We start from the raw sequence: 124751 nt of genomic DNA on the forward strand, positions 1-124751 counted from the left end.
GCATTAATATGAACCAGTTAACTATTCAATGCATAGTTACTATTAAAAGCACATAATCACTTGGTGCAAAGAGCAGATTTAATTTCACACCTTTTTTCCTCCCATTGAGAAACTGAATAAATTAATTATCTAGAATACTGCAGGGATATTAAAGCCCTCGACATTCTTCTCCATGGCACCTTAAATGCATATTCAATTTCAAGCCATGTAGTGGTCTCAGTTAATAATAGGGAATAGTCATAAGCCCTGTTCATTCAACCACCCAGCTGCCAGTTCCCTTCCTTTGTGGTGGAGGGGTTGAGATTCACCTCTCTTTCTTCTCCCTAGCAACTTAAGGAACAAGGAATGTGAGGGCTTCACTCTTACACCCCTGAAGGCCTGGTCTGCATATTCTCTTTCTCTTTTCAAAGAAGGAACCTGAATCAGGATGTCTGCATGTAGTTCTCATGTCATGCATGGTACTACATGCTGGAAGAGAGACCATGTGACTGTGTCTCCACCACTGGAAGTGAGTCAGTAGCCAAGTGATTGGTATTATTGGTTGGTTGGTTGGTTGGTTGGTTGGTTGGTTGGTTGGTTGGTTCTTAGGCTGTATGGCCCACTTCTCCCTCAAGGAGCTCCAGGTTCTCTTCCACCTGTTGTTTTATTCTTATAACCCTGTGAGATTGGTAAGGTGAAGGGATAGTGACTGGTCTAAGGTCACCCAGTGAGTGTTGCTAGCTCGCTGGGGATTTGAACCTGGATCTCAGTGCTGACTCCAGGTTTTGGGAGGGAGACTTTGGAAAGATGCTCTCAGTGACTCTCCTCCTTGCATGCGTTTACTTCCTCTTCCTTTATTTCCTTCCTTCCTTCCTTCCTTCCTTCCTTCCTTCCTTCCTTCCTTCCCATTCATTGGACCTGTGGATCCAACCTGTGCAACCACAGGAAAGTGAGAGGCAAACAAAGAAAGCTACTTCGCTTCCTCACTCTTGCCATTGCTTGCATGCCCAGGTGACATGAAATCTCCATCTGTGATGTTAGGTATGTGTATGGTGGCTCAGTTACACAGTCACGGCTCTCAGTTCTAGGGATCTTAGGAATCAAAGCCTTCAACTGCTATTGTTCTGTTTTGATTAAAGGTGGGAGCATTCAAACATTCAACCTAGGAAAGCTTTCCTACTTGATGCTGCTGATAACATAGGCCTGTTCTTCCTTATTCTCATCTTAATGGGACTTACTTCTGAGTAGATATGTACAGCATTGTGCTGTACAAGTCTGCAGTATCTATCTTGCATTTTTTCAACCAATTCCATTGGTTACTTACCTTTCCCATTGTATTCTCCATGCAAGATGTTATTTTATTTCCCTTGTGTGCATCCATTCTCTGGTTAAGATTGTATTTCTTTTGCTTCACGTGTTCATGCTGTTCCTCTTATTTCTCCTTAGTTATGGAATTCGTTGCCAGCTGATTCAGTTACCGTAACTGATTCTCTTTCCTTGGTTAAAAATGTTTCAAACAATTACCCAGCAGTGGGTCAGGATGTTTTGCCACTTTATCTCAATGAATAGTTTGCTTCAAAATCTTGCCCATTAAGCTGCAGTCCTTTGCACATTTACTTGGGAGTAAACCCATTGAACTCAGTAGGAATTCCATTATAGTAAATAAAAATGCATTGGGCTGAGCTGTGATGACACTGATGCACACATTCTGTTGCTTATGGCTACTGACAAGTGCATTTCAATTACTCAAAATTTCTGGGAGCAAATGTGTTTCTCTTACAGATGCTTGAGGCTGTTTTAATGCTTCTGCAGCCTTAGCCCAAGAAAGTCGCAAGCAGAAGTTAAATAGCTGCCCCTTCTGAGGCTGCTTTGTCTTTGCCTCATTTGTCAGCTAACCGAGGAGGATTCCCCTAGCATGGAGGAAATCCTGGGTGTTTCAGAAATGGCATACTCAGTTTACATTGCATTCTGTCAACATAGCTGATGTGGCTGCAGGACAGAGGAACATGGCTGGGGTAATATTGCATTCTGGCAATCTGTGTCTGTGAGAAATGCAATCTCTGTGTCACCCAATAAGCCTTCTCTGTTTTATGCAAAGATCCAAATGGCTCCTGTTTATTTATTTAAAGACTTCGTAGGTCAAAACTGACACCTTTAATTGTGCCCAAGAAAGCAAAAGGAAGCCAGTGCAGTATTGGTGCAATGTGCTCTTGAAACCCCCACCCATTCGGAGTCAGATCAACACATTGTGCACTTCTTGAAGCTTCTAGTTGGTCATCAAGGGCTGGCCCACATACACCGCATTACAGTAGTCTAGCCTTAAGGTTGCCCAAAGTGTGAGTGGTGCACCAGCTTCTGCTCACAGAAAAGTCCACAGTTTTCTCACAATGAGGTACTTGTGAGAGAGGAAGTCTTTTTCTTCAAATCCCCACGTGCACACATGTGAGTGGTATATTTGCTGGAAATGTACATTCATTTATGGGCTATAAACAACTTATCTATAAGTAGCTTAACATTCTGGAAGAAGAAAAATGCATGCCTATTTTTCATGTGATTATTAAGCAGTACGAAGTGCAGGATAAAAAATTAATATATAATAACAATAAGAAGCATAAATACAAGTCGTGGCTTAAATGCTGGGGTTGCAGCGCTCATCTCGCGTTATTGGCTGAGGCAGCTGGCGTACAGCTTCCAGGTCATGTGGCCAGCATGACTAAGCTGCTTCTGGCGAACCAGAGCAGCACACGGAAACATCGTTTACCTTCCCGCTGTAGCGGTACCTATTTATCTACTTGCACTTTGATGTGCTTTCGAATTGCTAGGTTGGCAGGAGCTGGGACCGAGCAACGGGAGCTCACCCCGTCGTGGGGATTCGAACTGCCGACCTTCTGATCGGCAAGCCCTAGGCTCTGTGGTTTAACCCGCAGCACCACCCGCATCCCTGACCCAAGGTACCACTGTATAACTAATTTATTTTGAGAAGTCACTTTGAGACTTTTACTTTTGTATAAAGCAACTAACAAATCTATTTATTTATTTTCACAAAATTTCAATATAAACATTTTCTCTAGATTGCCAGAATAAGGGATTTAGTTGTGTGAGAATGAAATACCACATGCATTTGAAAGCCCATTAATTCACACTTAGGAATCTTTCCCTGCTTTACTAATGCCCACAAGTCATGTTAAGCCATTTTGAATGTCATCATCACACTGCCCCTTGTGTTTGGGAGAAGCAGTCCACTGGGGTCGGCTGCAGTCAGGGTGGGATTTAGATGAAGAGAGGCCCTAGGCTACTCCACTTGTGAGGCCCCTCCCCATCCCCCACCCTCACAACTAGAAGAAAATGAAAGTGTGTTATAAACAACACTGAGTGAAGCCAAAGATGATGATGGGTATTTAAAATTGTACAATTCACAACTTCTCCTCAAAAGGATATAAGATATTATTGTTAAATACCATGGTGATTTTTAAAAATGCATAAAATTAACACTGGAAATTTTTTGCAATGACTGAACTTTGTAAACCTTTTGTGGCATTTAACCATGGTTCAGCATCCTCTGAGGTTAAACTTTGGAGCTCTTGGAAGCCTGAAGGTTCCCAAATCTTCTGTTGAGTTACTAAAACTGCTGTATCTGTTATGACTGTTTTAGCTAACTCTTCAGCATAACTTTTGGGTGGTTAACCCTTTGTGGCCCTTTCAGATCTGCATACTATACGCAAGTATTCCATGCTAGGCTTCTACTCTTTAGGAGCATCCTCTTATATACCTGCTGGGATTGACAAGGCATCTGACCCTCACCTGAATCTCATAGCTCTCCTGTAGCTGCCTCTGATTAGTTATCATTTAACTCTTGGGGGAAAATAATTAGCATCACACGTCATGGGCATGGAAGTTGCCGAACCAATGAACGAACTAGAAGGATTACTGTTAATAGCACCAGTTTTCCTATAACTTGATATTGCTGGATAGTTTTGATGAACTGCAAAAACATTTTTAGTTTGCTTTCTGTTGCCACCCTGGAACTTTTCTTTATTAGTGCCACTTTGTTTTGTACGATTCCTTGCAAATGAAGGAAAACAACTTTTCTGCTTGTATATGTTGATAATATAATTTTGGTTACTGAGGACAAACATGATTGTACAAAAACAAGATTGGGTGCAGGCCTGGCCAGGATATAGGCACCCTGACTGTGACAAAGGTGACCCATGTGCTTGCTTGCTTGCTTAACAGCTGTTGGGAACTTCAAGGTCCCTGCTCTTCCTTCTTATGGTCTTTGTACTGGACCTGTAGACTCCAATAGAGAGCATTCCATGTCAAGAAGGAGGGCAAGTGGGCAGTCTATCAAATGACAGGGCAGGAGTTACATGGAGCAGGGCCTTTTCACTGGTGGTGCCCATTGTATGCCTCGCTCTTCCCAGACCTGCTCTCTTTTAGCCTGTATTTTGGAGCTTTATAATTTAGGAAGACTTTGGAAGAACTGGTTGACAAGTCTTATCAGTTGCTGACGTATGAGCAGATTTTATTTGCTGCTATTCTGTGTTTCTGGTGCACCAGGGTTTACACCAGCATAATAGAGTTGGCCAGGATGCCAGAAGGGATACAATTTATGAGCTTTCTCCATTATCTGCACAGCAGGGGGTGTTTAGTCAACAGTGCAAAGGCTGTGCTGAAGCATTCCCTGCTGGTTACCTGCTTTCAGCAATAGGGGTCACTATTTGGTAGTACCCAATTGGTTAGCTGTCAGATTCTAGAGCTCCCTATTGGTGGCTCTTAGGTAATTCACAAAAACACAGTCCATTCATAAAACACAGTATTCATTCATAAAGCAGTAACATACCGTATTTTCCTGTCTATAAGATGCCCCCATGTATAAGACGCCCCCTATTTTTGTGGCAACAACTGGTCGCAAGTTCACCCTTGGCACTATCTGTGTATAAGATGCCCCTAATTTTTTACATTTTTAAAAGGGAAAAACCTAGTCTTATACTCGGGAAAAGATGGTAAATCTCCATTGCTACATATTGGGTGTATATTTCAGTAGCTGGGCTCATTGTCTCGGGGTTTGGGGGGGAAGAGGTGACAAAACTGATTTCCAATAAGTGCCCCCCTTTATTTCCATAGCAAGTCCTTGAGTCTGCACCCTGCGATCTAGATGGATTTTATTTATAAGATTTTGCAGACTTTGGCTGTGAACTGGGGCCCTACAAAAAAAATCAAATTGCGCCCCACTTCTTCAAATTGGGCCCCACTGGAGTCTCATAGTTGCTGGGCCTGAGTTGCCCTGCCCTTGCATGAAGTCTCGAGTTTGCAATTTTGGGAGAGGGGAGACTGCCCGCTGGGGAGTGGGAGGACTGGCGAGGCCCCCTAGATTTAGAGGCCCTAGGCTTCAGCCTACTTAGCCTATATAAATCCGGCACTGGCTGCAGTGTCCGTCAGGGGTATCCTTGGCAAAATGCAGTCCAGTGGGTTCGTAGGTGAATAGCTGTTCCTTTTCCTCCCCCTCCTCCTAGTTAGATGGCAGGTGGCGGCAGCTGCTGCCATCACCAGTCATGGCCATGCAAGTGAGTGGCAATGCCTGTTAAGAGTACCAGCTGCTGCTGCCAACACAGCTGCCTACAGAGACAGGGCAATCAGTGGTCATGGCTGCTATTCTTTGCCAGCCACTACAAGGGTCACTGGTTGCAAGGAGTCGGGTTGGAAGAATTTGGTTCTTTCCATTTCTCATTTTTCCAGTTCCGTTCACCACATTTTGCAGAAATCTGTGGATTTGTTTCTTTTAATCCTCATGAAAATTCATCAGCATTTTAGTGTGAACTTCTCTTATTGAACACATGGTCATATGCCGTTTTGACCAATGTACACATTTTTGCAAGGAATTTCCACTGATCCAATGCAACTTTGTACGTTATTTCCCCTAATATATATGTTTTAAGCACACTTACAACAAACATAAAAATTTGTGTAAACATAAAAAATTTTGACTGGAGAACTGCATTGCAAAATTTGGATAAGTGCAAATTGTGCAGGATAGCTGTGCTTTAGTGGTGGTGGGGAGGTTAGATTGTAAGTCTGTGGATAGGGACTCTCTTGTTTCCATAGCATGTAAGCCACTTTGGGAGCCTTTGTTACTAAACAGCAGGGTGCAAATGCTCTAAATCAGTGGTTCCCAACAGGTGGTCCGGGGACCCCCAGGGGTCCGCGAGCTATGCCAGAGGGGTCCGTAATATGCTATTAGAATTAAAAATATATTAAATATATTTGGTATGATAACAGATTTTTTGTTTTGGCCGCTTCCTGCATGAGCAGAGTCTAGCGCAAAACTAGAATTAGATAGAGGCAGTACTTCTGCTGTATGCCGTTAGGTGGCGCTTTACAAACACTACTGTTTTGCAAAGAGGCAGCGCGCGCATTCTACTAACGCTCACCTCCCCAAGATGCTTTGCGCGTGTCAGCTTCATTTGTGCGCTACTGTGCAGGTACCCTGTCTTCTCCATTCCCCTCCCTCCTCCCTGGACTCTTATAAAAAGACTCTTAATTTGGCTCTCACTTTTTAATTTTAGGATTAGGAATTAATGGGGGTCCTTGTCACAATAGCGGCTCGATGAGGGGGTCCTCGAGAAAATTTTGTTGGGAACCCCTGCTCTAAATAAAGAAATACTGTTTCAGAATGTGTGAATCTGATAGATTTGGCTTTAAATGCATACCATATTGAATTTCTCCTCCATCCCTAACAAGGAGCATCCATCCCCGATGCTACCTGTACACCTCTCTCTTACACAGTGTCTGCTGCTACTCCTGGCAGCAAGTTGCTGCTCGCTCACCCACCAGATGGCAAGCAGAAGTAGCAGCTATTCACTGCCCTCTACATAATGAATGAGTCTCTGCCACAGCAGAGATGTGGTGTGAAAAGGGTGCAATCCTGCCGCTAATCAGAATCCTCCAGGATTTTCAGCTTGTGTTCGTTGCTTTCTCTCAAATACTCTGCTCTAGTACATGCAGATTAAAGTATCATAGAATTGCAAGAGTTCTATTAATCGATTCCCACGTCCTGGCTGCATTCCCTCCTCATACTCTGCTTTTATATATGCGTTGATTTTTTTATTACTTTTTTTAGATTGCAAGTTAGGGACTTCCTGCTTTGACTGTGCGTGATGCGCTCTGTGGACCTTTGGGTCTGAAGAGCACGGAAGAACCAACAACATTTGGACTAGTTTTTCCTTCGCGGCATCAATCGCCCTTCTTCCAGCCTATATTACCTGCTTGCCTGCAGCCTCCCTTGGGTTCCCCCCACCGCACACACAATGCAAAGCACGTGGACGGAGGGGTGGGCTCTACCGTCGCTCTGGCGATGGGCTCCGAACGCACCAGGTTGGGCGGGGCGGGGACAGGAAAAGGCGCGACGGAGGCCTGTCACAGAGCCGGGCAGAGGGGCGCGCGTGCGCTCTGGGCGCTTTCCCATTGGCCCGCAGCGCCCCCGCCCCCGCCTGACGCCAAGCGTGCGGTTTAAATGCTTCCCGGCTGGCGCCCGCCGCGCCTGTTCCTCGTGGGCGCGTGAACTGGCGCTGCGCTGGCTGACAGCGGCGGGGCAGGGCCAGGCTCCCTTCCTCCGGCGCGCGCGCGCTTCCTTCCCCGCCCCTTCCTTGCTCGAGGGGCGGGCGGCCCGCGGCGCCCTCCCTCGATCGGAAAACACCCTATGCAGCCGCCCGGCCAGAATTGACGCTCCATTGCCGGAGTCGCGGCTGCCTTTCGCCATGAGCTGCCTGGATGTGATGTACCAAGTCTATGGTCCTCCCCAGCCGTACTTCGCAGCCGCCTATAGCCCTTACCACCAGGTTAGTCGCCGGGGGCGGAGGGTGGGTGGAGGAGGCGGGGAAGCCCCGGGCACCGTCGAGGAGGGTGGGGTGGGTGGCTGGCTGCAGCGCCTCTTTCCTGCTGCCACTGGCCTGGCAAATACCCTGGCATGGCTCAGTTGGTAGAGCATGAGACTCTTAATCTCAGGCTTGTGGGTTTGAGCCCCACCTTGGCTGAAAGATTCCTGCATTGCAGGGGGTGGATTAGATGATCCTCGGGATCCCCTCCAGTTCTAAGAGTCTAGGATTCTATCTCGAGCTTGGCACAATAATGCGTCGCGGGTGACTTATGAGCACAGCCGGAGGAATCTTTTTTTGGGGGGGTGAAGGGAATCCTGGGACTCAACTTCTTGTATCGCTCCATTTCCCGCCCCACTAGGCTTTCCCTGAATGAATAATAGAATTGTAGAGTTGAGAGTCTCAAGGGAGCTCCAGGGTCATCTAGTCCAACCCCTTGCAGTGTAGGAATCTCAATTTAGGTCATACATGGCAGGTGACCATCCAACCTCTGCTTTAAACCTTTCCAATGAAGGAGAATCTACCACCTCTTGTGGCAGCCCGTTCCACTGACGAACAGCTCTTACCGTCAGAAAGTTCTTTCTGGTGGCTCACTTGGGCTGAAATGCAAATGGATTGCGGTCCGCTGGACTTCTGGGAGAATTGAATTAGCAAATGGTCCCGTTTAGTCAGACTTGGGCTGATTTTATTTTGGTTTTCTATGCAAACGTGTTCTGGTTCGGAGTAGGAAGTGCTCTCTGGATGGCGGGTGGGGATGTTTCGCAGCGAGCTCAGCCTGCGCGCCAGTTGGACTTAAAAATATTTATATTACCCATGGACACCAATGAGATTTAAACTTGTTGTCAGGAATGGGAGAACGACTGTAATGGTTAGACGTGTTAATGAGATTGTAACAGGAGTTGGAACAATAGTTCAGCCACTAATTCCAGGGGTGGCTTTCGGAATGCCATTTTTATCTCGTTCTTCGCAGCCGTATGTGCAGTAACGCTGGCCTTCCTTGCGAGGATGTCGTAAGCTAACAGCGTGGATTGCTTTGGACTCGGAATACGCTGTATAAATGCAAACTTACTATCCCAAATGATTATTATTATTTTTAGAAACCTGTCAGAATCGCTTCCTGCAATTTCGTTCTCTCTGGCCATTGCAATTTTCGGTGAGCTTTAATCTTTTTTCCGGTTAATTTCCTAAGCTAAGCAGGCGGGAAGTCTTCCGTAGCTTTTTGTAAGAAAGTTCAGAACGCTGGACTCGGAAGTGACAACATGTTTCAGCCTTGTTCGTTTGCATGCAAAAGGCGCGGCGATAAATCCGAGACCGGCGCCTTCACTTGCCTCTCGGTTCGTTGTTCCAAATAAGAGGAGAAATTCGTTTTATTTTCCGTCCCTAGAGCAACCTTATTTGAATCAAGGCGATCTGAATTGTATTGTGTCGGTACCTAACGTGCCTCTTTAACGAATGTGAGTGGTTTTTTGTTTTTGTTTTTGCTAGAAATAAATTCTGGTTCTTGAAGAGTTCAGATAAAAATAATAGTATAATATCATTAAGTGGAAAAAATCTCTGACAAAATGCGGAAATATTGCCTTCCATATAAAGCCCATCTTGCACACCAAAAGAAATTCAAAATTGTTTCATTGTGTCGGGCGGAATAGAAATTCGGTTTGCAAGGAAAACTGAAACGCAGCATTAAAGGAAGAGATACCGGTAGCAGGCGACATTCAGTCCGACACTCTTCCTGTATGACCATCTTAAACGGAACAAGCCCAACAATCTTAGGCGTTTGCTTCCAAATAAATATAGTTGATAACGCGAAGTTAGCTGCCGGCTGCGTTATGCAGAGCCTAAGTTAATTTAGTTCATTTTGAAATCCTTAGGAACGTCGATTCAGGTTCCTCCATAAAACAAATGAATGTCAGATAATAGTCCCACGGGTTGCTTCCTTCCTTCCGCGATAACGTCTCCTCTTCCCACCGATGTATGGAGAATAATGCTTGTAATTCGTAATTTGTCAGGCTCTTTCTCAGATAGTTCTGCAAGGCCGGTCAGAATAGGGTCCCTTGAGAAAGGACCCAGTTCCCTATGCCGACTCCGTGCTGTGGTGGCGCCTGGCTTCTGAACCATCTTGATGATTATTAGTAGGATTTGGAGATCGCAGTACCTAATTTTCCTTCCCCAGGACTATTAAAAATGAGACATTTATGATGACCCGTCTGGGGACACGGACAGGAGTGGCTTGTCCAAGCCGATGCGCCTGATGCTTTGCCACAGTAACGAAGCAAAGAGAAGGAAAGCTTCCTGCCCTGAGGACCTTACAATTGTGCATTCCACGCAAGGAGGTGCAGCTCGAGGAAATGGGAAGGAAGCAGGGGAAGAATAAGAGTCCCGTTTGGTTTGTCAGTCTTTCGGGTTATTGACGAGCCGGGAGATGCCGCTCTCAGGGCCCTCCGTGGTGGTGAAAATGGAGCGAATGAAAAATAATTTGCTGGCCTTTCTGGGTTCTTGTCCCTCCCTCCAATATCTGCTGCTTGGAGTGGGAGGCCAGTCAGCGCAGGGACTGAGGCAGGCGTGAGTCAGAATACGCTCCCAAATCGCTCCAGCACATGGAGAGTCCTGCTGGATCAGGCCCACCGCCCTATGTCGCACCGTGCCCAACCAGATCCTCTGGGAAGGCCCCAAGCAGGCCACGAGGGCAGGAGTCCTTCCCTTCTCCTGCTGTCCCCGTCCCCCCAAGACTCGTATTATTCGCAGGCACAACAGACCTCTGGCCGTGCAAGTAGCCCTTGTGGCCAGTAGCCACTGACTGACGGCTCCGCGAATGCGTCTAACCCCCTTTTAAAGCCGTTCTGCTCCTGAGATGACCACGTAGCATAATTAAATCGCAGAAATCTAGAGAGCGACGAGCCTGGCTGTTTCGCCTCCCGCCCCCTCCAACGTCTTCTTACTCTCCCTCCAGGACTTCTGCGCTGTGTCCGAATCCAATTGTTCATTTTGCATTTTGATGGCCCTTGAGCCTTGACGGAGGCGGCGGCGGCGGCGGCAGCAGCTGCAGACACGCTAACCGTGGCAAAGCGAACGTGGAAAACATTTAGCAGGCCTTCGAGATCTCTCTCTCTCTCTCTCTCTCTCTCTCTCTCTCTCTCTCTCTCTCTCTCTCTCTCTCTCTCTCTCTCTCTCTCTCTCTCTCTCTCTCTCTCTCTCTCTCTCTCTCTCTCTCTCTCTCTCTCTCTCTCTCTCTCTCAAAGAACCCAGTGGAAAATAATCTGGTCCCGTCGGAAATGCGTCTTTCTCTCTCTCTCTCTCCCTCTCTCTCTCCCTCTCCCTCTCCCTTCTGCCAAGCGGGTGCTGTTCTTCCCAAACAGAGTTCGAGTCCTGCCAGTTGCGTGGCTTTCTCGTCGCCTCTTGCTCCTACTGGAACTAAGCTCAGTAAATAGTCTTCCCAGTTTTGACCACATGTTTAAAACAACATCTTCCCCGCGCCCACTTTCTGGGACTCTCCGTTTCTCAGGTTTTTAGTTTTCCTTCATTTGTTTTTGGAAATGTTGGCGCTCCAGGGACCCTTTACTAAGAATAATTTCACGCGAATAACCAGGTTAAGGGCAATCTCTGGCCTGCCATTCCGGTCTCTTACGGTAGAATCAACAGGGCTTTTTGCTGTTGGCATAATTTTGTTTAAGAAATCAAAGTACACGAACATCTTCCGGATCTTCTGGATTTCGATGCGCATTGTGTCCCATTCGGACATTGTTAAAGCGCAGCGATTTCATGCGCGAGGTGGTTTGTGGTGGTGCTTTTTTTTTAATTTTACGATTTCTCCTGGTGTTTTCCCTTGAATTTGGACACTTGATGTCACCTCTTATCTTTAAGAAAAAAATGGGATCCTCCGCCTGCTCCAGCTGTCTCGGGCTAGCTTGGAAGCGGGATGCCGCGGGCGTCTTCTCTCCTGCCTGCGGACGTCGGTCGTTGCCTGGTCCATTTCCACCCCGGTCTTGCTTTTGTTTCCCCGCTCCTCTTGCAAAATACGGATCGGAGCGAGCAGGAGCGATGCCTTCGCTTCTGTCAGGCCTGCGCGGCTGCTTTCCGAAGGCCCTTCTCAGCCGCGCATCGGCCTCGACTAGCCAGGCACTTAGCCAAATTTTCCGCGGGCTTTCCTACCGAAGCGCGCTAGCCAAACAGAGAAACCCGGAGCGCGTTGCTTCTTGTTGCTCTCCGCTGGCAGCAGCCCTGCAAACCCAGGGACCTGGGTCAGTTTGCTTGGATTCAAAGTGTACGCTTTGAGTAGGAAGAGAGAGCTTTTTACCTCCAGAGAAAGGGACGGGGCAGCTTGCTGCGATCCAGCAGCTCCTTCAGCCAGAACCGTTGGAGCAAAGCCCCTCCAAGTTCTCTTGCCTGAAAGGTTTGTGGATCGGGAGATTGTAAAACCTGACTGAGGCGCAAACCAGTGACCCAAATCTGCCCACTGATGAATGGCAAAGCTTGCCTTCGCAGGAATCCGTGCATTTTGAGTGTTGTGTTCACATGCCCCTTCTTACCTTCTAACCACCCCTTCCTTCTTCACCAAGCCTCCATCTGAGCGTATAAAAGAGCCAACGTAGGTTAGGTTAGTCGCCTGCTGACAGTTCAGACGTGTAGAGTGTTGGCCTCCCGTCCCATCCCCAGCTTTTTTATTTTTTTAAATAGCCCAGCAGTCCTTTGGCAAAGCTATTGCAATGCGAGGTTTTGTAGCCAAAGAAACTTTCAGTCTGGGACAACAATAAATCATACCACAAGTCATTGATCAGAGTGCTTAATTGTATTTGTTTGTTTGTTACTGTGCCCATGGTTCTCTCTTTCTCAATATTCTTCTCACAACAACCCTGTGAGGTAGCTCACAGCTAAGAGACTGTGACTGGCTCAGGGAGCTTCATGGCTGAAAGGAGATTTGAGCCCTCATCTCTCAAATCCTAGTCCAATTCACACTGGCTCTGAATTTCATTACACACACTTTTTAAAGTTATGTGTGTCTATCAGTCCACCAGTCCAATGTATGCATGGTTTCCTCCTCCAGACCTCATTCCCTTCTGATGCACAGAGAGGGGCTCCTACATGGGTGGGTTTGTAGAAAAGACTGGTGATTGTTGCATTTCATTTATTTATACACAAAAACTGGGGTTGAGAGGCAGAACTTTCCTGCTGCCTCATTGCCCTCGAAATGCAAATGTTTGACAGGGGAGCCATTGGCACATACTCTTTTGCTCTCTTCCACAGAAACTAGCCTTTTACTCGAAGATGCAGGAAGCCGCGGAGAGCGCCAGCACAAGCGGCAGCAGTGCCAGCAGCTCCTTCTCCAGCCACACTGCCCCTGCCAGCATCAAAGAGGAAGAGTGCAGCCCGGAGAAAGAGCGCCCCCCGGAGGCCGAAGTCATCAATTCCAGATGCGTCTTGTTCACCTATTTCCAAGGGGACATCAGTGCTGTGGTGGACGAGCACTTCAGCCGAGCCCTCAGCCAACCCAGCAGCTACTCGCCCAGCAGCTCCAGCACGAAGGCTGCCATGAGGAGCTCCAGCTCTTGGAGGGGTGAGCTGATAAGCCTCTTGGCCCTGCAGGACCCTCGCTGCCTGGTCTGTCTTCGCCCGCACTAGGAAACTCTTTGAACCTGGCTTAACTACTGGTGCCTTCCCAGCAGGGAACTGTAGTTCCGCGCAAGGGGCTGGGGGAATTAGCACGCGACTATAGCCGTAAGGTGTGGTAGCTGTTGTTGAAAGGCAGGCAGCTCAGGGAGCAGCAGTGACCTGCATACAGACTTTAAATGGGATCTAATGCTTTGAAGCAAGGGGCATTTGGTACAACCTAGGTGTGCTGCTCACCTGTGAATAGATGTGTTTGGCATAACCCACAGAGTTCTATGTCTGCAGTGGGGAAAGTGTGGAGTGGCTGGGGCAGAATTATATCGCATGTGTGCAAACATAATGGCTGACACATTTTCTCCCGAGATATCTGTTTATAATCACCTATAAAAGATCTTGTCCCCTTTGGAATTAGGAAGTGAGCTAAGACAATAAAGATTGTGTACTGTACACAGTAACAGCTTAAAGCATGGCTAGGTCCTTCTTTTCCCCAATCTGGATCAAAGCTGGGGCTTTTTGAGGGGAGAAGAGATGAATCAAAACAATGTATTTCATAAGCAATGGCAGGATATATATGGCTAACATCATGGGTATACCACTTTCCAAACTAGCAGTGGGAACACACTGGATGCATAGTAAACAGAAGTGTGTACACAGCCTAAGACTATATTACAGTATTGATTTGGCCTTATGTGACTTAGTCCCATGATAAGGGTACATAGGATCACAGCTTTAATGGTCTGTAGTAGCTACTCCGATAAATGAATCCAAGAATAATCACATTCACCAAGGTTGTAATCCTGTAGGCTCACTTGGGAGTTAGTGACACATAAGTCACATTCAATTCAATGGGCCTTATTTATGAATAAATGGCAGACTGCAATAATCCACAAAGAAACAAACTTTAATTGGAAGCAATGAGGGACATACTGTATATTTCATCTTTTGTGCCTTGCTTCCAAAACAGTGAAGGAAGGAAGCAATGAGCCACAAAAACATATTATAATCAGATTCCTAACACTAGATGCATTGAATGCTCTGAGTAAAGGATGTGGGCCAGCTTCTAAATCCTATTGATCTTAATAGAACAGTTAAGTGTGTGAAAGCTATATGAAGCCTCCATATTCAGACACAGTACATCACTGAAACTATTTGCGGTGTGTGGGGGGCAGGGTGTAGCGAGGCGTCGCAACACCCGGGGCGGCAAATTGCCATGCCCCCGGGGTGCGGCCCCGAGTGCCACCCCCCCCCCCATCCTGCAGGCACCCATGTGGCGCCCAATCGCTCGGCCGGCGCACCTGCAGCTTTGTTTGTTTGTTTGTTTGTTTGTTTTTTCCGAGGCTGCCATGCAGAGGCAAGGGGCGGGGGCACGGCCCCAAGTGACACCCCCTCCAGGGCGGTGCTTGGGCTGGGCCGCCCCCCCTGCTTGCTCCGCCCCTGTGGGGGGGGGAACTCTTTGCCTTCTTGCTCTGCTCTGATAGCAAGCATTTGGTCAGCCACTGTGTGAAGAGAGATGCTGAACTAGAAGGCTGTGTCTGATCTTGCAGGCCACTTCTGTATTTGGTAAAAATACAAAGTGGCAAAACCAGCTGCTTCCCTGGCCATGGGGGTCAATGGGAGTTGGTGGACCAGATACCAATAGCTATATCTGCTGAAGTACCCTCATCTATACATCTCTTAAAGGCACAGGAGCCCCATGTTCTGTGCTGTTTGGCAGTGCAACCCTACTCAAAAGGAAGCCCCACTGAGTTCAGTGAGGTTTACTTCCGGGATTACAGCCTAAATCTTTTCCACTGCAAAAGGTGGGTTGTGTATGGTGTGTTTTGAATTGTCCTGTAGGTCCAGGAACTTCTATGCATATGAATAGAAGGGAATTCTATTATAGAATTCTATTCTATATAGAAGAGGATATAGGAGAGGTAGAACTTTAAAGAAAAACAGGCTAGGGGTGCATCCACACTGGAATTTGTTTTGGGATGGGTTCTCTCCCTGCATGCAATTTTTTCTGAAGTTGCCGTGTCACCTTTGACATGCCAGTCCCTGCTTTATTCAATTTAATTTAGATCTAATTCTAACCTTTCCATTTACCTTTAAGTATTTCTTTTTTCTTTTAAGAAAGTGCCAGTTGCCAGCATCCCATTTATCTCAATAACCTGCTTGCAAACTAAACCTGTCTGGCAGTGCAATGGTAGCTAGTAGAGCACTTGTTTTGCCTGCAGAAGGTCAAATCTCCGGGTAAGGCTGTGAATGCCCCTTGTCTGAATTGAGAGTCTCTGCCAATCATTGTGGACGATTCTGATCTAGCTGGACCAAAAATTTGGCTCAATCCAAGGCAGCTGCCTGTGAACGGTGATGTTTCTCTTACTAAATTCTCCAAGCTGATACATTTCTGCTCCCACATATTGGATCAAAAGTGTGTAGTTTCGAAAACACAAGTAATCCAGTTTAAACTTTTAACCTTACCTTTTTGTACATTTCCAAAGTTTGCATTATTATTCATTATTTCCAAAGTTTGCATTATTATTATTATTATTATTATTATTATTATTATTATTATTATTATTATTATTAAAGTTCCACTTTCTGGAATTGACAGGGCTAACCTTTTCACAGGGAGGGGAGAAATGAATTTACCCCCTTTCCTGCCAAACTCCAAAAATCCCCGACATGAGCAACTCAGCTGCCGGAATTTCAGAAAGACAAAACAAATGGCCCAGCAAGGTCTCCCTGGAGCAGCTGCCCCGCCGAGAAGGGCAGAGGGCTGCCCTGCCCTTTGTGGCCCGCAAGAGGCCGTTGTCAAGAAAATCTCGGCAGCCCCTCGGGGAGCGCAACTGGGAGAAGGGAGAAACATGCTGGGGCGTCTGCTCCCGGGCGAGCGAGACCAGCATACCGGAGGCTTGGGCCGCGCCAGCGCCGTGAGCCGCCGTTTGAGCTGCAGCAATTAGCAGCGGATTCCGTTTCGGCTGCGAAAAGCGGCGCTTGTTAATTCCTGCATATCAAGCAGCCTGTTAAAGGAACAGGGGCGGGAGGAGGATGGTGATTTGGGGGTTATTGGTTTTCTTTAATAAAAAAACCCCAACCTGTCTGAACACGAGAAAACAAGACTTACTGCAGGAGAACACGCGGCTGGGTTGCTCTCTAACAATTTACATATACAGATGGGTAACATTATTATAACAAAATAAAAAAATTCCTTCAGTAGCACCTTAAAGACCAACTAAGTTTATATTTTGGTATGAGCTTTCGTGTGCATGCACACTTCTTCAGATACCTGAAGAAGTGTGCATGCACACGAAAGCTCATACCAAAATATAAACTTAGTTGGTCTTTAAGGTGCTACTGAAGGAATTTTTTTATTTTGCTTCGACTCAGACCAACACGGCTACCTACCTGTAACTATTATTATAACAATACAGTATATTTATCTATACCCCGTATTTTCTCCTGACCAGGAACTCAAGGCGGTTTACAAATAAAAATAAGAGCAGTTCAAAAGATGGGGAGGGGACACCAAGCATTTAAGAAAGAAACCCAATTAAACATTGATATAAATGAGAGAGAGAGAGAGAGAGAGAGAGAGAGAGAGAGAGAGAGAGAGAGAGAGAGAGAGATTGCAAAACTATCCAATTTCACCCTGGAAGCAGCTCGTCTGAACCTCCAGGCAGAGAGACCACAGGATCGTAGTACAGTATCAACTTTGCCTTTTTTAAAAGGGTTCTTCCATGGGACTGGTTAATTTCGGGATTAATATTCTTCACTCTAAAGGGCGATCGGGAGGCGGTAGGTCGCAGCCCTTTGACCAACAGACACCCCGCCGCTGACATGGGGCAGGGGACATAGGGCGCGGGGAAACGCATGGAGGCAGTTAGGGAGGAGCGTCTTAATTAAATGGGGAAAGGAAACGAATCCGGCAACGCAGAAGGCGAGGAAGAGGCCGGATGGAGAGGCTGGCGTTTTCCAGGTGCGCAAATCGCACGTTTAAGAATGGGGTTTTCTTTCCAAGGCTCTTAGAAACGAAAAATCCAATCTGTCCGATAAAGGCAAAGGAAAAGCCCCCAGACAACACTTTTGAGAGGAAACTCAATGGGATGCAATACCATTTACATCTGAATAAAAAGACGTGGGATGCAAAATGTAGCCGCCTCATCGCCTAACCTGTTAGGCTACTTGGAGAGAGCAAATAATTTTTCTGTCCCCACAAATATTACTTAATGCATTTTAAGTCCTGGTTCCTGGCGCTGTAGAAATAAGGAGACCCTGAAGCAAAAATATAGAAAGTAAGTGATTTTAAATAGTAGTAGGAATGCTTTTGCAGCAGCGGGTGTTCCTGTCTGGAATCCTCTAGAATTATGGCACATAGGTTGCCGGAGGAAAAATCCCATCGAATTCGCCGGCTCTGGAGTAAATGCAAGTGTAGAATTGCACGGGCTAACGGCACAATTATGTGTACTGTACATTCACTCTGAAGGAATTGTTCAGCAATTAAAGGCACCCCCCAAATAATATGTTCTGAAATACTGCACCGCAGTATATGGCATTTTCTAGTGAAGAAAGAAATGGCTGGGATATTTCTGGATACACTGGGTGCATAGCTGCCAAGTTCTCCCTTTTTTTAAGGGAAATTCCCTGATGCTGAATAGGCTTCCTCGCGAGAAAAGGGAAAACTTGACAGCTATGACTGGGTGATGCTCTCTAAAAATCAATACGGGGTATGACTCCATGGGCGTAGCCAGGGGGGCTGCTACCCCCCCAATCAATACAAACCTGAAGTTCTGTCCCCAGTAACAAAAATCCTAGCTACTACGTCCATGTATGACACACTTGGATATCAAAGCACAGTCACAGCAGCCAGGAAACAAGCTACTGAAAAGGAGAGATCTCGAAATTCAGCAATATTTGTCTAAACTCGGACACCGCCATTCTAGAGACGTTTACGCACAAATCCCGAAGTCAGACCGCACCCCCATACTTCCGAGTAGCCATTACTTGCGGGCATCACTCTCTCGAAGTAAACATGCTTCCACTGGGGTCCAACTTCGGTTTCCCTGGCTAGTTAGAATCATAAAGGAGCTGTAGAGTTGGAAGAGACCACGAAGGTCAACTAGTCCCCCCCCTGCAATGTATGAATCCTTTGCCCAACGTGGGGCTCGAACCCACGATCCCGAGAGTCTCTCATGCTCCCACCCCACTTTGTTCGAGCGAGGCCCGGGGTTTTCCCAGATCGGAAGTGCAAAATTGCTTCTTTAGTGCGCTTCTGCATCGCCCTTCAGCAATGCGCAAAAACTGGGGCAGAAATCACCCTTGGAAAACTTGCAATATCTCGAATCTTAGCCTTATGGGGAGCAGCGGTGCGGTCAAGGGCAAGACTTCGGGGCAGAGATCCAGCAAGTGGTCCCGGTCAGCAGGATGAGCAGGCGGGTCTGCGGATGCAGCAGGTCTGCTTTCCCTACCTTGGGAAACAAAATTAAAAAAAATCCTTCCAGCAGCACCTTAGAGACCAACTAAGTTTGTCATAGGTATGAGCTTTCGTGTGCATGCACACTTCTTCAGATACACTGAAGCAGAAGTCCCCAGACGCTCATACCTATGACAAACTTAGTTGGTCTCTAAGGTGCTGCTGGGAGGAATTTTTATATTTTGTTTCGACTACGTCAGACCAACACGGTTACCCGGTACCTACCTGTAACTGCCTTGGGAAGTAAGCTTAGCGAAGTCATAGACAGCTTACCCTTTGGAAGAGCTCCACCCCCATTAAGTCCAGCTTGGGTTCCCTGCTGTTTTTGGACTACAACTCCCATCATCCTAGTTAGAAGGACCGGTGGCCAAGGGATGATGGGAGTTGTAGTCCAGCACCACCTGGGAACCCAATCCCAGGGACAGCTTAATCCTTTCCGCTCGGCCCCGATCTCCACTCAAATGCCTCCTGGCGACTTGAAGGGCTGACAGAGAGAAAGGAGTCCATGGCAGACCCTGTGCCTCTAAAGGGCGCTTCCGTGGGACCGCAGCAGCCCTCCAAAATTAGGGATTTACAGGACGCAGCGTGTCACCTCGGCCCCAAACACTCATAATTCTGCTTGAAGCCAGCAGCTAAGGGACCCGATCCGATATACGTTTGTTCTTAAACAAGTTCCGCGACTTTCTCGCGTACTGTACTCGAATATTTTGCAGGGCAGCCCTGGTAGGAAAGCGCTTGCTCTGATCAGCTATTGATTTGGTCGCGATTTGAACGCCCGAGGAACCACTAAGGGGTTTTTTTTGTATACACACAGGATGCGGTTGTCTCGAGCTGCAGCCTGATCTTAGCCATGCTGCCTCAGAAACATTTCCACGGGGCTTGCTTCCGAGGAAGCGCGCGCAGGATCGCAGCCGCAAAGCGTCTTCCCGCCCTGTTTTTTTTGGGTTTTTTTGGTTGTTTAAATAAAAATAGGTGAGAACCATGCCTATAACGAAGCATAGTTAAGTTGCAAGTGTATTATTTGAGAGAATCTGCAAGCTCCCTCATGACCTTACTGTGAATGCAGATTTTCCATGTTGAGAGAGACTTGGTCATGAGAAATCTAAACCCCCGCTTAGTCATGAAGCTCTCAAGGTGTCCTGGGTTAAAGCAAGTGATTATCCTGCAACCTGATGGGATCTTTGTGGTGGTTGCATGAGATGCCGCCCCCCAAAATGGTATCCTAAGCACAATTTTTTTTAAAAAAAAAATGTGTATAGAGTGTAATTTAGATATTATCTCTACGGGATTCTGTGAGAATAATCCAAGGATAATCGCTTGAGATCAGATGTTGTTAGGGTTCCATTATCTGCCTCAAGGTTCATTGACAGTTGAGGTGATCTGTTGCTCAGTGGGAATCAAATTGCTTATGAGCTCTTGAGAATCATGGGTTGCTCACTGTGTGGATCCCTTCTGGAATCAAGGGTTCAGTTTTCATCTGTCTCATTCATTCAGTGCACTCTCTCTTTAAAAAAAATCACCAAGGTGGAGTTAGGTTTCTGGAGGACTAGAGACATTTTTATTTTATTTTTAAAGATGCCAATAATACTTTTTAGTTAGGAAAGTGCAGAATATATTTCCTTTTGACACAAGACACCAAACAATTCATCTGTGCTCATGTCATATTATTCAACCAATCTTCTTAATGCCGGACAGAATACAAAAGTAAACTCATGTTACAATTCAGCCAATTTCAATAAAGATATATAGCCTACAAAGATGTAATGGGTGGAGTTAAGTGACAATGGAACATAAAAAGCAAGCTATGATCATTCCATTTCAGTTCTGAATGAATTGCCACAGAAAATGGGATGTATCCATCTTCAGTCTTAATCACTGTAGACCCATTGAGATCAATGGACATGATGACTAACTTAAATCAATAGATTGTCAGCTTGCGTCTTGCATTTCACTGCAATTTAATGCCAAACTTTACTCTCCCCGTCCCTTTACTCCTATGTGTATCTGCCAAATAGAACTGCACTCCCTGTACGGGATGACATGGACTATGATCCACAAAAACTTTTGCCATAATAAATTGGTTAGTTTTTAACGTGCTTCTAGGGTCTTGGTTGGACATTCTAGACAATGTGGATTTTAATGTTTATTTTGTATTTTGACAGAGGCTTTACATGATGCAAGGGCAAAAATAGACATTAGGGTTCCATCTAAACTTAAAACTTTCAATCGCATACCAGCAAATTCAGTTTGTGCAATTAAAGCTGATTCTGAGCTTTGGTGAAACAAATCCGCTTCCCCACAATATCCGAGTTTTTACAATAAGGAAATGGGAAGAGAAATGCACTCTGTGGGATATCAGTGGCTTGATGCAACATCATCCAATCTCACCACAGAGAAGTCAAGGCGAAAGCTGCAGCTGATGTGGCTAATCTCTTCATGAACAAATCAGGTTGAATGCTGATTAATCAGGTCATCTGGAAGCTCATCCAGACTTCCTTTCTGTGTCCTTTCTAGACACAGGTCCATGCTTTAAAGCTCCTTGCTTGTCCTAGTGCTTCCCCCCCCCAGCACTTTCCCCACAAAAACATGTTCTTTACCGCTGAATTGGACCAAACAGCAATCCACAGAAAACCTGAATTGCTGTTTGTCCCAATTCAGCATTAAAGAGCAGGTTTCCCCTAGGTAAGTAGTGAGAGGAGGGAGTGCTTGAATGCAGAGCTTTAAAATGAGAACCTGTTCCTAGAAAGTGTGGATCAAAAGGAGGAGTGTGGCTGAGCCCTTAGTCATGGTTACAGCTGACCAATTGAAATTGCCTATAAAAAGCACCCTTCTATTCTTGATGTGAATTAGAAAAAGAGGTTGATGGCCATGGTAAAAGTCCAGGAGAGGGGCTAATCTGAGGACCCTTTTGGTGAAACAATTTGCCTTGGAAACCGGTTACAGGAAGGATGCTTATCTAGAAAGCACATGCATTATCAGTAGGAGTCCTTGTAGTTAATGGAATGGATGTCACACCTTTCTGATGCGGCTCTGATGTCCTTCTCCACCTTCCTTTGTTTAGATGGATCATTCCCCATGAGCCAACGCAGCTTCCCGCCTTCCTTCTGGAACAGCACGTACCAGCCCTCTTCAGTGCCTGCGTCCCTGGGCAGCCCACTGTCAGCCACTGCCCACAGCGAACTGCCCTTTGCCACAGCGGACCCTTACTCTCCAGGCTCGCTACATGGCCACCTCCACCAGGGGCCCCCGGAGCCCTGGCACCCTGCCCATCACCACCACCACCATCACCACCACCCTTACATTGGAACACAGAGCTCAGCCTACCCTCGACCCACCGCTGTGCACGAGGTCTACGGCCCTCACTTTGACCCTCGCTACGGCTCCCTGCTGGTGCCCGCCGCTTCCGTGCGCCCCCACCGCCTCACGCCTGCCTCAGTGCCCACACCCGTCAGCCCTCCGTGCGAGCTGGGCAAAAGTGAGCCCGCCACTTCAGCGTGGACAACGCCAGCACCTTTCGCCAGTCCTGCAGGGGAAATGGCACAGAGTTTAGGCCTCAATGTGGACACAGGTAAGGCCTGGCAGGTGTAGCTTTCTGTTTCTGTCCATCCACCCTTTTCTCACATCCTGAATAGTGTGTGTGTGTGTGTGTGTGTGTGTGTGTGTGTGTGTGTGTGTGTGTGTTCATCATCAGTAAACTCCCCTTGCTCTACCCCAAATAAATGTAAATAACAGAATGAACAGTAATATAATACAATTCCTGCCCCCAGCCCTTCTCAGAGGTCCAGAGAGGCAGGGGCCACTTCCAGCTTTTGAGACCCTTAGCCATAAAAAAGAAAGAAAGAAATGACGACACATGAAAACAAAGTAAGGCACCAAACAGAAACAGAGTGAGACATAAAATTGAGTTCTTTATTTTAAAACTTAACAGGTGCTTTTCTTGCTTCTTTCTGCAAAAAAATAAATAAATACTGTAATTATCAAGAGGAAAAATCTAGCTTTCATGCAATGTTATTAAGTGTGGTGTATCCATGCAAACACTCTTGCCCCATAGCTGAATGGTGATAGTTGTGTAGCTGCTTCAACACATCACAGGTGGGCTCACCTGAAGCCACTGATGCAGGCAAACTGAGAAAAATAGGTAATATGCTTGTGATATTAGGAAACACACCAGAGAGCCCAAGTTCAAGTATTCCTTGATGCAACTTTTTATTCAGCCCTCGTTGTCCAAAAGCTGTCCACGACTATCTTAGGGAGTATGTTCAGAAAATGAACAAAACCTTTCCTCAAGAAACTTTCAGTTTTTATCAAATTCTTGATAGAGAATGTGTTTTCTTGTTAGAGAAAGATGTCTACTATATGTTTTCCACATAATACAGATATTACTATTTTTATTTTTCGTTTAGTGGGTGTGCAAACTTAGGTAACATCTCTCTCTCTCTCTTTCTCTGTGTTTCTCTCTCTCTCTCTTTCCCTAAGGAAAGAATTCTGGATTCTACAATTCAAAAGACTAAGAGTGAAACCAATTAACCATGTAGGGGCCTAGTTGTAAATAAAACTGGTCACATCTCTTGTCTCTGTTGCATTTATTCCGCAGGCAGGGATGACTCCAAGGGATAGCAATAATGGGTCCAGGTGCACCCCCTCCAATTTTTTTCCACTTCCCCCTTTGCTCCTGTAATATGTATTTTTATGGAGTTGCTCCTGTCCTTGAGCTCTATAGTATAATTTTCTAAATTGTCACCATCCTCTTAATAAGCTTGTAGGGTGAGCTCTTTGTGTTTGTGAGGGCTCATCACGGCAACCCATTGTTAATGCCTAGTTTATAGTCAAGTCACCTCTCTATTTAGAAAAAGTTTGACTCAATTCTAAGTGCCCATTTTTACAGATGTGGAACTAAAGCTGTGGGACAGTGCCAAAAACCGGATTTCCACCAGGATCCCCTAAATTCTCTTGTGAAGCTATCTATTTGAACTTGGGTTTTCCTCTTATTTTGAGAGCACGTTGCTATGCTTCTAGATAGGTTACCTACCCTTTCAAGAAAATGGTGGTGGTTGTCTTTCCCCACCCCTGCCCCATCCTTATATATTTATACTCCTCCCCCTTTTCTGTTACATTTTATTTCCATTTTCTCTTTCTCTTTCTCTCTCTTTTCTCTGTTCTCAGGTTTACAGCCTCAGGATAAAAGCAAGGACCTCTATTGGTTTTAGACCTGCCCTTCCACCTTTTCTTCTTCCCCTCTAGTCAGATCTCTGCCTATGTAGGACTGCTGGTGACAGAGCTGAATCGAGTCGATTTGTAACAGCTTCTGATCTTGGTTTACAGCTCGCCGTTATTCCTTCTGTGGTGGATCCCTCCTGAGCTGAACTGCTGATTCTAAAGTGTTCCCAACCACCCCACAACCCCATCTTCTTTGTCCCCCTCCATCTTTCAGTATCTCGTGTCACATTTCAAGGACAAGGACACGGGCAATTCAGTGGGAGCTAAAAGCTGCTTAGACTTCAACTTTCAACCAACAGGACCTAAGATGATGATGGGGTGATGATGGGGTTGGGCACCCTCATCCATGAACAGTGGCCAGGCCATTCTAAAGAATCAAGATGAACAAAGAAGGACTTTGAAATTGCTGACTTTAGGAAGCGAAAAGTGTTTGCTGATGGCGCGATGGCATGGATTTTTGACTGACATTTTTTAAAACAAAAAACAAAAGCACCTCCACAGTCCTTTTTCAAAGCAGCATGAGAAGATATTCAGATGTTGTAAACGCGATACTTGTCCTTCCCGCTGTAGAAACAAAGAAAGGAATTCTAAACTCCTAGGCACGTTTGGGATTTTTTTTTTTTTTTTAATGGAGAGACCTTTCAGTCTTCAGCATGGTGATGAGTGGCAAGTGACTAGCACAGGCCACCTGCCCTCCTGGCTTACACAAATGCAGCTGTTCAAGAGACAACTGTTCGAATTCTAGAAACTTGACAACCAAGGTGGCACTTCTCCGAGTTTGGCACAACAATTGCATTGGATAATGCATCCATCCATATGTGTATATATAAGGTTTTTATACAAGGAACATTTTATGATGAAAGAAGAGACCCTTCAAAAAAGAAAAGAAAAGAAAAGGCTCCACAAGTAACAGCTGGATAAAATTGGGGTGGGGGAGTAATTGGATAGACAAAGGACCCCATTTAATATCAATGCTCACTGTATGTATCTTTCTAGTGGCCAGTGACTGGGTCTCTCTTCTCTTCTCTTCTTTTTTTGAAGGGACATATATGAGATGTTTATTTGTAGGAAAGTTGAATTAAAGATGTCTCCTTTCACCATCTGATTGTATGAGTTTTGCAAGCAAAACAGACTGGAGATTTGGTGTGCCGAGATCCTGAATGTGTTCAACAGTCAACGTTCTCCATGTTCAACTGAGAAGAAACATCCCCAAGGTTAATGTTATGCAAGGTTTTGTTGGTGTCGGTAATGTTAAGAATACAAGAGCCCCGCTGGATCAGATCAAAGGCTTATCTAGTCCAGCATCCTGTTTTTGCATAGTGGGCAAGCATAGAGAATCCAAAAGCAGGGCATGAGGGCAGTAGTGTTCTCCTGCTGTGGTCCAGAAACATTATTCTGCTGCCATGCAGGTATGCTGTCTCCAATCCTAGATGTTGCCTATAGCTACTATGGTCAGTAGCCAGTGATATCCTTAGCCTCCATGTTTTATCTAAAGCCGTCTAAAGTGGAGGTGCTTGACACACCCTTTGGCAGCAAATTCCACAATTTAGCTATACAGTGTGTAAAAGAAGTATTTAAAGTGTCTGCTCTGAATTTTCAACTGATCAGTTTCATTGGATGGCCCCAGATACCTGGAGAGGAGAAAAAGCATCACTCTCTCCACATAATGTGTAGTTTTGCAAATCTCTATCATGTCCTCTCTCACTCATCTTCCCCACTCTAAGTTCAAATGCCCCAAAGATCTGAAACTGGAGTTATACCACTTCAGGCCACTGGTCCATCTCGCTCAGTATTGTCTGCACACTGACTAGCAGCAGCTCTCCAGAGTTTCAGACAGAAATCTTTCCCAACCTTACTTGGAAAGGGAGTTACGATATTGGCAGTTTTGATTCCTTCTCAAATGATCCTTAGCATGGAATTCACCCTTTTCACAGCTGTCACACACAGGATCAACATTTCATTCGGCTGTCTCCCACAACGCCAAGATCTCTTTCCTGGTTGGTCATCACCAGCTGAGCCTCCAGCAGTGTGTATGTGAAATTAGGATTTTGCCCCCCCCCCCATATCCACCACTTAAGCTGCAATCCTATACACACTTACCTGGGACTAGGTCTCATTGTACACAGCGGGACTTAAAGATAAAGGGACCCCTGACCGTTAGGTCCAGTCGCAGATGACTCTGGGGTTGCGCCGCTCATCTCGCTTTACTGGCCGAGGGAATCAGCGTACAGCTTCCGGGTCATGTGGTCACTTAACAGTGGGACTTAACTTCAAGTAAATGTGCATAGAATAGCACAGCCAATATGTTTTGCTGGAGTGGGTCAAAATATTCACCCCAGGCAAGCGGTTAAACCAGGCATGTCCAAAGTCCGTTTTGGGGGCCTAATCTGGCTCAACAACTCTTTGGGGTAAAATCATTTTTTAAAAAAGTCAACAACTTTGGTTAGCCCTTTGGTTTCGCCCTCACGGCCCTTCACTTCATCAAATCTGGCCCTCTCTGAAAAAAGTTTGGATACTGTACAGTCATACCTCATGTTACGTTTGCTTCATGTTACAGTTTTTCAGGTTGCGTCCTGCGACGACCCGGAAGTACCAGAAAGGGTTACTTCTGGGTTTCGCCACTTGCGCATGCGCAGTAGCGCTAAATCATGCTTTGTGCATGCCCACAAGTGCCAGATCGTGCCGTGCACCTGTGCAGATACGGCGCTTCAGGTTGCGGGCTTTTCAAGTTACGAACGGGCCTTCGGAACGGATCCCATTCACAACCAGAGATACCACTGTAAATTCTAGGGCAGCTCGCTATGGTAGATGACAATGAAAAGTTTTAACATCTGTTCTGGCCTCCATCTAATTTTCCAGGTGCTGTCTGTGCTTTCCAAGCCCTACCCATATTTAGAAAGAAATGAGATTGGGCTACAAACTAAACAAATTTACTAAAGAGTAAAAGGTAAAGGCCCCCTGGACAGTTAAGTCCAGTCAAAGGCGACTATGGAGTTGCGGCACTCATCTCACTTTCAGGCCGAGGGTGCCGGTGTTTGAACACAGACAGCTTTCTGGGTCATGTGGCCGGCATGACTAAACCACTTCTGGCACAACGGAACACTGTGACAGAAACCAGAGCGCACGGAAACACCGTTTACCTTCCTGCCACAGCAGTACCTATTTATCTACTTGCACTTGCGTGCTTTTGAACTGCTAGGTTGGCAGCAGCTGGGACAGAGCAACGGGAGCTCACTCCATCGCGGGAATTTGAACTGCTGACCTTCTAATCGGCAAGCCCAAGAGGCTCAGTGATTTAGACCACAGCGCCACCCGCGCCCCCACTGAAAACATGTGCTGGACTGCACTGTCAGTGGGCAAGATTCTGCCAAACCTATTCCACCAGCCTGCTTTCCCTCTGTATCATGTGTGGGGTGCTGAGCTCTATTCTGGCTATCTAGTTACTTTTGCATATTGTGTGTTACTCTTAGGATAAAAGGAGGTATTGAACTTGGCAGGAGGAGGCTTCCTTTTCTCCCCATGTTTGCATTCTCTTGTGAGGATGGAGGATGGCTTGACCTCTTAGCCTGCCAGTCATCCCCAGAGAATGGTCTTCCCACTCTGCTCTCCCATCGCCTGTCTTCTCTCGCAAGGAGCAACAGCTGAGGGGAGGGCTGTTCTCCAGTTTGCTTCAGATCTTTCTACATCTAATTGTAAATGCTGCAGCTGTTCCAAGGTCAGTGTTTATAGCAGCACGTCTATATGGTGGCTTCTCATTAGAACAGAGGGCAATGCCAGCAATACAGAAAGGTCAGGAAAAGTTCCCCCCCCCCAGGCCACTAAAGTTTGGGTCTTATCTTTAGCTTTCCCTTAGGGCTATAATTCAGCCAGATTTATGGACATGGAACAAGTCCTATCAAAATTGGGGGCAGCCCTGGCTGCTAATGTTTCAGGCAGACTTGGCAGGGGATTCTGCTTATCTAGAGAGGACGGCCATTTACAGCTTTGCAAGTGTAGGAAATGATATACGGCCTAATCATTTTATCTAGATAAGTGCGTGATGCTCCTCCTTAGCTAACGTCAGTTAAGAGTCACTTTAAATGTCACAAATATTCCTCTAGGTCACACTTCAGTGTAGCGGGAAAGTGTGCCAACTTGAGTACATACAGAGCATGACATCTCAACTGTGCATGAAGATTTTGCTACGGGCTCATGCGGTATATGCACAATGAGAGGTATGCCACAAAATGTTTCTGAATCTGTTGTTAGAATGCCTCAGGCTCAGGTTTCCCTTGACAAAATTTCTCCATCCAACTTTTTTATTGAAATAAATACATAAATAAATAATATAGTGCATTTCAAGTGCTCGAAACAAGTCAGTAATGGTTACAGTAGTCCGGGGAGGGGGGGGGAGGAAGGCTAGCATTATTCTTTAGAAAGTTTTATATACTTCACAATTAAAAACCCATTTCTAACTAGTTTATAAATATTAATTTTTAAAAATAGCAATAAAAGCATAATTTAAAAACAGTAGACATAATAAAATTATCAAAATATAGATAAAACCAAACAGACATAATAAAATTGCAGGTCTGGGTTGACACATCGAAACAAAAGAGTTTTTAGAAGTTGCCGAAAACAGTACAATGAAGATGCCTGGCTAACATCAACATTCCCATATTGCAGAATGGAGGAGAGGGGCTGGGAGGGAGATGGCTTGCTTCAAACCACTTAGTTCAGCTACAGTTTGAATCAGGGGCTCCTTAGTTCCCAGCCCCTGTGCGATACATCACTGTACAGTATTCACAATAAATATGTGTTGTTGAAACAAAACAAAATAACCACCACCTTTGAATTTAAGTGCATTGCACTGGAAGATCCAGTGTTCTCTCTCGGGAAAATATGGTGGGGTAGACAGAAGGAAATCTCCATTTGAGGCAGAGAAGCAGCTCCCAGCCCCTGTTTTATTTTTGGAGGCGGAATTTTAACAAGAGTCTGCTTCCCAAGAATCTTTCTTAGCACTGATGCGGCTGAAAGAATATAACAGATGACAACTTCAGTTTGCATTTGGGTCCCCCTGCTGCTAGAACTGTTTAAACTACCTCTTTTAGCAACGGATTCTCATTTCTTTCTGCCACAGGGTTGTTCAGTTACAGGTAGGTAGCCGTGTTAGTCTGCCGTATACCATCTGAATAATAACATCTGAAGAAGTGTGCATGCACACAAAAGCTCATACCAGTGACAAACTTAGTTGGTCTCTAAGGTGCTACTGGAAGGAATTCTTTTTTTCCCTTTTCGACGAGGGTTGTTCAGTTCAGATGAGCTTTTGCTGCAGGGTGAAGCCATTTCCTAGCAATCTTTGTGTGCACAAACATCATCTCCTAGGAGTGAGAGTTGCCTGTCCCTGGGGAACTTTGTCTGCACTGCCATCATTTTACATTGCAGAGGAGTTGCCTTGCCATGGACGTAGCCAGGAGGGGCAGGAAGGGGCAGCTGCCCCCCTAAATAAAAATCAATAAAAACACATAGCAAACTGAGTTTCTTTCCCCCCACCCCCACCAAAAATTCTGGCTATGCCCATGTGCCTTGCCCTCTTGCTTTCCCCTTGCAATTCTGTTTGGATCTGTGCTAATATCTGTTATGGGTTTAAAGCAAGCAAGCACAACATATGGCCTGTTTTGCTGAATGCAGCTCACCAAAAAGTGGCCTACTAGGCTCCTTGACCCAGCACCTCTTGCTTTTGAAGACCCAAGCAAGCACCAAACCTGGGAGCTTTCTAACAGCAATGATGAACACTTCCAAATGTTCACAGTCATTTACATGGATTAACCTGAATAGCACATCACAGAGAGCCTCTTGTGAATGTCTGCCCCCTCCTCCCATGTGCCATAACGTTTCTTCCTTTCCCACCCCTTGTTATTTGGACCATTTAACCTGATGAAAAGTTATGGCTCCATATGTGACCTTTTGGTTGGCCTAATAAAGTTATTGTCCTACTATGGATTTCAGAAAGCATACACTTACAATTGTTATCAGCCTCAACCCCTGCAAGGTAAGCCATTGCTCTTATTCCTATTTTGATGACAGAGGATGGTCTAAAACTGAGAATGGTCTGAAACAGAGTGACAGGGACTTGACTGAGATATTCTAGGGTGTTTGGGGTTGATATGAGATTCAAAGCTTCCTGATTTGGAGTTGAGTTGGTTGGCCACTATACTATTGGTGAGGGACGATAGAGCACATGCTTTACATGCAAACAGTCCCAAGTTCAATCCTGACAATCTCTATTTTAAAAGGATGCAGAGGACGTAAAAGATCCCTGCCCGACTACAGACCATCAAAGGTTATGCCAGAATAAATTTGTTAGTCCTTAAGATGCACAAGGCTGTTTGTTAAGACTAACATGCCTAGCCCTCTGCAGAGCTGCGCCTAGTTGGAAGAGAAATAAAGATTAGCAAATATTATAACCAGGTTTCTATGTCCTACATTAGCTCTTACGTTGCTGCTTTAGCTGTATCATAAATCCGGTGGGCTGTGTCCACCTAGGTAATCTAATTTGAAGACATCTTTAAGCATATTTGGAAAGAAAATATAATCAGAATGCAATAGGTCTTTATGGATGCATTATGTGGTGTGGAGGGACACGGGTGGCGCTGTGGTCTAAACCACTGAGCCTAGGGCTTGCTGATCAGAAGGTCAGTGGTTCGAATCCCCACGACGGAGTGAGCTCCCGTTGTTTGGTCCCAGCTCCTGCCCACCTAGCAGTTCGAAAGAGCATCAAAGTGCAAGTAGATGAATAGGTACCACTCCGGCGGGAAGGTAAACAGCATTTCCGTGCGCTGTTCTGGTTCGCCTGAAGCGGCTTAGTCATGCTGGCCACATGACCCGGAAGCTGTCTGCGGACAAACGCCAGCTCCCTCGGCCTATATAGCAAGATGAGCGCGCAACCCCAGAGTCATCTGCGACTGGACCTAACGGTGGTGTGGAGAAACTTTGGCCCCCTGGATGTTGCTGAACTACAACTCCCATCTTCCCTGGCCACTGGCCATGTTTGCTAAGGATGGTGGGAGTTGTAGTTCAGCAATAGCTGGAGGGTCAAAGGTTCCCAGCTCCTTATATGGATTCTACATCTGAGATGGGGAACCTGTGACCCTCTAGACTTTGTTTGACTCCAAATCCCATTAGCCCAAGCCAGCAAAGCCAGTGTTCAGAGACAAATGGGGGGCTGTAGTCAAGCAACATCTAATGGGCCAGTTTCCCTACTCTGGTGCTACGTGGCTTGCAATTGCAGAGCTCAACACAGCAGGGCATCTAGCCAGAATGGCCCTAAGTGCAAATTCCTCCTGATTGGATGTGTTCACACCTCACCAGTACAAATGCTTAGGGTGAATCCATGTATGCCCGCTCATCTTCTAATGATCTGCATAGGTGTGGCAATCATCACTGGTGAACCACCTTGCATTACATCAAGCACACTATTTTGATGGAGGCCAATCACACATTAAGCTGCAATCAACTGAGTGGTGAAACATATCCACTGATGTGCATGCACACACGAGCCAGCCCTTCATCATAATTTATCTGGATCCCATTTGATAAGGACAACACAAGCAATCAGAGGCTACGTACAGTATATCTCTTTTACACACTTTTTATTATCCCCTTTTCAGAGTCTGGGCTCCATGTTCTTCTGCACATGCTACCCTCAACTTTTTCACATGCGGTTTATTTTTATGTTTGCTTTCCTTTTCAGCAGTCAGGGGCAATGGAATGGCACTAGTGGTGGCTCCTGTCATTCTCACAGTTGCTGTTTGCGTGCAACTGAAGCGGCGATATTTATGCAAGCGGCAGCCGTTAGACAAACAAAAGCCTCCCTTAGCCGAGTCAACAGGTTCAACCTCTCCCCTGCAAACGAAGACCCCAAAATATGATCTGAACCTTAATTTGATCTCCGCCTCCCCTCCCTTCCCCTTTTGCTGCGATGCTGCTAGTCTGACAGCAAAGATGCAAATGATTATTCTCTCCTGACAGAGCCGCAGAGGGCTCTCTGTATTTAACTGCAGCCCCCACAAGTTGGATCAAGCAGGAGACACTTGATAGCTGCTGTTTCCGTGGTTGAAATATTTGTGAAGTTAACGCATAATCTGAAAGCAGAAGCTAATAAATTATAGGGTGCTAATTGGGGCCGGAGTGGAGCTGTCAATCACATTATCCTAAACACACGGAGACCCTCATAGCCTAAAAAGGCAAGAGAGCCTCCAAGAACAGCTCCCAGTTGTCACCAGCCATGACATCCATCTCAACAAGACCATTGGCTGTCAAGACAGACAGTGCTTAAAGATTTAAACTACAATCCTATACAGTACATACTTTCTTGGGGCTAAGCCCCATTGAACTTAGCAGTGCTTCTTTCAGAATGCCATAAGCATAAGAAAGCATAATTAAGATCAGGCTTGCTTTAAAGCTGAAAAGATATTGCAGGTATTTCTGTATCAGCCAGTGGGGACAACTTTCTTTATTGAAACATCTTATATATGTAGCAGCAGCAGCAGCAACGAATTGCTTTGAAATTCCTGTTATCTCCCAAGTTCCCACAATTCTGTAGAAAATGGAAGATCAGTTTTATAGCAATGCACTTTGATTACTGCTATTCCTTTTCTGGCACTTTTGAAACAATTACATAGCTAGGTAAAGGTAATGGACCCCTGGACAGTTAAGTCCAGTCAAAGGCGATTATGGGGTTGCAGCGCTCATTTCGCTTTTCAGGACAAGGGAGCCGGTGTTTGTCCACAGACAGCTTTCCAGGTCATGTGGCCAGCATGACTAAACCACTTCTGGTACAATGGAACACCGTAACAGAAGCCAGAGTGCACGGAAACGCCTTTTAGCTTCCCACTGCAGCAGTACCTATTTATCTAACTTGCACTGGTGTGCTTTCAAACTGGGACAGAGCAATGGGAGTTCACCCTGTCACACGGATTCGAACCACCAACCTTCTGATCAGCAAGCCCAAGAGGCTCAGTGGTTTAGACCACAGTGCCACCCGCACAAGCCATTTATGCTCCATTTATGCACATATGTCTATTACAGACAGCTGCTGACAACAGAAGCCAAATGGTGTTCATTTGCCATACAGGACAATTAATAAAGATGCCCCTTGTTATCATCCAGATATACTAGGCAACATGGCACCACTGCTTAAATCTGCATTAGCAACTATGACCTGCTTATTTTCCCACCAGCAATGTACTTCACAAGCAAAACATTTAAATGGCAGTAGCACAGTGGAAAGAGCATGTGCTAGCTTGATGTCCCCAGTTCAACTATCAACTTGCCTATGGAATCACTAGATGGCCTACATAATATGGAGTAAGTAATACCTGCCTGCTTTACAGGGTTCTAAGGATCACTGAGATAATATATGCAGATACTTTGACCACTCTGAAAAAAGATATAATTATGAAGGGTGGCATCTTCAGCACATTTATTAAAGAGTAAGCTTCAACCAGGTGGCGCTGTGGGTTAAACCACAGAGCCTAGGGCTTGCTGATCAGAAGGTCAGCGGTTCGAATACCTGCGACGGGGTGAGCTCCAGTTGCTCGGTCCCAGCTCCTGCCAACCTAGCAGTTCGAAAGCACGCCAAAGTGCAAGTAGATAAATAGGGACCGCTACAGCGGGAAGGTAAACGGCGTTTCCGTGTGCTGCTCTGGTTCGCCAGAAGTGGCTTTGTCATGCTGGCCACATGACCTGGAAGCTATACGCTGGCTCCCTCGGCCAATAATGCAAGATAAGCGCGCAATGACTGGACCTAATGGTCAGGGGTCCCTTTACCTTTACCTTAAGCTTCAACTAACATAGTGAGACTTGCTCTGGTATAAAAAGGGTATGATCAGGCTACACTTATTGTTATAATGCGGAAATGACTCCAGGTTTGTGGAAGGGTCTTTATTGCCCACTAATGATGGCTCTAGACTGAGTCGAGCAGGTGAAACCCTAAGTTACAGGGGGACGGAGAGGATTTGGTCTCTTACCTTTTGTCTTCCTTAGCTGTTGTTTCTTGCATGTTTCTTTAAGAATCTGAGCAGAGGGAGACCCTGGAGAAATCTTCATGCTGCACATCAAAGTGTTTTAGTGGAGTGGCAAATCATTTCTCTGTTGAGGGGAATGCAGCTTTGCATAATTGGGAATCCTTGAATTCAGACCTGTTGCAGAAATAGAAAGGGTCTGGCACCCTAAAACATCATTTGATAAAAATGATCAAGAGTTCACCAACGCACTCGCCCAAATGAGAAGGGGTGGCGCCACAGAGAATAGCAAATATCAACACCTGACCTTCATGTTCAACTGCAAAAGATGCATGTGGTTTTAGACCAGCTACCATTTTTAGCCCCCCTCACTAATGCACAAGGTGAAACCTGTGGGTTGCATGAGAGAGACAAGTTATCAGTTTACATCACATGAAAGTCTACAGATTTTGTGTGAGGAATTTGGCAGAAGCAAAGGAGACACCACTGGCACATACTGAGACGCATATGAGTTGCATACTCTGACTTGGTTAAAGAACAAACTGTGCAATGTGCAAACAAATGAGCAATGTGCTGGCGTGCACACCTGCATCATGCTTGCTTCTCTCCACCCCCTGTCTGGTGGCCATCAATTTAAATCTGAACCCATGACTCTGATTGACACACTGATTGGGACAATGCAACAGTGGGCAGCCTGCGGCTCTCAGCCTAATTTATGCAGATAGCAAGGGAATGGGGGAGGTTATTGAAAGAGAAAAAGAAAGAGCACTTTGGGGTCTGACCCCACCTACCAGCAGCAAGCAGTCCCTAATAGATTAACCCTGAGGAAAGGTTCACAGCCCTGATATGACAGCTGTCAGTGTCACAAAGATACCCCACCCTGCTACTCAGGCTGCATACACAATATACATTTCAAGCACATGACTTCCCCCAAAATATCCTGGGAACTGGAGCTTGTTAAGGGTGCTGGGAATTATAGCTCTGTGAGGGGTAAACTACAGTTCCCAGGATTCTTTGCAGGCCATATGCTTTTATTGTATGGTGTGATCCCTGAGGCATCTTTAGGGGTGATGGGCGGCTCCCAAGCCCTGCACCTTAAAGTTTTACAGCCTGGATGCAGGATAAGGGCCACATTTGAGCAGAACCTGCCTCATCCACTCAGAGTTTTCGGCACCAGGGGAAGTGATGCAGAAAGGCAGCTCTGTTCACCTTTGGTGAGGCTGGAGGTGTGGGGAGGTGGAATTGCCTCCCCCTACCCAGGCAAGCTTTCGCTTAAAATTTTGTTATTTAGCTCCCACACCAATAACTTCCCCTTGCGGGTTCTGCTTGTGTTCAATTTTTAAAAAGTAGCCCATCGTTCAACCCACACATTGGCATCAGGTTTTTTTTTTCAATGGCCACAAAACCAGAGCCTGGAAAGTAAAAAGTAACTTGTTCTAGTCTCAGGTCCGAAAAGGAACTGACTCCAATTCACTCTCATCTCTTTACAGACTGAACTGGTTTGGTTTACAATTCAATGCAAGTTCATCTTTTTTGAGCTTTGAGAATGTTACAAGCTACTGTGCTGAAGTATAAATTATACATAAGGAGACATCAAAATACACACACAGTAGAATGTATATTATTTGGTCTATTTCCCCCAACCAATTATAATCTTTAGGCAGGCCAAAGCGCCTAAAGAATAATAATTTTAAAAAGAAAGAGAATGAAGCTGAAGATTAACTACAGTAGGAATCGTTCAAAGTGCTGGGGAATAGCATATCTGGGCTGTTGCTATTTTCAAGTGCATTTCAGACACATATCAGCAAATTCAGGTTGTGCAATCTCCCCACATGCAAATAAGAATGAATGCTTTTTAAAAAAAAAAATAGCCAAGAGAGTCACACATCCCTGCAAACTTAGTGCAAACAAATCAGGATGAATGTTCACTACACAGATCATCAGAAAGTGAACAAAAGGTACAGATGGAAGAGGGATTCACTGAGTCCTGTACTCATGACCTCCCCCACAAATACAGAGCAGATCTGCACATATGGGCACCTTCTTGAAAAGAGCCCTTGCATGACATTTGCCATTTCCCCAGATTTGAAAAGGCCACCAAGTGATTGGATTTTTAATTTGATTCAAAATGGATAAAGAGCATCTACTGGTAAAGTGATTTTATTTGTTTGCATGGAGCTCAGCATAAATACATACAAACACAAATGTGTTAATTATTAATGCTCAGTATTAAAATTTGTTCTTTAAATTAGATTTAAGAAGGAAATATTTGAGATTCAACATCCAACAGGAACAGGCTCTAGATCTGCAAATATTAGTAGCATGGTATTGGCAGAAATGTTCCTTGTCTATAAATTCTAGCTGAAAGGGGACCAGCTTCAACGTGGCATATTAAATTGGCATTTAGCACAGTGAAACTGCAGTTGATCTTCCCTGATCGTAGAAACAAAATGCTAGCAGGTTCATATTTATAATGCAGATGTATTGCATTAGAATACATCACTACACATCATAGCTGCCAGCTTTCGGATTTGAAAATAAGGGATCAGCAGCAGCCTCACCTGTCCCGGGGACAGTCTACGGTATATCTAACAATCCAGGATAGCAGCGCTGGAATAAGGGAATTTCCAGCAGACAAAGGGAAGGCTGACAGCTGTGGCTTGGAATAAGGGAGTTTCCTGCCAAAAAAAAAGGGAGGGTTGACAGCTATGCTACACATGAGAAAAATTCTCCTTAAACATTGGCTGTTAGAAAACTGCTTTTTGGATTATGCAGGAACAGCTGCAGACATTTGTGTCTTGAAAATATATAGTATTGATGGAAGGTAGTTCCTTTAGACCTCCATAAGTCCCTCCATAAAAATAGCCTTTTGAGTTCTCAAGAAGACACACTAAAGGATTACTGTATCAAGGAAATTGGCAGAAAAATGGGGGGGGAGAGAGAGAGAAAAATTTTTTTATTGGCCCAATGTATTTTGAAATACACTTATTTTGGGGACACTATAGATAACAGCAATGCATGTTTCATATAATATAGCACTAACAATTATACAATATTACACAGGGTGTAATACAGGGTGTTTTTGTAAGAAAGAAGCCCACCAAATGGTGCAGATGTGCAGAGACAGGGACTATAAAGGTGGCTTGCCTTGGCTTTTAATTTTTCCCTCTTTGTGTCTTTTTGGGGTCCTTGGTCCTTATTGCAGGCTTCTGTCTCCTTTGCCTCTTCCCTTAAGTCCTATTTTGTCAGTGCTTAGAATGAACTAGTTCAGTTGGTTTAAAGAAGTTCACTGATGTAGTTTAAAATCTCTGCACTGAGCTGTAAATAACCCTAACCCTAACCCTACAGAATTGACCTGTGCCTCCATGGACAGCTGTGAGTCCATAGGGCTATAATAACCAGAGGGGATTGACAATCAGTCCCTCTTCCCAGGAAACTTTGGAAATTGTAGCTCTGTGAGAGGAGAAGGGGGTATCCCAATAACTCTCAGAACAGTTAACAAACTACACTTCTCATGATGCTTTGAGGGAAACCATAACTGTTTAAAGTGGTATAATACTTCCTTAAAGATCTAGTGCAGATGGCACTCATTCCATTAACACACTGATTTAGCCTTCCACAATAGCCTTCCACAATATTATGGGGTTTTCCCCAACCACCAGACAGGATTTGGGGGAGGCATGGGGCACATGAAGGGGAGAAGAGGGGTGGGTGTTTCATTCCACAAGCATAAATCTTTGCACTAATGGAATAAGGACATCGGATGCTGCCCTAAATGTAATCTTAAAAATAACTTTCAATTTTTTTTACAGGTCCACTGCAACCCCCTCTTGCACATGCAGCTGTGCCCATTAGAGGATGGGTCTTGCCCCATTTTCATTTTCTGTTCTTTTTTTCTTCTCCCAAAATTATGATTGCCAACCAAACGTTGCTTTCCTTAGTCCTGACTTGTGTCACCATCTGCAGCCTTATTTGTGCATCTGAACACAGACACAAAAATAAACAGCTAAATGGGTTTGAGTTATTATTGTTGCTATTCTCTGTACATAGTCTTAGTAACCCATTTCTTTTTTTATTACAGCCTCTGCTTAGTTTTCTTCGCTACTAGAAAAGGAAGCACGTGACTGACATCCACGCTTGCTGTCGCTTAGGAGGCATAAGCAATGCCTGCGTTAATTTCACATGACCAGATAATCTTGAAATGATCTCAAGTTAAAAGTAAAAGTTGGAAAGATAAATTTAGGCACCAAGCTTGGCGTGGGGTCGGGGTGGAAGCAGGTTTGGAGACAAAAACACATTCCCCAGCCATGATGACAAACAGCTTAGAAAAATCACTTGATACTCACTGTTAGTTCAGGGGTATTAAAGCAATATTTAGCCTTTCAATCCTCACTTACTTTTAATGAAACACGTTGCGCTGTCTTGGTATTCAGATTCCTTGATTAACGAAGCATTTCATGGAGACTTAAAGGGCAAACTATCTTAGATCCACTGTGCTGGCAAAACACTCTGGGTATTTTTGCAGTACAGAAGGAAATGTTAAAATCATGACTTCTAAGTCAAACTGAGTATTTACAGAGCAGACACATGATGGTTGACCTGGCTAAGTATAGAACACATTACTTTTCTTTATAATTATCTAGAGCTGATGAGGTGATGTCCATACAAATGGAAATATGAGGTCATTGCAATATATTTTTTTAAGCCAGATATATAGATAGCTTGCTGATTGTTTCCTTAAATGAACAAAACGATCCCACAATTAACAAAAAAAAATGTTATTCCCTTTAAACCAATGTGCCACTATCAGAGAGGAGGGGCCATATATATTGCAAGTGACTTATTTTATTCTATTAAACTCTACACTTCAGATATAAAATTCAAAGAAGAATGGTGTCACATGTGTTTACTAAAGCAGAGAAGCATTATTATTATTATTACTACTACTATTTAAAAATGCCTGTTGCTATTGCATGATCTTAAACATTTAAAGGTTTGCACTGTTTAAAATGAATTCCCATGTTCTCCTGACCAGGATGCACATTAACAGAAGAATCCTATGTACCCTGTTTTCCCGAGAATAAGACATACTCATAAAATAAGCCGTAGCAGGATTTCTAAGCATTTGTGCAATATAAGCCATACCCCGAAAATAAGACATAGTGATAGGCGCAGTTCTGGAGGGCGCCAAAGAAGAGGCGAGACTGGACGCATAATAAAAAAATAAGACATCCCCTGAAAATAAGCCATAGTGTGTCTTCTTGAGGAAAAATAAATATAAGACAGTGTCTTATTTTGGGGGAAACACGGTATATATGCTCAGAAGTATTCTCCCCATTGAGGATATTAAGTCTAACTGCCAGATAAGTGTATACAGTAATTTGTGGCGCTCTAATAGGGATGGGGAAATCTATCCATTTCAATTTTTCTCTGTTTTTCAATAATCAAAGCTCTTTAAAAATACCCTGCATTGTTTGGCATCACAATATGACATTCATCGGATCCAGGCCTAGAATGCTTTGTCAGTAGCAGACTAAAGGTCAGTTCACACAATCAGATTGACATGATGGGAATGTGGGGATCAGCAGGGGAAGCCCAATACATTTTTCTGCCTAATGTTGATCACCAAATGATCCCACCTCCCAGTCAAGGTGTATAAGTACCTGAGGTTGGCCACATTATTTTGTCAGGTGAGGCAGAGCATCCTGCAAGCATCTCTCACTGGCAAGAAAAATACAACAATACATTAAATAAGGAATTTGTTGCATTTTCACGATGCCCAAAACCAGCTGTCTGAGGCAGCTGCCTCACTCCGCCTAGCGATAGGGCAGGCCCTTTCAGACTGTGCAGATGGGTGGAATCAGAACCTGGCAAGCAGCAAAGAGACACTTCTATTATTTCTACCTGATTGGACCAATCAGAAGGCACCTTACTGTCTATCATAGAAAATCAGCACATCGGGGACAGGCAGCTTCAGGCTGAAATGGCAGAGTCCTAGGAGTGGGATACAATGTGATTCTTAATGTGGAGAGTGGACCTTTAAAAAAAGAAGAAGTACGGGTGTAGGTGGCAGGGCCAACCCTGCCCTTAGGCAGCTGCCTCAGCTGGCAGATGCTGGGAAGCAGGCTGCGTTCAAAAACAGAGCGGTGTGTACCACACAACCTGCCCTGGACCTCTAACCTAGCCTGCTGCACTCAAGTGCCGTGGAGGGCACCGTCCATTCACCTCGATTGAGGGATAGGGGAGTAATGCAATTCAGTTTGCATTTAAGGAAGAACTGACCTTATTCACACTTTCTGAAACAACATGAGAACCCAAATACAGCCATCCTTTGAAATCCACACTTTTCTGAATTTTGCGTTTCATTTCACCATCTAAGTGATGTGTGTGAAAAATGCATGGAGTAATGTAAAACAACAACAAAATGCCTCCTGCTAGGGATGAAATGCTTTCCAAAAATGTGCTCAATGGGCAAAATTCAGTCGGTAGAGCATGAGGCTCCTAATCGCAGGGTCATGGGTTCCAACCCCACTTTGGGGGGGAGATTCGTGCATTGCAGGGGGTTGGGCTAGATCACCCTCATAATCTCTACGATTCTACGAGTGTGGTTAGGAGAAATCCGTTCTAAAATATTGGAGAATTTTTATGAAACCTTTTTTTTTTTTTTTGAAATTGCAAACTGATGTGGAGAACTAATCTCTGGGGACTGGGGAAATAAGAAACAGAGAGAAAACTGAAATGGGCACGTTTTCCAGTCCCAAACAATGTTGGAGCAAGATTCAACTGCTGGTTCAACTGGCTTTTTTTTTGCAGGGCATGGAGTGGGGCATCTTGTCCTTCACCTCTGACATTAAAATATCTTGTGCTAGCCCTGATAGCACCATTCTGAGGGATGCTGTGCATGGGCTCCAGGGAAAACTTTTATTCCTTTCAGCTGACAACAACTTCTGACATGCACAATATGTGAAGTTTTTTTAACCCCACAACTTCACAACATTAATGAACAACCTAAATAGGTATTGAGTGAAGCAGAGAAGTTGCCAGTTGACATTAATAGTGTTCTTTAATAGTGACCATTTGGAGGCCAAAGAAAGAATGGGTGCTCAAGGCAGCATCCCCACGACTCTGGTGTAGAAGGGCCATGGGCTTGTGTTTTTTTTACCCAGTTCCAGCTTTGCTAAAATTAGGCAACTGATTTATGCCTATCGAGGCCTGAGGTCTTCATGTGTTGATGCATCTCTAAACACAGTGTTCTCATCCCCTCAGGTTTCACAAGCAAAGCAGGATTCAGCTAATAAAATGGTCCCGTGGAGAGCTTCCAAGTGGCCTCTTCTTAGTGCTGTGGTTACTGATGGCTGGTCACCATGGAGCACACATGGAAGCAGAGTGCTGAAAGGTACTAAAGGAGCATTTGGTGCAGACCATCACCACCCCCTGCTGCAGCCATGAGAAAATACTACAAATCGGTTCTCACTACCCTTGCAAGATAAGTCACAACATGCAGCCCATATCCCAAGTTGCTGCGAAGTATGAGTTTCCTTGCCTGCTATGCAAATTATAACACCAAGCTTGTATTTATATGGCAAAGGCCTCATGCAAAAATTCCAGCTGGGCACCCACTGGTCTGGAAAGCATTCAGCATAAATGGGAGAATCTGGCTCACTTATCAGTTGTTTCCTACGGCCCCTCCAAACAGCTTTGTGCAAGCGCTTCATGCCCAACAGTTAGCTGTGCATCTCAACTGACAGCACCAATGGTTCTAACTCATCCTAAAGACAGATAAATTCAATTTCTTTGAGCTTCCTGTGGTGGCATCAAGCAGAACTGACTCACACTATGCTTGTCAGTGGTGATGGTCTGATGGATCGCTCCTCAAATATATGCACTGTGGACTGCGAGAACTTCACTACCAGCCAGGATGTTAGGACCATTTCCAGAAGTAAAATAATATCAGGTATCAGCAGACTCTTGTGAAATTTGAATGTTATTATCATTAATCAAATCATAATACTACAGGACCTATTCAGAAGTGGCCACTTTCTACCCTGAGAAATATGAATGACCTCTACACACACACACACACACACACACACACACACACACACACACACCATTTGGGGGGGAAACAACTGGTTTTATTGATTGTTGTTGCTATTAATAACTGTTGTTGATGTTTTAACTCCTGTTGTGCAATGTTAAAGGGGGTGCAAGGAGTTTTAAATTGGATTATTAATACTTAATGGATTATCTTTATTTAATGAAATTTTGCACATGACCTTGAAGGGGCAAATCTGTCCTAAAAAGAGTATATAGCTCAGATAATAAATACAAACACTGCTGCTTTTTAGACTTACTTTTTGCAGTAGCTGTAGGCTGCAGTCTGTTTTATTGTTACTGGGTAACAAATCATTGGCGTCCATCCACTTTCGCAATGGAAATCCTATTGCTGCCCCGGTGCCCTCCGTTACAGAGGGCAGTATTCTGTTTGAAGGGCTGTCTAGCCCAAGTACAGTTTAAAACATGAAAAAACATGAAGGAGACCACAGCTGCCCATCACCTTGGCAGCAGACTGAGCAGACACGTAGGTCACCTCGCCACAGTCTGGTGAGATGTATTTTATCCCCTATTTAAGTTGCAGTGATTACTTCTAAAATTTGCATCTATATATAAAAATTAGCATGTGCAAATTGTATGCAAATCCATGCCCCCTTTTGACTTCTTCTACTTCCATCTAGGAAATCCGCTAGACTCTAGAGAAACTGGCTTTTCCATTCTCTTCTTTGTCCTCCAATCTCCCACATGCCCCTCACCTGGGCCACCAGGAGCACTGATCAGCTTTAGCTTCCCCTCCAGTCTGTCCTTGAGTGTTTTCTCCCATATAATTGTTGTTTTAAATTGTTCTTACTGATAATTCCTTCGTCTGTTCTTCCCGCCCAGAGTGGCTGGGGGAACCCGGCCAGATGGGCGGGGTATAAATAATAAATTATTATTATTATTATTACTGTAAACCGCTTTGCGGCTTTTTCTTTTTACAATCAAGCAGCGCATACATTTCATGGACTAAATAAATCGTAATATTATTATTTCTTACTCTTGCCATTTCTATGCTATGCCCCCAAAGTGTTCTAACGTGCAATTAAAATCTAAACACCACAGATGTAAGTTAATAACACCTGCTCACTTCTCTGAGGATCATTTTGGTGGTAGATAGAGCTGGCAGTGGATGGACATGGGGGGGTGGCCCTGAAGAGGACCCCAGGGTGGGTGTACTGTGTTGCTCCCTCAAAGGAGCCTTTAATATATAGGCCCCTTTGCACCATACCTGATATAAAGATGGGCACTTTGCTGGTGTGAATTAAATGTATAAATAATGTGCCATCTCTTCTTTGGGGATCAGTAATGAACTTCCATAAGCATTCCCCTTCCACGCATACAAACCATAATGCAATCTGCCTATTTTCCTTTGCTGACGTGCACCCGCCCTCACGAATTCCCACCGACTTAAGGTATTTTATGCCTGACAGCTTCATGTCAGTTCTTCACTCCCCTTATGCTATAAGCCTACCGCAAACTCCCAAACACTTCTTAGTGGAAGCAGTTTGGCCTTTGAACTCCTTTCCTCTTCTTGATTGCTTGTTTTGTAAAATGACTACGAGAAAGCTCAAATGCAGCGGAGGTGTGATTAATTACTGCCACTGTCCAGTGCAGGTTCAAGATAATATAGGAGGAGAGAAGAATCCCAAGAATCCAAGTATTCCATTAATGACAGAGAAAAGTAGCAATAAGCTGTTTACTTTGCTGACGGAATCCTGCGCACAGGTGCTGAGTGTTCCATGGCCGAGATAAAAGATGGTTCAAGAGTCAAAAGAGCTCATTCAGACCTTTGAATCTTAATCCGGTGTTATCGATATCACATCCTGACCCCACAGGTTACAGTGACTTGGATCCTCGGAGAAGCTAACTTAAGGAAGTTCATCAAAGGAAAGGTTCTGAGCCCCCTGAACCCCTGTAAAGGCTTCGAACAATGTGGGTGGGGTGGTGAGGGCTGCTGGGGTGTGGTGGAGACTTTCCTCAATAAGGTCTTCCTTCAGTAAATTAATCTTAGGATCCAATCCAGTAGATGTATAGGACATGGCACAGAAGTCCCCCTCTGGGAATGAAATTTGTAATACACAGGGCATGGTCAAAAAGACGTTATTTAGGATATGGAGTCAGCAGTGAAGATAGATGGTTTGGTGGAATAAAACATTTCAAACTGCTTTGTATCTCTTAATGATTTATCTTTCTTTGCCAGTCCTCACACACATACACCCCAACACTTTAAAGTCCCTTATGGTTTAAATGAAAAGTGTTGCTTGTGGCGCCTGCAAGCCTAACACGTCAACTAGAGCAGTGTTTCCCAAACTTGGGTCTCCAGCTGTTTTTGGACTACAACTCCCATCATCCTAGCTAGCAAGACCAGTGGTCAGGGATAATGGGAATTGTAGCCCAAAAACAGCTGGAGACCCAGGTTTGGGAAACACTGAACTAGAGAGTAAGTTCTGCTGAATTCAGGAGGACTAACTTTTAAACATACTTTGGATCACACTGCACAGTCTGCATTGAAATCAATGGCACATAAGCCGAGTTGTGATTGCAGTTTTCTAATCACCTTAATCCCATGCAAATTTAACAGCAACCGTGCTGTTATAACTATACTAGTTGTACTGTTGCCATGTTTTCATGGATTGCAGCAGTATCTATGAAAGTTTTAAGGGTGCAAATTTCTAGACAGTTGACTTCAAGGTGTGAATTATTGAGGAGGGGGGATATTTTGGATTTGATATAATGAAATTTCTCATTTTTTTCCAGTCCCGTGATTCTTGGCAGACCTGTTGTAACTCATGTGGTCCTGATCCTAAGGAGGTTTTGCCCTTCATTTTAAAGTCAAAGCTCCTGGTTTCTCAGCACACATAAAAAATCTGTCCTTTATTGAAGTGCCAAACTGAAAGCTGAACTCCTGAAAACCTAACCCTCTGTGTCTGTGAAAGATGACTCATCTTTTCCAGGCATCAGGCCCAATCCTAGGAGATGGTAGACACTCACACCTTTTTGTTAATTTCAAAGGGTACTATACATTCAAGTTGTCCTCAGAGAGGATCATATATCTTGCTTACATGCTTCACAGAGTAAGAGGTTTCAGATAATCCAATGCACAAGGAACTGGCAGTCCAAAACAGAGGGAGCTGCTTGCCTTCATTCAGAGATACAGTCAACCCATCACGTGTTTCCTCTTGCCCATGGAAATAATGGACCTGAAAAGCGCTTACTTGTGGCCAGATCCTGCCTTTAATAAAATAGCAAAACAACAATAAAACAATAAATCATTAAAGGCCACAATGGCCTTTAATTGGCTTGAGTTATGGGACTCATTCCTGAAGAGGACAAATGAAATGGAGACACATTGCCTAGTGAAGTGTGTGTTATTTACAGCTTCTCCCATACATCATCTCAGTTCCATGGTCTACCCTTTAAGTCTCCAGTTGCATACACAACCTCCGCTCAGTGCCATTCCACATCTGTGAAACTGACTGGCTATAGAACATGGTGATCATAGTATTATGGCAGGGTAGGAGATCACACATCTTTAGCATGGCGTATGAAAAAAGAGGCCAGCACATTCTAAATGCATAGAACCAGGGCATCCTTTCTGCTCTTTTTAATTTGCCCCTCTGCAGCCAAGATTTCAAAGCTTGCTATTTTTGCAAAAGCAATGCACTTTTGTTGTTTGATCCACTGGGGGCGGGTTAGATTTCCAAATTTGAAGAGCACTTGAGTGCAACTCACTTAACTGGCTGTGAGAAGAGGCATGGCATGACCTTGGCAAGAAAAGCCATGCCAATTCAGCTTGCAAGCTTCTCATAGTTTTTAGCTGGCTGACAAGTATATTGCTGTTCCTTTTCTGCATTGGTTTCATTTTGAAGTCCCACAATAAATTATGAGCAACTTACACAGTCCCCAAGGAAACAGACTGAAGTGGACGAGAGGAGAAAAGTTGGTCAGTGCCCGCTCAGCCATGAGGCAAGATGAGGCAACCGCCTACACAGGAGCAGCAAATCCCAATGTAGATTATTCCACTCCCCCTTTCCCTCCCTGATGTAGATCTTCAGTCACCCCTTCTTCCCTGACAGGGAGGGCAATGCCATTTTGTAGCAGATTTGCCTCTCAAGCGTAGAAGTGCACATGGGTGAGTTCCTTAGAAGGGACATCAGGATTGTGCACCTTTAATTATGATCCCTCCCAGTCTCTCTGACTGACATTGCTCAATGATGGAGCAACTACTTTGCATGCATAAGGTTCCAGGTTCATTCTCCTCCATCTCCAGGTAGGACTGGGATGGAGATAACCTGGCCTGAAACCTTGAAGAGCCATTGCCAGTGAATGTAAAGCAATACTGAACTAGATCAACCAATGGTATGACTCAGTGTGAAGCTGCTTCCTGTGTTCCCATAATTTTACAACCAGTACTTACATTAGCAGTAACACTGGTTTGTCTATTTTTATGAGGATGAACCAAATGTCTGGAATATTCCAGTGTTAAGCTACAGTAGCTGTTGACACAGGATAACTGCTGCCACCTGCATTGTTTTTGCTGCCTTGGCAGCACCGAAGTGACCATCAGGTTGTGTATCCATAGCAGCAACCAGAGGAGGAATGACCGCTGGGAGAGAAGAAACGCCATGGTGCATCTGGACTTCTTCACCTGCCTCAGCTGCAATAAAACATGTCTCTCCCATATCGGTCTCTACAGCCACAGCAGACGCTGTAACTCTCCGAAAGCAATCGCTTGACTTCACACACCCCCAAAAAAGGCGCACTTCTCCATTGTCTCCTGAGACAGAAAGATGCCAACAAATTAGGATAAAGTGTGATTGCAAATGTTTTAAATGCAAGTTTGCACACACAATAATGGGCTCATTTATGGCACTTCAGTTAATCCAGAATCACTATTGTAGGCCAATTTATTGCCAATACACTCCATAAGAACGTGCCAAGAAAAATGCTACTCTGGAACACAGGCCGCTGCCTTATACCAAGTCATGCCATTGGTCCATCTAGCTCGACAATGACTGGCCACTCAGTGATACTAAGTAAGCCCACTGTAAAGGAGAGTAACCAGAGAGCACTTAGCCCTGGACCCTCTCTAACTAAAAGTTAACTGAGCCCCTGTTGGGTGGCAGGTATGACGGCTTGAGACAGAATTTGGGTACAAAGAAGCAACAACAACAATAACAATCTGCCAGACCCCCCCAAGAGAAAATGTCTTGAGCATTCTAGCCCCATGCCCACATTACCCGCCTGCCTACCATGGCAGTTTCTGATGCCTCAGATAAAGAGAGAGGTGGTGAAATCTCTTACAAAAGGAGGCATGTTTGCTTAAGGCATACAGACTTTGAGAAAAGAGAGGCTTTGCAGAGTCTCACATTAACAACAGCAGCAAAATATTCAGCTTCTCAGCTTTATCATAGGCAGGTCAATACTTTCATATATTCACAAGACTCGTGCTGGTAGCTTACAGCACCAGGAAAGTATGCCTGCATGAAAGATTATACAGCATCAAGTATGCTTAACCATGCCACTGCTGCCGGTCCTTCACATTTCATGAACGTACTGCTTTGGTAGCAGAGCTGGTGTTTCATTGCCCTTCCAATCCAAATACTAATATAACAGAAATGCTTTAACACTGCCTCGCCTCCCTAAATATTGAAAGCATTGGAATACATGAGCAGGCTTTTCCTTTCCTTTTCTTAAAGTGCACTGGCCTCATTCGTTCCCATCCTAAACGCTGAGCTGTAATCAAAGTTTCAAAAAAATACAGGGTCTGCAGGGAGTTTGTCTTTCATGATGTTCTTCTGTAGAAGCATTCCCACACTGGAAATATATGAGGCAACATAAAGCAAGTACCATATAATACATTGTGTTAAGGGCAGCGTAGGCTGAGTGAGTGGAATATACAATCTCTGAAGTTTCACAGAACTTCATTAGTTAATCTGAAAATGGCAAAAATATAGGACAACTGGGGTGGTAAATGGTCTGAAAACTACAACTGCAAGCATACCATATATTTAAAGTACATAACTTTCCCCCAATAATCTTGGGAACTGTAGTTTGTTAAGGGTGCTGGGAATTGTAGCTCTGTTCCCAGGATTCTTTGAAGGAAGCCATGAACTTTAAATATACGCAGCCACAGCTGAAAGAACTATGTATGTTTAGCTTGGAAAAGAGACAATTAAGGAGAGACATGAAGGCTATCTTCAAATATCATTATCATTATTATTATTATTATTAGTAGTAGTAGTAGTATTTATTTCAATTTAATATCAGAAGGCTGCCATGCATAAAACAGCACAGGCTTGCTCTTTGCTGTCCCAATGGGTGGAAATTTCAGTGAAGCATATTTGGGCTAAATATTGAGAGAAATGTCCTAATGATAACACCATTGGGCATGTTTTGGGCAGGGTGGGTTCTCCTTCACTGGAGGCGTTTGAGCTGGGTGGTTATCTGAAATGGATGCTATAGTTGCATCTTGTGTTGTAGATCCTGCACTAAGCACAGGGTTGGCCTAGATCTGGGGTGGGGGACCTGTGGCCCTCCAGATGTCTTAGAGTTCGACTCTCATCAGCCGTAGCTACTGAGGGAAATAGGAGCTCTGGCAAAATGCTCTGCATTGCCCAGAAACTTGCACAATCTAACACCAACCTAATGTGTGCCAATAGAAGATATTGTTGTACCTAATCTGGGGACAATACAGAAGCCAACATTTAGTTAACATTCTTAAATGTGTCGTTTTCTTCTGCTAACACAGTGTGCTATCCACAGTTAATTTAACAAATCATTAGCATTATTTATTTGAATTCCCTTGTTCCAGAATAATTCACCACTATGTAGGACACAACAAGCAGTCATAATTAAGGTTTAAAGCACTCTGGAATTCATGCTTTTGAATGCTCTGGTGAAACTCTGATTCTATTGGATTTTGAAGACTCCATTTGCCAAATACAGGTTTATATTTCCTTCTGAGACATGCCATCTTCTTCACCATACGAACAGGCAGCAGCAGTATCAGTTCCCAAACCCTACAGCAATATGATAGATTTCTTCTTTCCAAAAATAAGGGTGCTCAAATGTGTTGACCCATGGTATAGAAACAATAAAATATTGATTTCTAGAAAACTAGTGACATTTTTAAAAATGAATGTTATCATTACTATTACAGCTAGGATTTGTATGTTCTCTTTATTATGCAAGAAGATCCCATCTCTATCATTTTTAGCATTAATTTTTAAGCAGAATTTCTCATCGTCTCACAATGACTAGCTTTCCTAGGAAAATAACTTTTAGTCATCTGTGGGTGAGCTGGTGTCAGCCACCTACTTAAGCTATCTATGGAACGAGGGTGACACACTGTGGTAAGAAGAAAGCATGACTTCGCTTTAGTTCTGAAGGCAAATCTTTAAAAATATAGTTATTGGAGGTATATAAGCAAACACTGAAAACACTAGCCTGTGAGTGCTCGAATTGGAGAACAGCCTTTACCAAAGGTGTCACAGATGCTCAAACTCAGAACAAAATGGAGAAACATGCTAAGAGGAAGGCATGCTTGGCAAACCCTCCCCATGATTAACTCCAGCCCGGAAACCAATGTCCCCACTGTGGAAGGACATGTGGATCCAGAATTGGCCTTCACAGTCACTTACAGACTCACTGTTAAAACCGTGTTCATGGAAGACTTGGCCAAAAGTGATTGCCAAAGAAGATGGTTTTGTTCATATCCCATCCCTAGGAATGGCTAACGTAAGTCAATGTGAGTTTTTGAACTGAATTCAGTGGCCTCAAATAGGTTGCCCTAAATTGATACAAATGGGCAGAATCCACCAGGAACCACTCCCACGCATGCGCCACAAAATTGATAGGAAGACTATCACAAATAGACACGAGATATGGGTGGTGAGTGATGTAGCTAGTGACTAATTTCGAAAATGCATTGACAATTGCCTAAACCAGAATTTTCCTCTATGCCGTGCCTAACTGAATGAGGGATTTGTTGAGGAGAAAGTTTGGTTTTTGAAGCTGAAAGGCTGTGAGCTCCCTTCCCCCAATGCAACCTGCTACACAAGGATGAAAAAATCTGTGGCCCTCCAGATGTGGTTCTGGATGACAGCTTTAATCACCCCCAACCATTGTCCATACTGACTGATGGGAGTTTGGAGGGCCATAGACTCCCCACCCACAGCCTATTACCTTGCTCCTTTCACCCAAAATCTCTTGCTTTTTAAGGGTATCTCTCCTGCCCATGGGGACACAGGTGGCGCTGTGGGTTAAACCACAGAGCCTAGGACTTGCCGATCAGAAGGTTGGCGGTTCGAATCCCCACGACAGGGTGAGCTCCCGTTGCTCGGTCCCAGCTCTTGCCAACCTAGCAGTTCGAAAGCACGTCAAAGTGCAAGCAGATAAATAGGTACCGCTACAGCAGGAAGTAAACGGCATTTCCGTATGCTGCTCTGGTTTGCCAGAAGCAGCTGTCATGCTGGCCACATGACCTGGAAGCTGTATGCCAGCTCCCTCGGACAATAACATGAGATAAGTGCCGGAACCCCAATCGGTCACGACTGGACCTAATGGTCAGGGGTCCCTTTACCCTTACCTCCTGCCCATGTGAGCAAAATGGTTCACGAGGCAAAGGTGAACAGACAGACATACAGATTTGCAGTGGTGTGGGACATTATTATAGAAAATTTTGTCTGTAGTGCCATCTCTTTGGTTTTATCGCCTTGAGTCTTGTCAGGGAGAAAGGCGAGGAATGAATGAATGAACGAACGAATGAACAAATGAATAAAACAACTAGACCCATCAGAGACTTTCAGTTTATGAGAATTTTTTTTCCTTACAAAGATATCTGCCAGACCCTTAAGCATCAATACAGTAGTACAAATTAGCTCAAAGGCTTCCCAAAACTTTGCTACAGACACCATTGCTGCTGTCACAAGGTGAGAATGGAGTTCCTTACTTTTAAGGTCTTTATCGGCTTCAGAGGATAAATTTTCTCCCCTTGTCCTCTGCTCAACTAATGTTCCTCAACCCTCTCTGGGGCCACTTCCCCCACTTCCCCTTGCAACACGCTCCTGCAGACTGTCAACCTCCTCTTCTGAGCAATCCCTTGGTGACACATTAAGGCAGATAGGAAAAATGTGCAGTATTCATACTCAGGGGTCACCAAGTAATTTAACACCCTTCCTTCCATGGGTCACAAAAATAGACAGACAGATTTTTTCCATAATATGACACATATTAATCTCTCTGAGGATGATGTACAGCCGGTAATGTGCAATGCAACCCTACATCAGAAGATGCGACATAAATTTAGCCTCTTGAAATGTTCTTGGGACTTATTATGGGACCTTAACCACATTGCATGCTCTGCTGCTCTGTAATAAATCACTCACCTCACAATAACTAAGGGTGCTTCCAGACATGGGCAATTCAGCAGCACCAAATCGTGGCTTTTCTTCTTGAAGCTGGAAGTGGAACTCAGCTTCCAGATTTCTGGAATTGAAATAGTATTCTCCAGCCAAACGGGCAATTCTCCAATTGCTGAGCAGGGGGAAATTTCTATTGGGAATCAATATGGGAATATCCATTCACTGCTTTGTTTTCTTCCTCCACTGTAGTTGAGGTGGGGAAGGAAAGAAATAGAAATAAAGGGAAGCGTTAAAGTTAAAAAGTTGATTACTAGAGGGCAGACACGAACCACAAAGAAGGCAATGTCTAGAGCAGGGGTCAGCAAACTTTTTCAGCACCTTGGGGGTGGGGGTGGGCAGACTATATTTTGAAAAAAAAAATGAACGAATTCCTATGCCCCACAAATAACCCAGAGATGCATTTTAAATAAAAGGACACATACTACTCATGTAAAAACATGCTGATTCCCGGACCGTCCACGGGCCGGATTTAGAAGGTGATTGGGCCGCATCCGGCCCCCGGGCCTTAGTTTGGGGACGCCTGGTCTAGAGCAACCTATATATGGCATAACTGGCCAAATCACTTACAAAGCTTGATGGGCTACCTGAGGAAATTGGATCCTTTGTCTGTCCTCTTCATCTGAACAATTCTCATTTTTAAAGTCTGTGCCTTAAGTGCATTTTTATGTTTCATAAAATTTTGATTGTTGGATTGTTTCATGCTGTATTTTAATGGTTGTATGTATTTATTTTATGCTGTATTTTAATGGATCTCTTTATACTGTGTTTTAATGGATCTAACAGATAAATTGGGTTATACCAAGTCAGACCATTGGTTCAGACTTTGCATTGCAAGAAATGGCTGACTAGAGGTCAGCTGTGTTGTCTGCATGGCTGGTGGGAATGCTTGAGATAGGTTTGTATGTGGCAGATTGCTAAAGATATACATATTTGGGAGAGATTACCACGCTATGGTTTCCCCAGTAGTGATGTATGGAAGTGAGAGCTGGACCATAAAGAAGGCTGATCGCCGAACATTTGATGCTTTTGAATTATGGTGCTGGAGGAGACTCTTGAGAGTCCCATGGACTGCAAGAAGATCAAACCTATCCATTCTGAAGGAAATCAGCCCTGAGTGCTCATTGGAAGGACAGATCGTGAAGCTGAGGCTCCAATACTTTGGCCACCTCATAAGAAGAGAAGAATCCTTGGAAAAGACCCTGATGTTGGGAAAGATTGAGGGCACTAGGAGAAGGGGACGTCAGAGGACAAGATGGTTGGACAGTGTTCTTGAAGCTACGAACATGAGTTTGACCAAACTGCGGGAGGCAGTGGAGGACAGGAGTGCCTGGCGTGCTATGGTCCATGGGGTCACGAAGAGTCGGACACGACTAAACGACTAAACAACAACAACCACACGGGAACCATGTTATCCCGCTTGGTTATTTTGTTTAGTTGCTAATGATGCCATTTTGTATTTGGCTTTATGTTTAACAGAATATTTTACTTTTTCCATGTTGCCTTAAATATGTATTTTGTATCTGACCCTTCGTCTGTCATGATTTATTTTGTGTTGTTCTGTTAGGTTGTGATCCACTTTGAGATTTTAAGATTTTTGGAGTCTTACCTATTCCCACCTGGACATTCCAGGAACTGAACATGGGTCCTGTGTTGTACTACTGACCTATCTTCCTGATTTAATGAATAAAAGTGAACCCTCACACTTCTAATCTGCTGCAACCCACCTGGCCTTGGCTTCATAGCATCATACTATGACCTGCTGAGTTAGCCGGCTCCATACTCCATCAATATCTGTGAGATTCAAAACCATACCTCTGTAATCATGAAACTTGCTGTGGTTGACATCCCGAGGCTACAATCTCATGTCATGCTGCTCTCAAGAATTTGTCCTCCATACTTAACTTATACCAGGCAACTCAAAAACCTGCAGTCAGAAACATTTGAAATTGGATAAGATATAGATGATGAAGCATTTTTCTTTTTTGAAAAAGTGTGCTATGCAAACATAATCAATAATTCTAACAGCAGCCTCAGTGGGCTGTATGGATCCATCTTTTTCTTATAGGCCATGCAGTTTTATTGATTTATTTTAGGGTCCTTGTACAAGACCACCCAGCTCACAGAGGGTCAAGATAAAAGTTCCAGCTGTCTTTTGTAACAAGGAAGGTAATTATTAACCTTTGAGTGACTATCCGCCCAAATGTTATCTTGGGGGTGATTATTTTTCTTGGTTGTTTCATATGAGACTCCCTGACTTCATTGCTACAGACACACCTCTTGGTACTGGGTGGATCCCTTTCAAGCTGTCACGTGCAGTCTTAGCTAAAGATGCAGCACTAACCCCATTTACCAGGGAGTAAGCCCCAATGAATTCAGGAGGACTTATTTCTGAGCAGAAATGGTTAGGACTTCAACCTTAATCACGCGGAGTCAGCAATCTCTGCCCTGGGAGCATAATATATTTCTTTATACATATGAGCCCTTCTTCTTCTTTTTCAATGGACAGACTGAATTTCTTACCTACTTGTCTTATTCCCATCTTCTTCAAATCAACAAACTCTCTGGGGGTGAGCATGGGAAAGCACACACAGTCACTCAGCAGTCTCTCATACACCCTATGTGGGGGCTAAACTCAGCAAGCTTCATGATCATGTTTGAGATATGCAGTTCAGCCATACACACTAAATCAGGCATGGCCAAACTTGGCCCTCCAGATGTTTTTGGACTACAATTCCCATCATTCCCTGACCACTGGTCCTGTTAGCTAGGGATGGTGGGAGTTGTAGTCCCAAAACATCTGGAGGGCCAAGTTTGGCCATGCCTGCACTAAATGAAAACGATGGTGCTGACTTTTACACAAAACATTCTGATAGCCAGTCCAAGATTCTGTCTTTTGCAGAATACATGAAATCTGGCAACAGGGCCCAAAGGTTGTTTGTTTGTTTTGTTTTGTTTATTTAAAAAAGTTGTTCTGATACCAGTAGGCTAGCAACCTGCTTTCCACTTTTCATCATGCTTTCCACTAGGTGGCGCTGTGATATGGCTGCATGTTAAATTTTGGAATTGTAAACACCGTACAAATGCTGGATACTTTTTGGTCCTTTCTTTTATTGAATGCCAGGCATGCATAAAGAAAACATTCCTTGGACTCAGTGAAGTAGAAAGGGTAGTCATGAATCAACTTTGTGCCAGGTACTAGTGGGTGTGTGCAGCCACTTATTGCTTAGTCTAGGTCTGCATTCATGAATTTCTGAACTCCACACCTGGGCTGATACATATTGGGATGTTTCTATTTAAATACAAATTATATGATGCAGCAGAGCCCTGCACCATTTTTCCTGCAAGAGTGCAAATATAACAAATTGTATCATTGCTTGAACTCCCTCTCAGACAGGTGAAGAACATTAAAATAAAAGAATTGGAGAGTTGGAAGGTACCCCAAGGGTCATCTTAGTCCAGCCATCCCCAAACTGCGGCCCTCCAGATGTTTTGGCCTACAACTCCCATGATCCCTAGCTAACAGGACCAGTGGTCAGGGAAGATGGGAATTGTAGTCCAAAACATCTGGAGGGCCGAAGTTTGGGGGTGCCTGTCTTAGTCCAATTCCCTGCAATGCAGGAATCTCACCTGCTACCTGGTTGCTTTGTCATATGCTGCTGAGTACCAGACTGTCTGGCTCTTGTCTTTGTGAAACCCAAAGATGTCCAGAGAACAACATGGATTTCCTCTGGGCTCAGGACTGGGGAGACCACAAGGATGGCAGCAGCAGAGCACATATTACGCAGGAGAAGGTCATGGTGTGTATGTGCTGAGTCAACATGGTTTGTCAGAATACAGGTGCAGTGCCAGCTATAATAAGAGCTTGCTGCGCCACCATTGTTTTGGCTCAACTAGCATGCCATTACAAACCATTGCTATGGACAAACGAAATGAAACACCTACAGAAAGGACACATTTCTAAACTGATAAGTGCCTCTCAATAGCAGGTGCTAGGAAACAGCCCACTTATCGTGTCCTTACTGTAGGTGTTTCATTTCACTGCACTCAGGTCCTGCTTGTCAGCGTCCCGTAGGCATTGCTCTGAGAAGAGGATGCTGGACTAGAAGGACCCCTGGACAGAACCTCCTTATGTTATTATGTCTGCTTGTTTTCAGTGGGTTGCAAATGCTCAGTGATACTACGCATCCCAGGGTTGAGAAGCCATTAAATCCTGTTGTAAAGGAACAACAAAATCATTTCCTTGCAACCCTTCCCTGTGAAATGTGAGGCAAGATATTAAAAGAAGAAGCACCTCTCAAAAGTACTAAAGCAGGTGCAGTTATGTTTCAAATAAGCAGTCAATATTGTCTAATTGCCTTTTCAAAGAAAGATTTCACTGAAATGAATTGAGGGAAAAACCAAACCAAACCACAGGACTTTTAACCACATTTTATATATCCATGTAAACTGTTTTTGTTTTTGTTTTTAAATCACTCTTCACAATTCACTTCTAAAGCTGGATAATTGTTTTTAACACACCACCTGAATATGTGAATAGCATTTTTGTTTACAAAAAAAAACATTCACCGAAACTTGCATTTATACCTGACCCATTAAGTGTTTACATCAGTCCAAGAAAGAAGACCTAGAAACTGTAGTCTGACATTTGTTGATGGCAGACTTTGCTCTCTATGCAACTGTCTAGAAAGGCTCAGCAGGGCAACTCACGGTTAGAATTTGTGGGCAGAGTGGTTTGTTTTGCTTTCCCAGGCATTTTAAAACTTACAACTGATGCTGATGCCTCCTGCAGTTTAGGAGTGATTGGATGTTGTTGTTTTAGGGTTTAGGGGTTTTGTTTGTTTGCTTAGCTCTGATGAATTGGATGTCACCTTGGGAGCTTTTTAAGGTAGAATGAATGATTCATAAATTTTATAAACAAATATTTGCTGTCCAAGTCATTGTGGGATGCCTTCTGCTGGCTAGGCTGGGAAAACCTTTAGGCTTGCTGACACAGCTACTTTGACCCAGTTGGACTTGGCAGTGGACAGACGTAAGGCTGTGGGAACCTGTCAGGATTTGCACGCCCCTTGTTCCCTATTAAGAAACTTTGGAGAATGATAGCCTCCATTCATGAGGGTGCCTGTTACTGAATGTTGAACACGCCCCTAGCAAACTGCTTGCAGTTTGAGCCAGTGGAGGTTCCCTGCCCCGGGCTTGATGTCCTTTGCTCACTTAGCCCTGCCTAGTTAAGATCGCTTTAGGACTGGATCTCTTTGCAGCAAGCAACATTTTAAATAAACCCATTTCAGAGCAAAGTTGACAGACAGCAGCCCAGCCAGTCCACTTTGCATATTCTTGATAACATTCTAGGTCCTTTGTCACATGGGATTGCCTTGAAAATGAACAGTAAAAGAAAAACAACAACAACAACAACAACAACAACAACAACAACAACAACAACAACCCACAATCTGGGGGGTTGAAAGCTTTGCCAATGTTTCCTAAGGATCATGTAACTCCCTGCAGCAATGCTTCAGTTCCAAAAATTCACACTGCAATAAATCACATCCTACAGTGCCACAGACATTTTTTGTTGTCGTCTTTGCTTAAAAAGATTAAGGAGGCTACTCCTTTGGAATCATTAACATAGGCCGATTTAATGGCCCAGTTTACCTGTAACATTAAATCAAAACATGACTTACTGTATATTCCTGCATATAAGACTACTTCTTAACCCAGTGAAATCTTCTCAAAAGTCGGGGGTCATCTTATACGCCGGGTCGTATATCTTATACAGCGAGTGTATCCCAAACTCTATATTTTAACTGGAAAAGTTGGGGGTCGTTTTATATGCCCAGTCGTCTTATATGCTGGAATATACGGTACTTAGCATGAAGAAGCAAACATAAAAGCTCTCTGAGAAATCATGGCTGCTTTCCTCATTTTGCTTGCTGTGCTGCACTGAGCTAAACCATGGTTTGGTTTAGCATGTTGTTCAAACCTGGGCTTGTAATTTAGGTCTCTCCAGACAGGCGATGAACAGAAACCATAGGTTTTGGCAATGGTTCACAGCTAATGGTTATCTGAAAGGGCTAAACCAAGCTAAGTCAAATCATGCTCAGCACAGCACAACAGGAAAACGGCTGTGGAGGAGCACAGTGGTCATTGACCACAACCTCCTTCCCATGTTTGCTCATTCACATGAAACCATGGTTTGGGTTAGGGTTACATGGCAATGAGGGCACTGATATACATGCAGACCAACTGTATTTTTCCTGCCCTGCATTGTGGTTGGGTTGCAATGAGAGAGAGAGAGAGAGAGAGAGAGAGAGAGAGAGAGAGAGAGAGAGAGAGAGAGAGAGAGAGAGAATCCACAGAATCCACAGACATTTTTGTGACTGCTAGAGAAAGCACTGCTATGAACACAGGGATGGCTACAGGCTTTCTTCTTGTTCACACTGAGATTTCACTATGTGATCTTGTATGGCAGAAGATGAGTTGGCTTGGTGAACTGACTCTTAAATACTTAGAGAATTTATGTGAAGAAAATAAACAAAATCCCTTGTGACGGCAAAACTCAAACTTAGTCTCTCTCTCTCCCACACTCACACCCACACACCCTTCTGTCTTGCCTTGGTTTTGATAGACTCTGTGTGTTTGCAGGAACCATTCATTTAACATTGTTTTGTACATACAGGGAGAAAAATGAACACAAAAAGCCCCAACCAGTTTGGCTCAAGACTGATACGTACCTCTGCAGATTACAGAAGAGCTTGTGAAAACAAGGCTGTTAAAGCTGGAACAGACTGGAAAGACAGTCGCGCATGAGATACTAAACTGGTCATGAGACAGGGATTTGTTCTCACTGATGTAGAATAATAACCAAATAAAATGGCGTGTTAAGTGACGGCCAGCCATTTATTTCAGCACAGGGAAGTTCACACTGGAAACAATTGAGAATGGTATGAACACCAAGGGAATAATGAACATTTTGTTTATTTATTTACAACTAGTAGACTCAAAGCCGTCATTGCTCGGGAATTCTAAGAAACAGCAACAACAAAAACAACCAGTGCACATTTGGAAATCAGTGGTTAAAATCAGTGCAGTTATGAAGATTTCAGTCCATCATCTTGATTCAAAATGCCTTCCAACTGTATACAAACATCAGTGAAAACCCGCTCCTTGGTTTCAGGAACCATTATGCATTATTTGGTTACAAAATCTTAAGAGGCGTCCAAACACATAGTGAACAAACAACTTTATATCCTGCTTTATAGCCCTGAGATGCTCTCGAAGAAGCTTCCAAAAGATTCTCAAAATAAGATCACATTCAAATCTGGTGCAGGAACCAAAACCACAAGGTGTACATTAGGGACCAGGATTATTCAGGCAGAATTTCCTGCCTTCATCCTTGTCCTTCCCTGATGTCAGACCAAGCAGCAGTTCCCACCAAAATCCTGCGTCAAGGGAGTATTCTTGAGCAGCTGCATCTTGCTCTGCTCATGATGGAATGGAAACAGACTTCCCGACTAGCAGTTGGCAAGCAGCAGATTCTCTGAGGCGCAGGGGTGGGGAACCTGTGCCCCTCCAGATGTTGTTGGACTCCATCTTTAATCAGCCTCAACTATCATGGCTTATGGTCAGGGATAACAGAGGCTGTAGTCCAGCAACATCTGGGAGGGCACCGGTTCCCCACCCGCTCCTGCTCTGAGCCAAGGAAGGGGGGCTGAGCAGCTGGATCTCATTCAGCACACGATGGAACAAAATGTGGCTCCTGAAACAAACTGATGTGCTGTTGCCCTGTATTACAACAGCAAGCAACCAAAAAATTTAACCCTGCATCCAAATCAAATATGGATAAATCTTTTCAACTTGTATATATTGTGGGGAGCACGGGATAAAGAACACAGCGGGAGACAGAATGTGGATCGGAAGGTCGCCCAGAATGAAAGCAGGCACCCCCTTTTATTGTAAAGTTTCAGAACTGTCAATGATTAACTAGAGGTGCATCCTTCATCCAATGACAAGTGGTCAACTCCAAAAGAGGTGGTGTCCTTGCATAGGTCACATCCTGCCAACACCCCAAAACTCCGCCATAGAGGAAGTGCCTGGTCCTCACATACTTCTCAGACCTCGCCCTGTCACATGCCTACTCCTTAAACATCCCCCTCCTCTCAATCTTGTGACTCTTGGGGTTTTTCCACCACTCTGCCATTTTCCCATTGTCTTCCTCCTAACCTGGGTCTGACCCTTCAGGCTTGGACCAGCCTCCCCTGTTCTAACCTACTCTAACCGGTTCCATCAGGATCCTCCCAACTCTGGCCAGCCCAGTAGTGACCTGCTGCCCTCTAATGTCCCCCTGACCCAACTTGTGGATGCGTGTTTGTGCATACTGACGTACAGGAAGGTTTGCCAGCACTGTACGTTGTGTTTGATAGCTGAGGGTTTTGATAGCTAGCTTTTATCTGATGCGGTTTGCCAGCATCAATCTAAAATCACTGCTACAATATATGGCTTCAAAAGCTCCTCAGTTCAAGCAGTTGGAGCTTCAAAGGACAGCTGCTACAGGTTTGGTCCAGAGTACTGATGATTTACAGATGAATCCAAAGTGTGTATATGCGAGATCTCTGACACAGCCACTGCCAAACCATGGTAACACGTAAGTGGAAACATGGGAGGCAGAATTTATTGGTTTCCAACATAACTTTTTGATCCTGATCTCCCAAAACACACACACACGGCTTTGGATACAAGGCTGCTTCTTACCTGCTGCTGAATGCTCTGTTTTGGGTCTGCCAACAGCACAAACATTGTCTAAGCCCAGCTCTGTGCACATCCCACAGCACATCCACATCACAGTGGATGCATGTCACCTTCCACAGGTGGAGTACCTTTTTGCAAGCAAAGGGGCACTTCTACCTCCTCCAGCCAGTGGATCTGCAGGTCAGGACTGCACTCTTATGACATTTTAGTACGTAATCCATTTCTTTACAAATATGCTAGATAAGCAAGAAAGGACATGGAACTGCTAGTTTGCAAAGCAAATAAATTCCTCCAAAAGCAAATCTGCACTCACCCTTGGAATCTCCCAACACTGCTTCTTGTTAGCCAGCTGCACAAACTCTGGCCTGATGTGCAGAAACAGCAGGGGAGGTGGCATATTAATTATCATGGCATTTGGATGCTGCCCTGTAGCATAGAAGTTTTCTGGACAGTTTGTGTTAAATAAGAAAGCAACTGGAACACAAAGAAGACACAAAACCCAAAGCAACATAAATACAACCAAACAAAACCTCACCACAGCACAGAGTGCTCCACACTACTTCCAGTTGTTTAAAAGGCCTAGATGAGGAGAAAAATATCACAAAGACGGTCCCAGGTGAACCTTCCTGGGAAGGAAGGCTGCTCTATAACTGGGTGGCCACTGCTGAAAAGGCCTTATCCCTGGTGTTTACCCACCTCATTTCATTCCTTAAGGGTCTCCAAAGAGCGTCTAAGGTTGGACTAGGTACATAGGATAGAAGGCAGTATTTCAGACGACCTGGTCACAAGCTATTCAGGGCATTAAGAACATAAGAAGGGCCCTGTCGGATCAGGTCAGTGACCCATCAAGTCCCACATCCTATTCTCAGTGGCCTACCTGTGGGATGCCCAGAAGCACTTTCTCCAGCTTTAAGGCACTAAAAGCACTGGGTGCCACTGCAGTCGCCAAAGCACAGGGATAATATGGTCAAACCACCTTGCTCTCAATTGACAGGAGTTTCCATGCCATTTTAAAAAATATGTAGCACATTGCAATAATCGAAACAAGCACATGGGTAATGAAGATTGACTGCAAATTGCCTAGAGGCTGCCCCAGTTTAAGCAACTTACCAATTATAAATTACTGTTAAAAACAACGATGGTGGACAAGCGATATTTGACTTCAAGGTCATATGACTAACCCACATGAAAACACTCCTTGCATTTAGAAAAGAAGAGTGGATATCACAGATTTCTAGCAGGCTCCCATGCTAGTTTTCTGGGTGTTGCGATTTATTTTTTGAGGGCCAGAGTGTGTTCAGTGATGCCATCAGGGCAAAGCTTTGGGGCAGAAATCTAGGGTGCCATTAGGGAAAACGAGGAGAGTCCCCAAACCCAGGAGTGCAATAGTGCAATGAAGAACTACACTATATACTCTAGAGAAGACAGGAGTTGCACCTGGGTACATGCAGAGTGCCATTCCCTCACGTCTCTAAGGTGCTACTGGAAGGAATTTTTTTTAAAAAAAAATTGTATAGAATCATGGAGTTGGAAGAGACCACAAGGGCCATCCAGTCCAACCCCCTGCCAAGCAGGAAACACCATCAAAGCATTCTTGACATATGGCTGCCAAGCCTCTGCTTAAAGGAGGGTTTCGGGATAAATCCCCGCTGGCCTCCAGGCAGGCTCGAACCGAACACCTCCAGGCGAGCCATCGCTGGGAAAGGAGCCGCCTGAGGGGACGGACGCGCCTCCTTCGGTGAACGAGGGGAGGGGAGGGCCCGTTGGGCACCGCCCCTCCGCCGCGCCGTCCAATGGGAAGAGCCGCGCTCGCCTTCCTCGCTTCCTTTCTCCCGCTGGAGGCGGCCGGGCGCTGGGTTGACGGGGCGCCGCTTCTCCGGCGCCGCCGCCGTCGTCGAGGGGGCGTCCCGAGGAGGAGGCAGGCGAGCGGGAGAGAGCCGCTCTTGCCCGCCGCCACTGGGCACGGACGCCGCGGGCGTTTCAAAGCGGCGGGAAAAGGGCGACGAGCGGCGGCTGGGCGGGCGGGCAGGCAGGCGCGAGGTACGCGGGGCCATGGGTCGCTGCAGGCGGCGGCTGCTGCCGGGGGGTCCGGCGCTCGCCCTCTTCCTCCTGCTGCTGCCCGCTTGGCTGCTCGGGAGCTGCGCGGAGAAGCTCGGTGAGTCGGGGCCGCAAGGGCCATTTTTGAACGTTTCCTCCAAACTGGGAAAGTTTAGTGCCGAGCGCGGAAGGATTTTTGTTGTGTGTGTGTGTGTGTGTGTGTGTGTGTGTGTGTGAGAGAGAGAGAGAGAGAGAGAGAGAGAGAGAGAGAGAGAGGGAGAGAGAGAGAGAGAGAGAGAGCTCTGTATGTGTAGAGAATGACTGAATGCGCGGCGCTGGAAAAACTCGTGGTTAGCGCTGTGCAAAAGATAACAGGTTTCCTCCTTCATCGTCTTTTAAAAATAATATTAATAATAATAATTGTTCCTATTGTGGCGGAGCGGATGTTTTTCTCCCCTTTCCAATAAGTAGTTTGTGGCTGAAGTCAACTTGTGTTTATTAAATGGTTGAAAATGCAGGACTTAAAGGCTAGATTGAAGGTATTTGGGATGAATTGGCACATAACCAGACCAAGGTATGATTTGCGGTGCTACTCTTGTCAGGGCCGCCATTAGATGTTGTTGAAGTCTAGACTCCATCACCTGCGACCATTGGCCAAACTGGCTGGGGGCTCATGGAGTTGCAGTCCCAAGAACATCTGGCACACCAGCTAACCTTGTGCTAGATATATATTCTACTCTACCCCAATTTCCACGTGGAAGAGTCCTAGCTCAAGAGCAGAGCACATTCATTGCATGCAAAAGGTCCCAGGTTCAGTCCAGGAATCTCCAGGTGGAGCTGGGGGGGGGGGAACTGCCTGGAAACCTAGGAGAGCTCCTGCCAGTCAGTGTAGACATTACTGATCTGGATGGATCAATGGTCTGACTTGGTTCAAGGTATTTGGCTGCCCAGTGTTGTTCGTCGCAACAAAGCTTTGAAGGAGATGGAGTTTATTTGCAGATGGAGAACTGGGGTTGATGGACAGCAACTTGTCCTGCAGTGCTCAGATCAAATGTCAGGACTGCCCCATTTGCTTCCATGAACAGATTCCTCCTTTGTACACATATGGCTGCCTTCTTTTTTGAAGGGAATGAAGAAGCCTGATGCATGATTTGTGTGCAGAGATGTAGATTGAGGGAGGCAGTAAAAGGCTGACTTGGTAAATTAATAAGGCCAGAGAATGCACACTTAATGGGACTGAAATGAAACGTTACTCACATTTAATATAAGATACCGGTAATTTTCCACATTTTGACAGTTGGTTAATTCACTTGCTGTTAAATAACTTGGCATCTTGCTGGGAAGCTGAGCTTTACCCCCGTAACTAAAGCTCTGCATTCCCTAAGGATTCTGAAGTAGACAACCTGTAAATCATGCAATGGACAATCACATATACTTTGTTCTTATATGCTTTGTTTTGGTTTCAAAACTAGTTTTCCTTCGCTGGAATCCTATGCACGTTTACTTGGAATTAAGTCTTGCAGTGTATTCATAGAGATTCACTCCCAGGGTTCACCCCTGGTTTGTTATCCTTTTATGTTTGGTATTCCATGCAATCATATTTCATTAGCTATGTGTGCACTTCTTAGGTGAACTTTTCTTTCTGTAACTCTTTGTTCATGTAGGAATTTCCACTGCCATAACCTAGGGCTGTCAATAATAACTTGGGGAAAGGCGATGGATGAATGTAGGCTGCCTGGCGCAAGAGTTTTATCTAAGGAACGCTGTGGAGGTGCATTGATTTTGCTGGTTGAAACAGCTGAGGTAGAAAGGAATCTCCATTACGTGCCGTGGAATTGTGACATCTGGCAGTTCTAGAGGGAGGACGGTCTAAATATTCTAATTAAAAAGAGATATTTTAACTATACACAAGAGCTTTCCTTAAGGGTATAGAATTGCCAAATAATTTTTGTTATGCCAGTTAAAAATAGAGGGGTTTTTCCTCTCCTTTTGGTCTTTGATCTCTTCTCCACCCCCACCCCCACTACCTTTGCTTTGTCTGTGCCAGTAGAACAACGAATTATGCTGTCTTAGCTGATTTTAGTGCTTTATATAGTTTAACCCGGTTAATCCATGCCTAGTTTGGCCATGTGTCTAAGTAGCAGCAAGATTATAACAGTAACCCATATTTTAAAGTCGATGCATGTGGATTGGTTTTTAAAAAAACATCTTTTGATTTTTAATTTAGGATAGAAACACAAATTATGAAGTGCCCCTTTACTACAAAGCATAGTTGATGCTATGTAGTGCAATGGCTAAGAAGCAGTGCCAGGAAGTCCCTCGTTTAAACCTCAGTTCTGCCATGAACATACTAGTTGGTCTTAGGCCAGCCATTACGCCTCTCTGTGTTATCGTTAGCAGCAGCAACAGCAGCAGCATGAAAATAGGAGAGGACTCAGCTGGTAGAGCATTATCTCAGGGTCGTTGAGCAAAAGATTCCTGCATTGCAGGGCTGACTCTCAGGGGTCCCTCCAACTTTACAGTCCTAAGCCTAAGCAAAGAAACTGATGGTGGTAGATAATAATAATAATATTGGCCCACCTTAAAAAATTGTAAAATGAAAGAATGTGAAATCCGTCAAACGTTCAAAGTACTACAGTATATAAATATTATGACATTAATCTTCTGCAAAAGCTTTTTCTAATGCCTGACTTGATATGTCAGAGGATAGGCATGGCCAGCAAAAGATTTAGTGTTAGCCTTTGTATGTATTGATATTATCTGCTGTGATGTCGCTTGAACGACAGTGAATAATGAGTTTTATGGTTATTCATTAGCTTGTTAAACAGGCCATGGCTGAATGAAATCGATATCCAGGGGTCTCCATAAGATTTTAACAATTGGAATGGGTATCAGTAACTCATTGCTAACATAAACTCTTACTGTAAAATCTCGTTTATGTACCTAACGCATCTGCTTCCAAAACAGTAGGAACACAGGAAGCTACCTTATGGGACCATTGCTCCACCTCTGCTGACAGGCAGTGACTCTCCAGGGTTTCAGACAGGGTTTCTCTCAGTCCTGCCTGGAGATGCTGAATGTTGAAGATGGTTGTGGGCTTACTGTACAAGCTTAAACTGTGGTAATCATTTCTAGTGCATGCAAAAGTTACATTCCTGGCAACCTCTGTGCTGCTCCTGTGAGAGACTTCTGGGCAGAAGTGTCACCCATGATTCCCCCCCAACAGCGTGCTAGACCTGTCTCCAATCTGTTTGATGGAAAGTTGTTTGCCTTCTCTTTGCCCTCTCTTTCTCTCTTCATGGAGAGACAAGGAGTAGGGTTGATGCTCTTCTGTGTTCCACTAGCTGAGAGATAAAACGGGGAGGGAGGCACCAACCAAAAGAACAAAAGAAACGAGACACATCCAAGTTGCACAGGAAACAATGCAGTTTATTGAGGCCTCATACATTTTTTTATGCCATCTGGCCGGTGTGTGTGTGTGTGTGTGTGCAGTTACACACACATACACACAATCTGGAGCTGCTTCCTGAAAATAACTGCTTGGAGACCATTGCACACTTCTATGAAATAACTTGTAAGGCATCCTAGAGGGAGTTTTTATGCCTCTGGGCTTAAAAGCTGAAGTGCATTCCAACCATGGCAAACTGCTCCATTGAGCTGAGGGAAACAAAGGCAATAGGGAGTTGCTCTTGCATGAGTGCACACTTGTCTCCTGGCAGAGACATACTTTTTGTCAGCTTCTGGGAGTGCTGCTGCTAGTAGTATTCCAGTGGCGTTGGTACCTCCCATTTGAAACAACTTCACATGATCAAGCTCCATGCCTGCAGAAGTAACAAGCTTCAGCATCGAACCTTATTGCTAAACAAAGTTGTCCTACACAAAATGATGCTCTGTGGGATTTAACTTGGACACATACATAATCATTCCCTGAAAGAGTAGTGCATTTCCAATGACATCGCATTGACTGTATTATCTACGTCCCAATGCAATCTGCCGAGCATGCAACTTCCCTCTTTCCCTTCAGCGGGTTTTCCGCTTTCAAATCCTCGTATTTTGGTTGTTTCATCGTTCTTTCATCGTAGCAACATTTTAATGCCATATATGGATGGTTCTCATGCACCCAAAATGTTAGCGAAGAACATGTAACTCCCATGACTGATTGACATCAGTCAATCAGTAATCCTGCTGAATAAGCGTGCTTTCGGGATTCACATGCAAAAGCCTGTTTTACAGCCCTGACCGCAATTGCATGTGAACTTTGACTTACATATTGGAGCCGGTTTCTTGCTTGCTGGGGCAGTCCTGGTTTTGCCTGGGTGTGGACAAATACAGTATGCACTGTAGATAACCACGTATGCAGCTGATCCTGGCAACTGCCCACTCCCTTCTGTTGCTGGATAGGGAAGTTCTAGCCATTCAGCTCTGCAGCTGACGGGTTTTCCTATTAAGCTTGCCTGTGCTCCTGGCTGGGACAGGACTTCTCACATGTGAAATGGACTAAGGACTTGTAGAGCAGCATTTGTGGCTGTTACTGTCGGGGAAGAAGCCAGCTCCCAACCCAGATGTTTTGGCTTTGTGAAGTATTTATTTCACAGCCCAATCCTACATACCTGCCAAGTTCGGGCCGTAAAGATCCGGGATCGGCAGCGCGCGCATGACCGGAAGTTGCGCGACGCAACTTCCGGTGGCGCTTCGCCCTTCTATGGGCACCAGAAAATGGCGGCGCCAGCGCCGGAAGTCGCTTTCGCGCATGACCGGAAACACGTAAAAGCGACTTCCGGCGCCGCCATTTTCTGATGCCCATAGAAGGGCGAATCGCCACCGGAAGTCGCGGAAGCGACTGCCGCCGCCGCCATTTTCTGGTGCCCATAGAAGGGCAAAGCGGCACCAGAAAAATGGCCGCCGGGCAGAAGCCGATTTAAGGGACAATACCGGGATTTTTCACTAAACGGGAGACCGCCGGGAAACGGTAAGAAAAAATGGGTTTTCCCGGCGGAAACGGGATACTTGGCAGCTATGATCCTATGTGTGCCTACTCAGAAATAAGTCCCACTGAATTCAGGTTATTGTACATAGGACTGTAGCCTTGCAGCCTTTGATGTTTAATCACTGCACTTGTTACTTCTCCCTGCCCCCCAAGCCCCTTGAGCCAGATAACAAAGCCTGTGAAATTTATTTCAAAAAAGGAAAGTTCTCCAATGCTTCCATTTATTTACAAACAACTAGATTGTGAAATGTGAGTTTTTAAGCGGGGGCTTGTATATATCAGTTGTGAAACTTGTTAAGTTATTATGGAGACTTTTCGGTGGACCCCAACACTTTGTTGTTCAATGAATTCTGTGGAATTCAATGCCGCCCCCCAACTCATCTCGCATACATGCATTACACAAGTTTTTCAGTTTCTCAGGCTTCATGCTTTCGGGAAGCAGCTTCTTCACTGAGTTGTATCCCGAGAACTTGGGCAAATTGTAAATTCTGAGAGTGTTTGGATGTTTTATTGCTGTTTTTGTCTTGTTATTCACTATTTTAATTTGTGCTGCTTCGTTCACCACTTTATGAGGATTTCCTCATCTCCAAAAAAGAAGCAGCAGGATATAAATCTTTTTTTAATTATTTAAAAAAATGCTTCACAGTTCACAGTCTGTTCATGCAGAATACTGGCCAGGCCTTTTGCCTTCCTGAGTGAACCAGTGGGCATACTGTCTTTCAGAAAAGTTTATCTTCTGAAACGAGATCCCTGTTCTGGACCCAGATCCCTGATCTGGACCCTCCCGAGTTCCTGGAACTCAGTTTGAAAACCACTCACAACTGTATGTGATTTAGGTTATAAACATTGATGTTGGGTGAGCAGGAAGTCACTAGTTCTGTTGAATTGGAATATCATTGTTGAGTAGCAAATGTAACTTTCTATATGGGAAAAAAGAATAAAATATTATTATAAAAAAAGAAAAGCACCAAAGTAGTATTTTGTTTTTAGAATATCTTCTTGAAATATAAACATTTGAGAGAGACAGATTCATTGTAGCTAAAGTTCTTCTTTAAAATAAAAATCGAGCATCTTGGTATTTGTGTGTTTATCAATATGTTCCAAGTTTTGTGCCCAGTATTTTACACCAAGTTAAGTGTGATGAGGCCAGTAGCAGTATATCCATTGTATCAGGTTTCTTTGTTTAATTCATGATGCATTTTAATAGTTCACTTCTTCTTTTTTTCTTGTCATGGCACCTGGCTTCCTCCCTGAAAATTCTTGACGGCAAAACTGACACATCCTTGGCTTGGACCAGGGTAAACATTTTGGCTCCCTCTTCCCCCAACCCCAAAGCATCTTATTTCTCTAACAAACCTTAGTAAATATTTAGCCACCCAGGATTATCAAACCAGAAAAACCTGTGTGAGCTGTCCCAGACAAAGCCCTTCATAACCTTAAAAGTCCATATTGGGCAATGTAAACAGACACCTATGGGGAGGAGGGATTCCCGACATGCATCCCCTTTGCATCCACCCTTGGATATCCCTGGAGCCTCCTCTGTTTGGAGCAAGAGGCTTTGGGACGGATTGAGCTGCTTGGTGTTCCCCAACTAAATAATCACTGGTGTATTTTGAATAGGAATCACAACCCCAGTTATATTATCCTGGTTTTATATGTTCAAGTATGTGTGTCTAGAACAGCCTTCTCTAAACTGGTGTCTGCTAGCCATTTTAGGCTACAGCTTACACTTTTACAAATGCCTCTCATTTTTCCATTCTGCTTTTGTGATAAATTGTGCCTCTGTCTAGTGTGGCAATGTCTATGCTATGGAACTCCTTGCCTGTTGACAAGCCCCTTCACTATACTGTGTTAGATGCCTGCTGAAAAAAATTTCTGTTTCAGCAAGCCTGTCCAGTCACGTTATTTAAAATCCTAGAGTTGTAGAGTTAGAAGAGACCACGAGGGCCATCTAGTCCAACCTCCTCCAATGCAGGAACGTTTTGCCCAACGTGGGGCTTTAACCCATGACCCTGAAATTAAGAGTCTACCGACTGTTCTACACCAGCTTTGTTACATTTGTTTTAAATGTTTCTTATTTTATCATCTTATGGTTTTTGAAATTGGATTTGTGTGGTTTTAACCATGCTTTATATATAGTTGTGCTATATATTGTATATATTTTTAGCAAGTGGTCTACAACAGGGTGGATAAAAATCAATGATTTTTTAAATAAATAAATAAATAATTTTTTGAAACTTACATCAGATTTTTTTTTATTTAAATCAGATTTTTAAAAATTTAAATCGGATTTTTAAAATAAAATGCTTTTGGAGGGAAAATCTTTCTAAAGACAATTTTCTGTTTAAGTTACATTATAGTCCAAAGGCATCAGGAAATAAGGATTTGTTCTAAGTTTTTTCATGTGTGATAAAACTCAGGCTAAGTTTTTGGTGTTTTTTTATATAAAAAAACCAAGTAAAAACACTGTTTAACCACATCAGTTAACAAACATGGATACATATGCTATAATATTATTGTTTTAGTTAAATAATTGGTTTAAATTGTTATTAAGGAAATGATTATTTTTCTCCTTCCAATAAAGTACAGCAGAAAAGTTGTCCAAATATAAACAGTTAACTTATTAAACCTCACAATAATTTCATAATTATCTGTCTTATGTATTTCTAATAATATAACCAAATCAGTAATTTTTACAGAACTGTAAAAACTAATCTGAAAATTTATTATTCCAAAAATGAAACCTTCATCGGGTTGTAAATATTAAGATTATACATTAAGATTATACTAGCAATATTAAGATTATACAATCAAGAACGAGTCTTTCCATAAATAATAATAATGATTAAATTGTGATTTAAATCGTGATTCAAATTGATTTGAATTAAATCAAATCCACCCTGGTCTCCAATGTTAATAAATAAATACAGCTCATCAGCCTCAGCCAGCATGACCAATGGGCACTAGGTTTGGGAGGCTGTTCAAGAATACTGTATACTCTTCACATACATACTGTTCTATAGAACTTCGCAAGGTGTTCCACAGCAGATCACTCTAGAACTAAGGAGGCAATTTTCAGAAAGTCTTGCGCCTACCCGGTATTTACTCTAGTTTTACACCAGAGTACTCCGAAGGCTGCAGTTCTGTACACTTACCTGGGAGTAAGCCACATTGAACTCGTTCAAACTTACTTTTGATTAGATGTGTATAGGATTGTGCTTTTTTGTTGGCTCCAAAGGAAACTCTTCCCAGATCTATGAGACTGGTGGACTTTTAACTTAGTTGTTGTATTTGTAAAGGGATGAGTGAAGAGGGGGAGGAGAAGCTTGATAAATAAAGCTACCCTCCCCCAGAAATCATTCTGTTACTTCTGAATGCAATTGCTTTTTCGGATGTGCTGTGCAGAAATATCAGGGGACTGTGCGGGCAGTATGACAATTCACCGTCATCCTGTTTTGGAATACAAAAGGGAACATCTGCCAGTAATGAAGCCCAAGGCTACATGTAGGTGGAGGAAAGAGGCTCCCAGCTTAGGCCGTTCACTGTTAATGTCAGGATCATTTCCTCATAACCATTTTCTTCTAGGCAAAAAAATATCCCATGGGTCAGAATGTAAGCACTGTATAGCACTCATGTAAAAACATGCCTTTGTGTAAACCAGACAGAGGTAATCCCACTTTCTTGTGTTTTCTGATTTTGTGTTGCGCTAGTGCAGAGGCCCAAGAACGTAATTCCTTCATGAGCAACCTCATAGGGTCACATGCTGGTGGTAGGTGGTTCTACATGAAAAAGTGGGTGGAGCAACAGAAGTGGTTGTGAGGAAAGGGGTGTGACCTGCACAGAGTCTCGAAGGCTGGATAGAGTGGCTTGGGGGAGTTGCATTTGGCCGCTGGATCTTAGGTTCCCTACCCTCTTCTAATGGAATGGAATTTCTGTGTGAGGAGGAAGAAGACAAGATCCCCTACTTTTCTCTACAAGGAGCATAGAGTTTTGTAGAGTCTGTGTGAAGACATTCTGTCTACTAGAGGGAGAGCAGTCACTTGGTGCAGATGAACATTTTACCACACCTTCTGCTGCTCACCTGCATTTGACCCTTCAACAAGATGAGGTGAACCTTCCTTTCCCTTTATCCTGATGATACAGGAGATCAGAGAGCTCACCCAAAAGATAGTCGAGTGACCTGGTTGAGCAAGAAGGTCTGTATTCCTGATTCTGCCCCACTGTAAGGCAGAACAGGAGCATTTAAATAAGTTCGGAACATGATGGGTTTCTATGGTAAACAGGAAGTGTGAGTCACAGAGAAATTTGGCAATTTCTAATTGGGGGCCCATGTACCTCCCCCCGTTCAGTCTGACCTGTTTCCAAGAGTTTATTGAGAACCTGCTTTAAAATTTAAAATGAAAAATAATAATAAGGAGGACTTACATATATACTCAAGTATAAGCCTACTTTTTCAGCACCAAAAATGTGCTGAAAAAGCCGCCCTTGGCTTATATTTGAGCGAAGCGGGCGGTGGTGGAGAAAGGCACAGGACCGGGGGTTCAGAGAAGCGCTGCACTGCGACTCTCCAAACCCCTGTCCTATGCTTGCTCTGTGCAAGGCAGCGGGGAGGAAGAAGCGGCAAGGAAGCGATCGTTCCTCGCCGCTTCTCCACCCCACCCCACCCCGCCGCTGACAGCTGGAAAAGGCATAGGGTGGTTTTTATTTTTATTTTTGAAATTTACCAGTAACTGCTGCATTTCCCACCCTCGGCTTATACTCGAGTCAATAAGTTTTCCCAGTTTTTTTGAGGTAAAATTAGGTGCTTCGGCTTATATTTGGGTCGGCTTATACTTGAGTATATACGGTACATTTTGAAAGAGCGTAGTGATTTGGAGTAGGTATGTGCCTATTGATGACAGCTTTGATGGTTTCTTGATCGCCCCCTTTCCTTTCTCTGTGCTCTCCAGGAGATGGATGTGGGCCTATTATAATCTATCAAGACAGTGGAACACTGGCGTCTAAGAACTATCCGGGGACCTACCCCAACTACACTACCTGTGAGAGGAGAATTCAGGTGCCTCAGGGGAAACGTCTGATCTTGAAAATTGGAGACTTGGATATTGAATCCCAGCAATGTGAATCTAACTATCTTAGCATCCACAGTTCTACAACAGTGCATGGTAGGTAACGATGTACCAGTAAGACTGGATTCATTAAAATACTTAGAGCTCTAATTAACTCTTTGTTGAGCAAAGTAAGAAAAGGTACCCTGAAACCAGTCCTATTTAAGATTTGTTCTTTGCACCCCATTGGATGCTCAAGACTGGAAGGGCACTTTCCCCACTCATCTAATGTGATTTGGTATGGTCATGCACGGGTGTTTAACATGTAGACATCCAGATGATGTGGGATTCCATTGCCATGTTGGATGGGGGTGTTGGAATTTGGAGGGCTACAGGTTAACTAGTCCTGTTTTAAGGTACTGCTGTTCAAGGTAATGTTTAAGGTGCTGTTGTTATATTGTTAAAAACTAATTTACAGATTGCCTTTCACTTAAGTTGCAATGTGTTTTATAGTACTATAATAAAAACAACCATAGATTTAATCAGATTTATTATTTATGGCATTGCTATACCTATTCCTGTGTTTTGTACTTAATTATTTAGAAGCTGGTTGCTTTTTCCATTATGTCTGTATTCTGTAGAGCAGAAGTGGGGGGGGGGGGGAGGTAGATGAAACTCTACTGTTTGATCTCTGAGTGATTCATAGTAGATCAACATGTGTTTCTGACTCCAAATTGTTTAACAATAACGACAAAATGACTCTTCCCTCCACCCTAAGTTATACTGGTGAAACGAAGAAGGCCAGGGGAAGGGAGCATATTTTTGTGTAGAACAATTGAGTTCAACCCTAGTACTCATAGTTCTCTAGTTCTTTGATTGGTGGATCTTGGAATTCTTTTAAAATGCAGTAGTAGATCCTGCAGGCATGATGTCTGCCCTCCCCTGCTCTAAAGCACCAAACAATATTTCCTGTTCCATCCCACTTGTTGTCGTTTTCTCTCAAGAGTCTACACACCCACACACACTTTTTTTAAAGGCCTTGAGACTTTCTGCTGACCTGTCTCTCTCTCATGGATTCATCTAGACTTTTAGCATAGGTTCTCATCGTCATTTGGACAGGTATGCTGCTTTGAAAGCCCCAGGCCAGTCAGCCGTAGATTGAGTCAGCAGTCTTAATTACATCTGAGCAATAGACAGGTCATTGAGAAACGTAAGCAAGAGACAGCAGAAATATATTTGTGGGAAAATAGTGTGAAGGCAAATCTTGTGTGCAAACATGGGAGTGGGTGGGAAGGTTGGGTGCAATCATCTCCAAATTATAAAACAGTATTCCCCCCCCCCCAGCTCGTGTGGCACACGGCATGACATATTTAAGTATTAACAGAAGTGATCTATCCTTGCTTGGCTAACAAATAATTTTTCCTCCCTATAGTTAAATTTGAAATCATTTGGTTAAGAAGCCCTATGTGGGGAGATGGATCTGATGGTTGAGGGTCAGTAAGGGGTTTCTGCACACTCTCACGAACCCCTCTCTATCTCCATCTAAGCAAGAAAAAGAAATTACCAGAGTTCAGTGTGGTGCTGACATATTTAAATGATGGCAAGAGTCCATCTGTGTTGGCTTTGTCTGTTTGCCAAACTACTCACCTGGTGGCAACGATGGTCTGGCTGTCATGCATCAGAGCTGGACTCAGTAGCACTTGTGCCATTTTATTTCCCCTGTGATGTACGACAAGTGGTAACTGATGGAATGTAGATAGCGTAGTGCGGTCAAGAGCTAAGCATCAGTCTTCATGTAATTTTTCCTCTTTTTTGTAAAATTGTATGGGGAACAGCCTAAAAGGGGGGGGGGAATCACTGTATTTCTAAGGGTTGTAAAATAGAGAGCATCAGCTTAATTTTTAAATTAAAAAATCAATTAATGAAATAATTTCAAATGTAATGCCTTTTTTGGCTGATTGGTTCTAAAGGTTAAATATAAAGGTGCTTTATAGCTAATAATTCATGTGAAAAAGTAGGACTGGTTCCAGATTGACTTCTAATAGATTGTTTCCCTAAATTTTGATGGGTAGATGGGAATCTTAAGAAAACAATATGATTTCTTTTTAAAAAATTAAGAATAAACAGTTAAGTATTCAAATATAGAATTATTTTTATATGCATTTATTACAATGTGCCATCTCAAGAAAAATGTGTTTCTTTTTTCCCTGTGTTGTGATTGCATTTAAAACTTGTACCTGGTGATGCTATCTTGCTGAGTATATGCAATATTCAGTTGCCTTTGATTGTTGTACTCTTTCTGTAATGGATTGCTGCACTTTAAGAATGCTGTGCTTCAAAGGCTAGGGAGCCCCAGCCGTCTACTAAGCTAAAACAATTTGAAATGTTAATGCCAGCTTTTATCTTCTACTGAACACAGAATTGCAAGAATTTGGTGGTCTGAGTAACTTCAAAGATTACAAACAAAAATCCATTAATTATGCACATGAATAGATGAATGCACCATACACAATGAATACATTTGTATGCTTTATTGTTTCTGGGCCACAAACATGATTTTAAATACTATTTGTTCCGCATTTAGGACCCTACTGTGGGAATGTGCCTGTCCCAGAAGAAATCATCTTAGATTCTAATGAAGCAACCATTCACTTTGAGAGCAGGTCCCATGTGTCTGGAAGAGGCTTCCTGTTGTCCTTTGCTAGTAGTGATCATCCAGGTAAAGTTCAATTCTGCACATCATCGTGGACTAATGATTTGGGGTTGGTGCCAGAGGGGCTCAGCCTGGCTACGTTCTATCCAGCCTCCCTCCCTCTCTCCCTGCCCCACTCTTCTGCCCTTTTCGGAGCAGATTTGTCAGGGATGAGTGTTAGTCTCTCACCCCACCATCTTACCTGGTTGCCTCTTTGCCTTGTCTGCCGTGGAAGTGGAAGGTAATACCCTGCCTGGTATTACCAGCAAATGTTTTAGAAAAGCACCTGACCTAGATGAATGTGCTTAAGTTTTCTAAGTAGTTCAAACTGGTTTAAGGGTTTGGCCCCTTAGCCAACTGCTTGACCTGCTTGTTTTCCCTCTAATAGAAATCAAGGTCTGGATGCTATTTCAATAATGTGATACTTCATCTGATAGATGGCACTGATGAAAGATGGTTCTTTCATGGACCTGAACATCTAAGTCAGGCATGTCAAACCTGCGGCCCTCCAGATGTTTTGGCCTACAACTCCCATGATCCCTAGCTAGCAGGACCAGTGGTTGAGGAAGATGGGAATTGTAGTCCAAAACATCTGGAGGGCCGCAGGTTTGACATGCCTGATAAGTGCATTGCCCCCATATAGAATTGGAAATCCTAATTTTGATCCCATTGGCTCACTTCTCATTGGTTAGACCTTATTATCCCTGATCGTCTTCTCCAGGTATTTGAGCACTAACAGATATAAACCAAGACTTCTCTTCAGACAAAGTTTTGATTCAGTTCCATAAAGAGAACTCTTTTTTTCATGGTAGTTGAGACACATCGCTCGGACTGAAATCTTTTTACTTCAGCCCTCTTGCCTTGGAACAAAATCCTCACTGTACAAAAATATTCCAAAAATGTCTGTTGGAATTCTTTCTACCACCCTCATTTGGCCATTGCTTCAGGATGTAGTAGGATGTGACTGATCTTCCAGTGAAGTTGTTCTGAGGGTAGATTATGTAACAATTGCTCCTGTGCAGAAGAAAATGTGTATCCAGATGAACGAATTGGGCAGGTGGGGGGGGGGGAGCCGGCAGCAGAAGGTCTCTGGCAGAAGGAAACACTGAAGAGGTGCTGTGGCTGCTGAGGGAGGTTTGAGAAAACAACAGTTCAGCTGGAATTGACTATCCACATCTTCTCTGTGTGATTCCCAAATAGCTTTTTTTAAAACCTTTTGCAGATCTAATCACATGTCTGGAGAGAGCAAACCACCACGTGGAAAATGAATTCAGGTAAATATAGGTTTTGGTGGCAATACACTCTGGTTGTCATCTTGCATCTTGCAATTAACATACTTACAGCTGTAGCTGGAGACAGTCCATGACCGTTTGTGTTGCGTTTGGAACCCTGTTGCCAACCACAGGAATGTGTTTTTCTGAAGCTATTCGGAGGTATCTAAATCTGTGATTATCTACTTATATGGGAGAGGCAGTGAAGTCTTCCTTGGAGAGAGACTTTGCATTCCAGAGTAATTAAGGAATGCCGCTTCAGACCACCGAACAGCCGTTATCTGTAGCATAACCAGTAATGCCATGGGAAATTAGGGCAGTGCTTTGGGTACTGAATACTCCTGTCTCGGGGGAGTTTGGGTTTTAAAGCTCTAAGCATCTTGCAGGATCAGGCTGGAGGATTGAAAGCTGATCATGTCTGTTTAAATTGTTTCTCGGTTCTCTTGAATAAATATCCTTGGCAGTGAGTTTAAAGAGTAATGGCATGTAAGCCAGTTGCTCAAGGTGTGAACAGCTTTGTGCAAAAATGTAGTTTTGCTGTGTTATCTTTCCTTCAATTACTATTGTTCCCTGAACATGTAAAATGGTAGAAGGAACTAAGCAGAACAAAATTCATTTCCATTGCTGTTTATGTGGCTACCTGTGCCTTTTAGAGCACATGAGTATGCTTGAATTTAGAAGAAGAAAAACCTTTATCTTTACAGTGTTTGCTTTACAAAGTGCGTGTGTGCGAGCATTGTACGTTACACCAGTCACAACTTCAAACAAGATCCTGTCTTTTCTCCATGGCAGCAGGTACTGTCCAGCTGGTTGCAGAGACATAGCAGGTGATATTTCTGGGAATATAGTGGAAGGCTACAGAGATGTAAGTACATGGGATAAAGGAAAGGTCTAGCGCAGCCTTCTCAAACCTCCTGCCCTCCAGATGTTTTGAACATCCCATCAACCCTGACTATGGGCCAGTCTAGCTGGGGCCAATGAAAGTTCTTGTCCAAAACTTTTGGTGGGCACCAGACTAGCGAACGCTGGTCTACAGAAAGGTAGAGATATGACAGCATTGCTTTCTAAAGAATTGTTTATTGCAGATGAGCACAACCTAAAAGTTTAATCTGGGCTCAAAGACCAGTAGAACAACCAGTTGTGCACAGTGAAGGTTAGTGCATTTTGCTGAAGACTTGAGAACTGGTAGAACTGGTAAATTATTCTTAGGTTACCTCAGTTCTTTGAAGATGTTGGCTAGAAAAGCATTTATTCTACCACTGTGCAATCATAATTAAGTACAAAGTACAGAATCAGAAAAGAATTGTGCATATTTGATCTGTCCAACAAGTATTATGGTGGTCAGCTGTTCTGTTAGTACTAACAGTGTTATAAATTACATGTGCATATGCATTTCATATGTGCACATTTCATGTGGGCTTGTAAACTCAGCCATTTATTTTTGTTCAGGTTGCAGTATAATAGGTATAGTTCTTCGGGTACAACTTCTTATTGTTGTTCAGTTTGCAAAATGGGGCATAGCTGATCTGCTTTTAATAGCAATAACCAAATTTAGGAACATTTCCCTCAGCCTTGCCCTCCATATAATATAATATCTTCAGCAAAACTACGAAGGCATGTTGTTTTATTCTTCTGCACGTATGATGTGGAAATGACACTCAGTTAATTATTTTCTGCGGAAGCATGTGTGCGGGAGGATTACTACACTGTAAAGTATTAACCTTAGAATATATTTGTCCAACAAGTAGATTTGTCTTAAGTCTCTTCAGCACGTTTTCACATTTAACTTAGGTAATTTAGCATACAGAAAATTGCTACTCCCTCTTGCTTTTTTTACTTGAATTTTTTTAGGGAGTTGCGTTTATTCGTTTTGTTTTATCATGTTGACTGTGAGTTTGTTTGAGTACTGAAATCTTGCCTTACTTTTCACTTGATTTCTGCTCCTAAGACTTCCTTATTGTGCAAATCTGCCATACACGCTGGAGTAATTGCAGACGAACTAGGTGGTCAGATTAGTGTGATTAAACTGAAAGGAACAAGCCGGTATCAAGGAATCCTAGCCAATGGCATCCTTTCTCAGGAGTAAGTATTGGTTGTGTTCATGCATAATGATGGCGTCTTTGCTTATTCAGCCATGATACACACAAGCCTTTTTCTTGCACACAGAGCTCTTTCACTCCTTCCTTTGTGTGAGTCGGAAACGCGCTTGTTAACAATTGTTGTGTCTGAACTATGTACTGAAATGGTCATGTTTGGAGCATCATATTTTCACTTAATCAACCAAGATGTGAACAGACATTGTGCATGCAGCTGCTTTCACCCTCCCTTCACATGAGTAGGCAAACAGACCAGGAACTCTTCCATTATCCATAATTTCCCTTTTGATCGAATTAGAAAAACAATGGGTGGTATCCAGTTAAAGTGAGCCATCTGCACAATGATACTTGCATGATCCATCCACTTGTACGATGCTACTTCATTCTGCCTTCTCCCTTTGTGTACCCCATAAATCTGTTCTAGGGGCTACCCCAACCCTCCAGAGCAGATTCGGGGAAGTTGTAGGCAAGGGGAGGGAGGAGAGGTGGAGGAGTTCAATTGCACAATTTATTTCATTTTAGGTACTGTTAATAGTTACAGGCGCTATCTATTCTCTTTGGGTGTTTTGAGTTAATAACCTGAGAGCTGTTTAGATTTAAAGTGCACTGAGTTATGCAGGCTTATGATAAAATTGCAACTGTATCCTTGGTCCACCCCCCCCACCCCCCGATATTCATATGGCTCCCAAAGTTCAGATATTGTACTAAAAAGCTCCAAAAACATGTAAGTTGCATGTCCCCTTCCCACAGAAAACTATGGGACGCATTCAAGCCAGAGTTCAATGTATTGAAGCCTCGTTGATTTCAAGTGGGGAGTTAAGCACAAGTCAACTGCTTCTTGTTATACTGTAATTAAATCCTGCTCTGTTTTGAGAAACCTCACAGCACCTTAGATGCTAATGGTCTGGTCATTGTTCCCCATGGTCATTGATGACCCATGACCAATCCCTGTACTGTATAGTACTTTAAAGTATTTATTTTGGTGCATCAAGTTGTAGGATCAAAAGGCAGGGTAAGAATAAAGCAGAGCTATTTCAGTTTAAAATTTCTTGTACATGAGTAGCTAATCAAAATGATAATGTCATCTCTTTTTCTTACAGTGGCTCTCTGTCAGATAAGCGGATTATTTTTAACTCAAATGGTAAGGCTTTTTTTTTTTTACATTATTAATGCATAATCCAGGAAAAGCCAAAGCACTCTCCAATTAAAATAAATACAATTTGGGGGCCGAATACAATTAACTACTTTATTTTGTTTGCTTGTTAACAGAGAATGTATATACCACTTACTTTACAGGAGATCTCCAAGTAGTTTACAAAGAACCCATCTAAAATATTCATTTAATAAAAAATGATGATAAAAGCAAATATTAAAAACAAGTTATTATAATATATTATTTCGTTTACAGGAGTTAGGCTAGGGTTCATGGGTGGGTAGAGAAATAAAGCATTTTCAGAAACTCTTAATGGTATTTTGGGGGGGAAATAATCAAGTCTTCTAGGTTGATGATTATAGTCATAGTTATCTGAAAATACACTTTCCTCCCATTTTTTCACTTTGGAAGGCTGCAATCAATCACTGAACCTAGAAGGACGAAATGCATCCGGTGGTCAGATCACTGCGTCATCATTCTGGGATGAAACCAATGACATTGGGGAGGTGGTTCCATGGTCTCCTGTTAGGGCCTGGCTCCAAGTCCAAGGGCCTTCCTGGGCAGCAAACCAGAGCAACCCTCGGCAGTGGCTAGAAATTGACCTGGGAGAAAGGAGACGAATAACAGGTCAGTTGTCTGTCATAGCAAGAGTGCGTCTCTTAAGTTAGATCTGAGTTTAGTGGTCGTTCAGTTATCGCTTGCATATGCTGCATACCCTGTGCAGCTTGCCTACTGTTCCTGTAAGCTAGATTTCCTCGAGTTTTGAGGTTTCAAATGGTACTCTGAGGAAGGGCTGTTTACAAATGTAATGTATCTATGTCTCGTAACACTGCAATAATTACATTCTGCCAAAAAACAACAACTAAGGGTTGTATCCAATGTTAATCCTACTTGGAGTAGACCTGTTGAAATTAATGTACATTGCTTACTTAGGACCATGAATTGTAATGAGTCTACTCTGAGTAAAATGTTGGTACTTACAATGTAAATGTTGGGACCCAGGTGGCGCTGTGGTTAAACCACTGAGCCTAGGGCTTGCTGATCAGAAGGTCGGCAGTTCGAATCCCTGTGACGGGGTGAGCTCCCGTTGCTTGGTCCCAGCTCCTGCCAACCTAGCAGTTCGAAAGCACGTCAAAATGCAAGTAGATAAATAGAAACCGCTACAGCGGGAAGGTAAACGGCATTTCCATGTGCTGCTCTGGTTTGCCAGAAGCGGCTTTGTCATGCTGGCCACATGACCTGGAAGCTATACGCCAGCTCCCTCGGCCAATAATGCGAGATGAGCGCGCAACCCCAGAGTCGGTCACGACTGGACCTAATGGTCAGGGGTCCCTTTACCTTTACCTTTCTACTTACAATGTAGAGTAGTTAAAACTAGCAAAGACCAATTTAAATACATGCCCGCCCCCAGAGGCCTTTAGGCCAAAGTTTACTGCCCACACAGCCGCAATTCAGGAGCAATATGCCTTTCCAGTAACAAAATGGGAAATGTTTTATGGTTCGATAAATTGCAGAAGGCCCAATGGGGCTGGGGTCCTCTTCTTATCAACAGCTAATAATCCTCTATCATTGAAATGTAGAAAGGAATTCCTCATACTTGCATCTTCTATCGTCTTTTTGGAATCTTGTTGTTGGTTATAATTTTGTTCTTCTAAAGCTTTTAGACAAACAAAACTAAATATATCTGAATCCTTTGCAGCTTCTGGGTTGTTAATGAGCCTCCATTCTTCTCATATATCCCACAATTTGATCTTATCAGGAGCACCTTAGATGTTTTCCCTTCCGCCTGCCATACTATGCTGGAAGTCTAGGGCTTGCTGTTCTTGTAAATAATAGCTTACGGCTGGGGGCAGGGGAGTAGGGCACCAGTTGCTGCACCCAGATAACAGGTTGCACAACTCTGGGAGAGAATTTATTTGCAGGGCCCTGATAAAGGACACGTAGTCCCATCCTGAAAAAGGTTCTGGAAACGCTTTGAAATTGTACTTTTGCCACTATTCACACAAAGAACCATGCTTACACAAATGCAGCCACATCTGCCCATGCCCTGCCTTACACACTCTCACAGGTGCCCCACCCCTCCCATTGTTCCACGACTCAAATCTTCTGCCGATACCCAACAACTAGAGACAGCATTCACCGTTACCATGATTGGTGGTGAGATTGTAGTTCTGTTCTGGATTTGATCAAACTATGCATTGTGTTTTTAATACATAAGCTGCAGGCTGCAGCTGTGCATGTGGTCTTTTCTTCTGTGCATAGGGGGTGACGTGGATTAGGATTAGGTTTAATCCTTTCCTCCTAACTGTGACGCTCCCCAAGACTCCCTCCCCCTTTCTCACACACACCTCCTAATAACACCAGTAGGGATCTTAAAGTTTCTTTTTTCAGTAGCTGCTGAAAGGGGTCTGAACCTTTTGGGGGGGAGGGTGGCATGGCTCTTTGTGCACTGCAGTCCTGTTTTGGATCGGGTTCCCTTGGATTGCCTTTGAGTAAGAAAAACCGCACACACAATTGCAGGCTAAGTGTTAAATGTAATTATAATTAGTGCCCCAATTTCAGATGAGCCATGGCACCCTTGGATATGGGGACACTTTCCACATTACAGAAACTCCTGTGTAATTAGCTGGAGGCCTGCTTTTTGTTTTATTTATTTTTTGGTGAGATCCCACTCAGCAGCTTAGTTGAAACTGATTCACCCGTCACATGGTAGCTATTCAGTGGTCAAAGAGGGGTGGGATGTTGGCCTCACTTCTACTCCGGAGGACCTATAACCATCCCACTTCTTCTATTGACATAACTGAGTCTGACCTAACCATCCCGTTTCCTTTTTGTCCCGTTTTTGCAACCGTTTCTTGAGTCCATGTTGCTGGCGTGCTTTTACAGTTTTGCTGGACAAATTGCCGACGCCAAGGAGGGTAGGGCAAGTCTGTTCAAATATTAATCAGTTTTCATTATCAGTTTGGTAGATTGTGGTGTGCTCACTAGAAACACTTGCCTGTAAAATAATTCCTGCGATCCAGAGCCTGTGCACGTGTGATGCTCCAGATGAGCTTCACAAGTGCAGGAGTGCCTTTCCCCTATGGCTATTGACAGTGGGAGAGCCCTAGCATGCACATCTGAGGATGCCTTTACAAATAATATAGTAGAAAGTGAAAGGTTTTTCAGGTGGTGACGTTTCTTGATTTTGCTGCAGATATAAATGAGTGATCGTTGTTTGAAGGAAATGCATGTTTATTTTACTATTATTAACCAGCACACCAAAACAGATCCCTTTTGTTTACTTTTTCTTTCATTACAAGGAATTAGAACCACAGGGTCCACAATGCTCAATTTTAACTATTACGTTAAGACGTTTATTGTCAACTATAAAAATAACAACTCAAAATGGAGGACTTACAAAGGAATCCTGAGCAATCAAGAAAAGGTAACTGGGGAAGCGGGGAGATAAAAGGGCAAGGGGGAAATGGTGGTTGCCGGGGGTGTGTGTGTGTGTGTTCCCCTCCAGCCCAACTTCCATCTTCTATCCTTTTCAGACAGCTGGAGCTATTGGATTGTTATACTCAAATCTCATTTACTCCAGTGGGTTTTCAGCACCCTCATTGCACACAGGGGCGCTGTCTAGGTTTGGTTGTGGCTTGGGCAATTTGCCCTGTCCCTTACATTCAGAAGGCTCCAGTCTAGTTTTGCCGTGGAGAAATGATTTCATTTGAAAACATTTGTAATGAAGCTAGAGATTCCTCTTCACTAGAGGAAGCTGGATGAGCAGTTTGGCAGGAAAAATATTATTTGGGCTATGAGAAGAAGCAGGACAGTGTACTAAAGTGCCCTCTTTGCCATTTTCTTTATAGATACAGTAAAATATGCTTTTGCATATACATACCCCCCCCACCCCATGGACAGAGCCTTCTTCCTGCTTCAAATTTCACTGTGGGGGAAGCAGATCGGATTACTGTATTTTCAGGGAGACCTACATGTGATGCAACAGCTTCTTGCCCCTCAAATCTTAGACTGTTATTTGCCCTCCAGTAGATAGCAATTTGTATTTTTAAAATCTTCACTCACAACCTATAGGTTGAGGGTGGGGAAGGGCTGCTTGTATTGTGAGCTGATTTTGCATATACTGTAACATTATTTGACAACTATTTTCTGTGAAAATATTGCTTTTTTCAAATCTATGTTTATAACTTTTAAGTGTTAGAAATCTTCCATTTTATTCCCCCTTCTCCCCTTGTCTTGAAAGCAGGCCTTTCTGGTTTTTAGCACAGGGCTGTAATTGCACAAGGATCTGATAAGATGTGGCAGGGTTATGTACAGAATATTCAGGCTGCAATCCCTGAACATACCTTACAAGAAACTAAGGGCCATTGAAAGCAGTGGGAATTACTTCCAAGGTTTGCTCTGTGATGGTGTGCACGACAAACATCTAAAGCACATCTGCCCCCACAAAGAATCCCGGGAACTGTAGTTTAAGGGTGCTGGGAATTGTAGCTCTGTCAAGGTGAAACTACAGTTCCCATGATTCTTTACAGGGGAGATGCACTTTAAATGTGGGGTGTGTTTTCAAGTGCACATCTACATTCCTATGCCCTTTTTCAGCTCCGTGAATCAGTCTAGAAGAGGTGTGGACTCCTGCTCATTTGACCTGCAATAGGAATTGGAGAAGCTCAGCCTTTTATCAGTAGGAGATTTAGACTTTATCAGAGAGTTTGCTTGCAGCTCAGTGAGAGAAATTTACTTTTTTGCCCCTAAATACAAAGGGCAAGTGAGAGATCGAATCTGGAGAAGTTATTATCTCCTACCATCATATACTTTAAATTGAACTGAAAAGCTTCATTTTGGGGTTTTTTTTTAAAATTATTATTACTAAGTTAGCTGCATTGCACAACATGGGAAATCCATCTGCTGCACAGATACTTCAAAAGCGCTGTATTCCACATTGTTGAATAAAAGTATGGGCTATCAACATATATTTGTAATTAATATTAGGCCTTCTGTGAAACCTTATACAACAAATTATAAAAAGAGAGGGTTTTTTAATGGTATTAATTTAAAAGAAGTAGTATGTTTATCTTGCTTTCCACTGGCAGTGCTGATAAGTACTGTCCTGTTGGAAGAAAATCTCAAGAACGCTTTGAGAAAAATAAAACGGCCATCTCCCCATCGCTCTGGCTTCTTTGGCAATTTCTCCTTCCCTTGCAGATCCCCGTGTGTCCCCACCCCCAGACAGTTCCAGAATTTCCCCTAACTCCCAGAAGTTGATCTTAGGGGAATGGGCAGACAGCAGGGGTGAGGAGGAATTTGCCAAAGATACTTGTTCTGCCAACAGAAGGCTCTGCTGGATCAAAGGGTCTTCTGTCCATGGTGTATTACCAGCTGGATACCATTCTTTGGTGGTGGTTACTTTTAAAATCTAAAAAGTGAAATGTGCTGCTCTTCCAACCCCAGAACACTGACGTTTCCAGTACTTAATTCCCTTTACTAGCAAAGTGGATGGGCCCATGCCAACCAGCAGGGCTGTGAAGCAGGATCACCCACAACAGACAGGGCATGGGGTACCTGCACACTTGGAGGGACACTGTGCAGGGGAGAAGGGTATTCTTTTGCACACGGCCATTCCACTCTTTATGAAGTGCGAGGAGGACTTGTTGCAGGAATGCAGTTTTAGAAACAGTTAAAGAGTGGCATTGATTAATGCTGCGTTGAGGAGAGGAAACAGGCACGAGTAAGTGGAGGGTGGCGGTCTTTCCCCGCCATCCCCCAGCGAATCAGCACAGGCTGTCGTTGATTTTTATCCTCTGTGATTTTCAGGGGAGGAGTTGTTGCTCATTGGCTTTAAACCAAATAATGTGGTTCATTTTCCTTTCAAACCGCAGGTATTCAAAGCCAACTCTAATCATGGAGACATAGTCCGAAATAATTTCATTCCCCCCATAGTAGCCCGCTACGTGAGAATTATTCCACAGAGCTGGAACAAAAGAATAGCTCTGAAGGTGGAGCTTATTGGTTGCCGCATAAACCAAGGTAAGCCGTTTTACCATTCAGGGGGGGGGGGGAGAGATGTTTGATTGGCAGCAGGATCTGAATGCCCTTCAAATGTGTTGAGGTTCACTTAGTTCCACCTTTTGTCTTGCAGTTAACAGCTCCCTTACACATCCGCTCTGGCAGAGACCAAGTCAAAGCACAGGTGTCTCGGTTAGAAAAGAAGACAGAACCATCACAGAGCCCATACCCTCAGAAGAAGACAGCTTAGGTAGGAAACACCTTCCCTAACCTTAATAGAGGGTGAAAGTCTTAGCACAACTCCTACCACAGACTGTGACAACTTTGCAGAAGCGATAATGCAAACCTATTTCTAAACTACCTTTTTGAATCCCAGTTTTCAAATGCCTGGGAACAAAATGTGATTCATTGGGGGTGAGGTTGGCAGAGCACATTCCTGTCTTTGCTACATGGTTATTACTTTATGGGGGCCAAATGACCAGAAACAGTGTCTTGTGCTCTGCATGCCGTGTTTCTCCGAAAATAAGCCATACCCCGAAAATAAGCCATAGTAGGTTAAACTGTACCATACTTAATAAAATAAATAAATAAGACATCCCCTGAAAATAAGCCGTGTTTTTTTTTAAGGAAAAATAAATATAAGACGGTGTCTTATTTTTGGAGAAACACGGTATGTAGTCTAGCCCTCAAGTTAGTTTATCAGCTGGGTTTTCAGTATATTGTAACTTTTTATCTTCATTTATTTTTAAGGACTGAAGCTTACTACTATAATCGTTCCAGTAGTAGCGGTGCTTTTGCTGTTCCTGATATCTGGAATTGGTATCTGTGCTGTTGTACGAAAGTATGTAACTCTCACTTTTCCCTCTTCAGAGTTGAAAAGCATAAAAATTCTTGTGGTGGTTTTTGGACACATAACAGCCTTTTCCTTAGCTGTTTAGTAGGTTAAAGAGTAACTGGCAGATTTACCAGCTACGATAACAGGAATACACCTGATGATTCCCTTCTGTGGTTTTACAGCAGAAGAGGGAAAATGCTATGACCTAAATCTATAACTGCATTTGCATTACTAATACGAAATCCCGAGCTTAATCACCGGCATTACAAATTCTGTCGCCTGGGCTTCCTCAAGTCCCCTCGGCAGCTCCCCATTGTGCTCCTGCTCGTCCAGTGAGCTCCTTCTCCCAGCTGATGTCCCCATGAATTGCAGGGAATGGGAAAGGGTGGCTGTCTTCCCGGAAGGAGTCTTCCAGCCTTTTATAGACAAGCGAGCTAAAATAGGAAGTTCCATGAAAAACAGCAGAAAGATTTCCACAATGATTCATTCCTCACCTGAGGGCTTTTCTGATCGGGAAAGAGATGACCTATGCAAAAGGCTCGTGGGCAGTGCACTTTCTTCCTCTCTGTTTCTCTCTGTCACTCTTTCCAGTAACCAGCTGCAAAGTCCAATCCCACCATTTAAATCTAAACATTGGCTCCCAGTACGTTTCCGAGCACAGTTCAAAGTGTTGGTGCTGACCTTTAAAGCCCTAAACGGCCTCGGTCCAGTATACTTGAAGGAGCGTCTCCACCTCCATCGTTCTGCCCAGACCCTGAGGTCCAGCACTGAGGGCCTTCTGGCGGTTCCCTCATTGTGAGAAGCCAAGTTGCAGGGAACTAGACAGAGGGCCTTCTTGGTAGTGGCGCCCGCCCTGTGGAACGCCCTCCCATCAGATGTCAAAGAGAAAAACAACTACCAGACTTTTAGAAGACATCTGAAGGCAGCCCTGTTTAGGGAGGCTTTTAATGTTTAATAGATCACTGTGTTTTATTTTTCTGTTGGAAGCTGCCCAGAGTGGCTGGGGAAACCCAGCCAGATGGGCAGGGTATAAATAAATTGTTGTTGTTGTTGTTGTTGTTGTTGTTGTTGTTGTTGTTGTTGTTTGTTATAAAACAATGAAGAACTACGAGACTGTCTTGTAGTTGCACCCCAAAGGAAAGCAATCCACTATTAGGGTGTTTTTGGATCAGTAGCTCATTGCTTTAAGTGCTTAAATACAACTTGCAATCCATTTAAGCCTGCATTTCTAAACATCCTTACTTAGGAATGAAATCGTAGTATGGTTGGTCTTTGTAGTTGGCCACCAGAAAAATAATGTTTCGCTAGTAATTTTAGGCACAGTCTGTAGATTCCGATGGCACCTGTCAGGGGCATTACCGAGTAATTAGAAAGATTTGGAGCACAAGCCCATGAAACAAATATGCCTACATTAATGCATATTTACATTATACAAATTTAGTCTGATTTTCAAAGGGGAATGAATTTACTCTGGCTCTTGCCATCATTCTATTTTATGTGGGTTGGTCTCTCTGCCCTACCTGGCAGGAATTTCTACTTAAGTATATATGGAAACTGAAAGAAGCCTTGTCCATTATCATATGTGTCTGTCTACCTGTCTGCCCCGCCCCACGCTCTCTCTCTCTCTCACTCACACACACACCTCCTTGCCCAACTCATTCAGCAAATCAGAATGGTGGGTGGGTGGGTCTCACCAGTATTCTGCTTTGCATTGTGCCTAGCTACCCTGTAAGCATTTTCTTAAGTTTTCAAAAGAGGCAGTAGATCCAGGGTTCAGCATAAAGACCCAGGTCTCCAGCTCCACGGGACACCCGGTGCCTCTAGTAGCAAAGTTGGGGAAGATCAGTTCCTGAAAATCTAGCCGAGCCAGTCAATAGGAGTTGATAGTCACTGGGTCAATGGAACTGACTCAATCCAAGTGCTATTGTTGCTGTTCTTCATTGTAGGAGAGGAAAGAAAGGAGGTGCTTATGGCTCATACAAGACTGGAAAACCAGGTAGGTAGTAAAAATCATGATTTTGGTCATCATCTGACAATAATGAGAGGGGAAAATGTTTATATAGTTGTAACAATATCTTTGTGTGCGGTGGGACTAATTCCCCTTAAAGTTCTTACACGCAAATAGCACAAGAACTTTTAATATATGTAATGGATGGGTGGAACTGGAGCAGTCATTGACAGCAGCTAGCGCCAGTTTCCTGTGCTTATTACTTCCTGATCCTTGGAATTGCTGTGGCTTAATCTGGATGGCTTGGTTCACACATCCATTATCCACGTCAATCTCTACCAGGGGATAACTTAATAGGAAAAGGGTTTTGTGGAACCATTTTCATTAGAAGTTTTGGATCATTGTTTTTTGATATCACACTCTTGTTCCCTTCTCCCTTGCGGGCCCACGGTTGAAATTCAACAGTGCACTGCTGTTGAGATGGGTTGTTGGGGAGGGAGATCCAAAAATGATCAGCAAAGCAGCTGATTTAAAATTAAGTGTGTTCATGACTCCAAGAGAACGTCCTGATGATAAATTGCTGGGATCTGAGAGTCCCTTGTGTGACCATACTAGATGAGCTTCTGCTGATTTTTTTCACACACACACACACACACACACACACACACACACACACACACACTGCAGCTCTCACCCCCAATATCTCCCTTCATTCCAACTCTCAAGGGTGACTTGTGAGGAACACAAGCAGCTGCAGGATGGAAGGGAAGATAGTTGTCAGGATTCAGCCCTATGTGGTCTGCATAGATGGACTGATCTCTGCTAATGGAAGGTTCTTCTAACCCAGGCATCTCCAAACTGCGGCCCTCCAGATGTTTTGACCTATAACTCCCACAATCCCTATCTAACAGGACCAGTGGTCAGGGATGTTGGGAATTGTAGTCCAAAACATCTGGAGGGCCGAAGTTTGAGGATGCCTGTAAGTCTATTACAAGTCACCCTTTCCAAAACACACTCTGAATCAATTAGAAACTTAGTTTAATTTTTTGTGCATGCAATGTTTTATATTGGATCACATTTGAGATTTTTTAACATTATTAGGACTTGAACTTCTAGGTTTCTGGAAACAAATCAAACAACCCTTTGTCAGACATCAGTCTACTGAATTCACCATCAGTTATAATAATGAAAAGGATACGCCACAAAAGCTAGATCTCGTCACAAGAGAGATGGCAGGTAACTTCACTGTCTTCTGAAAACAATCCCTATGTAGCACGTAAGAAACGTAGAGAATAGTTTGCACATCCGTAAGGAGAACTTGGCTGTTCTTTGGCAGAATAGAACTTTTACCATTTTTTATTTATCATATTTCTATTATTGCCCTGACAGTGTGTTCACATAAACCTGTTAGCATGCTTCTTCCAGATACCTGTAGAGTAATGCCTTTGGCATTCCAACATTCTTCCTCATCAGGTTACCCATGTGCGATATAAAAAATGTTAAGAAGTGATTGCTCAGTCAGGCCCCTCTAGCCCAGCATCCCATTCTCACAGCGGCCAATCAGATGCCTTTGCAAAACCTGCAAGCTGGACATGAGGACTTTGCCTGACTGTCTATGATTCCTAGCAATGGCTATCCAGAGGCATACTGCCTCTAACAGTGGGGACAGAATATAGCTATCATGACTAGTAGCTTTTCTGAGTTTAGCTGTAACTTGTGGTACCATCTTTTTAGATAGGATGGTGGATAAATTTGACAATTGTGTGCATGTTTTATTACTTAGTAACTCTAACATTAGAGTGCACATTTTTTTCTTTCTGTTGCACATGGCTCATGTAAGCTTGTATAATCAATAACTGTTTTTGACCTTTGATAGACTGAAGGCTGGGTTTGTCGGTAGAGCGAGAAGGATGGTTTGATCTTGTGGCGGGAAGGCAGGGGGAAACCAAATGGTCTCTAATAAAATTTGTGCACGGGGGCAGGAGTACTCCAAGGAAAATCTTACGATCCTTATAAATATTTATTGCTTGTAGCCATAGACCATTGCAAATAATGAATTTAAAATGCCCGTTGACACAAACATAAAACATGAGCCAGTATACTTCCTATTTGTTATTGTCTTGAAGTTAAAATACATCTGTGTAGCATCCTGGAAATGTGCTTAATTTTAGCTTATTCAAGGTAATTAATTGCCTTGACAGTCCACCAACATTTGATTCAAAGTACTTGCTTTAATTTTCTTTGCTGCAGTAGGGGAGTAATGTGACTTGGTCAGATGACTCAGGGAGAACAGAAAAAATAACTGTCTCCTATAGGCACAATAACAGTTTCTTTCTGGGAGAAGGCAAATAATATAGCAGATTGCTCAGCACAAATTAAAGTGGCATCCAGTATTTGGTGTGATCTGAGATTCTGATGTGCTTCTTTCTGTTTCCCATCTAGATTATCAACAGCCTCTCATGATAGGAACTGGGACAGTAACCCGAAAGGGATCCACTTTCAGACCCATGGATACAGAGAATGAGAAAAAAGGTAGCACCGAGACTGGGAACCATTACCATTGCCCACAGAGAGCAAATCGGCATGATTATGCACTGCCTTTGACCAACCACGAGCCTGAATACGCCACTCCTATTATAGAGCGACACGTAGGAAGAGAAAACACTTTTCCTTCAGAGAGCTGCTATAACATTCCTACTGCTGCTGCTGCACATAAATGTCCCCTTTCCACAGGCACTTTCACTGCCTTGTGCCAGACTGAAACGGGGAGTGAAGATTATCAAACACCGCAAAGTCAGAAGGAGTATGATAAGCCAAAAATGAAAGCCTTGCCCACACTTGACTACAATACTGGCTATCAGAAGCCCCAAACCAGTTTATTGACAGATGAGGGCTATTCGACACCCAGATACTGCCTAAAACCAGTAAATCAGACTGCAATGACTGCTCTCCTGTAACCTTAAGGACCAGCGGAAACTCACTGCCCTAATGTTTAAAGCACTGGATTAGATTCAGAGCAAAACAAAATTTGCTCTTGGCTGAGGAGTGAAAGTTGTTTGTTGCTGCCTTTGTGGTAAAGTCTTCAGGCAGTCGATTCTCTGCAGCTGTGATATTGGTGCTACACTCTAACATTGTGCAATGTGTACATACATTTTTAATTTAATAAAAATAACTTAAACTTTTAGTCCGTTTTGTCCTGTGTGGGCTGGGGGCTGTCAGTGAGAAGAACAGGTCGCTGCACTGATTTCTAGACAAGGTGGGACAGTGTCCTAACAAAACAAAGCACGGCGTTGGGTTGTTTTCCTGTTGGTAGTTGTGCTAACTAGTTCTGGCATGTTACACAGAAGTGGGAGCTAATTAAATTTAAAAGCTAATTTCCTCGGGTCATGCTGCAGAACCCCCTGCTTTGAACAGTTTTAACTGTGTGGATAAATCCGTACTTGTTCTGGGCAAAATAATTTTTTGAAAAAATGAGGGATGGTGCATGGTATTGTGATGAGAAGTGATGCTAGTCAATTACCACTGAGAAATAGCGGGCTCTTCTGTTTCATGGATTTAACTGTGCCTGTAAATGGTCCATTCTTTAGCCCCAGATTAGGACAAGGGAAAATACCAGGACTAGAACACAGAGCTCAGTCTCTGCCACAGCCCTAAATATGCACCTCTTCTCCACCATAAATTGCTAATACAAAAACGGCATAGTTGAGATCAGGCAGCCAGTAGGTTTCTAGAAGTAATTTTTCAAACTCCCCTCTAGTTTCATAATAGCATCTTCTGAAGAATTTCTAGGCTAGCAGTACATATACTGCCCACTCTGCAGTAAGCCCCACCACATACTGTGGATATTATAGTAGCACACACAACCTAAGCCTAGCAGTAGTAGTTTGCTTTGGGTCTGCCATCTCATTAAAAAAGGGCTCTGCAAGTTGCATTTGGAAATATCTTTTGCTAGTTTACTCGCAGATGCTTAGATATTTCAAATGCATTGTTCACAGGCTCCTTGTGGCAGCTTTGTGTTAAAAAGGTTTTTTGTGACTTTGTCTTAAGGGTTTCTTTATTTAAAAAAAAGGCAGGAAAAATGAACTGGAATAGCTGTAAGGATCTCTGCTATACTGTTATACTGACTTCCCCAACTGGTTCTCAGGACTTTCCCCAGGCCACCACCCACTTCCCAAGCCACATACCTTGCTCTGTGCCCTTTTCCCGTGCTTTCACCTGGCTGGAATGAGTCCTTGAGCTCTGATGATGCTTCATTCTTGCTTAGATGGGGGATGGAGAGATGTGTGTAGCCCACTGGACAAAATTAAGAGTTCTGTCTGCTGCCTCGCCCCCTTTTTCCTCTGGCCCTGCCCACTACTGGTATGCAACCCATGGAAGGTTGCTAAGGACAGCAGGTAGCCCTCAGGTTCCCCCATCCCTCACCTGGCCCCTTCCTGTCTTTCCTAGCTCTGTTGTCCAAGATTCTCTAGGGACCAGTTCATGCATATCTTTCCTACAAAGCTGCCAAGTGTACAGCTGATGGAACAGACCCTTGCATAATTTTCACACATTATGGTATTCCTATCCCTTTTGCATATTTTTCTTCCCCTACAGCAGTACACTTCTCTGCTGGGAGAAATACTCTGCTAGGGTGAAGCAGCCCCCCTAAGTGGATAGGTCAAGGATTGAATCTAGAACCTTGTACATGGAAAGCATTTGCTTTTTCATTTACATTGTGGCCCCTGACTTCCTTCCTGTGCAGTCGAGGAACCATGTGTTTTCTGGGAGCCAGGCTTTCAAATAAAATGTAATGCCAAGGCTTTCAGCTCTCTTGATAAGATCACTCCTTCTACTGAGTGCAAATCCTGGTATTGCAATAGCAGGGTTTCTGGTACAGCTGGCCTTGGCAGAGTCCTAGTCAAAGCAAAGCTAGGGAGGCAGATAAGAGAAGACTGCAGCCAAAACAGCTTGGCTGAGAGCAGGCATTAGAGGTTGTGGTGAGACTCCTAACCATGTGTGGAGTTATTCGTATTAGTATCTATGTATGTATGTATTTATTTATTTATTTATTTATCCATCCCCTGTCTTCTTCCCTGACAGAGACTCATTATCAAAACCCAGGAGTTTGTAAAAAGCTTCGATTTTAAACACCGCCACCAAATGCTTCTAAGTCTTCACTCATTTAATGCATTGCTCCATTGTTTTGCAAATAGGGAACGATAGCAGTTTGCTTTCCTCTTAAATGAATTCTGTATGTCTCTGGTTTCCACAAGAGGGCTCAGGCCGTACAAAAGTTATTTGAAGGAAGACAGGACTACACCTCACAAATACATAATAATTATTATTTAGATTCATCCAGATTTGCTCATCTTCATTTTTGATTTTTAATTAATCTACCACTATGTCTGTAAGGTGTTTAAGAGGAGCTTACAGTATTATCTGGTCTTAAAGTGTGTTGGTGTTTGGCTCACACTTGAGAGTTCATGTAGCAACGAGGCATTTGTGAGTATAATAGCACACATAGCTTTCCCCTCAATCTTTGGGTGGAATCTGATCCAGGGCAGTAATGACCAAACATAATTAGCTACAGAGAGTTTGTTTATTGATCTAAATGTAATGACCTGATGGTTCACATTCCAATTTTTATGGACAGTCTCAGCAAAATGCAGCTGTACTCTGAAAAGGAACCTATAAAGGGCAGCGCTACACTTTAGCATGGCTTCCACCATCCTCCCTGCTGAGATCAACCAGGGTAACTGGTTGCAAGTATGAAGGCAGGCGAAGTTGGCCATTCGCCCAAATGGACCTGCCGCCGCCACCAAACAGGCTCTCAGTTGAAAACCAATGATCACTACCCACAGCTCCTGAAGGCTCTACAAGGCAAATTCATGAGCATTTGCTTGCAAGTTCTGCAAGGACAAGAAAAGAAATCAGATAAGTTTGAGTTGTGATGGGGTGGGGTGGAGATGCCAAAGTTCTGGATGCAGCCATGTCACCTACTGTTTTATAGTTTAGAATAGCTTAGACACCACTCATTTTCCTATCCTGCTAAAGCTTGTGTTTTCTAACTTGAAACAAGATCTGCAGGACAACACCACATACAGAAGCTGCAGTGTGTCTCATGCCTGCTCATTCTTTCACAGAGGAATTATATATTCATATCTCTCAACTGCTCACTAACGGCAGAATGCACTGCATCTTTATAAAAGCATTTGCTCTCTACCACCTTATCTGTGCTCGCAAGCAAATGTAGGAGGCAGCAGGATAATATTGGGGGGGGGTCTGGGTGACCTTTGGATTACAGTCCTGCTGACTATTGTGTGATCACTTTGCCAACAGTTTCCCAGATTGGTTTCCTCTGAGTTTGGGAACCGAGTCTTGCCAAGAGCCAGAATTCATAAGCCTGCAGCAGCTTTCAGAAGTGACAACCCTCTGTCTTCAGAGAAATTGTGTGTGCTTGAAAGATGTGCATTATTCAAGCTCCCTGTTATTTTTTAAAAAAAGGAAAATAAGGTATCGTGTGGGTGGGCAGCAACATCACACCACATCAGGCAAACTTTCAGATAAACTATCCTAGAACTGTAAAACTTCATGCAAAACCTTACAGTGACAAAACTAGTGCAGTCCAGGAACATTTCAAGAAACTCATAAATGATTTCTGAATTATGATTCTGTAGTCAGTGAGAGTCTCATTTTTTCAGATGGCACTAAAGTGACAGCAGTGTAGAATCAGGCAACATATATCTCCTTGTTTTAGAATGCTGCTGGTTTTATTGGTCTTTTTTGATAAATATTGTGCACCATTTTATGTAAACCGATTAGGGATTTGTCATTTTCCATTCAGACACGTGAAGGTTACGAACAAATGTTTGTGCTCTCCATTCCTGCTGGTAGCCGAAATGTAAGAAAGAAGACACCAGCAAATATCATAAGCAGATCTTCTTTAAGACAGCTTTTCTCATTTATGGCTAAGCTGTTTATCCTTAAGTGACACCATCTGTTCCCATTGTCAGTTTTGTGAAGTGTGAATTGAAGAGATACTGTAAACTAAGTGTAGCACATGTAAACGCCATACTGAGCTGAGAAACATAGGAAGAACAGAAATGAAAACTTGATAATTTTCATTTTATTGTAGACAATTATTCTGCTTAATACTCAGGTCTCCTATCTGGCCATTCAGAAAGATAGGGAGATTTATGCACAGTAGTGCTAAATCCATCACATATTGCAAAAAACATTGAAAGTTTTATAAATCTGTCACTATTACACTCATTGTAATATGACAAAGAATAGTAAAGAAGTATTTTCAACCTAAAGTTACAATCTAGTTAGACTGAATAATTTTGATTTATGGCAGTGCAGCTCTTACTTCAATGGGACAAACAGTCAGCCACGTAGCTGTGGTATTTATTGTATTCAAAACCCTTCCTCTACACCAAAGCCCAGCAAGCAACAACAACAAAAACACTATTCAATCAGCATTACAGTGGTTATTGAACCACTTGCCTTCCATAGCTTATTTTGAAGCCCAAATGAGGTCACAGGAAAGCAGATAGGATTGTCTCACGCCTGTTTTGATATATCCCAGAACAGACACAGCTACGCATGCTTCCAAAGCAATCTCTAGCCTTGGATAACAAAGGAAGTAGATGCAGCAGCCAATGTTTTTACTATATACCCCACTTCCGCAGACATTACAGCAGGATGGTACACAGCATCAAAACACAATGCTACTGTAATCAGTTAAAGGTACAAGAACATAACGAGAAAAACTTGGTGGCAACAAAATGCACCAGTAAGGTTTTTAAAAGATGTCTGAAAGAATTCTAGGAGCTGTGTTTCTCCCCTCAAAGAACTACCATTTCCAGCACCCGTAACAAACTACAGCTCCCAGGGGTGTGTGGGGAGCCATATGCTTTAAATGTATGGTACGTACGCAGCCAGTCTCGTACTTCCACCGGCAAATTGAGATTTCTAACGCTCACTTCTGGTTGTTGGACCCTTATGTTTGTTTGTTGTTCTGCTGCATCAGCGCCTCTCCAACAGGTCTGCTTTTCAAGGCTATCTTTTTTTCGCTGCTGGGAGGCCCTGCTTAGCATCCTGTTGCCAAGTGGGATCTATTCTGTGGTGACTTCAGAGACGGTCTTCTCTGGATTGGCTCCCTCCTTATGGAATGCTCTCCCCTCTGAGCTCTGATTGGCACCTTCTCCTTTTGTCTTTCAGGGCCAGCTGAAAACATGGTGCTCCCCCCCCCTCAGGCTTTTGTAGGATGCTAGCTGTCGTTACCAGGTAATTTTAACGGGTTGCTGTAGTTATGTGCCTTATCTGTTCTTGTTTTATATTATGATGGATGTTCTTTTCAAATTACATTAGCGTACCATGCCCCGGATCGCTTGTGATGAAAGGCAGGTTGAAAATATATTACATAAGCACTGTGAGAAGCTAAGACTGCGAAGTACTTTGGATCCCACTCAAGGACTTAACACACTTTTTCGTAGAGTTTTCCAAGAAGGAAATCTGAAGCATTTGCTGCCACCTTCTGACATTTGTTAAAAATAGACACAGGCTTTGAATTTCCTGGAATTCAAAGCTACATGAGAAATGGGGAAAGGTTCAAAACGAAAACCAGCATGCTAGAGATATTTTGCTCTTCCTTCCAACAAGCTTTGTTTGCTGCTTAATGTCTGTGGCTTAATTAGACCTGTTACTTGATGGAGATTCAGGGCTTCATAAGGCTGAAGATCTGCTCTATTATATTAAATTCCCCTTTTTACTACAAGCAGCTCAAGGCTCTTCATTTCTCCAGGTTATCCTCACAACCATGTTGTGAGGTAGGCAAATCTAAGCAACAATGATTGGCCCCAGGTCTCACCACGAGTTTTATGGTAAATTTAATCCTGGGGCAGGAGTCACCTCACCAAAGTCAGCAAAGCCCAGCACAAGGATTTCCACTTGCATAAGGCTTCCCCACCCTCCCCCAAATTTGGCACTGGGGGTCTAGCAACCCCCCAGAACAGTACATGGGAAATGTCTTTCCCTCTGGAAAACTGGAATGTTTGCACAGATGGATGAATGGAAGTGTTGCACCGAATTCCATCCTTGGGTCTCCCAGGCCTTAGGGCACTTAATACCCCTCTGCCTAATTCCACATTCCAAGTCGTGGAAAGGGAATTATTATTTCCCATGGGGCTGCAAATGTATGGGGGTCCCTTGTTTGCACCTTTAAAACTAACCAACTTAGGCTGCAGCCCTGTACATACTTACCAGAGAGCAATTCCCACGAAAAAATCAGTGCAGCCTATTGTAATCCCTGGCTTGCCGTTGTTCACTTTCTTTCAACTAGAGGCAGACAGCCTGTTCCATAGATTTGGCGCTGAACAGGATTTTGTAAAACAATTCTTTTGCAGCTCTGGACATTTGAAAAAAATTTAAAAGCCAAGTTTCTTTAAATTGTAATAGTTTACTATTAAAACACATGTTTCATTGCATTTGTTTAAATAAATGTGTTTACTTGTTGAAAGTAAAATCCTCATTCACAGGATTTTTAAAGTGCCTGTTGGAGTTCATTTTCCCCAGTGAAAATTCGTTTTAAAAAGAAATTCACCCCAAAGGATGAAGTTCTTTTTCCTCAAGACTATATGGCCCAGAAAAATAAGAGGCCCAGAGCTCAGATTGAGGGAAGGGGGGGAGGAATTCCAGAGTTGCCCAGCAGTCACACAGAATGTATTCTAATATGCATTTATCACACAGATGCATTGCATAGACAAGAGGAGAGTGCTCTTGTGCTCATGTTTTGCTTCCCACACACATTTGGTTGGCCACTGTAAGAACAGGATGCTGGACTGGATGGAACATTGGCCTGATCCAGCAGGCTCTTCATATGTTCTTTATTAAAATTAGGTAAGGTTAATCGGGGTCAGTGCTCATTCTCAACACATCACTTTGAGCAATTAAGTTTTCAGTTGCAACTAACTACACTAATGTGCAACTTGCTCTTGAGCTATCATTGAGCAAAAAGGAATTCTGAAATGTAAAATGAAGTGTTCCAACCACAATAATGCAAACAACTTCATTTACAGGCTCATCAAATTAATCAAACTCAGCTTAATTAAGTAGGTCTGCAGGTCTGAGGTCAACATAAAATGGAAGGGGAATTAGCAGAGACTATATAACCGCAAAAATCTGGACACTGCATGTTGCCCAATATTCTGACAAACTTGTACATGTGTGGTATGCCGGCTCAAGAGAAACTAAGGAACACTGCAGAAACTGAGCATAAGAATATTGACTTTCCCCAAAAGGCCTTCAAGCCTAATTCATCCAACCCTTGGGAACAGAATAACTAGCTATTGACAAAGCTGGGGGGGAAACCACGTATTACATACGACGTCTGAAAATTCCAACATGTTACAGTTGCTGGTGCAGCAGTCTGCATGATTGGTCAAATAGTAGTGCAATCACAATAATTCACAATAGCATCAGAGCAAAATTTCAGAGGTCTGGGATTTCCCAAAGTGTGCCTAGACAAAACAATGGTGGGAAGTGGCTGAGGGAGTTTCTGTGCAGTTATTTATCAGTGCCATTTACAACCAATGACTTGTGTGTAGTGATACCGTCACAAGGAGAACAAAGCAGTACCAGCAAACAGTGTTCAACAATAGCCTGATTTTAATAAATAGTGAAGTTGTGCAAATGCAACAGAGAAAGGTCTTCTGCATTTGTCACTTCAGACAGAACAAAAGTATATCAAGCGGAGAACATGCTTCTTCGCTTGAGAGTGGAAAGTAACATTCTCTCACAGATAATCCCTGGATTACTGTTAACAAGGGATATAGGAAAGATCTTTCAACAGACTAAGATTCAACATGCTCAGAAATAGTGCAAAATGGAGCAAACATTGAAGAGAATTCATTCTAAAAAAGGGGGATACCAGGTAATTTCTTTTGCACATGTCCTACTGACACAAACAGGCTTGTGCAGGAACACTGTGCTCCTATGTCAACCCTCCATTTTGCTCCCTTTAGATTCCCAAATGAAAAGCAATACACAGGGAATGTTTTTGTAATATACACCAGAAAACATCACGTGCTGCTTAACAGCCTCATATGGCAGGGCAAAGGCACATCCATGAACAGCAGAAAATGCAGCCTTTCCAATTTCATGGCTTGCTTAAAATACTAGGCTTGCAATGGAGGCAGTATCATGGTTAATATTACTTTAATATACAGTATTAAAGGAGCAGCTATAAAATTTTACTGCAAATCAAATACAGTTCCATGAGCAAAATGACACACAAAAATTATTTTATGAGCAACAGTTAAAGAATTTTATAAATAGCAAAATCTTTGCATAAAGTATTTACATTTAAAGATTTCTCTATAAACATATGTATATATATAGTGCACCTAGGAGAGACAAGTTTAACTGTGTTCTACAACACAATGGTTTTTTAACATTAAACATTAGGTTAACTGACATTACACTAAATGCCTTTTACTCGCTCTCAATTTATGTACATTCTATAAAAAACACTTACAAAGCTGTCATTTTACATTATTTGCACTCTCAAAATACATCTTTACATGTTACATTTTAATGGCCCGCAGAACAATGAATGGAAAGCAGGCGTTTCATGCTTTATCCTATTATAATAAAAGCTATTACATGGTTTTTAACGGTTTGCATATAGAGAGTGTGCGCTCTAATAAGATATAGATACATACATACATATATATATACACACACATACACATAACTGAACAGCAACCTAGCCAAGACAGCCCCCAATGTATTCTAAAAATGCCTTTGGCATTCAGGTGTAAAACTATTTTGCACATTTGGGGTTTAAAAAAATATAGTTCTGTAAAATACTAGGACTATTATACTGTAACAAATTTGGTACCTGATCCTGCACAGTCTTAAATATCACCTGGCAAGATACAGGATGCACTCAATTCCCACTTGCTAAGGGCCAGTTGATCCGAACCTCTCAATGTAGCACAGCGTGGGCAACCAATGACATGGCAAGCACTGCATTTATGGATGGAAACAACGATCGCTACGACACGATCATAACTGGAGAACACCTTCCACAAGGGATCTAATCACATGGAGTTCTGGTGGCCTACAGACTTTTAAACAAATGACAGGCAACTGGGCAATCGCTTTCATGTTACCTTACAACACTGCAATACATCTTAAAAAAAACAGATGTAAAAATGGTATGATGAGGCATTCTCTGGACACAGCCTGAAGCAATCAGATGACTATCCAACACCATCCTCCCATCTTAAGAGTGTCAAGTGAATCAGTTCCTCTAGCAAAGGATTTAAATCAAAAATCTGAATTGCCCCTCTTAGCAACTCTCATACAAAACCATGCCTACAGAGAATGTTTTGTAAACTTTTTGGACTGCATTAGAGGCACATTTCCATTCCAATGCACAGCAACCTTTACAGTTATCCATGTGGACGGGATATATGTAAAAATAGGTTGTTAAAGGATCTAAGCCATGATGTCCTCCTGTGCTCCCATTCTGTGGATGAGCCATTGTCAAAAGTGTAACAGTACTGTTAGCCTGTAGGGCACAAAGCTCCTTTAGACAGCCCAGGGTCACATAGATGGCACTGTATGGCAACTGTAAAACATACTATGCAGTGGAAAGAACGGACATCTAACTCCATCCTAATTCAGTTCACATAGAATAGCCACCCAATGATACAATTTTGTAAGTTGAGCATGCTACACTTAAGGGCAGACATAATTCCAAGAGGCCAATTTTACACTTATTTTGCATTTTAAAATTAACAGTATTCTGTTTAATACCTTTGGAGAATACTTCATGTCCAGCATTGATTGGCACGAGAGTTTAAAGGAATGTATTCCTATATATATGCTGCATTAAATAATGCTGAAAAACATCTCAGGAACAGATCACTAGGATCTAATTCAGAGATTTAACGTCACAATAAATATATAGCAGCTAAAATGTTTTGTATGTGTATGTTTTAAACCAAACTTATTTTTGTATATTGTGAAAATCTGAAATGAAATGACTTCGCTGTTTACCTTTTTACAATACACATTTTAGAAGCAACTAGATAAGTCAGGAATATACCTCTGAGAAATCATGTCTCCCTTATATATGGTCATTAAAATCTATTTCTCTAGCAAATGAATGCCAAATTTCTGCTTCTGCTATTAGTCAGAGGATCCAAGTGTCAAAGTTCTTTTGCTTTAGTCTATCCCTTTTATCATAAACAAGATCCAAAGTTAAATTCAAGAAAAGCCTTTGGAAACAACATGCTTTGGTGCTTATAATTCAAGGGAAATTAATCTGACATGCAACGTCTTAGAAAAATGGGAAATTTTACACATTTAGATACGCTCATAATAAAGCCCTGAGGTAACCAACAGAACAGCTTTTTCCAGGCAACAGCAACACAGCTTCTCTTTATCCCTTTAATAGTCCTTTATAATTTTATGTGGAATTTTGAATGCAGAACAGTCTACACAACCTGTCTTGAGGAAGGGACCAGTCCCACTGATGAGTTAGGGGTGGTTTTAGGCTAAGCTTTCAGCAGATTGGTCTAGTTTAGATATAGTCTCTTCTGTTTCAACTGAATTTCCTAGGTCTCCATTTTCATGGCCATCAATACTTGCTTTCTTATCAAACACTGCAAAAGAGAGAAAAGAATGTTTGTAACATTGCTGCACAGGAAGGCAGAAATTCCAAGACTTCTAGAAATGGACTGTGTATAAAACAAGTTAAGAAGAATAGGAACTACTGCAGGCCAAACCACCTTTCCCCCATCTACTTGTGCTCTTGCAAAGGGTTAGGAATTAATATATGGTTCTCCACCTCCCCTCTAACAAGACCTTCCAACTAGCACAGAAACAACAGACAAAACAGAAGTGCGTACACGATGCGGAGGCACCCCAAAATTATGGGTAGGGATTTGGCAAATCCAGATTTTGAAAAGTGTGCTGCATTAATCTTTGACCAAATGAACTTCATCAATATGATATCTTTAAATCATATCACATCACAAAAATAGTCACCAAGAAAGAGGAAAGGAAGAATATACATTCAATTTCAAATCAAGAGTCTGCTTTATGGGAATATAGGAAAATATGGCAATATTCTGACAAAAATAGCAAAGGAAAACGATGAGCTGGCATTCTGCCCAACCATTACATTTGCCAAGAACATATATGGTTTAACCTTGCATTTTGGGACACAACTGCATAACTGTCATCCCAATCTAAGGACAGATCATCCTAAGCATATCAAAACAATTGAATCTAAATTTACAAAATCAAGTTTTACTTGAATTGTTGTACCTAAGTTAGTTATTTTTTTTATAAAAAAACACCAGAACATTTACCTTGCAATTGTTTGACATCTCCACATCCAGATTTTCTATTGGAAGCAGAGTTTCCACCTTCCTCCAATTCATCAAGATACAAACGATAACGATGTCCACTCTCATCCTCATATTCTACATTTTCATCATCTGAGTCCACTTCTGGAGCAACGTACACAACTTCAAACTCAATTTCCCCTCTCTAGAATACATAAATGAAGAGTATGTTGCTCTAAGAATGGGCAGTCCATTCAGAACACTTAAAATATGAAAGCTCAGAATTATACAAAGTGTAGAATAGCTATACAACAGAATAGTAAAAAAAAAAATCCTAATATAAAAGAAAAACCAGATCAACTCTTGCAATACATACCTGCAGAGTATATTCATCCAGATAATCTTTGCTGAAATAAGAACATTTGGGAGGACTTTCTGGACATTCTGAAGCAAGGCCCAAAATGCATGGACTACTGCTCAACATTAGTTTAATTCTGGATGTGACTTACATGTATGGAAACTGGTTGTTTTTTTAATGGCAATACAGACAATTTTAAGAGCCTCTAAATCATTCATCTAGTGAAACTTGCACTTTCAGTAATTGAAGAAGAAAGCCTCACACAGAATGTTTGCCCTACCAATGGTGCACCTTGGGTCTCAAATTTAAGTGGTGCCTTGTGTGATGCCAAAATTTGGTGCTCCCCATGCCCCTTCTCATGTTCCATTCAAAATCTTAGTTGTGGCATCCCCTGCAGCGCCCAGTGCAACCGAACCAGTCGTGCTCCCCTAAATCTGCCCCTGGCCCTATCTTAAGAAACATAGGAAGCTGCCTTACACCAAGTCAAGCCACTAGTCCATCTAGCTCAGCCTTGTCTACACTCTCCTGGCAGGAGCTCTCCAGGGTTTCAGAGAAGGAATCTTTCCGAACCCTGTCTGGAGATGCCAAGGACTGAACTTAGGACCTTCTGCCCTTTGCATGCAAAGCATGTGCCTCCACTACTGAGCATCTGTATGCTGCCCAGTAATTAATAAACCCTCTTAGTGCTTATGTTCAGACACACAGAATCCTTAGTCATAGAGCTGAAATGGAGAAATGTCAGGAGGCCCTGCTCCAAATTATTGGTGAAACCCCACCAAATGTATATATGCATATTAACAGTTCAGTATTCATGATATAAAAATAAAATACCTGCTGCGAAAGAATAGTTACAGCTTCTTTATGCTTGGCATCTCTCAAATTAACACCATTTACTGCCAAAATGGCATCTCCAACATGCAGACCTCCACATCGATCAGCAGGCTGACCTGGGTGAATTTCAGAGATGAGGATGGGAACACCATGCTCCTTTCCACCCTATCACAATGACAGAACACAAGTCAGGGGATTGCAACAATTTCAAAATGATTTATAGCCTAACACTGTGTATGTTCTTCACTGTAGGTTTCAAAAGTGTTGAATTCATGCTGTTCTTCAACAAATATGGCAATAAGTATTTGCTGCTTTGCATATTTGATCTATAGCACAGTTTATAATGCATTTGTAACAAAGATTTCACAAAAGCATAATGGAAAATTTGAGTTCTTTCAGTGGCATTTATAAGAGAGTTACAAAAGCAAGCATTTTATATAGGTAACATGGGCCAGTGTGACACACAGGAAATATAATGTTAAGTATTTTGTTAGTAAACACTGAATCCTAGAAAAATAAATTAAATTCAAATATTACGGTAATTGAAATGCCCAGTCCTTCGTGATCTTCTTTAACCAATAGAACTTTCCTTATGGGACCAACACCTTGACTCTTCTTTAAGGCATCTGGATCCTAGTTTTTTAAAAAAATCAAACAGCTATGAAAATGCTTTTTTGAAGTTTTCCAGAGATTCACAGGACGCTACTATCACTACAGACAAAACAATCTCTAAATTCAGAATGCTATAGACATTGCTGCTATAAGAAAATCACCTTTCTAAAGATTACTTTAGAAAGGAGAGCACATGCACCTCAGTCCTATCCAAGTTGATGTGGCACAAGCAAAGGTTTTTCCTACACTGGCTTCAAGATAAGCAGACTTTAAAAAGGGGGGGCACTAAAAAGCAATTAGAGAAAACCCTTGTTACGGTTCTGGAAGTCACAGCGATGTTCCAGACGTTCAAGGAAACAGACTTCCATTTTGATGGTGTGTAAGAGGCTGGAAGAAGTCCCACCACCCTCACTACCCCTTTCCACAGTACCAGAGCAACAGGCCTTATAACCTCTAGCACCACAAGTGTTTTTAACTGAAAGTTTTTTAGGTTGTTTTGGGGGCCCAGTTTAGGGCCTGAAAGGTTGTAAATAAACTAAACAAAAAGGCAATGCATTCCTTTGTGCCAGCACTATAAACCCCATGTGTTTCACCACCTCTGAACAACAGGTTGTATGTTCAAGAGCTTGGGAGACTCAGTATGCAGTGCAGAGGATAGGCTGACACAGGAAGGACCCAAGTTCAAATCACCACTCAGTCATGAAGCTCACACACTAAATCTCAGCCCAGCCTACTTACAGGGTTATTGCAAAGATCAAATGGACTATCCTGACCTTCAGAATTTAAAAGCAGAATGCCTAATAAGATTCTCACATCTATAAATTAAGGGTGATGTGGATGTAAATGCTATGAACCCTTTCAATATTGGATATCTTTTTTTATTTACAGCACAATCTTAACCTCTTACTCAGAGGTAAGTCCTATTGACTTCAAGAGGGAATACTCCCAGGTAAGTAAGTAAAGTAAAGTAAGTAAAGCGGGTGACGCTGTGGTCTAAACCACTGAGCCTAGGGCTTGCCGATCAGAAGGTCGGCTGTTCGAATCCCAGCAATGGGGTGAGCTCCCATTGCTCGGTCCTGGCTCCTGCCAAGCTAGCCGTTTGAAAGCACATCAAAGTGCAAGTAGATAAATAGGAACCGATACAGTGAGAAGGTAAACAGCATTTCCATGCGCTGCTCTGGTTCGCCAGAAGCGGCTTAGTCATGCTGGCCACATGACCTGGAAGCTGTCTGCGGACAAATGCCGCCTCCCTCGCCCTATAGAGCAAGATGAGCGCCGCAACCCCAGAGTCGTCCATGACTGGACCTAACGGTCAGGGGTACCTTTACCTTTACCTTTAAGTAAAGTAATGACTGCAGCCTATGTCACTAACTAGGATTCACTTATTCCAAATCCCAATACAGAATATGATAATTATTCCTTAAGTTTCATATACAGTTGTACCTTGGAAGTCGAACAGGATCCGTTCGATTTCCAAAATATTCGAAAACCAAATGACAGTTTCTGAAGCTACGGAAGCCTCATTGGACGTTCGGGTTCCAAAAGAACGTTTGCAAACCACAACAATCACTTCCGGGTTTGCAACGTTCAGGAGCCAAAACATCTTGAGTTCCAGGGCGTATGCACCAAGGTACAACTGTATGCACAATTTCAACATTTCTTCCCCTTGACTATTGAGGTTAGTAAAAAAGGAAAAATGCAGTCTTTACACGCACTGTGATAAAATAGTACTGCAATTTAATCTACAAAAAATTAAATTCCTTTTTTCTGCCCCATTGATCTGAGCCATAATAAGAATTTCAGTTTTGAATGGCAACAGATATATTAATATATCCAATGTCGGGATACATTTAAAGGTACAAACATTATGTTGACAAATGTTGAAAACAACAAGCTTACATGTCCTGGGGGTACTTGCATGGGTCGCTTTAGATCATTACGACCGCGACATGCCCTGATCACAGTTTTATGCCGGTGCAGATGGATTTCAGCTTCCAGCTGGTTCCAGAGTTTATCATGAGCAGGTCCTTTCATATCTCTGCCTAGTAACTGAATTTGCTGAACCCTACATAATGAGAAAAGAACATGATATGTATGAAATGAGAGGTTCAAACTACTCTTTGATTTGCTCTCTCAGTGCCATGTTCTCAAGTCCAATAAAGAGGTAATCAAATGGCTTACAGTCACTGCAATAATAGGAGAAGAAAGTGGGGAGGGTGCCGTACCATACTCTTCCATAGCCAAGCTTAAGGCTGCTTCCACATTTGGCATTTACTGTGAATAGACATGCTTTGTTCACTCACTTTTTAAGGAGTATTTGTATAATGTCATGAATAAAACACCCCCCTCACATTTTACCTGTTCAGCTGCAGACTTTTTCCAGAGCTAAAAAATACCTCTATGGCTGAGCTGTGCAATTTTCCCAGGTATAGATGGCCTAACTGCCACTCTGGCCAGTTAAACTGCTCTTCTTTCTACATGATCCATTTTTCTTCTCCAGGAATCAAGTAAATCACTTAAAATCTTGGTCCAAATAGCACTGTCTCTGTATCTGCTTCTTCCCCCTTCCCCCTGTATTCATGATCAGGAGTGCAGTGAGGAGGGAGTATTTAAACCACACATGCAGGTCCCAATGAAAATAACCCCCTTCCAATGTTCCAAGCTCAGGAAAGGGGAATTGTCCCCTTTACTACATAAAGTTAGAATCTGGGAAGCAGAATTGATATTCCACTTCCAGCTTGAAGCAGAACTAGAATGATTGCAGATTGCTGAATCGCCCATGTTTGGAAGCATTCCAAGTCTGACCTTGTGAATCCAGGTCCTAATCTTCTCTCACTACAGATAGTTTTTATAGTGGTTCAGCACTATCCTGATAAGCTCTTATAGTCTATTCTTCCACATCCCCCATATGGTCCACACAAATACCCTGAGATCAGGCATGTCAACTCCTAATCAGACAGTTCTGTCCCAAATATCCATCGCAAGCTACTGAATTTTTACATACCTTCCAGCTAGCTCTTTATCTAAATATTTGGCTGCAAGTCTTGCCCCATATACTTCAGCCTGGAGCACAGCTATGTGTCGACGAAGTGCCTCATTTTCCTTTCGAAGTAGCTTCACTTCAGCTTCAAGTCGAGCTTCTTTCACCTTTTCTTTCTTGTTGGCTTCAAGTTCTCTCTCCTGGCGAAGTAAAAACCCTGGTTATTTTAGCCACAAGCTAAACATTCCTATTATGTGGATATAAAAACTGCAAGCATCTTTATACAGTAACCTTTAATTTCACAGAAAAAAAACCATGACACACAACATTTAGATACAATCTGCGTGTACACATTTACAACGGTTTTGCAAGTGAGTAGAAAAATGTTCATGCCACTAAGCATTTTACAAATCTTAATGTTTTGCATATCTAATTGCATCACAAGGCAACTTGAGGGACAAGTCTGGAAAGCTACATTTGTTCAAGAAGAACTACAATTGAGCTATCATAATGTGAAACTGTTTTGATGACACGGCAGCTAGTTTAGGATAATACAGCATGGCACTGCTTATTAAAAGAAATGCAACTATGAAGAAGAAAGGCAACTAGTTGGCTTAAATTATGTATATTTAAGACATATGGCAAGCATGTTAAATGAACTGAAAATAAAATAAGCTTCTTTAAAAATAAAGTGGTTTTTTAAACACACAAACATAATACCCAGCATTGCTGTTCCAAGGCGTATTTAATTGCCAGGGAACAACACAGAGATAAGACTTAATGAACTGGGGCTTTGTATTTAGGAAAAAAGGTAAGCAAGGGGACAAAGCACGAGAAAACTTTAATAAATATGAATAGTGTAGTAGAGAGAATGTATTCCCTCTCTATCCTCCTCATTCCTAATGGACAGAGTGGATATCACCCATTGTTTACACTACAGAAAGGTACAGGCATGGAGAAATGAAGTTTTCCTGATTAAAATTGAAATACGCTAGAAAAACCACATTGAATCTCACCATTTCTTGTCTATATTCCAATAGGATTTATAAAGGTTTCTAAGTACAGTATCTATTAGTTTAAAAATTGCAAGTTAAGTTTATGAACTACTTTCATTTTTAATTTCTGCACGTATATCATGGCAGCCTGGGCAAAACTATAGCACTGTGCCATTGGCTTTTGAATGCAACCACTGAAGGGTAGGTAGGAATAGAACACTACATAAAAATACCATCGTGTGGCAATTTTTTTAAAAAACATGCTATTTTACAGGACCTATAGGTATTCTTAAAACACTGTGGATTCTGGACAAACAAACAGATAAACAATTTAGGTTTCATTGCACTTTGCATGACTTTTTGGTTCTTGAACAGCTGGCTGCCATGCTGTATCAAAGCTGATTTTGTCTAAAGCCTGAGTGCATCACAGAGTTAGTAGCCTGGATCTCTGGATTGAGATCAATGTCAATCTTTAATAACCTGCTACATTTAGACTCAATTCCAAGCTTTACTTCAAAATTCCCACATTAGTCATAGCAATCAGCAGCAGCAATACAGACATGCATGTTGAGTAGAAAAGAGCATCAAATCTAAAAAGGGTATTGAACATAAACAGGGACTTGGCTAAGAAACTGTGGTGAGGAAAGAATCTAGCAGAGATTCACTGGCACTAACTTTCCAGGCTAATATGCGCAGCTCTGCAGAAAACTACTGCACTGCTTTTCATTAAACACAAATGAAGACAGCCAGTGAACTTACCATATCCTCCACAGAAGGGACAGACTTAGGATGAGAGAGAAGAAGTTTAGTGATTAGAAATACTGGCCAAAAAAAAATCAACCTTATAGAAGGCCATACATTGACAAGATTCTTAATCTAAGCAGTAATCAAGTTGTATGATCCATGGTTACAAAGAAAACAATTACTATAAATACTTGTTACAGGTAGGTAGCCGTGTTGGTCTGAGTCGAAGCAAAATAAAACAATTCCTTCAGTAGCACCTTAAAGACCAACTAAGTTTTTATTTTGGTATGAGCTTTCGTGTGCATGCACACTTCGTCAGATACACTGAAACAGAATCCACCAAACCCTTATGTATATTCAGAGGGTGGGGGGTGGGGGTGATGGGAATGGGTGATGGGCTGATGGGAGTGGTAAACCTGCAGATGGCTGTTAACGACTGATGATGACTGCAATTGGTCCTGGGGGGGGGGGGAAGCAAGGGCTGAGGCGCTAAAGAAAATAATATAAATACTTGCTCATTGAAAATGGAATTTCTCTCACACTGTGAAATTGGGAATATCTCCAAATAAATGGAAACTGTGATTTTACTAGCAAATTTCCTCCCTATATATAATGACATAAAACAACAGTTTTAAAACATGCATAATCAAACCATAATCAAAGCCTGCACTACAAAAAGCATTCTTTTTTAAAAAGAGATGTGAATACTGGTGGGGCGAAATTTAAAAGAAAACTGGTCTGAATATGTTCTTTTTTCAGTTCCACTTCCTTCTTTTTCATGGGCACGGTCATCATTTTGATATGGTTTGAACAAGAACTAGCAGAAACTGAAAAACAAGTATGCCTTTCCAGCTAAAAATGAGCAGCAGATTTTGTACGTTATCACACCTTTTACATAAACTAAGCCTTTCCTACAATACCCTCAAAAAATTACTGATATTTGTTTCTTGGCAAATTGAAGATTTATACTTTTGATTGATCATCTGATTTTAAATCAAATAATCAATTACTTCAAATGTATGTCTGGAATTCAGATTGCTACTCAGGTTCATTGATAAGACCTGTACTAGCCCACTCGAACTTTGGATTTCTTTAGCCAACCACTGTGTGGGAACAGGATGCTGGACTAGATTTGGTCTGATTCAGCAGGGCTCTAATGTCCTTATGGTGCTTCTGAAACTGGTTTCAAATTGTAATTTGCCAGGCATACATGAGATTCTATAAAGGGGAGAGGACTTGGGCTCACAAAACTTATTTCACAGTTCTTAATTATAAGTGTATGTGAATAAAAGGCTAAGATACAGTAGCCCAAAATTTGTTGACTCTAGCCATGAATAAAATCTCATGCAGCCCCTAGCACACTGGAATTTGACCGACTAGATAGTTCATTATATACATGACGTGCTACTATAACTGGACAAGCACTTAGAAAGCTCTTATCCAAATGTGTGCTACTTGCATGCTTCAATTCTATAATACTGAATTCAATCCACAAAAATAGGGGATGCAAAAATTCTCCTCTAAAAACTTCTAACTTTGAGAGTGGAATCCTTTACATCAGGGGTGGGGAATCTTTTTGGCCCAGTGGGCCAGTTCTCCATCTCCTCCATCCCAATGGGGTGGTGAGAGCTACTCATTAGTCATCACCTGACATCATAATGACATCAGTTGATTGATACCTGTCAAAGCTCAGCACTTCCCCAATGCCTGGCTATCAGCTGGTTGCCATGTGCTAGGGAAGCACTGAGAACAGGTCTTGGAAAAAGATTTGCACAGCACTTATAATCCCTCTTCTCAGTGCTTCTCAGGCACTTTGTGCAGTGCTTCGGAAGGATCCAACAACCAGCAGCTTGTCAGACACTTGCATAACAGGTCACAAGATGTACGCTCCCTGCAAAGCCCCTTTTGGTCAAGCACCACCCTTACGTGTTCCACATATGATTTCATAAGTGATGCCCAGTGTAAGGAAGATGGCTTGGCAGGTCAACTGTATAGTCTTGGCAGGCCAAATTGGGCTGATTGGGGTGGGGGGGACGACTAAGCCTAACCATGGCAAGTGACATTCAGATAAACTAGATAAACTGCTTCCTAGATAATACAGAAAGGCGGAAGATGAATTCTATGAGCATACATGCATACAAATAAAATACCGTATTTACTCTATTCTAATGTTCACCTTTTTTGGCAAAATTACGTTGAGAAAATTTGATTCAATGGCACATTTACATTCACCAGCAAATACTTTTTTTGGTTTAAAGGTTCTGAAAATTGAGGTGTACATTAGATTTGATGGTGCATTAGACTCGAGTAAATACAGTAGTTTGGAGTAACAACTCTGCTATAAAAATACGTCCTTACTGTTACTAGTACTCACCAACTTTGCTTTTATTGTCCCCGAGTCAACACTCTGACCAGTTTTTGCATGGAGTTGAAGCTGGATGGCATGGAGTTGTAATAGTTGATCGTGCACCTCTTTTTCTAATACTGCTTTTTCAGCCCGTGTTTCTGTCAGTTCTGATTTCATGTCCACTAGCTGTGCCTGGAACATAAGTTATTCAATAATCCACATGATTAAAAGTCTATAGAAAAAAGATATTTTGACTCTGGATGTTTCCTGTGCTTCTTATTAGTGTAAATCACCAGCTTTTAAACCAAACAAATAACACAGGTTTCTCTACATATTCACAAAACCGCTTAAGAAGTTTTTTCAATCTGTGCAAGCTTGCATCCTAAACACAGATTCAATCAAACTGATTGATCAATAACGGGAACAGAATATTATAGAATAAACTGAAAAAGTGAGAAGATTCCACCCTTTAATAACATGTTAAAGTCCTGTCATACAGGAATGGTGGTCATGTATGTTTGCAAAGGGAAAATTTATACACAATGATATCAAGGAACAGACCTACTAAGTCATAACATATATGGAATGTTTGGCACAACCAATCAGAAATATATTACATACTGAAAGAGAAAAAGAATGTTCATGCTCAAGTTCCAAGCAAGTTTGGCAAATCATATCCTAACAGTTAGAACGGTAAAATTCTAAGGTTAGCAACAGTTAAAGATTTAGCATAACCTCTAGCTGATTAATGTGTTCCAGCAATGAAAGACGTCTAGCTGGGAATTCGCTTTTGCTTTCTGCTATGTAAATTGTCAGAGGCCTTTTGGTTTATCTAGTAAGCCTTAACATTCAACTGGGCATTAACAGCATACAAATATATGATTCAGTTAATATCCTGTGATCTTTTAACACAGCTGACAGTCAATTGTTTCCTGCTTGTTTATTCTTACTAGTATGTCACGTCTACAACAGGCTTCCTCAACCTCAACCCTCCAGATGTTTTGAGACTACAATTCCCATCATCCCTGACCATAGCTAGGGATCATGGGAGTTGTAGGCCAAAAACATCTGGAGGGCCAAGTCTGAGGAAGCCTAGTCTACAAAATAGTAGTGGATTACCCTATACCTTACTGTGTTTTAGGAAAGCCTGGTGGTATGTACTAGCCTTTACCTTAACTGTTTATTGATTTTATGGTTATTGCTGAAGGGTGTGAGTGGGTGGAAGAAGACTAACCCCAAGTACACTAGGCATTGTTAAACTGTAGCATAACACATTTACAGTTTATCACTGCAAGAAAAGAAAGGCTATAGTAGTCTAAACAGTGGTGTGTTATAATTCATGATCACTATTTTCTTTTATGTTGATTACTCTTTCATGGCTGTTAAGAGCTTAGAAAAAACACTCCGCCAATTGCAAACAATAATGACTGAGCAAGTCTTGCTGATATAATTGCCATCTTGCGCAAACATACAATCTAGATGTACAATTTGCCAACAGGAAGTCAAATGCTAAAAACTGACTTGATGCTTACAACTGTTTAGCAAGCCTGATCTCCTCAGAACTAAATAGCAAGAAAAAAAAGATTGGACAGCTTTAACAAGATTTATGTGCACATTTCACTACAGGAATCACTAAGATGGTTAAAACTGTATTATTTAAAAATATTTTTTATCCTACCATTCAACTTAAGGGTTTCCAAGGCAACCACATCAACTTCAGGGGACAGTAAGTAATGCTTTTAGAAGTGCAAGGCTCTGTATGAAAATTGGGAGATTATACTTTGCCAGTAACGGATTCCAGTGAGGAAAAGTGTATTGGTGAATTGTTAAGCTTTACTTCTCATTAATATTGATAAATTGCTGAAGGCTGTTCTAAAGTACAATTTTTAAGTCAACTTCAATTCCTAGACTTCAACAAACTTTTAATTAGAACATAAACTTACATACAAATAGTGTTTGATCCATGACTTTTTACCATATCTATGGATATGTTACTGATTTGATTCAAACAAGAAGAGGAAGGTACATTTGGAAGCATCAATAGATAAAAAATAGAGTAAGAAATAAAAGACAGCATTGATTTTCTCTAATCACCTTCAAGCTATTACTATGTTTAGAACACCAGTGTCACTATTTGTCAAAATATTTCTAACTTGCTCTATTAGCAGTTGATCTCAGGTTGGAATACACCTGTAAAACAATCAATAAAACAATCCTTGAAATCTAAAAACCATAAAGCACTAAATTCAACACAAAGTCTAAAATGCTTTACACCAACAAACAGCACAAGCAGGTCAAATACTGAACTACTCTCAAAATGGCCCAAATGGTTTTTTTAAAAAAATGTAAGGTTTTTATTTGTGCCAATTTATAGTCAATATCAGTGTCATGAAGGGGGGGATTCCATAATTGGAGCACCACAACAGAAAATGATCTTTCCTGCATCTCCACATAATGTTCATCTTCCAGGGGAGGGACGCACAAGAGAGTACCCCATCCAACCTAGCAAATGTTAATTCTCAGGGAGGACTATATGGAGAGGGGCACCCTTGCAAGTACTGAGGTCCCGAGCCATTTAGCGCTCTAAGTGTCATCATTAACACATTGAAAGCAGACATTTGGCATTCAATGTAGATGGATTCTATGAGAGACTCCCAATGGCAATCTTGCTGGTGGCTTCTGTCCCTTTTATGTCATCTTCAAGAGCAGCCCCATGTAGAGCACACTGCAGTAATCTAACTGCAAAGTTACAAAAGCAAACACTCTTACGGCCAGGCTGCTTCTGTCTAGCAACAGTCAACTGGCAGGTCAGCCAAAATTTGCCGAAACTGCTCCAAGCCACCAAAGCTCTTGAGCTTTGAGTGGCAAGATTGAATCTAGAGTACTCCCAGACTACATTCTTGTTCCTTCAGGAGGATTGCAGTCCCATCTAGACCAGGTTGGTCATCCAATTTCTGGAATCAAAACCCACCAATCTACTGAGCCTCCATCTTGTCAGGATGTAGTTCTAGTTTACTGGCCCTCATCCAGTCCATAACAGCAGGCATATGGCTATAGACACCCAGGACTTGCACATCCTCACCTGACTCAGATGTCGTGGAGAAACACAGCTGGGTATCATTAGCATACAGCACACCATAATCAGCACACCAGCTCCAAAAACTCCAGTGACCTCTCTCAATGGCTTCATAAAGTTGTTAAATAGCACAGGAGGCATAATAGAACCATGGGGGCTCCCACAGCTTGTCATGGAGTAGAGCAGAAGTTCGTCAATACTACCTTATGGGACCTATCCTATAAGTAGTAGAACCATGATAGTACCATGCCCCAAACATCTATCCCACAGAGCACTGAGGTGTGCCATGACAGGCAAGGGTTGAGAGCACCTGTAGGTGGTTGGATTCATTGATTCAATCATCTCATCCACTTCCTCAAAAAACACCAACCAAAGCTGATTCCAAGATACCTGAATAGACAGTACACTGGACAGCTCCACAGATATTGCAACTTGACACTATAGTTGGGACAATAGGATACAAGCAACTTTTTCTTCCAAGTGTTTAACAAATTTATCACAGCAAATACCCAGGAATCCAATCCACTTCCTTCTAAGTCTGACTACAACAGACTCTTTACTACTTAGAACCACTCTGCTGGATGATACTGCAATGCCTGAAGCAAAATAAGTCCTTTAGACATGGCACTGTGCTCGGTCATACTCAATGAGGGATCTCCACCATCAAACCAATCTAATGAGGAAATGGTCTCTCCATAACAACAGTGTTAATGGACGACCATCCCCCCAAGAGTTTGGATCCCAGCAGAAAGGAGATTCTATCTTGTATCACCACCTTAGAAGACCAGGGGGCAGGCATAGAAGGGCTTCTGAAGAGATTACTTGGGAGTGGACAGAGCTCCAGGGTTGTTGTGAGGACCTCTGTGATAAATTTTGCACAATAAAAAATGTTACAGAAATAAACAGCAATATGCTTACAATACCATACCATTCTGCAAAAACAATTTAAAACCAGAACTTTAAAAACCATACCAACACGAAAGGGACTCAGCTTAGCATATCACTACATCCTAAGCCACACTAGAAGAACAGACTGTAATGCAGATCACTTCAGAGAAGGAAGGTGAGTACCTTTTACAAAATATCAAATTCATCAGTCTCAACCAATTTATTTTTAGAAATCAACTACTGTATTATCATCAGAGAATATCTGGAAGAGAATAACTGGAAGCAGCTTATCTAGCCTACAAACACACATTTTTCAGTAAGGTAAGTAACAGCTGAAGAATACTTTATTTTATTTTTACCCTGAAAGTTTAAAGTGATGTGCTTAAGGGAAACCTATATTAACTCTATGTACATATTAGTTAAAGCATTTATTTGGCTCTTTTTAATTCAGAATACAACTTCAAAGGAAATAATTACTGAGGCTTATAACATTATGAATAAAACAAAAATTGAGAAAGTGTTCACTCTGTTCATAATACAACAGCTGAGGGTCATTCGATAAAGCTGACTGGCAAAGACACTTTTTCACATATCATACGAATGGATTCACCACAAGATTTAGTTCTGGGCAGAAGTTTAAAATGTTTAACTGTGACTACCAGGCTGACTTTCATTATCATAAGCTGAGGAAAAACAGCTTTGCATTAAAAAGACTCCCAAGGCTTGTGTTAGGGTCACTCTCCACTCATGTGCCCAGCTGTGACCAAACACAAACCAAGATACACTCAACTGGGACCTTTAACTGTGCACTGCAGGAAAAGGCTGGTAATGGGAGGCATGCTATCTTCCAGCTGTTTCCCTCTACTACTTATTTCATTGAAGACCTACCCTGGTGTTCTTCAGAAGTCTATAGACACAGATCTAAAAGCACCATTGCAATGGAGCAAATGTACAGTTGATAATCATTTGCAGCAGCATGGAAAAAAATATTTCCTCAAGGTGGCACTCTGTTGTAAGGATATCACATTTCCCTGGCACTTTCAAAACACAAGGTTTTATAACAACCATTTCCATATAGCTCTATAACAGAAAATGACAGCTGATGAGTGACCCAACTGCTGCCTATTCTATGCACTCTGTTTTCTGGATTTCTTTTTAAAAGCTGTTGTTTATGAAAAACATGTAACTTAGATTTTGACTGCTTCCCCCATACTACTCATGGCATACTTATAGGAGGGGGAATGGTGAACACGAACAAACCTATCTTTTCCTCTGCAGGTATATCTCACACAACCTCACAAAAATGACTAGAAGAAAATTAAACAACTGAATAGGATGAAGTCAGGAAGTTAACAGTGGGGCTGCCTACCAAATCTCTGCTGAGAGAGCATTCCACAGAATGGGAATGGCAACACTAAATGTCTGACCCATAGTTGAGACGAGTAAGGGTTCAGAAACATGGGAAACAATTAACAGTACTAGGCAACCAATCTGGGAAATAAGGGTACAGGTGGTCCTTAAGATATCCTGGCCTAACTTGTTCAGGGCTTTGCAAATAATAATATGAAGATTAGACATACAATTTGAAAAATAATGTACTAATCTGTATTATATTAATAGTATTTTAATACCATAGGAAATAACTTCTATTAACAAAGGCTTTGGGAGTCTTCTTCTTCAAAAGAAAGGTACCGGTATGAATTCATTTGGAATAACTTAGCTTCATAGGGGTTTACTCAGTGATGGCTCTGCAATAGCAGAAAGCACTTTTGCAATGCAGGATACCTGATTTTCTTTTATTTTCCCTACTTACTGCAGACCCTTAAAGCTAAAGGGACCCCTGACCATTAGGTCCAGTCGTGACCGACTCTGGGGTTGTGGCGCTCATCTTGTGTTATTGGCCGAGGGAGCCGGCGTACAGCTTCCAGGTCATGTGGCCAGCATGACAAAGCCACTTCTGGCGAACTAGAGCAGCACCCTTGGAGCCCCCTAAAAGCTGCTCATGGTATGGGGGACCTTCTGGAATAATATGAGACATGCTATAGAAAGCTGCAGCAGATACAAGCATTTGGCAAAAAAAAATTACCTTCCACAAGTAAGGAGCCAACACTTAACACAAACTGCAGTGTTTACTTGGAATATATGGAATTGTGATGCAAGAATACTTGGGAAAAAGCAAAAAAGATAACATGATGATCTCACTATGTCCTGAGGACAGTTGACTTCTACAGTCAGAGTAATGGGCTTCTTATTTTAAAAAATGACAAAAGGAGAGGAACATTATAAGCTAGCTTTAAAAATGAACTAGTATGCTGAAGTCACATTATAAATTGATGACAATCACTTGTTCAGACAATAGTAAGTTCACATTACTATAGAATAACTAGGATTTCAAGAGTGGACCAGTTTCTAAGTTCTATCTTAAAGCCTAATGTTACTAAATAATGGCATTGCAGCTTACTAGACAGAACTTCTTTTGCAATATACAGTGCTGGAACTTCAAATGTACCTGAGGTGTCAAAAACACTTTTTTCACATAGAGAATCCCAGGATGAATCCCTGGTCTCTTCAGTTAAAATGGATTGGGAGTAGCAGGTAATGTTAAAAGACTATTAACCTGAAACTCTGGATAGAGACTACCAGTCAGAGTAGACAATACTAGGCTAGACAAAGAAACAGTCTAACCTGGTATAAGGCAGACTACCAACATTTATTTTGAGCATAGTCCTACCGGTATTAGAAACAGAGTTGAAAACTTATCAGGTTACAAATGGTACCAACATTAGAGTCTATTTTGTATTGTTTTTGTTTTGCTTTATATATGCCTGCCTTGTGTTTTTATTGTACATTACCTTGAAAAATTGTATAGAAAGTGATTAATAAATTGATGAGAAGAACATTAACTCCAATATTTGAAACTATTAAGATAGGGATGGAGAACATTTTTTTGGCCACATTCCCTCTTGGCCAATTTTCTGAGGGCCAAGACAAATGTGGTCATGTACCACACATGCAGACTCTCACTCTTCATACCCCAAGCATCTGCCTTGGAGGCTGCAGCTCCAAAAAGCCTCCTCATGCAGCTCAAAAAGAGCCCCTCATACATGACTGATTAGTCTTGAGGGGGGAAAGATGCCGATAGAAGGCTTTGTTCTATCCTGATTGCTGTAGGGGGAAGGGAATGCTGCAGGCAGGAGGAGTAGCTGACCACATCCAGTCCATGGGCTCCCTGTTCTTCATCCTTTTTATTAAGATATGAACTTCATTATATGCGCACTGTAAATAATTCTGAATCCTATACAGTATCTGCTTATAAATCCTTAAACATAACTGATATAAGAATTAATGAGTGGAAAATTAGAGCAAGAAATGGGAAGGAGACCACTGTACTGTGGCCCACCTCCAACGCCTTAATCTTAATGATAATCTAAATCAGGCATCCCCAAACTGCGGCCCTCCAGATGTTTTAGCCTACAACTCCCATGATCCCTAGCTAACAGGACCAGTGGTCAGGGAAGATGGGAATTGTAGTCCAAAACATCTGAAGGGCCAAAGTTTGGGAATGCCTGATTTAAATCTCTGCAGCCCTAACTTATTTTGTCTCTCCTCTAGAGAGATCTAGAAGACTTATTCTGGTGAAATATGAAGATTTTCTACCTGAGGAAATAAAACAGACTACCAATGTTTCTTATGGGCATGGTCCTATTCTGGATGAAATTTTCTGCACCATATTAAAATCCTGGAATTGTGTGTTATTCAGACTTAACCTATACAGAATTGCTCTACAATGGTTACTGAATGATAATAATCAGACTGATACATTTTATTCTAATATGCTCATACCAATGCCTGTTACTACTTACTATCATATGTACTTAATTTTTTGCATGTTGTTTATAGCCACTGTATTGGCCATAATAGTACTTATAATTTGGATTTAGCAGCTCAATACTATAAAGTTGTGAGATATACAGTTATTTGTTCCATCTAACAAAATATAATATTTCTTCCATAGTATACTGCAATTACTGTAATAATACAGGCTTAATTATCAATGTAAATCAATAAACAAATTGTAATAACAGCTCCTGAAAAAAGATGGAAACAAGTTGATAACAAAATACTTATTTTGTCATGTTATGATACAGACTACATTTGCACTACATATTTTTCTCCAGATACTACTGCTTACACCATGTTGGCCTGGGCCTATGAGATTTTGAATCTAACAGTGTCTGGTGGACCACAGGTTCCCACCTTGATTTTTGTAGTGTGCTCACAGAGACTTGTGACTTAAGTATTTCCTTGTCCCTGCTCTGTCCATATTTCATGCCAAAAAAATATATAATATGCAATCCTACACTCCAACGGCAGAGTATAAAATTTGAGAGCTGGTGCATGTGAAAAAGAGAGAATGTGTTTGAGAGAAGACAGACATAGGTAATTTCCAATTCAGGGTTGGAATTAAAGTGGGTCACAGGTCTGGAAAAAATGAATGCATGTGTATACAGAAGATGAGACCTTTTGCATTCAAAGCATGCTCTACCACTGAGCCAGTGAGGTCATGGGTCATGTTTGAATCTCACATTACCATGTAACAGACACCACATTTAAAAATTCAGAATCCAAAGAGACTCCAAATCTGGAAAACTACATAAACACCATTTTAGATTAGATATTTGATTTCTGAAAGCCTATACCACATTGTTTCTGCCACACACCCTAACATTACCTCCTACTACACTGAGCTTAATTTTTAGCCAGTCACCAAAACCGAAATACTGTAACTTTTGCCTACAAGGAAGAGCCATAGACGAACATCTTTGCTCCCTCCTTGATGGCAAGGTTTCCAAATCTCTACCGCAAGGCCACGATGCTTACGATGGAGGCGCCCTGTGTCCTCACAGTATGGGGCAGGTGACACTGCTTTGCCTTGGAAGTGGGGGGGATTCGCCATTTATTCCCATTTCAGAGATAGGAAACTGAGGATGTGGACATGATTTGCTTTCCCCTCCTCTGAAGGGAAAAGGGGGGGGGCGAGCGTCTCCTCCGTCCCGTTTCCCACAAGAGAGCCCACAGCGGGCGGGAGGGCCGCTATTCTCTCCCGCTCCACAAATTCACCTCGAGCTTGTGGTTGATCTGGTAGACAGTCTGCGCTTTGTGGCAGAGCTGCGCGAAGCAGGAGCTGAGGCTGGTCATCTTCTGCCTCCCCTCGTAGGTGATGTCCGCCTGGTCGGGGTCGATTTCGCCCAGCAGCAAGTCCACATCCACGAACGCCTTGTCGAACTCCTTCTCCAGGACCTCCAGCCAGCGGAACATCGACAGGCCGCCGCCTCCACCGGGAGACGACGAGGAGGAGGCGGCCGCCGCCACTGCCCCGCCGCCACCACAGGCCCCTGAGCCCGATCCCCCGCAGGAGCCCACTCCCACGCCAGACATTGTGACCCCTCGGCGGGAGACGCCTCCGCTCCTTCTACGAGTCCTGCCGCGCTAGCGCACCGGCGCTCCCAGCCGACCCGACCTAACCCTCGCCGGCGCCCGCGGGACGGCCCCCTCCTCCCCTCGGTGCCCGCGAGGCGAGGCGGGACAGGGAAGAGTCGGCCTGAGCTGGAGAGCGGCGAGGGCGGAGCAGCGGCTGAGGGAGAACGAGAAGGGGGGAGCGGCTCTCCTCGCGAGACGGCGCATGCGCGCTAGGTGCGGCTGCGCTTCTGTCACCCGGTAGGGCAACGCAGAAAAACCGCTGCCGAACAGATCGGCGCTCGGCTTCTTCGGCCTGCCACAACTGAGGCTTCTTCGGCAGTCAGGTCGGTTGGGCCGAGATTCCCCACAAATCGTCGATCGACGGGCGCTGGCGCTACTGCTGCTGCTCTCTGCCAGAGGGGGCGCTGCGAGGCAGCTCTACTTAGAGGACGGCGCGAGTTTAGCAGCTGGGCTTTCGGTCTGGTTCTCATTCGCTTAAAGACGTGCTTCCTGGATCTTCCTCGACAGGCCTGTCTAGCCCAGCGTCTTGTTTCCCACAGCGGCCGGCACGCCGGACTTGAAATAGCGACCTGCAATGCTGCTGCTTATTGGTCCGTTGGGCGCTCGCATTGACGTTAGGAAGCCGCGCGGGAGAGAGCGCGAGGCGACGGGGAGCTTTCCTGAGTACCTTTCTGAGCGCTGCCATACTCCTCCCAGAAGCTGTGGCTGAGCAAGGGGGTCTTAATTGGGGGTGGGGAGCCTTTATTATTATTATTATTATTATTATTATTATTATTATTATTATTATTAGGAACATCTGCCACCCACAGCAAAGGGCTTGGAATTAAAGAACAAGGTGCCTTTCTCTGAGCACATTCTGAGCCCAGGCATTTGTTTCCAGTGCTAGCACTTGAGGTCGTAACTGAGCTCTTGTCCTCAAAAGTCCATGCCAGGTTAGGTTTTTGTTTTAGTGAGGAAAGGAAGTTTGGTTGCTGGAAGTCAAGAGACCCTTCCCGATCTACTGCGATCAGCCGGATCTACCTTCTGCCCCCACTACTCGAGCTCTACATAAGTGCAAGCACTGAAGGCGCGATCTGTAGGAAACACTGCGTGTTCCCGGGTAAAAAAAAAGAAAAGGCTTTTTTGGCCCTAGAAAGCTCAGTCTCGAGACTAGACGTATGAACTGTCGCAGCATACAGGAAACATTAAAAAAAAATGGCATTGAACGACAGTGTGAAAAAAACCAGTCCCTTACCTGAGGCTTACATTCTTAATGATTAGCGTGGAAAGTTCCCTAAATACCTCATAGGCTTGAAATCCTTTCCATTTGTTGTGTTCAGATACACAGTGAATTCGCTGTTTACTAGCCTGTCCCCTAATAGACCATCCAGACTTGCAGTGTATTTCATTTGTGCAGGGAGTAACACAGTACTTAAAAAGTGGGATACAGTACAAACAAACCTGTTAGCATACCATATCTGCTGTGTGGTAATCACATTTTCCTTCTACTTTGACGAATATATTGTGTTACAGGGGTAGCAGAATTGCTTTCCTCCCACCTACCCTCCAAGAATGTAGTTTGGACAGGTGTGCTAGCATCAAATATCCTAAAGCAGTTATTTAAAAATTCCTCCTCTCCACCCATGTGATTTTTACAAACTTGAAGATTTTTTTAAAAAAGCTTATTTGAAGACTCAGCATTTTCAAGAACAGGAGTTTAGTTATTTAAATAAATAAATGGCAAGAACCATTTATTTATTTTTGTTTGTGATACTTTTTGTTTGATCCTTTTTAAAAAAACAATAATTAGGCTGCTAAGGATTCCTTCCCTCCACCACTGTGCTGCTTTGTTTGAATACAATGCAACTGCAAAGAGGAATCTTAGCACCTCCAACCTGTCTGACCAAATTCGGTGTTACTGGCTCTGGATGGATCTAGCATAATAGTCCAGTCATGTGCATGTGTACTCAAAGGCAAATCCCACTATATTCAGTGAGGCTTTTTAGCATGTGTGCATATGATTGCAGTCTTAAATAAATGGGAAGGCTTATTAAAATTTCTGGAAGGCCTCTATCCCTTTGCTGGTTGGAAGGACCATGGAAAGTAGCAGCTTCCTTTGAATTTTCAGAATGACTTTGTGTATCGAGGGGTGCAGCATTTGCTCTTGATAAGACAGCAAACTCTTTTTCATCAAGAGGTATAGGTAGAAACAGTACAACAAACATTGCCCTGTCATAAAGATTACTATCACTGACAGGTGTGGCTCATTCAAATACCAGAATCCAAGGACAAATCCCTGTTCAAGTTTGTGTTTTTTTTAAAGTGGGGGTCATACTGTCCATTGAACTTATTTACGTAACACCTTTTTATCCTGCCTTTCTAATTAAATTGTCCAAGATGTCTTACATCCGTAAAACAATAACTTGTAAAACCATCCCCACATCAAGCGACAAACCAGCAATAAAACCAGCAGCAAACACAAACAAGGAAAGTGCAAGAATATAAAGTGAAGGTTCATGTGGTGCATACAGGAGAGCAGAGTAGGTGCATCACAATAATGTATGGATTGCAATGCTAAGAACTGGAAACCTTTGGTGAAAAAAATAAATCACAGAATCATTGTAGGTAGAAATAGCCGGCCAAAAAAGCAATATAGGATGAAGGAAATATCACCACCTCTACTCAAGTTCTGATGCTTATCCTGAGGTAAAGAAATTAGAGTTAGTTGAAGAGAAAAAAAGGTAATAATGGGTGGCCTCAATTATCCTCACATTAACTGGAACATTCAGGCCAACATAAACAACATTTCAAGATGTAATAAATTAGTCAAAGAGCCTACAGGAGAGGAGGTGAGTATTTAATATTGAGTGGTAGCCTGGATCTGATCAGCATTATATTTGTTACTGAATGGTATATATGGAAACCATCTTAAAGAGCTTGAAGTCACATTCATTTTAGACAAGGAAACTTGACAAAGCCTAGGGCATTATTTTAAAACCAAGTAATAAGCGAGAGTCCCTTCAAGAAATTTGGAGCATGTGTGCGGGCTCATGAGAATGCCATTGTAGTTAATGAAGAGCAGTGTTGAAGAACCCACACAAGACAAAAAAGGCTTGCATTCAAAAGTCTTGCTTCAATAGGAAAAATAAAAAAGGACAAAACAAATATAAAATGATTAGGCAGGCAAATAAAGTATTCAAGGAGTAAATGTCTAAAGACATAAAAACAACAGTTTCTTTAAATGTAACAGGAACAAGAAACCAGTGAGACAAATGGCGGGACCTTTACAGACCAATTTTGAATTACATGGCCAGCTGTGTTGGCAGGGGCAGGGAGAAATACACTGCCTGTATACTGGTGGAACAATTACTGTACAATCACATGTGCCAAGGAGGAGAGGGGCAAACATACCACTCAGAAAATTCCAAAATGGCATAAAAACAGCATCCAGGGAAATGCCGTCACAGTGCTACCAATGATGCCCACATGCTGACCACACAGGAAGGGAACCAATGAATTCATGATGGTGGGGGCATACCCCGGCACACACCCCTGGAACAAAATGCTCAAAATGACACCATATGAGCCCTGGTGGCATGGCCAGCAACCATCTCATTAAAAACTCCAATACTAGTAACATACGGACCCTGCTGGATCAGGCCA

General features: G+C 43.0%; 3 protein-coding genes across 9 annotated transcripts; 2 read left to right on the top strand and 1 right to left on the bottom strand.

The window, feature by feature from the left end:
* The first annotated feature begins 7574 nt into the window (after positions 1–7574).
* VGLL2 (vestigial like family member 2) lies at positions 7575–25220 on the top strand. 3 transcript variants are annotated; one of them, XM_035109159.2, is made up of 4 exons: positions 7575–7814; positions 13089–13398; positions 21965–22471; positions 24067–25220. In XM_035109159.2, the coding sequence occupies exons 1-4, from the start codon at positions 7734–7736 to the stop codon at positions 24108–24110; spliced, it is 942 nt and encodes a 313-aa protein (XP_034965050.1). In that variant the 5' UTR covers positions 7575–7733; the 3' UTR covers positions 24111–25220. The 3 variants fall into 3 exon arrangements, with proteins under 3 accessions (XP_034965050.1, XP_034965051.1, XP_034965052.1); XM_035109160.2 differs by lacking the exon at positions 24067–25220 and adding an exon at positions 23380–24002; XM_035109161.2 differs by lacking the exon at positions 7575–7814 and adding an exon at positions 8750–9003.
* A 37007-nt stretch (positions 25221–62227) lies between these two features.
* On the top strand, positions 62228–93451 carry DCBLD1 (discoidin, CUB and LCCL domain containing 1). Of its 4 annotated transcripts, none has more exons than XM_060272648.1 (15): positions 62228–62543; positions 72362–72574; positions 75042–75176; positions 76372–76423; positions 77213–77285; positions 78369–78502; positions 79617–79657; positions 80081–80296; positions 82972–83096; positions 85546–85693; positions 85806–85922; positions 86423–86513; positions 88454–88503; positions 89557–89691; positions 90898–93451. In XM_060272648.1, the coding sequence occupies exons 1-15, from the start codon at positions 62441–62443 to the stop codon at positions 91410–91412; spliced, it is 2148 nt and encodes a 715-aa protein (XP_060128631.1). In that variant the 5' UTR covers positions 62228–62440; the 3' UTR covers positions 91413–93451. The 4 variants fall into 4 exon arrangements, with proteins under 4 accessions (XP_060128631.1, XP_034965054.1, XP_060128632.1 ...); XM_035109163.2 differs by having other exon boundaries at positions 89572–89691; XM_060272649.1 differs by having other exon boundaries at positions 77216–77285.
* Positions 93452–99079: 5628 nt separating this feature from the next.
* Positions 99080–121278, bottom strand: GOPC (golgi associated PDZ and coiled-coil motif containing). Of its 2 annotated transcripts, XM_035109168.2 has the most exons (9): positions 120750–121278; positions 111692–111856; positions 109333–109356; positions 107603–107778; positions 106498–106663; positions 104524–104619; positions 103987–104151; positions 102822–103002; positions 99080–102110 (listed from the first exon to the last, which is right to left on the bottom strand). In XM_035109168.2, the coding sequence occupies exons 1-9, from the start codon at positions 121065–121067 to the stop codon at positions 101998–102000; spliced, it is 1404 nt and encodes a 467-aa protein (XP_034965059.1). In that variant the 5' UTR covers positions 121068–121278; the 3' UTR covers positions 99080–101997. The 2 variants fall into 2 exon arrangements, with proteins under 2 accessions (XP_034965059.1, XP_034965060.1); XM_035109169.2 differs by lacking the exon at positions 109333–109356 and having other exon boundaries at positions 120750–121277.
* Between the last annotated feature and the right edge of the window lie 3473 nt (positions 121279–124751).

Source organism: Zootoca vivipara, chromosome 3 (assembly GCF_963506605.1).
Source record: "Zootoca vivipara chromosome 3, rZooViv1.1, whole genome shotgun sequence".
NCBI lineage: Eukaryota > Metazoa > Chordata > Lepidosauria > Squamata > Lacertidae > Zootoca > Zootoca vivipara.

Excerpts from the sequence above, each read along its gene's own strand:
- VGLL2 (XM_035109159.2), top strand. The coding sequence starts at position 7,734 with ATGAGCTGCCTGGATGTGATGTACCAAGTCTATGGTCCTCCCCAGCCG. Across the intron at positions 13,399-21,964 it reads GAGCTCCAGCTCTTGGAGGG|ATGGATCATTCCCCATGAGC; the intron begins GTGAGCTGATAA and ends TCCTTTGTTTAG. Across the intron at positions 22,472-24,066 it reads AGGCCTCAATGTGGACACAG|GTTTACAGCCTCAGGATAAA; the intron begins GTAAGGCCTGGC and ends CTCTGTTCTCAG.
- DCBLD1 (XM_060272648.1), top strand. The coding sequence starts at position 62,441 with ATGGGTCGCTGCAGGCGGCGGCTGCTGCCGGGGGGTCCGGCGCTCGCC. Across the intron at positions 72,575-75,041 it reads CAGTTCTACAACAGTGCATG|GACCCTACTGTGGGAATGTG; the intron begins GTAGGTAACGAT and ends TTCCGCATTTAG. Across the intron at positions 76,424-77,212 it reads CACGTGGAAAATGAATTCAG|CAGGTACTGTCCAGCTGGTT; the intron begins GTAAATATAGGT and ends TCTCCATGGCAG.
- GOPC (XM_035109168.2), bottom strand. The coding sequence starts at position 121,067 with ATGTCTGGCGTGGGAGTGGGCTCCTGCGGGGGATCGGGCTCAGGGGCC. Across the intron at positions 107,779-109,332 it reads TCCCTTCTGTGGAGGATATG|GAGAGAGAACTTGAAGCCAA; the intron begins GTAAGTTCACTG and ends TTACTTCGCCAG. Across the intron at positions 102,111-102,821 it reads AGATGTCAAACAATTGCAAG|TGTTTGATAAGAAAGCAAGT; the intron begins GTAAATGTTCTG and ends TCTCTTTTGCAG.